The 112,490-nt window shown below is 40.8% G+C and overlaps 4 protein-coding genes across 4 annotated transcripts; all 4 read left to right on the top strand.

Moving 5' to 3' along the window:
• Positions 1-48,654: 48,654 nt before the first annotated feature.
• Positions 48,655-59,010, top strand: LOC311002520 (uncharacterized protein; the record flags this gene model as incomplete). The annotated part of the gene is made up of 7 exons (XM_083993911.1): positions 48,655-48,784; positions 49,710-49,905; positions 51,732-51,916; positions 52,046-52,141; positions 53,237-53,401; positions 55,415-55,508; positions 56,767-59,010. 7 exons carry the CDS (start codon positions 48,655-48,657, stop codon positions 56,828-56,830), a joined length of 930 nt encoding a protein of 309 aa, XP_083850037.1. The 3' UTR covers positions 56,831-59,010.
• A 769-nt stretch (positions 59,011-59,779) lies between these two features.
• On the top strand, positions 59,780-73,787 carry nlrc3 (NLR family, CARD domain containing 3). Its single transcript, XM_083994906.1, has 19 exons — positions 59,780-59,825; positions 62,320-62,484; positions 63,601-63,864; positions 64,160-65,906; positions 66,011-66,097; positions 66,305-66,388; positions 67,301-67,384; positions 67,477-67,560; positions 67,661-67,744; positions 68,259-68,342; positions 68,503-68,586; positions 69,798-69,881; positions 70,128-70,211; positions 71,293-71,376; positions 71,476-71,559; positions 71,652-71,735; positions 72,620-72,703; positions 73,142-73,225; positions 73,374-73,787. The coding sequence occupies exons 2-19, from the start codon at positions 62,364-62,366 to the stop codon at positions 73,462-73,464; spliced, it is 3,402 nt and encodes a 1,133-aa protein (XP_083851032.1). The 5' UTR covers positions 59,780-59,825; positions 62,320-62,363; the 3' UTR covers positions 73,465-73,787.
• Positions 73,788-83,164: 9,377 nt separating this feature from the next.
• Positions 83,165-92,449, top strand: LOC311002606 (glucagon receptor-like). The gene is made up of 14 exons (XM_083994018.1): positions 83,165-83,314; positions 87,493-87,577; positions 87,686-87,788; positions 88,253-88,363; positions 88,640-88,761; positions 89,271-89,377; positions 89,963-90,119; positions 90,263-90,422; positions 90,730-90,790; positions 90,911-90,980; positions 91,141-91,232; positions 91,437-91,575; positions 91,693-91,734; positions 91,977-92,449. Exons 2-14 carry the CDS (start codon positions 87,515-87,517, stop codon positions 92,046-92,048), a joined length of 1,299 nt encoding a protein of 432 aa, XP_083850144.1. The 5' UTR covers positions 83,165-83,314; positions 87,493-87,514; the 3' UTR covers positions 92,049-92,449.
• Positions 92,450-92,792: 343 nt separating this feature from the next.
• Positions 92,793-112,248, top strand: wdr90 (WD repeat domain 90). The gene is made up of 43 exons (XM_083993575.1): positions 92,793-93,075; positions 93,249-93,340; positions 93,724-93,900; positions 94,286-94,424; positions 94,601-94,771; positions 95,165-95,291; positions 95,578-95,645; positions 96,440-96,552; positions 96,702-96,932; positions 97,064-97,126; positions 97,229-97,297; positions 97,426-97,536; positions 97,746-97,891; positions 97,995-98,052; positions 98,858-98,976; positions 99,739-99,900; positions 100,041-100,171; positions 100,321-100,437; positions 101,037-101,272; positions 101,403-101,539; positions 101,899-102,029; positions 102,334-102,464; positions 102,758-102,919; positions 103,061-103,189; positions 103,999-104,132; positions 104,223-104,263; positions 104,365-104,490; positions 104,685-104,849; positions 104,942-105,024; positions 105,109-105,211; positions 105,480-105,601; positions 106,464-106,620; positions 106,712-106,902; positions 107,097-107,265; positions 107,471-107,594; positions 108,209-108,380; positions 109,606-109,728; positions 110,039-110,207; positions 110,445-110,575; positions 111,005-111,148; positions 111,527-111,643; positions 111,773-111,860; positions 111,986-112,248. Exons 1-43 carry the CDS (start codon positions 93,063-93,065, stop codon positions 112,141-112,143), a joined length of 5,550 nt encoding a protein of 1,849 aa, XP_083849701.1. The 5' UTR covers positions 92,793-93,062; the 3' UTR covers positions 112,144-112,248.
• The last annotated feature ends 242 nt before the right edge of the window (positions 112,249-112,490 follow it).

The following is a 112,490-nucleotide window of genomic DNA, read 5'->3' as shown; positions in this document are numbered from 1 at the left end:
GTGTTGCCAGGGTAATCTCACTTCCCTCTCCCCGGTTGGTAACATGATACGAGTGGATGCTTGTTGTTTGTGATTAAAACAGTCGAGAAGAGAGGTGGATTTTTTTATGGAGGCAAATAGAAATCCTGCTGAGAGAGGCGTCCACTTCCTGTAACAGATTATACATCATGAAAAAAAGATGAGATGTCTTGGGAGGAAACTTTAAAGAAATGACCTGACGACTCATTGTTCTCAAAGCAGCGGGAAACAAAAGAAACAGCCGCTCAATCTCATTAACGGCATTAACACTAAAAATACACAGCAGCGCAGACTACCTCATTAATTATCTCATTGTATGTAATGTAATTAAGACAGCTCTGCTTGCTATTCAATTTTAACACATCATTAAAGCGAAGGTCTGCCCAAGTGCTGCATATAGCTCTGCTGATGAGGTCATCACACAGTTTAAGGTCAAAACCCAAGAAACTCTTTTCAGAGCAAAGCTGCATTTATCAAAACGGACAGAGAAATTGGCTGTTGTGCAACAAGAGATTGATTATGCGAGCTAGAAAAAAAAAAGATTGAGACTGAGAGGGACTGAGAGGGAAGGCAATTTCTCCTGCTTTTTTTGAACATGTTTGCCATCAAACCTGCACTTAGTCTTTGCACTAATTCTTCATATCAGAGCCCAACACAGAGAGAAATAATACTTATCAGAGTGTGTTCAGTTAATTACTTCCCTTAGCGTACAGTGGTGGTTCTGAAAAATACATACTTTTGTCTGAGAAATTGATTTTTTTTTTTAATAATAAAAAAAATTGCAAATCTATAGTAAAATAAATAAATAAATGTTTTGGAGCCTGAATGCTACGTTTCATATATATGGTAAAGCTTAACAATAACAAGTTCTTGTAAAAGGTTTGTATTTAATGAATGATACATTAATATATTGATGCTTTGCACATTCATAATGAGGCCTCTGAGTTGCCTTGGAGGTTGAGAGCCACATTTAAGTGAAGGAACCCCATAGCTACAGAACATCTGTACCATCAAAACATGAATAAATAACTAATCTAAATAACTAATCTAACTAATCTTTATAAACTATAAAGCATAGTTTTTCACCCCATTGAAGTTGATATATGACAGATATGTCACTATAAAGATATAAGCCTATTGATGTTGCTATATGTTTCCTGGGGATATAGGCATGTAATATTATCACATTTATACATCCTCCGGATATAAGAACATAGCAAAAAACACAAATTTGTGTAAATATATTAAAACTATCTTCATATATACATTTCATGTATATTCTGTTAAAAAAATGTAATGTCTTTCTTCCTATTCCTATATAGTATCTACATATACATATTTACAGTACATATATTTCATATATGGAATCCATGATATTTAGACCTACATTTATATTAGATTTGTATGAGAAAATAAAAATTGTGTCACTGTGTTGATTTCTTATTTCAGATAAACTGAAGAATTAGGTATCCCCTCAGTTGAGAAAATATTCTACTCTTCAAGCTAAAAAAGCATTTTAATGCCCAGTATTTGAAAAAGAAATCACACAATCATGCACAAGTTGACATTTTGGAGATCCGTGGCTTCAAGCAGCACTGAAATGTACTGTAGCTTTCTTGCCCATCGAGGGAAACATTTTCGATGTTATCTGTCTGATCATGTGCCCATTTGTCGTCACTTAAGTGGGTTAAAACAAAGAGTCCCAGGAAAACTAAACACAGGAGTTGTCCTGACGACCAGCGTGGCTGTGACACTGTGTTCTCCCTGAGATGCATCTGAATTTAGCGCATAAGAAGCCCTTGAGGAGGAGGAGGAGATATTAATAGTCTTCTTCTCAGGGTATTTTAACCATTTACACTCTGGTATTCATGTACAGTCCAGGCATTTTCATAAACAGCTTTGTCTTGATGTGTGTATAGAATTATGTCTGTTTTATTTGCTGTACGTAAATCTTGTCATCAATGTTTTGATGGGTCTCTGACAATGAAGTCATTTCATATGTGTGCATGTGCACCCTCAAAATACTGATTGTTTTATAATTAATCTTTCACTTATTTTATTATACGACCTTTATGGTTTAATGTAGTTTAACTGTCTTATAATTGGAACTCTAATGATTTTGTACGGTCTGTCTTCTGGGAATCTGCTGCTGCATTATTGTGGTTCCAAAGGAAACTACAAAAAGTGGTGTCACTGAGGGTGGCACCAGTTGGAGCTAAAGACTTTAGGTTTAAAAAAAAAAAAGATGGTGCTGTGTTATCAGAAAGAAGTGAATCCACCAAACCTGTGTAGGCTGCTCCTCCACTCTGCTCTACATTATGCAGGCTCTATTGTAGGCTGCTAGAACTGTCAGCAGGTGGAATTATGGGTAATGCCAGTGTAAGAGTTTGATAAAGGTAAGAGCTTGTGGTCTTTAAGGATAATGCCATTCAATCCGATGCCTACAGTAAAAGCATATAGTGTGATAACCAGTATCAACCTCTGACCAAATCATTTATCAACCATTAATCTTATTTCATGAAACATTTAATTCAGATTGTGGATTCATATTATTTTATATTCACATTATGTAATTTCTTGTTATGATTTTCATTTCGGACGGTGTTAAAGAATAACAGGAACTATGAGCGTCACCTATTGATTGCATAAGTTTCACTTGGCTGGATTAACATGAGAATTTCTCTGTGTAAACTCCAGTTTCATCAGAAATGAGTGTGAAAAACAGATGCAGCTCCACCTACAGAGACCGGAGCTGCAACCAGACCTGGACGTAAACTCAGTCAATGCAACCAAAATATATTAACAGTAGCGGATTACGCGTGCAATGACCTGTTATGTTCTGGTCACCTCAATATAATTACAATATGTTCCAGAGGTTCTGGTGTAAAGCTTGTTACACAACACACTCACTGGTTGATTAAATTTGGTCACATTACATAAGCATTTCTTGAAAGCTGGGTTGTGGACACTGTACAATGGTGAGCAACAGGAAGACAAGTTTAAAATGTAATCATTCTTAAAGTACTTTGGCCCATGTGACTGGACCGGCTGAGTCTCGGGGAAGGAAGGGATGTCCCAAATCGAAACAGATGGAGAAATGCAGGGGAGCAATTTGGAAGTTAAAAGCAGGACTGGCCGCAAACATTTAAGGCGCTCGGCATCTGAGAACAGTTTGGAAGGACGGTGCATTTCAGGCAACCATCAAGTCAATGTTTACCATTATGAAACTCTAAGACAGGAGGTGGAGGGAGGAAGGGATAAACACATACAGACACAAATGCACACACACTACCGCCAATCAACAGCTTTAAAGTTGAGGTTGCCTAGCAGCGAACAAAAGGTAGCCTACAAGCTTCCGCTCTGCTCTCCTCTGCAAACCCTGTGTGCTGCTGTGGGCACCACTGTTTTGGATAAATGAGCGGAATGAATGGAATCAGACCTATTGTCTTGCCGTGGGCATCTTCTCTTTTCTTTTCTTTTTTCTTTCTGTCCCGCACCAATCTATGCATTTCATTGTGGTGATGAACATTTTCTACTGTGATGCTGACAGTACAAGGCGTCAAACTTTCATCATCATCACAGACAGAAAACACTTTGATTCTGCTGCTGTATCACGTCCATGTTCATTCCTCTGGTGCGTTAATAACATTTGCTTTGTGAGTTAGTTGGGAAGGAGAAGATTTTCTAATGTACTATGAGGTTATTAAAACATATTAAGGAAGGGCCACTGTATGAAATGTGTGTTTTCCTTATTGGTAACACTTTACTTGACGCCTATCTCTATAACGCATTATAACCATACTTATAATGAGTTATAATGCAGTTATAGCACTGTATAACTATAGTTATAAACACTCATAAATGATCATAATGCTTTATAACAATAAGCATAACACACTATAAAGCATTTTATCATGACTGACAAGGTCATGGTCAGGTATTGTAATATGTTATAATTGTTAGTAACTCACTGACAATGCCCACATCAATATTATAAATATGGTTATAATGTGTTATAATTGGCTTATAGATGTGTATAACTATCATTATAAACACCTATAAATTACCATAAGGCTTTATAACAATAAGCATAACATATCAGAACATTTTATAATGGCTTATAAGGTCAAGTATTACAATAGAGTTATAATTGCTCTATGATGCGTTATGCTAATTGTTATAAAGCCTTATGATAATTTATGAATGTTTATAATGATGGTTATACACGTCTATAAGCGAATTATAACACATTATAGCTATATTTATAATGCATTATCAATGTGGACATTGTCAGAGAGTTACTAATACCTGGCCTTATAAGTCATGATACAATGCTTTATAGTGTGTTATGATTATTGTTATAAAGCATTATGATCATTTATGAGTGTTTATAACTATAGTTATACAGTGCTATAACTGCATTATGACTCATTATAAGTATAGATAAAATGCGTTATAGAGATAGGCGTGAAGTAAAGTGTTACCCTTATTATTTTTTCAATTATTCAAACAAACAATTGCAAAAGAGCACAAATGCATACTACCGGTACTCAGGGTTTTGCCTTAGTAACTGCAAGCCACTGTACTTCTAACCCATGCATTAATTCATCATGATTTAAATAAAGGGATTATCTTGCTCCTTTTGTGGTTGTTTTATTTTCATCTCATGAATATGGGAAAGAAGACTACATGAGGTATGAGCCAAAGCTGCAAGATCCCATTAGCATCCTCTGTGTCCCCTCCTTCATAAATTTTTCCTTCTCCCTCTTTTGCATGCATGAAGGTTTTATACCCAGGTTTCGTACTAAAACGCTACAATACGCACTATACAGTGATGTCAGTATAGTGTCATTTCATACTTGACTGATCAGCCCAGGTGAAACACTTCAGAAATAGGATAATTGTGTTTTCATGCCGTCCCGCTGAGTCTGTCACACTTGTGCTTCGTTGCAATCATCCTCCTCATCATCAGCTAAATCTTATAAATAACTTAGTTACACATGTCAGCGTTCCCGTCACCGAGAGGAAACAACAGCCCCTCGCACACAGTGCAATTCTGTTTACGCACGCCGTTCCAGGCGGTATGCTCATATCACATTCATCTCTGGAAGTGCTCTATGCGCCTTATACCCTGTGCGATATTTAAATAGACAAACAGAGTTCTGCTCTGTTAATTCATCAAAGTAAAGGGTTCATTAGTGCAGGTGCTGGGAGAGAGTGAAGGCCTGTTTCTGCTGAAGGCAGGGATGTTCAACACTGCGTGTAGTTATTGGCTGAAGCTAACAGGTCACAGAAGGAGGTGAAGAGGGATTTGTGTGAACGTAAAGTACAAGCAATAATTTTTTTCTCTTGCATACGCTGATTACAAACTTTCCTGAGCACGACGCTGCCCATAACTACGTATGAGGACACGGCCTTGGTATTTTATTGTGGAAGCGTGGAGGCTTTAACAACATAAGGGGGGGCTGGTTTATGCCGTGCAATAAAAAACTTATGCTGGATATTTTAGGGATCACAAATTTTTTATGCTTTGAAGTGAGGAGATGTCAGCTTTTATGGTGTCACGTGAGCAATTCAGTTTTGTGGAGAATAAAATTCAACAGTTAACAAACTATGAAATTTACACATCACGAAATCCAAAGTGTAAGAAAAAGTTTAAATTTTCCTTTTCGCTGCATCAACAGAATTTTTCTGTGAAGGGTAAAGGGTGGACAGTGGAACAATTACCTTACTTCTAAACTCCTATAGCCCTTCTTACACATGTTACATTGTCTTGTTATATATATTTATCACAATATGTTCATTACTTTCATAAAAACAACTGTCATAGCATCAAAACTAAGGTGCTACCTACAGTATTATCTATTTACACGTCAACATGATATAAGCAGAGCTGTGCACATCATTCCCATGAATCTGACCTCTGAGCCGCTGCAGGCAGCAACTCTGACAGCTGTACAGATAACTGTGTGTATGTGCGTGTGTGTGTTGTGTTCAGCTCAACCTCTGGCTGAACTCAGGTCTTACTAGAAACTCTGTCTTTGTTATTTTACTCCAGTCTGTATCACTTCTCTTCTCTTCTCTTTTGAAGGAGAATCGAAAAAATTCCTGTGGGGGTGGCGAATTTTGTTGAAAATTTCAACTTCGCAAAAAAACAAAACAAATAGTATATATGGCTTCTGACGAGTTGTGAGTTTAGGTGGAGATGAACACAAACATTCAGACACTGTAACTCCAAAGCAGCTAACATCTACAGTATGCACTTGCTTGTCAACACATCCCGCATTCCCCCTGGAGAAACTTATTTCACATTCAAAGCCATATGATGCTGCGGAGTGAATACGCTCACCCTTACTAATTCCATTGAGTGGAAATATTTCAGATGACTGAAGGATAATTGTAAATCAAAAATGTAGCCTGGTGTACTGCCTTTGGCATCTTTGAAGACTGAGGTGTGTGGCACAGCAGCCCTGGTTATAAACTGTATTACAGTGCACAGATAGATTTATTCTCAACTCCATCAGTGTGTTGTAGTCATTACCTGTTTAAAGAGGCTTGTGTTTCATTCCCTGCTCTAGGTATTACTGTAATGAAAACATATTTAAGTGTAATTCACCAGGACTGCTGCACCATGGAAATTGAATTAACTGGAGCCTCTTTTTTCCCCACCACACTGTGCTCTCTCAAACGAACCCAGCAGGAGATGTCACCTCTAATGAAACCTTTTACTGCTCTAAATTCAACACATGTGACATTTAAAGTGGCTATAATTTCTATTTTTATCAAACACAGCCTATGAAATGACAATGTGAATACAATATGACAGTGGTGTTTCCAATGATGAAGGTGGACGGAATTACCCAAACCTCCCTTTATATTCCCTGTATTATGTTAGTGTGTTTATAGTGGCTTTCAAATCACTGTTTACAATTTAGTGTTCTGGTTTAAGTCTCACCATCTCTGACAGTGTTGTTTGTGGCCTAACCCTAACCCAAAAGCAAAAGATCTAAATTAACTGGTGAAAACAATGGAGACCAAAAAAGAGCAAAAAGGGATTATTAGACTTTGATAGGTGGCCACAACGTGACTAAAATAATTGGTAATGTTGTTAAATGTTTGCCATATCAACTGTATATATTAACATATTAACCTGCTGGATGTGCATTTTGAAATTATGAACTGTACAAGTAACAGAAATGCATGAATTAAAGGAAAATGTCACAATAATAATAAAAAAAAAAATTCAAAACTCGCTCGAGGTGTTTTTTCAAACTATTCAACAAAGCGATATTTCACAAAATTGAAATGGAAACATTTCTCACACTCAAGTGGTGGCACCTGCTGTCATCATGCCCCAGGGAGCTAGTCCCAACTGAGACACCGACCTGCCTGAAATCCGTCATCACATTTAATTGGAGCGATATCACGAGGCGAGAATTCAGCTCTATTCTTCTCTATAAATGGAAACAAAGCCCATTTGTGTTAACTTTCTTTTGTATGTTGTACAAAACTCTAATGAAAACACAGCCTGCTAGAAAACACATTTAGAACCATTTCTCAAGGTATGTTGCAGTGACAAATGGCTCGATAATGTATTTTATTTCGGGACTGAAATTGAGATTCTGGGAGGTGGCCAATGTGCAAAGTTCATGACATTTACACCAGAGCTCAGGGTTTACATCCTGACTTCTGTCTGTCGTTCTGTTCACTTTAGTTCAGGTTGGGGAATCTCTGTCAATGATTAGAATGAGCATTTCTTACACTTTTTCTGCTTTTAACCACTATAAAACACATTTTCCCTTAGACTCTATAATTGCTCAAATAGAAACACAGATTTTTTTTTTTTAATGCTGTTGTCACTACAATAAGATCATCAGTGAACATTTTGTATGTACAGTCTATGCAGTTTTGGCAACTTGCTATTCATGCATATTAAAAACACTGCAGCTTTACATCAAAAGGAAACTGCATCATGCTCACTTTAAAATGTATTAGCTTTGGAAAATTAGATTAGGGTTGAGTTCACAACTTGATTCTGTTTCCCCCTGTTTGTTATGAGAAAGAATGGTAACACTTTCTATGAGGCCCCTCCTTATAACGCATTATGATGCAATCATAATGCAGTTATAATGAGGTTATAATGCTTTATAACTAGTGTTATAATGACTTATACATGTTCATGATATGTTATAATAACAATTATAAGCAGATTATAATGTTTTTTTATAATGTTTTATAAGGGCTTAAGCATCATAATGTATCATAAAGTATTATAACTATTCTCTCATGAACGCATTATAATCACAGTTATTATACATTATAACATTATAATAATTTATTATAAGTGTTATGTCAAATAATGGCTGTATGAAATGGTATAATGCTTAAACAGTGATTATAAACCATTATAAGCGGTCAGTGGATGCGTTAAAGGGATAGTTCAACATTTTGGCAAATTGGCCCATTGCCATAATTGCTATAGTCATAGCAGTAGGTTCGTTACCTTTAATTGTAGGTGTAAGCTATTTTTAGTACAGTGGAGCGCAGCAGCAGGCTGCTCAGAGCTATGCTATGGAGGCTAAGGGAATTTCTTGGTTTCCCTCATCAAACTCATCAAATACAAAATCCCAAAACTCCACAGCGCTTTTGTAGACAAGTTGTGAGCTGCACAACCACCACGCTATGAGATAATGACGGAACGATACGAAACGGAGCCGTTTTCGAGGTAAATTCATACTAAACCGCTGATGCGCGTTGCGTTCAGGGACAGTTTTTCAGCAAGCAGTCTCCGTATTTACCCTGTATTTACCTCGAAAACAGCTCCGTTTCGTATCGTTCCGTCATTATCTCATAGCGTGGTGGTTGTGCAGGTCACAACTTGTCTACAAAAGCGCTGTGGAGTTTTGGGATGTTGAATTTGATGAGTTTAATGAGGGAAACCAAGAAATTCCATTAGCCTCCATAGCGTAGCTCTGAGCAGCCAGCTGCTGCGCTCCGCCGTACTGAAAATAGCTTACACCTACAATTAAAGGTAATGAACCTACTGCTATGACTATAGCGATTATGGCAATGGGCCAATTTGCCAAAATGTTGAACTATCCCTTTAAGTAAAGTGAGGACACTCTGGTGGGTTATAGAAAGTCATGATACATTATTAGCTAGTTAAAAATTCAATACAAGTGGTCATACTTTGCCTAAGGTCCATGTCCCTCTGGCACCCTCACTTCTATCCACCACTTTATTTTCCCATGATCCATTGCGTCACACCACAACGGAAGTCGGTTTTCAACCCCGTAGTAGATTCTAGCGAGCGGCTAACTGGTAGCGTTAGCCACCGGTGTAGGCACCAAATGTGGGGGCTCCGGGCTGCCAAAACTGCCCTGACTAATCTGATGTTTTGTCAAGTCTACAAAACGAATTACCGAACAAACACCACCACTTCTGTGTGCACGGCACGCCTCTGCAACTAGTCATGGCTATCGTAGCCGTTAGCTTTGCTGCTGCTGACAGCTAACAGCAGCAGCAAACTAACATCAGGACGTCAGCTGTTAAAACCCTCCCGTTGTCTGACACAACATTCACTACTCCAGTTAGCTCAGTCATGTTGTACCAAAGATATCCGCTGGAAAATATCTTTTTTCATGGGCTGTTTATTGAGTTATTTAAGACACTGCTAGCCCAGCTAACGTTAATCTAAAATGTAATGAATGGAGTGTCATGGCGACACCCAGCGTCGTTCTCCGGAAAGTGGTGGTAACAAGAAAACAGAATTATTAAAGGGGAACTAATGGTACGTTCCAGGCAACCCGTAACTCGTGTTTTTCCGACCTGTTCCTATGGTTACCCGTTAGAACGTACAGTCAAACTCGTAACTTCCCACCTGTGAACTCGTACTAGATCGATCTACTCCCAGTTCCCAGTTCGTAACTCGTAACTTGCCTGGAACGCTACAAACTCGTAACTGGTGACTTGAAGTCGTGACTTACAGGTTAAAAAGCCTGCCTGGAACGCACCATAAACCCCTCAGTTTTGGATGACGTGCTCTAAGCTTGAAATTCAAAAAATGCCTTGATTATGGGCGGGACTCCAGGAGCACTCTGCGATCCCCCCTCCCCCTTGCGCCGCATTCACACCCGCGAAATCACACAAAAGAGAAAAAAAAGTAATAAACACACATCGACACTTCTGCTAGCGCTAACGAGCTACTAACGAGCTACTCTAACAGCACTAGTAGCGTGGACACTACTAGGAGAGGACGCCAGAGCCGTGACACAGCATCTACAGCTGATCCGCCGGCTCGTTAACTCGTTAACGGCTCGTTAGCGCCAGCGGCGGCCGCACTAACGATTCCCGTTCAGGCAGCTGTTAGCAGCCGTTAGCTGCAGCAGAGCAGCTAGAGTGCCTAGCAACCGTTAGCGGCAGGCAGCAGCCGTGCTGATTGGTCGGGGAGCTGGTGGCCGGTGACGAAAGCTGCCTCCAAAACGTCATCTGCCTCCATCTCAGCCAATAGAAAAATTTTATTGTAATAGCCGTGTTTCAACCCATAGAGGGCAGTCACTCTACATTTTTACTACAAAATACACCAAATTGAAATATTTTGACTAAAATGTCAAAAGTTGGACCAGAATCAACTGACAACACTACCTTATACCCAAATACATTTGTTTTCAGCAGAAAAAAGTGGTTTAGGGGTTTAGTTCCTCTTTAAGTGCCTGGTCAAAAACAGAAAGTGGGGATATAACATCTGTTCAATTTTAACTAGAGACAACTTTTAATCTTAAAAAAAAAAGAAGGGTGCCAGAGGGACATGGACCTTAGGCAAAGTATGACCACTTGTATTGAATTTTTAACTAGCTAATAATGTATCATGACTTTCTATAACCCACCAGAGTGTCCTCACTTTACTTAAAGCATCCAATGACAGCTTATAAACAACTTATAATGTATCATGACTTTCTATAACCCACCAGAGTGTCCTCACTTTACTTAACGCATCCACTGACCGCTTATAATGGTTTATAATCACTGTTTAAGCATTATACCATTTCATACAGCCATTATTTGACATAACACTTATAATAAATTATTATAATGTTATAATGTATAATAACTGTGATTATAATGCGTTTATGAGAGAATAGTTATAATACTTTATGATAGGCTACATTATGATGCTTAAGCCCTTATAAAACATTATAAAAAAACATTATAATCTGCTTATAATTGTTATTATAACACATCATGAACATGTATAAGTCATTATAACACTAGTTATAAATCATTATAACCTCATTATAACCGCATTATGATTGCATCATAATGCGTTATAAGGAGGGGCCTCATAGAAAGTGTTACCGAAAGAATTAATGCAGGTGTGAAATAGGGAAGAAGCAGAAGGTGTGTGCGGCGCACATAACACAAACTTCTACTAAGTCTTTGTGAGGTCAGAGCTGCGAACGGCCTCAGGAGTTTGCAGTAAACTGAAGATTGCTATTCAGCTCCTGTAGTCAAATGTTACGCTATGATACAAAGCTTGTAGCTGTTATATTTTGACTGTGTGCAAAGCTCAGTGTTTTTTTTTTCAATGTGCAAACGATCACTATGACTATTTAATCATTTGTTGAGTTTATTTTGTCTCTATACTCAGGAGGGATTCAAATATGAAACAAGGGAGAACTTTGAATGCCCCCACCTCCACCCCCTCACCCCCCAGCCCCCAGCCTCTCTCTAAACATCACTTCAATTCGAAACACTTGCTTGGTGTAGTAAATTGGCATTTGCCTCGCCGTGGCATGCACAAACATTCATTCATCAATCTGTCCCCTCTCACATTCCCCCTCTTCATCTGTCTCCCTCAGTCGCCTCCCTCTCCACTCCCATTTCCTCGTCCCCTTTCATTTCTCGCTCTTCTCCCTGCCTTCTCCTCTCAGTCTCCCGTTTCCCTTTCGCCACCACCCCCCTACCCCTGTCTGTTTCTCTCCTGAGGACTACACCACCTACTCTTATGAATACATCTGCGTCATTTCTTCCCATGCAGCTACGTCAGACCTACTTCAGGATCCTGAAAGAGGGGAGGGGAGGTGTTTTTGGGTTGTTGTTTTTTTTTGTAACGCACCCTCATCCATGAAGACGAGTATGAAGTGTGGAGGGAAGAGATGGGGATGAATGAGGCTAAAGTAATTGGAGGAAATGGAGACAGAGGAAGTTGGAGCGGGGCAGTGTGAGAGGAGAGAAATAAGAAGTGGATATAATGGGGTCCAGAATAGGGTGAATAAAGTTGCATGCTACTGATCTACTGATTTATCCAGGAAATAACATATGGACTGAACATAATGTGCACATTTCTGCTTCCTTGTGGTGCCACTGGAGCAATTATACAGTATTAAAAAGAAGGACTGTCCTATAAAAGTTGCATGCTAATTTTTGCAGTTCAAGCCAAAACCTAATTCCTGGATTGGGCAAAACACTGCAAAGCCCTGTAGTCAAGATGAAGCAGATGACCGCTACATCCTGATCGGGATTTGCCTCTCTCTCTCTCTCTTTCCCTGTATTCCCTGTGTACTGCTCCAATGCCAAAAGAAAAAATGTTATTCATATATATCCTGGATCGGCCCCATTCCCGATTCTGAGGATCGCCTCGGGGCATCCCCTTCTAAAATATTAAACAAGAAAGCCAATCTTTATAGATTTGGGTTAATGCATATTCAAAGATGATTGGGAGCATATAAAATGACATGAGATACTAAAATACTGAATCTACAACGTAGCACAGCAGTAAAAATCAGGCGTAAAAACTTTTCTGAAGGAAATGGGAAATGGAAAGAGGACAGATGGGGGAATAAAAATGAAACATTTGTAGAATAGGAAATACCTAAAATAATCAGTCATTATGACTCAGGACAGACTAAGATTTAACTGATGAATTCCATCATAACTTAAACCTCCTGTCTTCACTACTCAAGCTAGGGCGACACTACACTGGTTTGTCCACATTCAATCCCTGATCAAAACTCACAACTGCTATGCGTGTGTTGTGTAGTGAACATTTTCTGTATGTTTCTGTGGCCAGTTTAACTCATGGAAAGCCTTTTTGTGTAGCATAATTATGATGTATTTTTATCATCATCATTATCATCATTTCTATTATTAATGCTTATTATTGCCTCTATGGGCTCTATAGGCCATGAACTGATTCAACAGACTGCCACACATTACAGAAAGTGGAGGCTGATGACATTAGAGCGACATTAAATAGGCGTCATTTTGGAAAATACCAGAGAGGAAGCTCAACCCTGACACTGAAGTCTGGTCTGCAATTATTGCTCTGGGACTTATTGCTCATTAGTCGTGTCTCTCTTATCTTCAGCAGCATTTTCAGAAATGGAAGCAGCAGAGACGGCGGAGAAGCTGCAGCCTCTAAATGCTGAGATACTTTAACTTGTCAGGATGCACAAATCTAAAGGAAACAACACTCTTGATAAAATTCTTGTAATGCACTAACAAAAAAACAAAACAAAAATGTAAGTACAGTCTTTCACAGACAGTTATGAAGTGATGTATTCGCATTCTCATCTCTGCCAAAATGATGGGTCCTCTGCAGTCATAGCCCAGTGGAGCTCTTACATCATCACCGGCGTCAGAGATGCCCCAGTCTGGATCGCTAAAGATGGATCACATCTAAACTGGCAGTTAGTCAAACAAGACCAAAAATACTATTCCCGGCACACTTGCCAGGAAATCTAAACAGGGAGTCGGAAATTCAGTTAACCGTGGTTTAAAAAAAGGAGCGGCTGGGCTGACTTTGCCAGTAAATATGACCCTCGGAGCTTCTTCAGATCTATGACTCAAACCCCGAGCATTTTTTTTCTCTTCTGCATGAATGCATTTTGATTTGTTTGGGTGTGTTCACCAAATATATAATCTTTATCTTGAGCTTTTTTTCCCCTCCAGTTTCTTATCTCGCAGTCTTTGCCATTTATGCCATGCTCTTTATTAAAAGCTGTGGCTTACAGAGGAAGTGCCATCTGTCCTTGGCACCCTCGATCCTGGCGCTGAGTCTGAAGAACTATAAATACAATCAGGACATATGTGATGGAAAGACATACGTCTGAGGAGATTAAATAGGCTGACGTGATTGAGATGTGTATCGTTTTGATAATTTGTGATCATGTCAACACTGACTGCACACTTTAGGGTCTGTGTGCAAATGCAGGTTTGTGCCTCATGAGAAATGAATGAATGTAATTGATTTTTGTTAGCATAGGTAACAAAAGAGGATGATGATTAAGAGATAATCCAGAAGGTGTAGGGTTGCAAAATTCTGGGAATTTTCAAAGTTGGAAACTTTCCATGGGAATTAATGGGAATATATGGGAATAAACAGGAATAAATCTGAATGTATGTACATAATGAATGTATGACAAACAAACACTGCATGTCTCCAAAACTTATCAGGCACATTATATGGACAAATACAGCTGCACGGACCCCCCCGTAACTCCGAGAAGGCACGGAGGAGCCCTTAGTCGATATGAGGGTGAGTAGATAATGAGTGAAATTTGAATTTTGGGTGAACTATCCCTTTAATTCCTATAAATTCCCAATATTTCCCATTAATTCCCATATTCCCATGGAAAGTTTCTAATTTTGAATATTTCCCAAATTCTCCAGCTTAACTTCCCATGGAAAGTTTCTGGAAATCTACTGGAAATCTTCCGCCCCTTTGCAACCCTATGAGCAAGCAATAACAGACTTTGGATCTCTGGAAAATTAAGCTATCTACTTATGAAACACTAAGCCCTCCTCCCCACACACACACACACACACACACACACACGGCGAGCACTGCAGATCTTCATCTGCAGCTCAGTGTTATTCTTCTGGACAATTGATTTCCCTGATCCAGTGAGCAGCCTCCTCCCTTAGAACAGGAGAGTGTGTGTATCCGTGTGTGTGTACATGTGTGCGTGCCTGCGAGCTGGGGCCAGCTGTGTGTTTCAGGGTGTCTGTCCTTCTTCACTGTCCCTGCGTGACCTCAGCCCACTCAGGCCGCTGGGATGGCAGATGAGGCCACATGTGGAGAGAAAGTGGCTGAAGCAAAGTAATGAACCGTGATGAGAACGTAAACAGTTCAGGAGGTGCACACACACACACACACACACACACACACACCTCTGCTCTGTAGCAGCTAGTGGCGACACCGTGACATACAGTGAAGCGTCGTGTCTGGCTCGAGGCTGCGACCAAAGCAGATGTGCATTTGCCAGAAACTTTTGCTTATGTAAAACCAAAGAGAAAACACTTCAGAAAAGGACTAATCTCTAATCAAAGTTTGTATTTTCAAAAGCAACAAACAAACAAAAAACATGACTCATGAGGTGAATACCTCAGTAAGTCACTTCTGAATATATTCTAATTAACACAGAATAACTTGCATTTCTTTTTACTGTTGTCTGCCAATTACTTCACTGGAGTCAGATTTTTATACGCCTTTTTGTGCCAATCCACCTGATGCTTCGATCGCATTCAAACTGAGGTTGTATTGGTAGTATTAATACAGTTTCTATATCCACACTATATTTTCGAACTTAAGATGGAAGACTTGAAGGCTGTGGACTGACTGGTCAGTTTGGAGGTGCTGCAGGTCTGGTTTACCTCACTAAGCCTCTCAAGGCCAATCAGATAGGGTTTGGCTGTGATATGCTGCTCTGGGCTGAATGTGGGTGAACTGGCTCCAGGGTTGTGTGGAGATGTTTTTATGTTTTTTTTTTATATTTGTCTGGCTTTGCCAATATACCATTTATGTGTATGTTTTTATATATATACACACAAACATGATGCGAGCTGGATCTGTACGGATTAATTTGCTTAATGCTGATTTTAAATTCATGACTTCCTGAGATTTGTGAGGTGTAAATGGGCCTGTCAGGGTAAGAACAGGGTAATACATTCTCATTGATAGCATCAAATCTTTTAAATTAGAGCTGCAGGTCCAAAACAAAAGCAGTGAACTGTTGCTGGGCAGATGTAAATTGCTTATGTCTCTGATGTGAACTATTTCTAATGAATGGTGTTACTGATATTTACAGGTGCTGTTGCCGTTCAGTGGGGCGGTGGTGGTGAGAAGAGCCGTGGTGGTGGGCCACAGCAGAACAGTTTACCTGGCAGAGCTGGGCCGGAGAGTCTTCCTTTGAGAGCGTTGGTGCAAACATTTGGGAGGACATCTTGGACTCGCTTGGGGACTACATGTTCCAGGTGGCTTGGGAGAATTTGGGATCTCCTAGGAGGAGTTGAACGATGTTGCTGGGGAGAAGGACGCCTGGGTGGCTCTAATCGCCGAGTTGCCACGGCAACACAGCACCGGATAGTCTGTGAGGGGTTGGATGAATGGATGGATGGATTAGGAAAAGGAGAAAGTTTTAATGTTCAAAAATTTTGCTCCAAAAGGAGAAACATATCTGTCTGTAAAACAAATTCACCTGTTGGTGCAAAAACAACAAAATATAGATTTTTAACGGCTTCGATATAGAAAACGTCCAAATCAGTGTTGGCGCTGGTAACAAAAACGACATGTTTGTCAGACGAGCACATACTGTATGTCCTCCCTCAGGATGCCGGCACTCATGCACATGAGCACTTATGCCAACAAGCAGATATACATGCAGACAGCAGCCTGTGTTCACAGAGGAACTTTGCCTTTTTAGCAAACTCCTCAATAAATTAACAACACCACCGCACAGAAAGACGTGTGAGAGCGGCCTGGGAGATGACGCGTTTGTTTTAACAAAACATGAGCAACGTTAAAGCGGTTCAGCAAACTAATGCAAACCACTTTGGTTAATTCATCTGTGTTAGGGAAAAAAGACGGTGAATAGTAGCCTATATATATGTGCAGAGACAACTTTTACTGCAGGCAATGATATAAACATGAAGTCTGCATAGAAATTACAACATAAAAATGGTCATTGCAGCAATAAAAGGGATGCACGGCATAAAGCGAACAACAAATATGGTTCAAAGATCAGTGTGACTAACACGCAATTATCCAAAGCTTGTGTGTGCCCATGAGATTAACGACGACACACTCCACTCAGACCATGGAGAATACGCATGCTAATCAGTTTTTTTTGGATTTTAGGCTTTAGTTTTGTGTATTCATGGAGGAGACCTGTGCGGTTGACGGCAGAGAAATGAGTCCCAGGTCCTCTCAACAATCTAATGAGGACCTGGTGGCGAACTAAACAACCTTCTACATGATTAAATTTGTACAACTCATTAGGCAGCACTGATTGAATATGCAGACGTGTAAACGGCGTGCGCGCCCGTGACCTTGCAGACTGGAAACACACCCAGGCTCTCTGCACCCTTTTCGCATTCTTAAATGTGCCGTTTTCATTTTTCAGGACAGCCGGCGGCGGCCTATCCCAGCTGCAGCTGTGAACGGTATTCCCTGGGTGGTGACCAATCAGGACCCCTGTCATCGGAGCAGCAGAGTTAGACTTAACAATCGATTCCAGGCCTGAAGTGTGGAGCAAGGGTCTCGCTGAAAAAAAGAAAAAAAAGAAAACAGTGATCTAACCTTTAGGCTTCCATTAAAAAAAGATATACTTTGTTGATGGTGTCTTTCAGAGAATTTTTAAAAACTTTTTTGTGCTCATTTCAAGCAGGAAAAAGACAGGACACATACTTTATGGATGCCTCCTTTTATGTCCTCACAGTTGTTTAGAAAGGAAGAACTCTGCATGTGTTACCAGTGAAACAAAGACTTCCTCTTCATGTTTACAGAGGCAGGAATGGTCCAAAAGTGCTATACATTTTCTCCTTGGCAGACAATGTCAGCATTGGCTGTGTATATATGCATGAGAATTGTGAACACACATTGTATCTGCAACCAAAATTACAAAAAAAAAAAAAAAAAACTAGTTATGCATGCAGAGATGCTCTTTATGCCAATGATATCCATTGATCAAATCGTACTTTCAAGTGAGGTGGCACATCTCCTCGACCGTAAAAATCTTTCTCTGGATGAAAACGATGCCGACTATGTAAATGCGCATGGAGAAAAAGCTAATAAACGAAAGAAGTCATTCCAATGTGATTAATGCAGGCGCTAAGTAAAGCAGCTCGCCTTCAGCTCAGAGTGAAAACACAAAAGGCTTCAAACAGAGAAGGTTGTCTTCATTTGTTTTTTTTTTTTGTTGTTTTTTTTAGGTATTCATCACTAGTGAGGAAGTCAAAAATAGCTCGCGTTGCAAATGGAGGGATGAAAGAGTGGGAAAAAAGCCACTTCAGGGAGAGAGATGGGCTTTCCAGGCTAATTGTGCTAGCTTCTCATACATAGTGTATCAGCAGCCACGGTGCTGCGTCTGTAGACTCCGTGCCAGCAGAAAGTGTCTCCTGTGGGCAGCTGGAAGGAAACAAACTGTCTTAAATAAAAACAGGAGGATTTGTACCCAGTATTTCTTTTTAGAAGTGACACGGAAGAAACCTGTGTTGTTTTGAACGCAGCTCTGTCTCACTGTGTCAAAGCTGCGTTGTCGATGATGTTGGTTTTTGCAGCTTGAGGTCAAAGGTCAAAGATATTTCACTGCAGAGTTCGGACATTTATTTTAAACAACGCACCTTTTTATACTTTGAACAAGACCTCAAAGTGCACTGACTGCACTCATTGACAAAGTGACACCTTCTATTGTTTGTGCTGCATGATGTCTAAAGTGTGATGTATTATCTTACATAATTTCCCCCCATTCCCATTCTGGAAAACCATTAAAAATTAATGAACCCTTAGAAATGGTTGCTCTTCAGACTATAAATTCCATTTTTAATTATCATGACGCATTCAGGCAGAAAGATTCGCATGGGCCGCGGCAGCTGAACTGCAAAAGATACGGAACTGGCTCCTGCAAAAAGAGATAACAAAGGTGAAGATGTGCAATTATGGCCTGAAGCCACAGTGATGTATATATGATGTTGTTAAACGTGTGGGGAAAATAGTGTTGCACCAAGTCTAGTTTATAAAATTAAAATAAAATAAAAAACCTACAAATTTGAATTTGATCACTAAGATAAATTTATATTTGATTTGTGAACGAACACAAAACAACTAACAAAGCCCTGTGTCAACAAAATGCACTTTCTATGTAAAGCACAGGAAGAAAAATCACTATTATTTGCAGCTAGTGATAATCCTGCTGTTGAAAAGAGAAAGCATGTTTCTTTTCTTTTTTTTGGATAGTTGGGGCTCCGACTTTTACATAACTGAATCTGACAAGGCTATTTTCTGTCCCAATGTGCACCTTCATCGTCTTCCTATTCTGACTTTCCAATCAGTGAAATACTGTTTGCACAGAACCAGACTGCTGGATGCGATGCTGTAAATCTGTGACAAGACATTATCATTACACGGCTTTGATCTCTGGGTGTAATTCTCAGCACAACAGCTGCTAATAGATGTTGATCTCTACCATGCATTTTCATATATTTTTCCCAGGAGTCATGCACCAGGCTTGTTCCTTCCCACTTATTAATGTTGGATAGAGCTGAGGAGGACACGAGGGCTAAGAGAAAGTGGATTATTATGAAAGACAGATGAATAAAGAGTAGAGAACAGAGTGGTTTCAAGAAAGCGAGTCAAACACTACATATGCTGGTCATGATGGGGCCTTATAATGTAGCATTATTGAAGCCTTTCATTATTCATGGAGTTATATATCTCATGAACTATGAATAATTTCAGATGGCTAGAAGATATCAACGTATGAAAAGCAGCAGCGCTCCACTGACAGTTAATAAAACAGTAGCATGTTAGGAAATTAGAGATCAAGTTTGGTATGTCAAAGGATCTAACTCACAGTAGCTGCCTTCAACATAAGATAATAGCCTACAGTTGATCTTCCCACCATGACATGATGATTTTAGCGCATAGAAACGATAACAGCTTGAGATCCACAGCATCAACATTGACTGCAGGTTACTGGATTTTAAAAGCTACATATTTTGCACTTCTCTTGTGTTTCATTTACTTTTTTCCACCACTAGTAGCAGGGAATTCCTGTTTTATCCTTCCTGTAGTGACAGTTGGACAGTGCAACTCTGTGTTTGGTCAGGATCTGTTTCAGCTTTGACAGTACAGTCATGGTTCAGGGCCCAGATAACAGTTCAGTTTGAGTTTTGCTTGGATTTATCTAATGTTCAGGATAGACAATTTGTCAATTTCATCTTTTGGTATAGTTTATTCTGACAATGGCTAAACAGCAGTGCTGATCTGAGGTCAGACAGTATGGGGATCAGCTGGCAGATGGGACTCATGGGGGATTTCACCTTCTTTCTGACTTCTAACTTCTATTCAATTAAGAGGTGCTTTACTGGTATCAATTTACAAAAATATTAAACATAAAATGTAAAAAAAAAAAATCATGCATGCAGATATTTCAAATAATAACATGGATCTCAGGCTGCTGCTGTGTGACTGAGTTCTAAATGGAACAGAACACAGAGTTGTACATGACATTGTGATGTCATAAGGAGAACCGGGTGTTAGAGCAGAACTTTGGGTGAATTTTGGTCACTTCACTATCAACCCTGATAGAGAGAGACACACGTTTGGAGACAGGAGTCATTTGCAGAAGACAGACACACGTTCTGAATTCACGAAGACTGAAGCTTCGTTCTCAGCCTCAGACAAACTAAACTGAAAAGATCTGACTGAAAAATGTCATCGTGGCCCGACTCAAACACCTCTGGTGCAGCAGGTGAGACAGACCACAGTAAACACACAGATACAGTTTAGGTAATAGTGCATTTGTCTGCTATGAAAGCACAGTGGGGACACCAGTGTGTTGTCAATCAACAGGTTGGTCTGTCTAATCCACTGAACTTTCTGTACTTCACGGTCTTAAAATGACAACCACAGAAATACAAGGACATAACTCACATAACTTTCTATCTACATTTACTTCATATATTTTATCTCCATGTTCACCATGTGTCTCACTAGTCACAGCAACAGCACCTGAGCTCCAGGCAGGTGATACCCTGATGAGCAACTCCTCTGCTTACTCCATCCTGGAGTTTATTGGTGAAGGCTGTTTTGGCAAAGTAGCCAAGTGCCAAAACCTGGCAACAAGAGAGACGGTGGCTGTAAAAATCCTTAAAACCTGTGATTTCATCCGGGACATGGAGAAGGAGGTAGATCTTTGGGCTGTCTTTGATTTTATTCCTGTGTTCAGTTTATACCTGCTACATCAGATTAATTACCACAGGCCGTTGATGTCTTTCCTCTGCTGGTCTTCCCAGATGTCCATATTAAAGGTCATCAGTGTCCTGAATCCAGACCACACCAATCTGGTCAAGTTCTTTGAGCAGTTTGACCACATGGGAAAACCCTGTCTTGCATTTGAAATGCTGGACATGAACGTCTATGATTTGTTGCAAGAACAAAACTGGCAGCCTCTGCGTGTGCGCGAGATCCGACCAATTGCACATCAGGTGTGTAACCGAGACTGAGTTATTTATCTCTTATTCCACATACACCAAATGCAGCACATGGAAAACTACATTCTGCTTTGTTCAACAGCTGTTGGTGGCCTTGGTCGCTCTGAAGGGTCTGGGTGTCCTGCATGCTGACATCAAACCAGACAACGTCATGCTTGTTCGCAAGACGGATCAGCCCCTTAGGGTCAAACTGATAGACTTTGGTGAAGCCATTCCAGTCTCCGAAATTCACCTTGGCCTGCAGCTTCAGCCACTTGGCTACAGGTGGGTTCCTCCTGCACAGTTGTGTTTAGCATCTGTTAATCAAGCAGATCTCATGCCATAATTCTTCTCTCAGTCTCAGATTTCTCACCTTTACCATGTCTTCCCTCCTCAGGGCCCCTGAGGTTGCCCTTGGCTGTCCCTTCACCGAGACTATAGACATGTGGGCAGTTGGCTGTGTTCTGGCCTTCCTCTACCTCGCTGAAAACCTCTTTCCTGTTGAATGTGACTATCAGATGGTAGGTCTGCTGCTTTAAGGCACATGTCCAGAACCAAGTGGAAACTTCATGCAGAATATCTGCTGAGATGTTTCTATTCATTCTGTCTCCAGATGAAGTGCATGGTCGAGGTTCTGGGTCAGCCAAATGACCACATGCTCCGCACTGGGATGTATACCCACTACTTTTTCAGTAAAGAGGAGTCTGCTTATGGTCCAACATGGAGGCTTCTGGTAGGGTTCCCTTGTTCCTCCTTGTTCCATCTCTTCTTTTTTTTTACTAGCTTTTTAAAAAACTTTTCTTATGTATTTTGTTTCTTCAGACACCTGAAGAATACACAACTGCCAACAAAGTGCAAGTACTGGAGCGGAACAGCTATATTGCGCTCCCCAGCTCTCTGATTGACCTGGTTAATGTAAGTGCTCTCTGCTGTGTTGAGCAATAATCACTTAGTACCCAAGCTGAATCAGTCACACGTATTTATCCATCCATGAGAGACACCAGCTGGATCATTTGACCTGACTATATTTCCAAATTCAGATGTATCCAGCAGAGGGCATGGCTGAATTTGAGGACCAGTGGGCTTTTGTGGACATCTTAAAAGAGATGCTGCAACTTGATGGGGATCTGAGAATCTCTCCGAGTCAAGCTCTCCAGCATCATTTCATTACACTGTCTCACCTGACAGAGCATCCAGAAAGCAAATCCTAGTAAGTGACCACATCTCTCTTTATACTGGTAGTAGATAACACATGATGGACTTGACTGCTTTCATTTCCTGTCTCATTCACTAATTGATTGTCATACTTATTCCAGTCTGAGCCCCTCCCAAGTTATGAACAATATCCAACCAATGGCGAACTCAGTAGTCAACACCTCTGCAGCTTCCACTGGGACTCATGACAATGGTCCAACCACTTGGACACCAGATGGCATTCCTGTCACTCACTCCTATGAAGAAGACAAACTTTCCTTCTATTCTGATGGAGAACTACTTCCTGTCTCCGATGACAACTATCCAGTCACCTGTTATTCTCATGGAGGACTAGCTCCCGTCACCTATGAAAAACGCCCAGCCACCTGGTATTCTGATGGAGAGGTACATAAACTCTCCCGTAATGAAAAGACAGCTGCCTGGTTTTCTAAAAGAGAAGCACTTCCTGTCACACAAGATGAAGATCCAGCTGTGTGGCTTCCTGATGAAGAAAAACCAATAGACTCCACTGCCGTAGCCTCATCCTCCTCTTGTCAACCCACAAAATTGCTAAAGAGGATTCAAAGATTCTTAAGACGAATCACAGCTCCCCTTTGCTGCTGGCGTTCAAATGTGGGGGACTGAATTTTTATTTGTTATTCTTTATTATCAAATCAAATTATTATTTTTGTCTCAATTTTTTGTATTTTTTTTTGTATTGATGTAACATTTTACATAGTATAATAAGTTACTGTTAGTGAAATAAGTTGTTTTTTATCAATACTTTACCTTCATTACTGCTTTCATTTTACATTGTATGAATTATTATTATTTTTATTATTAAAACCTTCAATAAATATACCATTTTGCATTTATTCATTTGTCAGTTGTATCACGGTAACTGAAAGTGAGGGACATCACCAAATCTTGGTGGGTACTAAGTATGACATCAATTTAATAAGAGAAATGCCACTATTGACGCACAAGAAGTCTTTTTTTTTATGTATCTATATTGAAAAGTGAAAAAGGCCACTGCTCATCCGTGGGCAAAATACTTGGAAGAGGTGCTGGAGGTGAACTTTGAAACTTAGAAATAGCAACCACACACTCAAAACACTGCATATTAACATCATCCTCCGCTTTTGGTGCAAAACACACTCCTCAACCAAGGCTGGTCTGACTCCATCAGGTCACTGAGTTTCTCTGGTCTTTCACTGACCATCACATTGTTGTTCAGTCACTGTCAGTCACCACAACCATGTCACACAGAAGCTGAGAGTTTACATTAGCACCGGCCACTGCTGTTTCTGCAGCTAACAAACAACATAACTCATGAAGTGCACTTACCGCTGCGATACATCCCATAATCACTGGTTTTAAAGCACAATAAACTCCTTGAAACTCTTGAGTGAAGCTCAAACATGTAGCAAAGTCTAGTTTCCTCTGCTAACGGCCGTTGATTGGCTCTACTGGTTCACCTGTTGACCGGTGGAGGTGGGCGGGGCATAAGGCCTGAGTCAGATTTTTTTTTCTTCCTTTTATCCAAACTTTATTCAAATGTTGGAGTTACGTAAAATATAAATGGCATTGTACAATTCTATTCAGCTTAAATCAAACATACAATATTAAGCCACAGAGCTTCAAATCTTCGGTTTAAGTGAATAACAGTAATGACATTATTTCCTGTGGAAAATGTTGAAGTTTGGTTGAGTCTTCAAGACTTTATTCTTATGTAGACAAAATAACTCCCAAGAATAATGACTGTTTTCATTATGTGTAGCAAAGTATGAATTTAATTTTAATGCCAAACATCAGATTTTCCTTTATTAAATTTAGAAAAATTGTCAACGTTAGGAAATAACCATGTAATGTGAGTCTTCAAGCAAATTTACAAAGCTGAAATAATATTATTCATTTGTCTTAATACTTTACTCACAAGCAATTTTAGCTGCAAATAGCTGTCTGAAAAATTCCCCAGAGGAATCCAGATTTTTCTGTGAGTCAGTAAGATGTTCTTCCAGCCCCATTTTTTAAAATCATGTCGGACTGTGACTTAGGTTAATTAGTTAAAATTGGTTAAACATGTCAACATACTGTATGACAGAGTTTAATAACATGAAATGACAGGTGGTGTTATGAATGGATTCTCCTAATGGGAAGATAGAAAGCACTATGATACTGTTTGCTGCATAGTATAAGAACCTTTTCCTTGATGAATTATAAAACAAGTGTTTGGCTTTACAGTGAGAAAAATAAAAATCATTGTCTATTGAAGGGTTTACTTGTGATGGAGTCCTAATTCGACTAAAAGAAGTAGCTCACTTTCACTTATTCAGGTGCACGTCTATGCTACTTTTTTTGGCCCACTTTCCTCCATTTTGTGGATATATTTGTCTGGGTGAAAAGTGGGCCAGAATCTTCCCATGAGCCTCCACATGTAGACAGGAATTAGATTTATTACCCAGAATGCCCCACAGGGGAACACTGTCCCCTGCCCTGTCTAGGCAGAATCGATGAAACATGGAGGGGAGAGCAGAGCGGTGGAAAAGAGCAAGACAGAGAGGAGAAGTTACAGCTATTTTGGAATACAGCGCACCCAGGAGAGAGAGAGGCAGAACATCTTGTGAAGAAAAGAAAATGCAGAGGAAAAAAGAGAGAGAGGGAGCAAGCAAGAGGGCACAAGGTCCACAAGTTGTTAAACACGAGGTACAGGTAAGCTTCAGCTGCAGGTGCACGAAAACGACGGTGCCCACTCAATCCCGACGCACTTGCAGAGTGGTGAACAGTTCAACCGCTTTATGTAAATGCAGCTCTACTAAATATATTTACATCAACAATGGGTTACATAACTACGTCTATGTGAAAGGGACCACTCATTGTGATGAGTCCATGGAGAATTAGCACCTAAATCTGCAGTTCCCCTCGGCTTTAAAACACCTTTATACTCATTGTTTTGGTTTTATGCGCTGCAGCTTTGCTGATTTGGTTCACTGTCAATGCTCGTGTTGTGTTGTTTTTGGTCATCAAAGCTAAAATGCTGCACAATCCCACAGTACACTACCTGTGGACAATGCAGTTAGCAAATGGCAAGTGAATGAAAAAGTGAAAGTAAAGCTTATAGGAGAAATTTATTTCATTAAATGATTTTTTTTGTCTTTCTTTGTGTATAATAGCCTACTGTGCTGTATATGCCCCGTGTTTTAATTTGCAGGTCTGTATAAGACGGCTGATCTGTCACAGTTGACATGTGAGGTGTTGTCCATGAATTAAGTTCCTCCACGTGACACATTAAGCATCACAACAAAGTGGCTCTTCAGTCCTTCTAAATCATTGTGTCAGCCATATCACACAGTCCCATTTGACCATAAATCCTTGACACTAAAGCTGGGGCTCAGCTTCACTTCGATCTCCATCCGCCCATTCATCAGTTATTGATAATCTATCAGCTGACTCCACTTTGTAATTTTCTAAACTGCTCTCTGTGTAAGTGATGGATGGCGTCTCAAAAGCAATTCACATCCAGGTATCAGAAAAATACATCAACGGGCGCCTCTCCTGACAAATAACAAACACTGTATAGGTGTCTAAAAATACACATATTAATAGATTGAAATGTTCATCAGCAGTGACTGGACACGATGTGATGAACGTGATGGATTGTGCAGGATCTGGAAAACTGGGCCGTGAGGTTACAGAAATGCTAACATGCTTGTGTTTAGCATGTTTAAGCTTTATCACATACACCACTTTAGATTAGCATGTTAGCAAATATATTGCAAAACTCAATTTATTTAGTTGCAGGAATTTGGTTATAAACTAATATATAGGACAAAAAGAAAATTTTGACCTATGATGATGATGAGTAAAACTTATTGCATTCATCCATGAGAGGATGAAATGCAATAAAACTGCCATCCCTAGAAGTAATTCATTTCCTCATGTTATGTTTGATTTAAACAAAATCTTTGCTTTCTGGTGATATTGGTCTATTGTCCATGGTAGTAAATATGAATAGTCAGTTCAGTTTATTGTTACATCACTGAGCTATAATACCTCTTTATAATAGCTATTTGTGGTGATTTTAAAATTGCAACGTGTCAACATATTTATGATAATACCATCATGTGTTTACGGTGGCTATTGTAAACAAAGAATGGCTGCTTGTCTTAATGTGGCTTGAAGCCTTTGTTGACTCAACTCATTGACAGCTTCTCAAACCGGTGAAAGCAGCTCCTGGCTCCGCCGTTTGTCCCCGCAATCTCAGCTGATCGACTCATTCAGCAGACACTCAAAGTCCCCATGAGCTGCTATACGAAGCAACAGTAACAGATGGTTAGTGCGTGTTTGTGTACATACAAGCACATATGTAGGTCAGGTACACCACGGCTACTGGTTGCCATGGGAACTGGGTATCAAACATGACTGCAATCTCTCGGAGAAAATCGACTTGTGGCCGGGCTCCTGCTCTCACACCTCTTATCCCCTCTCAGCTGTTTAACCCCTTTTTGGATTATCCCACAGATGCTGTGGGAATATTCACCAGTGAAAGTTGACGTCGTCACAACACAAGCTGAGACTGATCCCGCGAGGCTCTGCTGCTGATGAGAAGGGAGATGGAGCATCACTTTAGATCAATAATCCAACACACATCTGGTCACCCAGAAGCAGATTGGTGATGCCTTCGCTGCCATTAACCTAAATGTACAAGGAAAAAAAACACACACACACTCACACTCACACATCTCCCACACTGTGCTGTGGGATAACGTCTCTGCTTTGCACTTGTCTTGGATGTGTTCACGAGTGCCTGTACATGACCTTGGGGATTCACAGGGAACACAAAGGGATTCTCCCTGCCTGTCTCTGCCTGTCTCCCTCCATCAAAACACACACATTGTCCACACACACACACACACACACATGCACTCTGTGTGGTAAGTGCACGTGATTGGATGCAGAGAGCTGGTGATGCATGTTGAATGCTGATGAGGTTCTTTGGGTGCTTTCTTGAAAAAAAAAAAAAGAGAAGGAGAAGCGGTAGAAAGCTTCCTCTGTGCCTGCAAGACAGAGAGGAAGGAACGGGGGAGAATGGGGGAGGAGGAGTGTGGGGGGGGGGAGCAGTCCTGCCCACATTATTCATCAATGTCACACCATGCCCGTACCTCCTGGTTAGACCGCGCACGTGCCTGCAATCACATATCGACACATATAGGTGGAATACTTCTCCACATGCACACACATATACACGCACACACGTGACTCTGTGATGCAATGCTGCTCTTTCTTATCCCATAATTCACTGCCGTTACACCTCTGAGAACTGTAGTGTACCAACACTCCTGTTAACATGGCCTCCCTCTCCGCTGCATTGTCCCACGCTTTCCTGCAATGAATACGTACACAAACCTGCTTTGTTCATCACAGTGTCCCAGTTTTTATGTCTGTCCAGGCTAATGAGGTGAAAAATTAGCTTGAGGCACAGCAGAGAAGCTTTTAGGGTCAACAGCATGCAAAGCAGTTTTTTGGTGAGCTACATAGGGGCATTGCTCATTTATATATAGGAAGAACTAAAAAGTCATCAAAAGGTCATAAGTGCTATGCTGATATGCTGTGGATTAGTGGTGGTGACTGACGTCAGGCCATATGTCAAGGTCTAGGTCATATAGTGTCTGGTTTCATTTCTCTGTGACATAGGTAAACCTTATTGTCCAAACACAATATAAGGAACATACATAAGTACAGTCAGTCCACCTGTTTTTTTCTTTCAATTTGCTCATAGAAAAGGTGGAGAATTCAAAAGAGCTGAAACATCAGGCAAACGGTGGTTAGTGTCACCTGTAAATGCTTCAGTTCAGTGGAAACAGGTTCAGAGAAAACCATGACTCACATGAAGCATGTGCCAAATGAATCTGCAGATGAAAACAGACCCCATGTGCTTTCTGTTTTTGAGTAACATTTTCTGTAAACCAGTTTCTTTCAGGAAATTGCTGTATGCTTTTTTATGAACATGATTTACATTTTCTGGAAATGTACAGATTAATTTACAAAGAGAGAAATCTAAAATAATGTCTGTAGGTTCAAAAACCTTTTGAGAGTATTGAAAAGTCAACAATTAAGTACAAATGTTTGCCTCTGTTCAACTTTTAAACCAACGAATCAGAGGATTTTGCCCAAAGAGACCCCTAAAAATGTGTTATTGTTCAAAATAACACTTCACAAAATACCGCAGAATTGGGAAATGTAGTTGCCCAGATATTTCAAACTATGACCCCATATATGATGAAATATGGACCGGACATGTCTGAACATTATAAAATGTCATATAAAAAATAAATTTGAGATAGGACCCAGATTCTTGCGAGAATGTGAAAAACATTCTGCAAAAAGAGAAAAACTCTGTTTAAAGCAGAAGTGAGTGGTCCGGTCGTTTTCGCTAATGCTGCGTTCCAGGCAGGCTTTTGAAACCGTAAATTACAGCTTCAAGTCACAACTTACGACTTTGTAGCGTTTCAGGCAACCCACTCGTGTTTTTCCGACCTGTTTTACCGGTGAAAGTCACTATAACGGCCACTCGTAACTTCTGACCCGTGAACTCCTACCAGATTGAACTGGTACCACTTCACGGTCGGAAAAATATGAGTTTCCTTGAACGCACCATAACAGTCCTCGTCGCTACGTCACCACATTCACGGCGTCCCTTGGCTGCACACACAGCCCTGCATGCCGTTCTCTCTCCTCATTGGATAAAAACTGTAGGATACGATAAATGTTTTCTCTTCGGCTCAGAGCAGAGCAGAGTGACTGACAGACCCGTGTTTCAGACCAAACACTCTATGTAAGTGATTGCTGTCGGAAGATAGAACTATTTAAGACTTATAATAACACAAATATATCACTTACTTCTGCTTTAAATAGTCCACACACAGAGAGTGAGATTAAATAGATTTTAGACTGTAGGTGGTCGATCACATTGAGTCTGGGGCAGGTTGATCTGGTTTATTGACCTGTGCCTGGTCCTTCCTGTATTTGATCTGTCTACAAGTTGGTCCCATTCCCCCACAGGGTGAAAATATCCTCCTCAGCCTGCTGCTGCTGCTGCTGCTGCTGCTGCTGCTGCTGCTGCTGCTGCTGCTGCTGCTGCTGCTGAATTTCATCTGATGATTCAGTCAGAGATGATGCCGGCTGCCTTCACTTCCAACAAAATGACTCAGGGCTCACATCCAATGCCTGTCACACTCCTCACTGCGATCAAACGACTGACATGACAGCACATTTGTCTGAGATAAAATGTACTTCCTGTGCATTATGCTGAGTTGGATGATGTTGGCGTGCAGATTTTGGATTACCTTCACTGGCTTCCTCTTTTTTCTGCTAAGGGACAAACTACTCCAGAGAAAACAGGTTCAGGATCTATCAAAAAAAAAGTCACTATTTTGAGATATAATACATCATAGGCAAAGAAACGTCCTTGTGTTACACTGAACTGTCACAATAAAACTATGTCACTGCTGATTAATAGTGAATCAGCTGAGGCTGAGGTCCATTCACCTTCTCCTCAGTTACCTCAAAGTCATAAATGAAACACTTGACTCACTAATGCTTCTGGTGGACAGGTGAGCCCATATTAAATCTTCAAGTTAATTAAAATCATCTCCTGTGTGACACTGAGCTCACCGTCCTTCCATGCAGTCGGCAAGGGAAGAGTATTTCCTGCCACAAGGAGGCATTAAGTGGTGAATCAGATGCGATGACATCAAAGTAGTGAGTCATCAAAACAAACCAGTCAAATGAATGAGATGCACCTTGTCAACGGGGCTGTTGACTCCTGAAGAGCGAGCTGCGTTTTGACAGGAACTCAATTGAAAATCTCAAAAACCTGCTGCACTCTCAGCTTGTGCACACCGTGAACAGGATGTGTACATCATTAACATTTCAACTGACCTTTTTTCTGTGTCAGAATACACGCCACCCCGGTCAAACAGCACACCACTCCAACAGCGGTGTCTTGTCTGTACAAACCACACATAGCCTACGTAAGAATATGGAGGAAAGAGTCGCTCCTGGATGGGCAGACTTGAATCAGAGTCACCCATAGGGTAGGAGCCTCTCTCATTACAGGTCTTTTTGTTTATTTTCCCCATCTGACGGTTTCATTGTGCTGACAGTGCTTCAGGTCAAACACTCAACCCGTGCTTATAGGTCCATCTAGTGGTGCTAAGAGGCATTTAACTCAAATAACGTCAGTGTGATATTATCAAGACTTGGAAACAAACTATTATATGGATTATGTGGAAGGGGTTGTACATTTTGTGGTGGTAAAATAACAGAGGTGTCTGTTTTCAAAATGGGCTCAAGACAAGACATCAGTCAAGTGTGGAGAACACAAAGTCTGACAGGTTTCTAATTTTATATGCACCAAAGCTTCTACTGTCTCCACATCACTTTAGCTTCTAGTGAGTTTGACTTTGTCTTGTCTTGATGTTGAACACATCCTCATTCTCACCACCAGTCCTTTCACCTCTGAAACTATATGTATGACATAGTGTGGATAATCTCTGTCTGGTCTTCCATATTATGAGTGTCAAAGTACAAACTTTTTTGTTCCTTTTATGTGGCTATTCAGGTCATGTCACGTTTAGAAAGTTATACACAAAGAGGAACTTTGTCTGTCTAATGTCTAACTGAGGGTATGACTGACTTTGGACGATCATCTGCTGAAAATACTGAAATAACCTGCCTAGGGAATCTACACAGGAACTCAACACTAATATGAGACCACAATAGCTAAGTGAAGTTTTAACCAAGAACAAACAATATTTCACAATAGCCAAAATCATAATATCACAATATAGGCTAGATCATTTTACAGAGAATCTCCCAGCTGCAGCTTCACAGTGAACCTGGATACTGGATGTTTTTGCTGAAAAGGCATTTCATTGCACATTGTGGTCACTGATCATTTGTGGTTCAATGTGATCTCTATTCAAACACAAAAAAGTTAAATATATATTTAGAAGAAAAAAAAACAATGTTCCTAAAATATGAAATGCATTATGGTTTCACATCTGCTCTGGAAAGCCAGACTTTTTGCACTGTCATCACACTGTAATCGCTCCGACCTCAGTTTGGATACTGGTTCCACAGGGAGTGGAAATGAAACTCTGGGTCTATTGACGGAGTAAAACTGCACAAACTGTAACCAGGTTTTCTGTGGTCAATTTTTATAGATTGCACTGGAAGTTTAAGGAGCACCAGCACTGCTCCAGGAACAGGAGTCTGCAGGACAAGTGAGTCGAGTGAGTTCAGTGTTTTAGGCCTCGTACAAAGTCAGACAACACATTGAAACATTTATCAACACATTCCTCTTATTCTCAAGAGGAGCATAAATCAAGGTGCTCTACAAACGAAAAAAAGCCTTTGCTTCAAATAGTATGTAGTAGCCAATACATATTTAGATTACAATTAAGACTGTGCTTAACGTGTACAAATAAGAAATCATCACAATAATCTCAAGGCGTTATACTTGTTGCCTCTTCAATGTATTATTCTTATAGAAACTTAAAATATTTTGGTGCTTGGATTAATGTGTTGTACCACAAGTTGCTCTTCATTTTTTCTTCTTATTTTGTGCCTTGTCAGTCAAACAAAGTTAAAAAAAAAAAAAAAAAAAAGAAAAAAAAAAAAAAAGAAAAGAAAAAAGTTGAAACATTATTTTACATTGCATTCTTGTACGGCGGCTAAGATTTTAGCTATAATTATATTTTGCAGCACCCATGGATTAAGTTAACTCAAGATCCACTTGAAGGTCTTATCCTTGAAGCCCACATTGTGTTCCAGTTGCACAATCCCTTTGAAATGTATTTGAACCTGGGGTACTGGGGGTCAGGGGGCCCCATGGCAGTGCTCCACCTCACCCAGTGGGCTTTAGCTACATTCATCTCTCAGGAAGTTAAAGTTATACAAGTAGCTCGAGGTAGGTTACCTAATCACAAAATCATATGATATCATTGCTGAGGAAGAAAACAATTAGAAACCAACCAGACAAAAGCTTCAGACAAGCTATAACCTGTGGAGGGAGGGCGGGGTTTGGGCTCTCATTGAAGTTACAAGCCGCTTCTCCTCTTTCTCACAGTGAGGTCAGGGGCCCCCAGGTCTTTACATTGTGTTTTATGATGAAACTCCAAGGCTTGGTGGACTATTGTGCACTAAAAAATTTGCATTACAATGCATGGAGATATTTTGTTTATTTTCTGTATCAACGGGATTTTACATTGTAACCACTTACTTTACAGGGCTTCTACTGGGTTTACTGGCGTTTTCACGTTGAGCCGTGGATGGCTTGAATGGTGTGTGCTGATCTAGCCGGAGAGAAAAAAGAGAAGCCCCCCCCTCACCCCCTCCACCCCCAGTCTGACCGCCCACAGTCCGAGGGAGAGAGGGGGGGGACGGAGAGAAGGAGGGAGTGCAGAGTGCTGCTGCTTTGTGAATGAAGGGAGCGGCGGAGGGCTAAAAAACTAACTTTACCAAACATTATCTCCGACTTAGGAAGGAAGGACAAGAGGAAGGAAGGAGAGCGGAGAGGCTTCGACGGTGCAACAGGCGACACCTGGCCGACGACGGGTTCGGAAGTGCGGGTAAGTCACGAAGCCGTTTTCGGGGGGGGGCTGGTGGCGGTGATAGGAAGCAGATTGACAGGCTTCTCCTTCTTCCTCTCCTTCTCCTTCTTCTTTTCTCCTCCTCGGAGGGAAAGATGCATGCATAGCAGCCGAGCCGTGACTGGAATAAGTCTTGTGAGATGGGAGATGATTTCAGGGCAGATATTTGAACTCCACAGGCTCTTTCTCTCCATCTTTAGACGTCCATTTATTTGTCCCAGCGTGCTTTTTTTTTCTCCCCACAGAGCCGCTGTCTTGCAAACTAATGCAGCCTCTTTAAGACACATATCACAGCTAAGGTTACGATTTAGATCTGATTCTGGAGAGATGACATACAGACATTGGCAAAATTGCATCAGATTTTTGTTTATTTAGCCTATTTAAAAAAAAAGTTAATCCTGAAAGAAAACGAAAACTCAGCCTACAGTTGTAATTTATTTGAGATGATCCTTCTATTTAATCCCATTTATCCACAGCTGAGGCATTTCACCGTTTCATGCAAAGTTTCCATCTGCTCGCCAGTGTGTGTTTCGCAACATTTCATGACTCATGCAGAAGACGTGCATGCCCAATGTCACCAGGAACAAAAAATAGACTCATAGAAGCCTCATTCATGATATTATGATGTTTTTTTCTCCTCGGGGCACCGTGGTCTGTAAGTGGTAAACAGTCAATCTAATAAAGCTGTGAACTTCAGTCTGTGGTCTAGATTTAGCTGGAGGGGCTGTTGTCCTTTAATAATAAAGTATTACTCCCTCAGGATGTTGGTAAACTTGTGAATACTCAGTTTATTTATGGGTCTGAGGAATGTAGGCTGTAAGTGAGCATTTCCTAAGTGACTGATTCATCTTCGCTGTGTGAAATGTTTAAACATGTCCACCATCACAATTTCCTAAAGTGCAAGTTGACAGCTTGAAACTGTCCAAAGCTCAAAGATAGTTTCTTTGAAAAATCACAATCAACTGTTGGTTGTGGCTCATGTGGGGTGCAGCTGATTGCCATTCTGTTCCTTTTTTTTTGTATTTTTGCAGAAGCTGCCTTCGTTTGTTCAGTGCTTCCAGAAAAGCTGTGCATCATGGTGGGGAGCTTTGTCCCCGTGGCCTGTCTCTGCCTGGCGGTCGCCGTCACTTGTGAACCGTGCCTCATCATCAGCGAGGTCAACGCCGACAACCCGAGGCTGGACACCACTGAGTTTGTGGAGCTGTATCACACCAGCGGGCAACGGGCCTCGCTGGAGGGCTACACACTCGTCTTCTACAATGGAAATGGAAACATAGCCTACAAGGTGCTGGACCTCAAAGGCCACAGCACGGACGACAGAGGTTTCTTCCTGGTGGGTTCTGTGGAGATGCTTCCCAAACCATCCATCCTCCTGCCTCCCAACACTGTCCAGAACGGCCCTGATGCCATCGTCCTCTACCACACGTCTGCTGCCCGCTACGGTGAGAAGATGAACGTCACCACCGTGGGGCTGGTGGACGCCGTGGTGTACATGACTCGCCGCACGGGAGGCGCAGAGTTCCTCGCCGAAACCCTGACCCCGGGAGAGCCGGCCTTCGTCGAGGACGAGACGACGCTGGAAGGGGACGAGTCGATCGAGCGGTGCCTGCTGTCCGAAGATCGGTGGGGCTTTCAGGTGTCGTCCCCGTCCCCCGGTCAGCGAAACAACTGCAGCCCGCCCGCTGCCCCGGCAACCAGCCCGGTCATCACCGAGCTGAAGCTGGGTGGAGGGCAGGTGGACGGGTTCGTGGAGCTGTCGGACGCCCCGGCTGCAGGTCTTCTGGTGCTGGTGGTGCTGGACGGGAAAACAGACAGGGTCAGTGTGAGTGTGGACGTGAACGTGGAGTCCTCCAGGAACTGGTTGACCATAGAGAAGAGCTACATGAAAGGTCAGTGGGCTGTGGGGTTTCACAACCGTGTTCTCTAGTGCTCAGGAAAACACACCTGAGTCTATATGGCCTTGTTCACACTGCAGAACAAATACAATTTTTTTTTTTCGGCAAATCTGATCATGATCCAATCTCACTGACTGACAGTCCACTTACATGTTGCAAGTAGAGATGCACCGATCCAGTTTTTTCCGATCCAGTCCGATACCGATACCTGCGCTGAGCGTATCGGCCAATACCTGATACCGATCCGATCCTACTATGAACCTTGCCATGTGAGTGAAGGCATCAGGCTTGACATTTAGGGTGTTTTCACACCTGCAGTGTTAGTGCGCACTAAATTTAGATCGCACTAAATTTGGTCCCGTTTGGGGCAGTGTGAAAGCACATCGCACTCTAATGCACCAAAACTAGTGCGGCCTGAGGAGGTGGTCTCGGTTCGGCTCCAGCCGAACTCTGGTGCCACTAGTTGACAACGGGTGTTAATGGGTTAACGCAGCGGGGAGACGCCCGGTGCTCCGGTCCTCCTCCGGTCCTACGCAGCTCTGTCCCCACAAACGAAGCAGCGGGACATCCGGTTGGTGCGTGTCCGCTGAGTCCGCTCAGACACCGGACAGGTTGGAGGGTCCGTCCCGTGGGTCAGCGGAGCAGCTGATTACCGAGCAGCAGAGGTCCGCCCGTGTTTAACGTTTAACCGGGAACTAACGGGACCGAGCTGGGTGAACGCAACCGGAAACCAACCGGAAGTACCAAACTAGAAAAGTAGATCGGAAAGTAGATGCCAAGAGTTATACATACAAACAATATAGAAATAAATGACCAGAGCTACTAACAACCGGCTCTTGAGTCTCCATCATGAAAGTTTTATCAATCAGCGCTTCCAGATTTCAACCGGTAGTCATGGAGACATGACGCTCTCCGAGTTTGGTCCCGAGTGACAAAAAGCAGGTGTGAAAGCAACTGCAATAACTGAAAAATGAAACAATGTATCATTTTAACATTTGGTGCGCACTAAACATGTGTGAAAACACCCTTAGTCTTGTTCAAAAAAGGTAACAAATTAACACAGATATAAATGTACTTAATAAAAAGCAATAAAATAAAAAAGTGTACATTAGCATCCAGAATGCTGGATCGGCCTCATTCATCCAATATCCGATCCAACTAATTAGTCAATATCGGAGCCGATATCTGATCATCTGGGTATCGGATTGGTGCATCTCTAGTTGCAAGTCGTCAGATCCAATCTGCATGTGTCCATATTGCATGTCTCATCCACATTGGTTTCTAGCCCACAAGCAATTAGGTTGCCTGTAACATCTGGCCAGGGACAACGGATGAAAATTAGCCTTACTGGCTAACTCTGGCTCACTTGCAGTTTATTTTAAGTTCTGTTGATCAGTGTTGCACTGTCCCTGTCAAATAAACCAATAAATTAAATTAAATTAAATCAAATCAAACAAAATGGATAACAGGGAACTGTGTGTCTTCATATCCCAAATCGTGGGACTGCTGAAAAGTGCGGCCTTCCATGCAGCAATCACCGCTGGAACGGGGCCGTTTGGTGCAGGCAGACCAGCGATGCCTTCCGTCTCGCCGCAATTACATTGTCCATCTTGCGTCGCGCTGCGAGTGACACAAAAGACGCTTCCAAATCCTATTTGAGCAACGACACCGTTCACTTTGAATCAGATCTCTACAAATCCGATCATTTGAAACCACCTTCGTATGCGGTTTGAATCCGTTTTGGAAAAATCGGATCTCATGTGGTTTTTGGCTGTTCAGACTGTCAAAAATCTAACGACCGGTAGATACAATCGGGATATGACAAAAATCGGATTTGGAGTGGCAGTGTGAACAAGGCCTATGATACATAGAACGTCATGGAGAGCTAAATGTGTTTTGGTCAACTTGAATCGGTTTGTTCACTTTCATTTCTTGCAAATTCTTTGTTCCCTATTACTAATTTCTTCACAGGAGATGAGTCTGGAGCGGTGGCCATTTATAGCGGCAGAGCCTCAGACTTCCCTGTGGGCAGTCCGCTGAGCCAGATCCAGCCTTTAGATGCGTTTGTGTTCGCCGGGCCTGGAAACAAGCCTAGTGCCAACCTCACGGAGACTCTCATCCCAGGCAGACAACCCTACCAACTCAGCAACAGGCAAGAAACCACGCTGGTTTTCCACTCCACTATTAAAACCACACCTATCAGACTGCAGTGTAGTGTGTGTTTGGTGTGGCTATCAGATGAGTTTGTTGGTTTTATTTCAAAAGTGTGTTGTGAAATACAGTAAAGCTGGAGCTTAGTTGGTGTTGGGGTGTGTGAGAGATCAGCTTGTTCCTCTTTGCTGTTGCACTTTTCCTGTGTTTGGGGAGTGTCATCACAGCTTTTAAACACATGACCATGACAATTCCACTCAGATTAGAAAGAGAGAGTTAATCTGACACCTTGCTGCTGATGAAAACCTGAGCATTGTACATTGAGGTGAAGGTTTTGGAGCCACGTCAGCAGCTCTGTGAGGCTGTGGCTTTGGCACAATGGTGTGTTGGGCAAAATGCTGACAACAGCATGCCAACACTTTCACAATGGTAGATAATAGTAGACATACATAATGTTTCAGCTATCATAGTCCCCATCAGCTCAGCATGTTAGCATCCCATAGTACAGCGTGTGTTATTATCTGTGCAGGGACTTTTACAGTATTATAAACATGATTATTGGACAAATTCATATTTTAATGGGCTGTGCAAGAGGAGTCAGGATTACCAAGGTTATTGCAGTTCATCCTAAAAGGGACATTAACATGTATGGGATACCAAATTCTACAGCAACTCATGCACTCATGTATGCGTTTAAATGTTTTTAAGGACAACGGTTGGATCATAAAGCCTGTCTCTGACTGTTTTTATTATTTTGTCAGTTTGCGTGAGGGAGGTTTCTCCCTCAGTCGCTGTGGTGTGGCCACCTGGGCCAGAGATCCTGGTGTCTTCTGGGAGGCCACACAGACTCCTGGGCTGCCCAACCAGTGCCCCTGGCCAAAGATCTGCCCTCACAGTATCGGTGAGTCTCTGATTATTAACACTTAAACAGCAGCAACACAGTATTCTAGCCATAGACATAGACGTGCGAGTTGGTTAAAACCACCACAGTTCACACCAACAACATTTGATGCAACAAAAAAAAATGCTCTGTTCATGTTCTCTCTCTTTAATTGACATTATTATTTTTGTACTGAAAAACAACTTCCAGGTTGTGTTTTGATAGATGTATTAAATTATAATTAGATTGTTGCTCTTGTTTTGCTCAGGTTGATTATTTTTTAAATCGGTGTACACATTGCATCATGGTCACTATAAAATGCTAGCCTGATGCATCAGCCGCTTACTTCATTACATTTCATATAGCGTCTGAACACGAGCCATAGGGATTCGTTTGCTTCCGGGAGGCGGTTGCTTACATTTGCTTCAACTAATCGCTGCTGCTTGGTGGTCACGTGTGCTATACACCGGTTAAGCTCATAGGTTAATCTTGAGCGCTTGAGTTCAACGTCATCGCCTTCACTTACCCGTCTGTTCGCTGATTGGTCCGTCCGCTCTGGCGGACGGAGCAAACCGAAACGCATTGCTAGTGTCCTGACTACATGTTTGAGGCAAATGAAATTTGCCGGAACCAGTAGGCGGCGCTAGCCTGGCTAATAAAATGCAGACGCAGAGCAGAAAATAACATGTTTACTTTGTCAGCTGGACCAGCATTTAAAGAAAGGTTTTGTGGTATTTGTTGTGGGTTTGTTGTGAGGTTGTCATGCATGGTCTGCACATTACCTGCAGTAGGTGAGTGGGCTCCAAGTTGAGAGAGCCAACTGGGAGCACTGGCAGAGATATGTAGAAAATTGTGGTTTTCTAGTGGCCCCAGATTTCTATGGCAATGAAAACAGGACTTTCCTTTGGGACTACTTTCTTTTTCAACCACTCAACTGTTTGATTTACGTGACTAACCTACAGCTGTGGAGTAGCTCAGTGGACTCCAGGTGCCAAAGTGTGTAGGAATCAAGCACATCAGTGTTTGATAAAACTGAAATGACTATGACAACCTGGACTATCCTTTAAAGGTATAATATGTAGGATTTCCCCCCATCTAGGGGTGTGGTTGCATATCGGAACGTATTCTTGATGTTGCATTCACATGAAATCGGGCAGACATCAGACAGACAACAGACGCTGCATGTAACAGGATAAACAAGCATGTCATGGTGATGTCGTATTATTTACCTGACCCACGTTTTACCGTCTTTCTCTCGTGGAGTAAAATTACATCCGGTTGGTTTGCCGACGGCCGTCTGCCTGACTGCACCTGAATGCAACACCAGTGCCTCCGTCCTTCCTCACACTACACAGTGGTGACAGTTTTAACAGGCCAAGCCGACAGCTCCGCTGGGTTTCCGTGGTTACCTACGGTCACGCTGCCACTCAACGTAAAAAATGGCGATGCAACATGGCCGCCTCGGTTCGGTGCATCGCCCACTTATGTATTTGTAATGACTTGTAACAACTCAAGGTACCAGAAAGCTTTCATTTGTATGCGGGTGTGATTCCACTTCAGTGAAATACGTATTTATGAAAGCAATATTTGATTTTTACTAAAGCCAAATAAATTACACACTGGGGCTTTACATTTCAGCACTGAAGTTTATATTTCAATAACAAGTCACCAAGAGGAAGTGGCAGTTTATTCGTATTACGCAGAATGAACAGGCTATAACCCAAGAAGCTGACCTCAGGGAGATTATCGATTTCCTCAATCACTCAAAGAGGAACTGGGGGAAAGTGCTTTATCACAGGAACAAGTAGGCCTGTATAAAAGCAGAAACTTGGTGGTCGGGGGGGGGCCGAGTGGCGGAGGAGGTTAAGCGGGGGGGCCCCATGTGTAGAGGGCTAGGCTACAGTCCTCGCTGCAAGTGGCCCCGGTTCGAATCCCTTCCCTGCATGTTGTTCCCCCTCTCTCTGCCTCCCATTTCTCTGTCTCTCTCAGCTGTTCTGTCTAATAAAGGCATGAAAAGACAAAAAATATACTTAAAAAAAAAAAAGAAAGAAACTTGGTGGTCAGTACCAGCATCATTGAAATTCTTTGAATCTCACCAGCAAATTTAAAACACACACACACACACACACACGCCCTGCAGCCTAGTGTGTTTGTTGGGGGCCTACTAACACCTTGAGCATCCAGCCACCATCTCTCTCTCACTCTCTGACCTGTTTGTCACACCAGCAAAGCAACATTACAGATGTAGCCACCTAGAAGTTCCCCCTGGTCCCTGTCGGGACCTCTGCGGGACCGTGATGGGTCCGTGGCGGGTCCGTGACGGGCTCCCGCTTGGCCCGTGGCGATAATTTAATCCCCCGCGATGACGTAGCGAACGCAGCCACGACTGTTAACGCCCCTCTGCAGCCTGTGTGAAAATCAGCTGCAGTGTCTCATTTGTCCACGGGGAGGAGCAGTGATTTTGACCCGAGTTAATCTGTCAATCACTTTTCCTCCTCCTTTCTTTTTTCCCTCAGATGAATTGCTATAATTGCCTCCAAAACAGGCGATCTATAAATAGCTTCAAAGATAAATAAACACCGACAGAGCACAAATAAAAATGTATTTCACTCACAGTTTACCTGTCTACAGAATTTGCATTCTAGTAAATGTTTGCCTTGTGGTGGTTTTAATGTTAACACTGAAGCATACGGTGCGCAAATAAACCCTAACCAATAAATAAACAACATGCCAACGTGTCCGTGAATATACACGCATGAGACTGTATGTGTAAAATTAAAGTGTGGCCCTAAGTGACCGCCCTTTTATTCAAACAAGAGGAAAGAGAAATAATTATGAGGTTCATATAAATAAAACCACATGTGCGTCGTGCGCCCTTGTCATGGCACAGTTGAGACTTAACATAGGCTACTGGATGTTTTTTGTTTGAAACCTGTAATATAAACAGTTTTTTACAAGCCCCCAGTCGGCAACCATGAAATCTGCTGTGCATCTCTAGCTTGCTCATTCACCCCCGATCCGCAAATAAATAAATAAATTTCTAGTGACCACAGCGCGTCACGTCTCAGAACCATGGGCTACATTTGTGTATTTATTAGGGCTGTGCAAGTTGCGTTATGGCAACTCATTAAACTATTAAGGCCGACATTTATTTTACTGCGCATTAATGCATGTTGCTCACAATACTAATATCCCTCCCCCTGCGCTATGCTGACCTGACGCGTCTAGTGGTTGACAGCTCTCTCTCTCTTTTTTTTTTTTTTTTTTTTTTACTTTTAATGATAAAGTCACGTCAAACCAGCCATTCCCATTAGGAGAGCCAAATGCCTGACGCGCGATTCCGCGATGATCTACTGGCACTGACGCACCTGTCTTAATATGGAACTCAACATGAGAGCGAAGGTGCGCTCTGCTCTTATTTCCATCTCACCCCACACACGTCGACCTGTGTCTTGTGAAGACGTACAGCGCGATGGAGAGAGGGCGAGAGAGGGAGAGAGAGAGAGAGATCATAGGCTATACAGCGGTCACTGCACACCAGCTGATCCGCCGGTCCACTTGAAATAAGCAGCAGATAATCAGGGCCGTTGCTAGGAATTCTGGGGCCCCTGAAAGAATACTAAAGTGGGCCCCTGACTTTTCCACTTTTTTTCTTAGACTAAGTGTATGATCATTTTTTATTTAGCCTACTTTGTTTTGATGCTAATGCAGCATTACTATGAGTATTAGTCAGGGTCTTATGCAGAATAATTCAGTCATACAAAGATTAGACTAGGTGCAGCAGGTGTCTTCAACTTTGTGAAGTTGTGATATCAAATCGGAATGGGGTTTATAGGGGGATTGACAGTATAGGCTTGTGCTATAACTAGTAAACTATAGTGAAAAATCAATACATTTAATTAATAAATTTAATCCAGAGGAAGTACAGAGTTAAAGAAATCCCAGCACTGACTCCATATGTTCAGACCATCTGCAATCCTGTTTGACGTGTGTGTGTGTGTGTGTGTGTGTGTGTGTGTGTGTGTGTGTGTGTGTGTGTGTGTGTGACAGTTGAGGGTCCTGTCGCTATGCCTCCTATTGATCATGCGCCCTGGCTACTTGGCCAAGGGGATGTCCCTTTGGCCGAATGGTTAGCGCACATGACCGTTACCTGAGAGTCTGGGGTTCGAAGCCCGCCCTGGACTCTCTTCACCTTGCCACATGTGCCTTTCCTAACCTCTGACATGAAGCACTGTTGCAAAATTACAACATTTTTTGTAAGATAGATAATAATGTAAGATAATCATGAAAATAAAAATGTTTAAAGCAGGACCTTCTAAGGAAATACCTGCTCATTTTCTAATCTATTCATAGTCAAAGCAGTGGGGGATGCTTGGAGATGGTAATGCTCTGGAGCAGGTGTGAATGTTCAGGGGTTTGGGGTGTGTTGTTGCTCAGGAGAGAGTCTGGTCCAGCTAGCCTTCCAACATAACCTCCCCTCCCCCGGTCCTCCTTCAAAGTTGAACAGCCAGCTCCATTGCAGGCTCTGTGCGATTTGTGTGACAATGGGTGACCAATAGGTGGCCCATTAGGGCAAACAAAAGATTGAGCAATGATAATGCTAATTCCCTGGTCGAAGGCATGCACTGAATACCTGCAACTGCAAACATCTTAAAAAGGCTTTCATCACTCCCTTAGTTTTTTCCTATTTAAATGTAGAGTCACAGTAAATAAATTGTGATAAAAAAAATTGACAGTAGGTATTATTAGCTACAACAATTTATTTCCAGATAAAACAGTGGCCAGCGCATCTCCAGTAGCTAGGTCTGTTATAATTTCACTTCTTAAATCAAACATGTACTCGTGGTTCTATGAATTATGTGAATTTCCACTCACCACCAGCGGGCGGCACTTTAATTGCCGCCTCTGGCGATATGTACTGTTCTGTGAGAGAAGCGCCATCTCCTGGTCATGTCATGTATTTCATTGAATGGGTGGAGTTCCAGTAAAAACTAGTCACACCCAGGAAAAGGAGGGGGTCACTCCAGCTGCTGGGACTTTGCTGGAGCTCTGCTGGAACTCTCATGGGAACAGCATGGGAACAGCATGGCAGCAGCATGGCAGGGGAATTTCTATGTGGCTCCTACTGTAACACACTTATTGGTGTCTAGAGGAAGGAAGTGAGACCACATGTGGTAACTGTAGAGGCATTCAGAGATAGTAACACCTCTGACGTACTGTAGCTATCCACTTATTATAAGATCATGCTGATGTCAGGCCTCACTCACCTGTGTACCAGCCAGATCCCTGTCTTTGAATTGATTAGATCAGTTTGAGTTGTTTCCACTTGTCCTCTTTTGCAATGCTCCATGACACTGTTTGCATACTGACCGAAGAGCCTTGTTGATTTTTATCAAATGCAACAACTCTTGACTTGTTATGTATTTTAAGTAAGTCACAACAGACATGTTGCAGCACTGTCAGTGTCTGCCTTTCTCCTTGAGTAACTTGTGTTTCCTATCTGACTAGAAGAAAAGCACTGTCACTGTTTCTCAATTTCATATTTTTTGGGATCAAGGTGGTAAAGAAGTGCTGGTTTTTGTGATGTCATCAGGTGTCAGCTCCCCATGTGTGTCCTTTTCTCTTAATTTTCCTGGCTCTGCCAGCCACGGTTATTCTGTACAGCACTTTGTCTGTAATTTGTTGTTTTTAAATGTGCTTTATAAATAAATTGATTTGATTTGATCAAGTAGAAGTTTTGAAAATTAAAGAGTTGTGAGTCATTCTGCTCTCAGAAGGAACTGATTTCAAGAGAAATGAATAAGGCCGTTTGTCTCTGTACATTTCTCCTTTCACAAATATTGAACTTGAGAAAACATCAGCACAGTGTCTAACTATATTATACCATAGCATTATTGCATATAGATACTATTATGTGGTTGGATTTTGCAGGAAACCCTGTGCTCTGTAAGGATCCTCTCCTATACGTGTTAAAAAAATAAAAATAAAAATAAGCAAGCTAATTGTTGTAGATTCAGATTTTTCCACAAATGTTATTGGAGAGTCATTACATGATGGTGAAAATGAGCTGTAATTAAATTAAAACCAAATTTCTCCTCTTCAGATCAGCACTAAAATTAATTGCTACCTGTTTTCTATTTAATCAACTCAATACTGTTGCAATCAAAGGAATAATATGCTAATTAGATTTTTGGATGAGAATTGAATAAGACTGATACCACTAATATTTTCTAGTTAGTTATGAAACTGGAGCTTTCATCTGGTTATCTAGTGTAGCTTAGCTGAAGTAAGACAGGAAGCAATTGATGTTAAGTAATAGATGGCAGCTTGGAGTAAAAGGGAACAGACATGGCAACAATAAAGTTCTCCTCAAAAAGTTGCACCTTTTTAACAATTTCTTGTTTGTGTCTCACTGGAACACCGACCTCACTGCCCTGATCGATTCCAGAAGTGCTGCTTCGCTTCATCAGTGTCTGTGAGCTTTTAGCAAAAACACACAAATATGGAGAAAATGAACACAGAGAACAGAGAGGGCCTTGTTTGTCTCTAACATCAATGAGGCGTAAAACTCACTGATAAACAGTAACAGATGATACAGTGGAAGTCACTGCACCCTAACAAAGAAGTAGCCCAGCACTTCACCTCTTGACCAGAGACTTAGCGATGCTGCAAGGCATGTTTGTCACCTAAAGTGAAGCTCGCTGTTTCCCAGCCTTTATGCTAAGCTAAGCTTTATATTAAAGGGATAGTTCACTCAAAATTGAAATTTCACTCATTATCTACTCACCCTCATGTCGACTAAGGGTTGGGAGAAGTTTCAGAGTCCTCCGTGCCTTCTCGGAGTTACAGCAGGGCTCCGTGCAGCACTGCATGTCCATATGATGGTTGAGAACGGAGCTCACGCTTTCTTCGTCCAAAAAGACACACCAAAAAAACATCAAAATATCTCCATAGTGCTTGTCTGTAATGTCCCTCTTGTATTGAAGCCCCAACATGAGAAATTGTTCCGAAAAAAAAAAAAAAAGTATATGTTTTAAGCTTGTTTGTAGCGGAAGCTCCCAGTGTTGCTCTGCCGGAATCTCGTGCCATTTGCGGAGCCGTGGGTATCAATGCAAATCGTGCGAGATTTGCACTGACAGACACTGGGAACTTCCGCTACAAACAAGCTTAAAATATAGACTTATTTAATTTTTTTCGGAACACTTTTTCATGTCAGGCTTCAATACAAGAGGGACATTACAGACAAGCACTATGGAGGTATTTGGATGTTTTTTGGTGTGTCTTTTTGGACGAAGAAAAGTGAGCCCCGTTTGCTACCGTCATGGACATGCAGTGCTGCACGGAGCCCCGCTGTAACTCAGAGAAGGCACGGAGGACTCTGAAACTTCTCCCAGCCCTTAGTCGACATGAGGGTGAGTAGATAATGAGTGAAATTTCAATTTTGAGTGAACTATCCCTTTAAGGATGCACAATATGCAAAAAACATAATGCGTTTTTGTTTATTTTCAAATGAACATTTTAATTTTATATTTTAAAATATAAAATTAATTAATTGATTTTTCTTTGGACTTGTACCAAACATTACATTCCAATTAATTGAGCAGCTCTGTGTCTTCATGTTTACTTTGTACTTTGTTACTGTTTTTGTATCTTTTCAATAAAAGTGAGTCTTATAGCCCATATACAGAGGCTACAGTCCTCACTGTAGCGGCCCTGGTTGGATTCCTCCGATGGCCGTCTCTGTCTCTCTGTCTCTCCATTTCCTGTCTGTCTCAACTGTCCTGTCAAAAAATACTTTAAAAAGAAAAAAAGAAAAGTGAATAATGTCGTCTGAAAAATCATTTAAACCTTTTGTTTTGTGTTTTAGTTATTCCGGGAGGTACGGAGACACCGCCCCACCTCCCACCATGGGGGAACAGTGACTTCCTTATCAACGAGCTGAACACTGACACGCCTGGCGCGGCCGAGGACGGAGAGTACATCGAGCTCTGGCACCCATCGGGTCGCAGAGTGTCCCTGCAGGGGATCTGGATCCTGCTGTTCACTGCACAAACCAGCAAACCCTACAGGGAGATCAGCCTGAGCGGACACTTCACCACCTCGAAGGGTTACTTTCTGCTGGGCAGTGACAGGTTGGTGCCAGCTCCATCGCTCCGCCTGCCTCCCAATACAATCCAGAATGGACCGGATGCCGTGGCGCTCTACCGCAGCCCTTTTGGACCCCCGTCTGCCTCGCAGAGGGGGATTCCCACAAAGGGCCTGCTGGATGCAGTGGTGTACCGGCAGAGGGGATCAGATAGAGGGACGCTGGAGCTGAGCAAAGCTCTGACCCCAGGTCAGCTGCCTCTGTTGGAGGATCCAGAAGTTCTGCCTGGGGATGAAGCCCTCAGTCGCTGCAGAGGCCTGTACCCTCACGACCTGTCTGCTTTCTCAGTGAGTACAAAGGGGAAAGATTTCAGAGTTTGTTTCAATAAAACAGGAAGTCAGTCCTGACTAATTCTAATGAAGGGGTAGAAACTCTCATGGCAGAAAGTTTCATTTCTAGTCATTACAAATCAGTCATCATAGGAATACTTTTCCAGATTTTCACAACTTAAAGAGGAACTATGCAGGATTTGTACCTTAAAGCAGATATCAGTGGAATGTTTTTGTTAATATAAGTCCTAAATAGTCCTATTTTACGTCAGCAATCACTTACATGAAGTATTTCAGCCTAAACACAAGTCTCTCCGTCACTCTGCTCTGCTGTAACCCGAGGAGAAAATTTTCCTTGTGGGATACAAGTGTTATCCAATGAGGAGAGAGAACGGCATGAAGGGCTGTGTGTGCAGCCAAGGGATGCGCGTGAATGTGGTGACGTAGCACGAGGACCAATTGATGCCTGACAAGGGCGGGGGCTGCTAACTCATGGTGCGTTCAAAGAAACTCGTACTTTGTGTTTTTCCTTCCTGTGAAGTCATACCAGTTCGATCTGGTACGAGTTCACGGGTCGGAAGTTACGAGTGGCCGTTATAGGGAACTTTCACAGACAACAGGATGGTAAAAACACGAGCTACGGGTTACCTGGAACGCTACCAAGTCGTAGTTGTGACTTGAAGCTGTAACTTACGGTTTCAAAAGCCTGCCTTGAACGCAGCATTAGCCGAAACGGCCGTGAAGCTGATATCTGCTTTAACTGTGCTACATTTTTACCTTAATTAAACAACTTTGGAGTAATTGTGATGGTTTCATAAATGGCTTAAAGCAGAAGTAAGCAATATTTTTGTGTTAATAAGTCTTAAATAGTTATATCTTCTGACAGCAATCACTTACATAGAGTGTTTGGACCGAAACACGGGTCTGTCAGTCACTCTGCTCTGAGCCGAGGAGAAAACTTTTCTCGTATCCTACAAGTTTTATCCAATGAGGAGAGAGAACGGCATGCAGGGCTGTGTGTGCAGCCAAGGGATGCGCCTGAATGTGGTGACGTAGGGACGAGGACCAATAGATCCATGACGAGGGCGGGGGCTGCTAACTCCATCGGCTGACAAGACGTTATGGTGCGTTCAAGGCAGCCCGTAACTCGTGTTTTTCGTGAACTCGTACCAGTTCGATCTGGTACGAGTTCACGGGTCGGAAGTTACAAGTGGCCGTTATAGTGCACTTTCACAAGTAAAACAGGTCGGAAAAACACGAGTGGGTTGCCTGAAAGGCTACAAAGTTGTAAGTTGTGACTTGAAGCTGTAATTTACGGTTTCAAAAGCCTACCTGGAACGCAGCATTAGCCAAAACGACCGGATCGCTTACTTCTGCTTTAACTTGTTACAGAGAGAATGGAGGCTCCTTCCCTTCCACATAGCTTCTCTTTGCTGAAAAACAACTTTGCAAGATCAGTGCCACCACCCCAGTGTCCCAGCTCTGGTCTCTGCGCACCATGACACAAACGCACCCCGTAACCTGTAATCTCTTGTTTATGACAGATTAAACTACACAAATATACACATCATAACACTGTATATGATATATAACGTAATCTACCGCTCTACCGATTGCTTTCTCGCCGGCTTCGTTGTAAACAAATGCACATGGCCAGGAGGAGGGTTAGCAAAACAGCAGAAAAGCAACCAGACTTACATATAGTTCCTCTTAACAAAATATTTTCTCTTTTTGTATTAATAATTGAATTAATTTCGTCTCAAATTAGTGGATATATCACAGATATAAGTTGTTAAAATACTAAACATTAAAAATGTATCAATCACCACAGGTGGCTCCACCCACTCCTCTGAGGGAAAACAGCTGCCCCCGCCCGCCGCCAGCCCCCGAGGGCGTGGTCCTCAGTGAGGTGGCTAGTGGCCACTGGACCAATCACAGCCAACAGAGGGCGTTTGTGGAGCTGCACGGGCCCCCGATGACAGGTCTGCAGGGCCTGGTGCTCAGTGTGTTCGACCAGGAGCGCAGCGGGACTGTGATCGCTCTTCCATTGACCGGATCCATCGACCAGGATGGATTCTACATTGTTGGAAATGTCACTGGAGCAGGTGAGACAGTGGAAGGCTATGGAGCCAGATCACTGACAATAAAATTTGGCATTGTAATAAAAGTTGTATTGACACTGAAACAAGTATTGGCATTGAAAAATATTCCACTGAAAAATAAAACACAAGCATAAAAAATACAATATTTTATATGGATTTTTAAAAATGTATTTTCATGTTTTTTTCAATGTCAGTCTTCAGATTTTTTCTTCATGTCCATCTCTTTTCAGTGTCACTTTTTAAAACCTGGAGGCGCGTTCACGTGTCCCTAGCCCCTCCCCTCAAACCCTCCCCTCCACGCCAAAACCATGCCAGTAACTTGAAACTGAAAAAAGAAAAAGATTGAAACTGAAAACCAGTGAGAACGACAGTGTAAAAAAAACAAACACTGAAAAAAGACGGACATGAAGAATAAATCTGAAGACTGACATTGAAAAACACATGATAATATATTTTTAAAAATCCAAATCAAATATTGTATTTTTTATGCCTGTGTTTTATTTTTCAGTGGAACATTTTTCAATGCCAATACTTGTTTCAGTGTCAATACAACTTTTATTACAATGGCAAATTTTCTTTTCTTCTTTTTTTTCAACTTTTTATTAGTTTCCATCAGAAAACATAAAAACAAGACAAGAGCAGAAAGAGCTCAACTACAACAACAACATATATAAATAAGAATAAATAAATACAAAACAAACACAAGACAAAAAAAAGAAGACATCCCAAATTTTATTTTCAATGCCAAATTTTTTATTACAATGCCAAAATCTGTCAGCGATCTGGCTCCATTGAAGACGCTTTTGTTCAAGAATTGTTTGCAAAGGTTTCCCATCTTCTCTCTTTTTTTAACTCTGTCTCTCTTTCCCCCATACTCATTCCTGCCATCTCTGTGTACGTTCCTTCACCCCCTCTCTCTCCTGCATAGATCAGACTTTCCCAGATGGCTCCACAGTGCCGGTGCGTGGAGCGGTGGTCCTGTGCTACGACCTGTTCAGTGTCTGCAGAGCTGGCACGGCTCTGACCAACTCCAGTCTGAGAGATGTTCTTGTGTTCAGTGAAAACCAGCAGCTGCTGTCCTCTCTGTCCACCAGCAGAGGGAGACAAGTGATTCCAGCTCTCAGGTACAACACTCACACACAACACATTAGACAGTGTTAACAGGTTTGAACTTTTACTCAGTTTCACAGTCTTGAACTCAATGAAAGCTATAACCTGACTGCTGAAGCTGCCACAAAAAGGCCTTTATCTTATTATCTTACAAAGAACCAGAAAACATGGACATGGACATTGTTATTGGTCACAGCTTGCTCTACTTTAAAGGTCCAGTGTGTAATATTTGGCAAGGTTTATTGGCAAAATCTGAATATTCTTGTCTATTCTTGTGTATAATCGCTATAAAATAAAATTTGTTTGGCTTTCGTAGCCTCATAATTATTCTATACATATAGCAAGGGTCTTGCTTTAGAGAGTGTCGCGATCTTGTGCCGTCATGTTTGTACGGCAGCCCGAACGGAAAATCCAGCCAGCCAGAGAGCGCATTTCGCGGCTTTCGCACGCATTAAATAAACCAAGAAGGAGGAGGAAACAGCAGAGAGAGTGAGTTAGTAGTTTGTTGGTATAGAGAATAGTGAGAAGTTTTTGAGTTATACTGTATAACTCTTCACATGTTTCAAAACCAAACAGAGAGACAGATTGTGCAGGTTTAACACGAGCAAAAGCTGTGCAAACCTGAGTAAATCTGGACCCTAGTCTCATGCTAAATTGACTGTAAATTCACCTTTAAAGTTGTTGGTTTTTTTTATTTCCCCCTAGGGGCTCGATATCTTGTCACATTTTTTTTTTTTTTTTACCCCTGATGAGTTTGCACCCCTGTATACACCTGAAAGTTTGGTTATGGATCATCAACGCACAAGTTTTTTTGTCTTCGGAGGCCACCGTCACTTTGCCGATAGGAGGAGTGAGCACAAGCGAGTGAGCACTGCAATCTAGAATCTGAGCGCTAGATGTCACGGTTTTCACCCCATTTTACACACTGGACCTTTAGAGGAAGAAGATACCCATGGTAACGGCTACTGCACTTCTAACTGGCACAAGATGCACTTAACAAATCATAAATGTAACTGTCTGTCAATCATAAAAAAGGACAGGTGGAGCTAATAATAGTGTTTATGGCTCAGTTCTCAGGGTTTTCACTGATATTTTTGGACATGGCTGCCTCTTAACATCTTGGCATTTACATAAAATCTCACCATGTGGAAACTTGTGGGAAAAGTAAGACAGATTAGCTGAGTATATGATGGTGATTGATCGGCCTCACGTGTTGCATGTGTGCTTCATGTGTGATTGAAGCAACCTGAAGTAGTGACGAAAAAAAAAAAATCCAGGAAAAACAGCATTTGAGGTGAACAGTTCAATCAGTCACACTCAGCAGGGGGTAACACTTAAAATGTGAAGGAACCCCTGGTTGTGTGAGCATGATCGACTCAGCAGCATGCGTATTCACTGCAGCTCAGGAGAACGTGAGAAAAAATCTAGCATGTACTGTATGGAATGTATGAAGACACATGCTGATAATTATTCTTCAGAAAATAATAGACTGCACACAACAACTGGGTAGTAATGAACACTGATTTCCTTCACTTCAGCAACAGCAAGTGGTGGTGGTATTATTATTTAAATACGAATGAGTCATTTGTAATGACTTTGTAATCAAAAATGAATATATGTTCTTTCTCATATGTACTATTACACTACTAAGCAGATAGATTTTACCTTTATAACTTTGCTTTGAACAAATTGGTGTGTATGGCGACTCTCTACGTTATCTAGCTATCCATGAGCTTTTGACTTTATCATGCCTTGAAATTCATACATTTTGTTCATTCACTGCTGACAAGGGATGAATACACTACACATTCATTTCCTGCTGCATGTACTGTACGTGCAGGTCGGTGGAAGACGGTCCCGTCTCGCTCAGCCGGTGTTCCTGCTGCGAGGTGAGAAGCCCCGCCTCCTGGACAAGCTCCTCCCCCACGCCTCACAGCACCAACCTCTGTCCAAGCCCCGCCTTCTCCAGTCAGATCGACCTTTGCCTCGGCCCCCTCTCCAGCGACAGGCACGAACAGTCGGGAGGTGAGGGATCGTAAATCAAACAGAACCAAAATGCATAAAGTGTGGCCCAGAACAGAGCCTGTGGAGGATGATGATGTGTTTTGTTGTTGTAGTTGTTAAAGTCGACTGCTTGTTGTCTGCTTCCCACAGACTGCACGGGTCTGATACAGGGGAAGAGGGACGCAGAGGTGGCCGACTACCTGGAGAAGAGATGTGACTGTGGCATCTCTGCTCTGTATCTCCAAGGTGAGGCACGTTCATCTGAAACCACCACATTTAGCTGATTTTTAATAAGGGTATTTTTATGCCACTTTACAATGAAATTTGATGTGGCTTCTCTCAAAATTGAAATAATTGAATAGAATATAGTCTTAAAAAGTATAAAAGGTTAGAGAAGAATAAAAAGTTAGAGGAAGATCAGCATATTCCAATAAATTCAGACAAATTAAAAAATATGGAAACTAAAACTATGACTGCTGCATGCCATCCCCATCCTTCTCTCCCCTGACTCCCTGTCTCTCACATTGTCCTATCATAATAAAGGCATAATAAGGCCAAAATGAATGAAAAGATGAAGTGAGGATGTAATTTTATGTCAAAGGGCAATTTCACTGTGATGTATTGTTCTGCAAAAATAGTCCATCTATCTTCGCTGTCTGTCAGGAACACAAGGTTGGGTCATTATTTCCTGTGAGGTGATTGGTTGGTAATTCTATTAGTAATAAGTAAGACTAGACAGGCTTATTACTGAGCTATTTCTCTGTCCATTCAAAGAATTAAAGAGGAGGTTATGGACCACTGTCACCATTGGTTTTTGAGGGGAAATTTAAATTGAAGTTTCATTGTTTTTACATAATGACAATAAAGATCTATTAGTTATAAACACTGTCACTGTTGGTGAGAGGCGTCACCAGCAATGCTGATAGCTCTACATGTGAGACGGGTGTGAGGAAGGGCAGGGGGGGCACAGATGATCTTGCTGGCTCTATTTACTTTGCGCTGCAGGGTCTTAACGGCAGGAGTCAGTGCAGAAACACTTCAGAGTCTCACTAGAACTGAGTGCAAGATCTTTTGAAGTGTAACTTTTTTCACAGCAAGATTGATTAAACTCTTATAGGACTGAAACCGAAGGAAAATCATGTAGTGATACATGGGCTCTATAGCTGTCATTCTGTCATTATTACATCTGCATTCCTCACACACATCATTAACGACACTCTTCAGGACAAAGCCATCTCCCGTTTCCTTTTCACACCATCTACTCTGCTGCTAAGTAGCAGAATCACATCTTGAGCAGTGTAATGTGTAGAAAATGAAACACTTCATTCGTTCTTGTTCAAGGAGCCAACTTTTCCTGCGTGTCCGGCTGGCTGCGAGTGTGGGGGAACATCCAGGCGCTGTCCGACCACCAGAAGGCTCTCATCATCCAGACATCTCACATGAATCCTGCTTCAGTTCAAGGAGACGTCTGCTCCTCTCCAACCACGGACCGCTTCACAAGTACAGGTGACCACCGGCATCACAAGCCAAACAACAGACAGACAGTTAAAATGCTTGTTGTCACAGTTAATTCATCCTCACATCAAAAAGTGAACAGGTACTAATCAGACTCATTAACCCAGCGATCCAGCAATGTAATGTAATAAAGCCTTTACAAAGGGAATTTTACAGGCTACTGCTATGACTATAGCGATTATGGCAATGGGCCAATTTTCAAAATGTTGAACTATGCCTTTAACTTTACTCATTCATGGCTCCTACAGTTGCGTTAAGATCACAGATCACCTAATGTTAATGAATAATAGTTCTTAGTTATTGGCCATATGTAGCTTTACTGGCACTTGAACCTCTTCCAGCTTGTTATGACCAACTCCAACAGACCAAACCTCAGGTGTTAAGCACAAATTGAAACACAGGCAGATTGTATCCTTGTCCAAAACAAATAACATAAAACAAAACAAATAAAGCACTGATTGTATATTATCAAGATTGAGGCTGAATCTGAACATGATACAAAAATGTACATATTTTTACACCATGTTAGCAGCTTCGTGTGGAGCAGGTGGCACTTTGGTGAAGTTTTCTGTTTAAAAATAAACCAGGGACAAAATTATAATGACAAGAAATCCAACATTTCAGGAGCCTGCAAACTCTTAAGTCGAGAGACAGAGTCAGTAGACACAATGCTGGCAGTGTATTCCCAGCATGACTTGTTAAAAAAAAACACAAGAATCTCAAATGAAAAGTGAAACATTCTCACAGATGTGATAAACAAGAAGCCAGTTCTCCAGTGAAATGTCATGTATTGATTCAGTCTGTGAGCACAAAATGATTCTACTCCAGACGCTTCGCTCTTCGTTCAGCACAGATGAAAGTAGGAACTTATTTGGTTTTTTATCTCTTTTTAATTTCTTCAGCCTCATTGAACCCTGGTCGTTGGTCTGAATATTGAGCCAGACTACCTTGATTCATTCTCTCTAAAGTAGAATTTAAGTACATGCCAGTGTCGGTATTCAAGACCTTTTTTCATGACACAGGAAGAACTTCATCCTACATTAACTTTGCGTGCGACTTTGGTGACATGCTCTTATTTTGATAGTTGAATATGTAGGATGTTTGTTTTTTTCATTCTTAGTACAGTCATGTGTACATCATCTGCATCTGGAAGATTTAAAAGAAAAAAAGACTGAAAACATCGTGTGTTTTATTGAATTACAAATTTCACATCCAGGTCCTTTACACTTTCTCTCATCTTAGTGATGACAGCACTTTTATAAAGTCTGTCTTATGTGAAAATGAAATGATTATAATTAAGAAATCACATTATGAAGCTACAACGACTGGTGAATGCAGTGACGGTGTGTAGCCCTTCATTTGGGAGCTGTAATTATCTTTTTTGAAAGCACTTGAATTTTGGTCTCTCTCAATCAGGGAAATGAAGAGTGTGAACATGGACTTGGTGTGTGTTAGGTGATGAGAGAGTGAGAGGAGCGGGCCGAGACGCAGTCGTCTGTTAAAGGAAGAGCTGCAGCTCCTCCATCCCTCACTGACTTCACTGCTCTAACTGAGCGGAAAACTGGGTCTGCATCATGCAGCATGAAATGAGGCTGTGGTTGTTCACATTCATAGGTTTCTGCAAGTTCAGCAGCATGAGTTTTTTTTTTCTTATCTACACTGTTTCTTTTATTTTTGACAAAGCTGCTAAAGGAGCGCTGATTTGAAGGCTTGATATTAAATGTCCTATGAATTTAAATGTTGTACCAGTGAACGGTTCTGATAATACATCTGGGAAACACAAAACTAGAAAAACTAAAAGAAGAAAATCTGAATTTCACTTTCTCACATCACTGTTGCGCTGTGATGCAGCAACAGTCTGAGACGAACTGTCCAACAGGTTCTCTGCTTTGTGTTGTGCTCTGCAACCCATCAAGGAAACACCACCTGTTGCTCTTTGAAAGCTCCATTAAGCCGAACCTGTGCAGGAAGAGGAACTGACCTTTTACTTTATTTCTCTCCCAGCATCTACTCTGGGGTTGCAGATCGGCCTGATAATAGCAGTGCTGCTGCTGCTGGGACTCGGAGCTGCTCTCTTCACATACTTCTACAGGAGGAGGTGAGAACTCCAATTATTTGCAATTTTCCTCTTGCACAAATCCAGTCACTGCTTGTAGAAAAATCCTCACAAAACCAAATCATTAATGTTAAACTCTTGACTTTTTCTTTTCATAACACTGTGATTAGCAGATATGAATAGGATATTCAAACAAAGGTGTGTAGTTCTGATTAAGCTCCAGCGGGTTCACATTTATGATTTATTTTGTTTTTGAAGAGGTTGTTGCATTCAGAAGTCTTTTGAATATTAGGGAAAGAACATTTTTTAGTTTTGTTTTGCAAGAACCACATAATACCAAAAAATAATAGTTTCATACAAGTGTGGACCTTTGCCTCCCATGAGGCTCTGGGGCCTCGGGAACAAGGGAAGTAGTTTGTTGCCTCTGGTTTCAGCCTTGGGTACATTTCTACAATGTAAATTTGAGATTAAAAGATCCTTGCAATATTTACGTAGTTTTTTTCCTGTGGATATTTAATCCATATCTCTGGCAAAGTGTCAGTTTAGTAGAAAAGCCCAACATTGTGAGAGTGAAATGTCAAGAGTAAATGTCAGGTTTCGGTGTCAGATTGCAGCTCGGAAAGGAAGAGCAAGACCTTTTTTATCTTCACATTTTACACAAACATTGAACAATTGAGAGGAATATAGACGTTAGAGTTACTTCCCCACACTAATGTTTCTTTTTTTTTTTTTTAAAGGGACAATACACATTAATGAACATTCGTACGTGTGCACAAATGTAAATGCGTCAGAGTTAGCAACTTGCTAATTTGCATCCGTAGTCCCTTGGCAGGTAACACACAAACAGACAGAAATGCACAAGAATTATACAATGATTCACAATCATATACACAGTCATACCTATACATAAAGTGCACTGCATGTGATCTGTAAAGTGCCTGGTATAAAGTGCCAGTTTCTAAAGTGCAAGTGCAAGTTTAAATAGGTAAAGTGCAAGTCTAAATGGATGGATCCAGAATGTGATGGCCCGCACCCGCCGCCTGGGGCGGACCAAGACATTGGAGACTATAGCAGCAGTTACAGTATATCTTCACTGCTTGAAAACTCCAATAATAAGTGGACCTCACTGTGAAAAAAGCAACAAGTCACAGTGGAGTTAGATAAAACTGAGTTCTGAGGTCAATTAAAGAGTCTTTATCAGAAATAGACTGGAGACAGTGGCTCTAATTGCCAGACACTGACTCCCATTGTTTTTGATAAGCATGTGCATTTTCCCAGACGTTTTTCTCTCTGTTCTCAGGCGTCCTCTGGATTATTACACGATGGAGCTGAGTGAACACGCAGAGGGGCTCTCAGACCTATAATCCAGGCTCTGAAATCACCGCGTCTGCACCTGGAAGTGCTGGTGGGCGTGGGAGGATCGGAGCAGCGAGAGCGACAGAGACTGGGTGGGGGGTAATCAGAGGTGAATTTGACCTGTGTGAAACCGGCCCGTGTGGTTGGTTTGTTTTTTGTTTTTCTTGGAAAAAGAAAATGCCGCCGCAAGTGTCCTTCTCTGTGTGTTGGGAAGATGACTGAAGAAATAGTTGTCTGCTAACGGTGCGGTTACATCCAGTGTGTGACGTGATATTTCAAGTCAAGTCAAAATCTGGCAACCCCTTGAGCTTAAAAAATAAGATAATATCACATTTTAGTGTCCAACCTTTGCCCGTGAACTGTGCTGGTTATTACTTTGAAAGGAAAAGGAAGATAAAAGGGAGGATTTAAAAAAAGAAAAAAAAAATACTTGAGTCCTGATTGGTCATTTTTGTTGACTTGTTTGTGTTACTGTGGAAAAAGCCTGTAAATTTAAACAATCTAAACAACCATGCTCTTGATTTTATGCAGGAAGCTCTGCCCATGTAATGAACCTCCCATCATCACACTCTCAGCTGGTATTACAGTGTTTTAACAACAGGCTTTTTAACCGAGATTATATTTAAGCTCACATTTATTCTTCAGATCGGGTCGACTTCCTGCTTTAATTTCCCGCTACATGCTGTTAATAGTCCAGTTTAGACTCTAAGGGCTTGATTGTCTTTTTTAAATGTGAATGTCCTAAGCTAACTTGTGCTGAGTGTCTGTAACCACTTTTGTATGCTTCTGTAAAGCAAACTGTTTACATTTTTCTTAATTTGAAAATTAGAGGGAAAAAAGGGATGTGAAAGGCGGATGTTGAAGTCATTTCTTGAATGAAGTGTTTTTATTTTAGGTGATGAGAGACTGCTCTGTGTTAAGAAAAGAAATGCAGAGCTATTTCACTTGTATTTCACAGGTGATGTGGTTATTTCACTTGTTTTTTTTAGCAGCTCAGAAACCTCTGCTGTGCCTTTAACCTGTGTCTTATTCGATCAGCTGATTCCTCATTTATTAGAGGGAAAGTACAGCCATCTCTGCTGCAGCCATAATGATGTTAGTATTCTCAGGGGGGGAAAGACATTTATTGCCAATTGATTTGATTCATGAAATGAAATGAAGTAATACAGAGATATTTTTTGTTTGGTTAAATTAATATGATTCTCCTTTTTCATAGATTCTTAAAATTAAGATTTATACGTAGATACATTTGCCAAGAGAAAGTGCCATGAATTAAACAAATATATACTTGAATATGATCCATTTCTGATCAAGTCAGTGGGCCACTTGCCTTGTGATGTTGCCTTACTCATCTGCAGAGATGCACATAGTTTCACTTTGTTTGCTTTAAATAATGAGGAGATTTTCCTCAGTTCTCACTTTTCGATATTGATATTTCTTAATAATCCTCTGTCAAGTAAAATTAACCCCCATGAAATCAGTTTTTCTTTACACCAACACTGCTGCTTTCATATCAATCTACCAGTTTGGTAAAATCATGTAAATTTAAGCCTTTTTAGCTTTCAAAGTGAACAAATACCATGTTTTCCCTTGTAATCGTGTTATGCAATGTTCTTGAAATGTCTTTTACTGTATGCATGTATATTTTTAGTTTTTACATAAAATAGTGCATAGTACGGTACATGTTTTAAACATAAAGGAAAGAGCATCCACCTCAATATTACATCCCATAATAATATATAGGTTATTCAAATATTTTTGAAATGAAATAAAATCATAAAAGAAGCAACACAATGCTGAACATAAGCTGATGTAACACTTTGGCCCAGAGCACTTGTTTAATATGAGAATTGCATTCATCTCTATACTGTATTCAGTAGATGTAGGCTACTGTATTTATATAAAGAGCACTGACAACAATCATAAGAGGTGGAAAAGAAGTATATGTCAGAACAAAGTTTTTTCTTCTTCTTTTTAACCTCAGTTGCATATTCAGATCAGAAGCAGATTAAAATCTAACGTGACTGTGTAAGCAAAACCAGAAACTCACAATGACGAGACACTAAAGTCTGTTAACACGCAGTAAATCTCCATGGTCTACTTACACACTGAACAACATGTCATAGCAAACACTGGAAAGAAAACTTTGAATCATCTGCGTCCCCGGGTCATAATTTAAAAGATGTCTTTTCAGCGTTTGCCTTTCAAGTTTATTTCCCCTGTTTTCCTTCCAATGTCATGTACGTGTAGCAGGTTTGAATTAAAATAATTCCACAGATGTGCAATTCAAGTTTCACACTTGTTCTTTAACCTGTTGCTCCATTTACAAATATGCAATTATTGTAATCTCCAGACAGCTGCAACCGCTGCTCTGTTGTCAGCGGGCGGATGTGCTGTATGAAGGTTTCAGTTATTGCTGCCTCTGTCTGAATACAGCATTATGTTAGAAACACACAAATACAAATGTGTTAATTTCACCATCTGTCTACAGTAGCACTTCCTGTTGCATTTACTATCTGAAGCTCGTGATTATCTCCAAGCCTGTTAATAATAGGCCTATAGCATGTCTCATCTGCGGTTCAACATCCATCCCATGGTTGTATTGAATAGAGGGAATTGTATTGCTAAGCTCTCATACGCTGGCTCGTGTCACGGTGTGTGCATCAGTGCAAAGCAGAAGTTTCTTTTTTCGTCTTGTGTCTTTTCACTCTTCAACCTGCTAACCACAACACAGGAAAGCAGAGTGCATAGACACAGGAAGTAGCTGCAGCATGAGACGGTGTCTCCCGGCAACAGTCCTGACTTATGATGACTTCAGCTGCTGTGTCTGTGACTGGTTTAATGTGCTCATTAGTTTTCTACTAGACTTCTTTGTTCCTCTAACTCACACCTGAATTATCCTTCATCTTCTTTCATGAGAATTATGTTGTTAACATCTAAACCGTCCTCGCCGGCCGCATCCTCCATCTTTTGACACCTGCAGTCAACTTCAACAACCCCATGGTGAGTTACCCGACTGTGGTCTTCACACTGCAGTTTGGATTTTTTTTAAACTTTGACAGCTACAGGTGTTTTCTAGTAAATCCTGGTGCTTCATCAGACTCATTCACTTTACAAAACCACTGGCACCTCATGATTTACTCATGTTTTGTGTCATTTTAAGTCTGTTCCGCATGGCGTTTTCATTTGCTCTTGAGTGTTAACTTGCTTGCATTGTGCATACAGATACTGCTGGGTATTTTTTTGCTTGTTGCTGATGATAACTGTGAATTTACTTGCTGCGCTGCATTTACATGGCTGGTCACAACTGTTAAAAGCCTCCCAGTATGATAACTTTGTGTTAAGATGTTTCGTCTGCAAACTTTACAGAGGAAACTGGTGAGCTGTCTCAATGTAGTTGAGGTCGGGGTTTTTGAATAAGCTTCCTTAGTGAGAAGTTACGTGATCAGAAAGAAACCACACAGGAAGGCATTCGCTATTTCCCGTTTGTCTCAGTCAACCTTCAAACCTATTTTGAATTTATCTTTGCAGCTCCTTCTACTGCAGTTATATTAATAGTTTAGTCCTACAGAGTCCTACTAATAATAAACTATAGTAATAGCATTTATGTATTCTAATAAAATGAGATTTACAAAATATATACAAGTTAAAGTTAAAATCAAGTAGGGCGTGTGCTTATTTTTGTAGGTAAAACAGCAGAGTGCAGTCATCTGTAACAAACATTCTGACTGTGAAAGTGTAAACTACAGTAAGAGACCGTCACTAATGCAGCCTACGTTGCCTGTCAAAAGTTTGGACACACCTTCTCATTCAATATTTTTTATTACTTTCTACACTGTAGATTCAAATGAAGACATCAAAACTATGAAAGAACACATGGAATTATGTAGTAAACACAATAGTGTTAAACAAAGCAAAATATGTTTTACTGTATATATTAGATTTTTCCAATAGCCACCTTTTGCTTTGATGACAGATTTCTGCACACTTTTGTTCCTGTCACCAGCTTCATGAGGTCGTCACCTGGAATGTTTTTCCAACAGTCTTGATTAGGACATCCCAGATATGCTGAGCACTTGTTGGCCGTCCAACTCACCCCAAACCGTCTCATTGGGTTTATGTCGGGTGACAGATAATACTTTTGTGTTTACTATATAATTCCTATATGTTCCTTAATAGTTTTTATGTCTTAATCTAAAAGTAATTAAAAATAAATAAATAAAATCAAAGACCAGACCATTGAGTAAGTAGTTTTGTCCAAACTTTTGACTGGTAGTGTATTTCCTATAGGCCTAATCAGCCAGATGAATGGAAAACAGCAGGTCTGAACAGCTTTAAACTTCAAACTTAAGTTTCCTTATCATCTGTCATCTTAATAAAACATCAAATGACTAGGCTATATGAAAACAAATTGAAAGGGGCACATGGTGGACTGAAAGAGCTGGAGGGGACCAAAAATGGAGGAGAAGATAATAGTGGACTTTACTCTACCAAATAGAGATACAGTAACCCCACATTAAATGTTAGTTACTCTTGCTGAATCTAAAGCACTAGGCTAGCAGCTGTTTACTTCACCGTCAAGAAGAAATGTTCTGAGTTTAGCACCAAGCGAGGTTTCAAGCAGGGGAAAGCAATGTCAATGAACCCTTGTTTCTGTCGCATCTTTTCTTTGGTTAACAAGAGAGACAGGTACTATTGCCCAAATGGAGTCTGGGCAATCTCTATTCTCTCAATAAAGCAAACACAATCAGCTGTGTCAAATTCAGAGATGGATTCAACAATCATGTTTTCCTTGAATATAGACTTTTCAGCGCTGTGTTTGGCAAGGAAACAATAATTTTCAAAAATACAAGTGAAGTAAACAGAAGCTGAGAGCTTAACGTAAAGCAATTTCACCAATATTTTTTACAACACCTAGTTGACCATAAATAATTTTTGTGACTGACATCAAAGTTGTTGTTTTTTCAGGCTGTAGCTATGTACCATAAATGAAAACTCGATATGTGCTATAAGTCTATAAGCCTTGAACATGGCCCTGATTTGATCCACTGTATGTGACCTACTCAAAAAGCTACAACTGTGTCACTAAAAAGACTTTGGGGATGTCAAACATCTTTATGCTGACTTACAGCTATAATTATGATGCAGTTTTGTGTTGTTAGTCACTCTTTTTAAGTGCAGCTGTCATGTCCTCAAATTAAAAGTTTGTCAGTGCAAATGGTAAAAGCTGTATACTATGTCTGTCAAACTTGCCTCACAACATCAGAGAAAGTTGGAAAACAAATGGTTCTATACCCTGAAATTTAATTTTGATTGTAAAGTGCATTTCTACAGACAGCCAGAGTCTGTGTACTGCGTGACACATTGACATTATAGTCAAGTCACGATTGTAGCAAACTGGGGCAGAAGTTCTTGGAAAGCACCGAGGCTTGTAATGCCTTTTGTTGTTGTTGTTGTTGTTGTTGTTGTGTGGGTAATGTTGTTTCGTATTGTTCAGACACAAACAGGAACATCTGGGCGCAGAAAACACCAAACTCTCTCATGGAGAGGAAGGCACATTACGATTCTATTCTGGACAGAAGCAAACGCATCACTTGGCAGGACGACTGCTACGTGGACCTTCAGTCTACGCCCTCTCTCTCTTCACAAGCAGAAACGGAGGGTAAGAGTTTTTCTTTTCTATGTCAGTTTCATGGAGTGATTGATGTCAGGAGAAAACTGTCCTCACCCCTGTAAGTTTTTTTTTTTTTTTTAAAAACATCATTTATTTAAAGTAAAGCATGCAAGGAGCAGAAAGAGACTCCTGACTGTCCATAACAGCAGCACAAAAAGAAAAAGAAATACCACATTAATTTAAAACAAAGCGAACAAATGATCCAAGTGATATATTATCATTATGCTTAGTACTTGTTACTATTAATCGAGAGATAAGTGGAACTGTGACATATTGCTCACCACACTTGCCAATTTCCTGGGGAAAACCCTAATGCTGTGTGGCACACTTATAATTGTTGGAAATTACTCTCTTTCTCAACAATTTGTGACCAGGAGAAGTACTTTTGGAGCGCTTACATGTACATTTTACATGTGAAGGAATGTTTTTAAATTTACTTAGAGAGGGTGAAACAGTATATTGTTTCAATGATTATCCCAGGGTAGGGAATAATGATGTCAATATAGCTAAATGTTTTTTTCCCCGGTGTGTAAATGAATCTAAATTTGTGTTTGAATTGAGCTTGATTGTAATTGAGGCAGGTTGAGATACACAGTTTTCTTAATTGTGCTGAAAAGTAGCATATGATGTAGTGACTGGAGACAGACGGGTACATTTACACCATGGAGTTTGAAACATATGGGTGAAGATTTGAGGTTACTCTGTCACTGTGTTTCACAAGCACTGCTGATAATTGTAGGCCGTCGTTACTGCTACATAAGCCTAAGAGACAAACAGATGAGCCACCACTTCTCTGCCAGGGTTTTAAATTCAGGTCTCTGCTGTGATGAGGATTAACCCAACCATGTGCATGAATTTCACAGTTATCAGAGTTTAAGGAAAAGAGAAATAAAAAAAGAAGAACAGACTTTATCAGAACTACAGGTGTGGTGCAACTTCATTGCCTAATAGAAAAAGGAGAAGTGCATATGGCTAATCAACCTTCGGTCTCATGTTGCTTTCTAGTATACGTTAATTGGAAAGTGTTTGAACTTGTAGTGCAGATAATAAGATTGAGCAGCATGTGTCCTTTACAAACTTCCTCTGCTCTTTGCCCTGTTTAAGATCCTAGCTGGGTCAAAAAGCATCAAGAGCAGCTGCGACGCTTCTCTACAGCCTCCTTTCTGGAGGGGATGTTAACCCACCTGAGAAAGGTGGATCTGCTGAGTTCTGGTGAGGAGACAAAAATCAAGGAAGCGGGACGGCTGCAGGACCAGGTTAACATGCTCACAACTCTTGTTGCTGGCAAGGATACTCAAGGCTCAGAAGCCCTCCAGGCTTTCATAGAGTCCTCGGACTCTCAAGTGGCCCAGCTCATCATAAACCATGGTAAGCTGCTCTGCAGGTGTGTTGACCATTCGGGGTGATGCAAGACACGCTCAAGTGGTGGAGAGAACATCCAGTAGTAGTAGGGGATGGTGGTTTTAGTCCTGAATGTCTGAAACAGTCACTTACTGCTCCTCATGAAAACTTAAGCACTTGAATGTATATGTGACATGCTTTTTGTCACTTTGCATCAATAAATGTAGTTCATTTCCTGCACCAACTTCTCAGCAAACAATGAAAGAAACCTATAATTCTTCTCATGACTGACAATCAACTAATCTGCTTTCTTTTTCTGCAGATTGTTTGGTGAAGGAGCACAAAGAAGTCCTTTTACGTCGATATGAGCAGTACAGAGACAGAGATTCAGTCAGCTGCCCCAAATTGAACATCTCATCAAGAACCTTACTTCTGGTGGATGGGCTCTCCGACCTCCAGCAAAAGGAACATGACCTGATGCAGGTGGGAGCGACTCGAGGAGGAAAAAGAAATCATCTCAGACAGCTGGGGCTGGACAAGTTGCTGGAGCCCCTCACGCGGGTCAGTTTACCTCCCAGGGTCTCCCTCACAGTCGGGGTCGCAGGTATCGGCAAGACCACGTGGGTCCGATACTTTATCAGACAGTGGAGTCAAGGGGCCATCTGTACTGACGTGAGCTTTGTCCTACCGTTTACCTTCTGCCAGCTGAACTCACTGGAAAAGCTTTCAGCTGAGAAACTGGTGAAAATGGCTTTTCCTCATCTAACAGACCCCAGTCTGGTCTTGAGCGGCTCCTGTCGGACACTGCTCATACTTGATGGTTTGGACGAATTCCGCTGCACTTTAAATTTCTCAGACGCAGCGTCTTGCACTGACCCAAAGAAGGAAGTGTCCATTGACGACTTGATCACTAACATCATCCGTGGGAATCTGCTCCCTAATATGGCAGTGTGGGTGACTGCCAGGCCAGGAGTGGCCTCGCTCATCCCTGGAGGACTAGTAGACAGGGTGACTGAGATCCCAGGGTTTAGCCCAAAGGACATCCAGATCTTCCTAAACCATCACTTCTCTGAGAAGGATTTCGCCAGCAAGATATGGGCACACTTGGAGTCCCATAAGATCTTAATGGTGATGTGCTACATACCGTGCATTTGCTGGATAGTAGCTGATACTCTGATGTACATCATGCAGAGCGAAACACAGGAAAATCTTCCAAGGACTTGCACTGAGCTCTACGCCCAATTCTGCTCCATGAAGGCAGAAGTTGGCGAACCAAGAGGAAGGGAGCCTGTGAAAACGGAGCAGCTTCATGGGAGCAATCGTAAACTGCTGGGGAATCTTGGACGAATGGCATTTTATGGGCTCATCAAACACAAGTACACCTTCAGTGAGCAGGACCTCAAGGCCTATGGGATAGATCTGCTGTTAACTCAGAGCAGCCTCGGTGCTGGACTTCTTGTTCGGGAGGAGTCGGCCATATACACAACCTACCGGTTCACTCATCTGACTCTGCAGGAGTTTCTTGCAGCTACTTTCTACCACATCTCCTCCAAGAGGGCCATCTTTGACTTGTTCTCAGAAAGCTCCATGTCCTGGCCCAAGATTGGTTTCCAGAACCACTTCAGAAGTGCCTTTCAGCATGCACAACAGGCTGAGGATGGTCATTTGGATGTATTTGTACGCTTCCTGACAGGCCTGCTTTGTCCAGTGGCACTGAAACCTCTCACTGGTCTTTTGGCCCTTGGGAAAGATGATGGCAATCAGAAGGGCTGGGCCGCAGGATTTTTACAAGGGCTTCTAGTCAGCGGGGGTTCTGTTGTGTCCCTGCGTGCGGTCAACCTGGCTTATTGCCTTCAGGAGCTGCAACACACAGAGCTGTTGCGGAGCGTAGAGGAAGATTTACGACTGGGCAGCCTGGCAGGGAAGCTAAGCCGGGCTCACTGTGTTGTGCTGGGCTACCTGCTGCATGTGTCTCCACAGTGCAGCGAACAGACCAACCTCACCGGATCTTTGAACTACAGCACAGTGAAATGTTTGCTACCACAGTTGCTGTACTGCAGCCATCTAAGGTTAGCTCCACAAAGCACCATATCCCAGTATGCTAAAACTTGGGAGACAAATTCAGGGATGAAACTCCTGTTTTTTTTTTTTTTTTTTTTTTTCTGTTGAACAGGTTGGAGAATAATCAATTCAAAGATGATGTCATGGAGTTGCTGGGAAGCCTCCTGAGTGCCAAAGACTGCCATATCCAGAAGATAAGGTTAGATCATGTTTACATTTCTTCTCCTTTATTGGGTAAAACTTATGAAGAACATTTAAGTCTATCTGTATCAAAAGTCACCTAGCTGCTCACATACATGGACATCTAATTCTGATTTGGTGGGATTGGGGCATCAATAATGATGGATGCAATCATGATCAGTATTGTACACCATGTGATTGTAACCACTTTTGTTGAACTTCACAGTTTGGCAGAAAACACCATCAGCAACAAAGGTGCCAAAGCTCTCAGTAGGGCCCTGTTGGTGAACCGGACGCTGATCTCTCTCAAGTGAGACCTTCTTCTTCCTTTGAAATATGACACATTACAAGTGAACTGGCCTCTATGTAAATGTAAATGTAAATGTACTTTATTTATACAGCCCTTTACAACAATCCTTTCGGTGTACCAAAGTGCTTTACATAGTGTAAAAAGAAAGAAGCAGAAATAAAAACAATTTAAAAACAATAAAAAACAGTGAGAGCAATAAAATACGGCAAAGTCAAATAAGTTAAAATAAAATAAAATAAGATAAAAGTGCCATCGTGCTACTGGGTATTAAAAGCCATCCTAAATAAATAGGTTTTTAGCCTGGATTTAAAAAGGCCCGGGTCCGAGATGAGACGCATCTCGGTGGGGAGCTTGTTCCAGAGCCTGGGAGCAGCGACAGAAAAGGCTCGGTCACCCCAGTGTTTATATTTTGATCTGGGCACTTCCAGTACAAGTTGATTCGTCGACCTCAAAGATCTACCTGGATCTCGGATGGTTAAAAGCTTGGATAAATATAATGGGGCAAGGCTGTACGGCTGTATTATATATATATATATACTATATATAGGGATGACAGACTGTTAAAATAATTGCAAATCATAAGCTATTGTCTTCACAGTCATTAGATCTTAATTCAATTGAACATCCATCAGAGACTAAAAGGGAGCATTAAATCTATTTTTATAACTTGAATATGTGTAATTTTTATATAATTAAATACATGGAATTACAAGAGAGGCGATCATTTCACTCACTTAAAGTTATTATGGAGAAATAATAAATAAAAATGTATCACAGCTTTGTTAAATAGTAGTTCTCAACTCCAAATCCCTGAATTGATTTTAATCTTCGTATTTCACACGCATACACATAGTATTTGAATTAATACCGCACATTTGCTTTGTATCTTCTAACCACCTATTCATGATTTAGTCTCCGCAACAACAACATTGGCTCCAAAGGTGCAAAGTTCCTGGCAGAAGCTCTGAAAATGAACCAAGTCCTGGTATCAATCAAGTGAGTGTAATTATTATAGATTTTGTTTTATGCACACAGTGATTCCTCAAATGATGATCACCAACACTTCATTTTCTTAATCCCATCATCAGCTTCCAGAACAACGCCATTGACGAGGAAGGAGCTCAGGCCCTGGCAGAAGTTCTGCAGTGTAACCGCAAGTTGGTTTCTCTCAAGTGAGTCTTGTCTGTGTGTCACTTGTGTTCCCTGCATGTCCTATAAATATGACAAGTGGGTTAATTCATATCTTTCTCATTCATGCATGTATTGATTCAGTGTACGGAAGAATACAATTGGAGCAGGAGGAGCTAAAAGGATTGCAGAGGCACTGAAGACAAACCGGACGCTCACAAAGCTAATGTAATCTTGATTATATTAAACCACACTTTATTTTGAGCTGTAGAATAATATTTCACAATCAACCCAGCAAATTAAAGGCTATAACTGTATTTTTTTATGTGTGACGTTTATTTGTAGATCTATAGTATGTTTAGGCTTTAAGAGGGACAGGGATTACCTGGAAGAGGGTCAAGTTCAGCAGAAGTGATGCAATCTATTTAGTTCTGTTATATCAGAGGCCTCTGCTATAACAGAACTAAATAGATTGCGTCGCTAAATGTGTGCTTCTATTTAATGTGTATGGGTGGGTGATGTAATGTATGTATTTATGTATCTTGGGGTTGTGTGTTTTTGCACGGGGAGGTGAAAACAAGTTTCCTGTAAAGGACAAATAAAGCTGAATCTGAATCTGAAGGTTAACGTCCCCACAAATAGATCACTGTTTTGCTCGTTTACCACATAACCTGTATTTTAGTTTTACCTCAAGGTGAATGACTTTTTTTCTTAATGGGTCAATTTTTGCTTTTGTCTGCAGTCTTTGTAGCAACCAGCTCGGAGACAAAGGAACAGTTGCTCTTGCAGAGGCTTTGACGTTCAACCACACTCTGCTCTCGCTTCAGTCAGTACCTAAGCAGGAGAGAATCGTAGCCTCCACATTATGCACCACCTTCTATTCAAAAGTCAAATACATTTTCACAACATGAGTTTTAATAATTTTGTACTGTGAACAGCTTGTATTATAATTATTTTACCTCTATATTCAATCTCTCTTTTTGCAGACTTCAGAGCAACTCAATCAGCAACAGGGGGATGACAGCTTTGACCAAAGCACTCAGGATGAACCATGGCCTCGTCTCTCTCAAGTAAGATGCTTTTCATTTTTCTGCTCCATCGCTTTCCTGAGAGAGTGAAATATGGGTAACACTTTATTTGACGCCTATCTCTATAACTCATTATAACCATACTTATAATGAGTTATAATGTAGATATAGCACTGTAAAACTATAGTTATAAACACTCATAAATGATCATAATGCTTTATAACAATAATCATAACACACTATAAAGCATTTTATCATGACTTATAAGGTCAGGTTTTATAACACGTTGTAATTGTTAGTAACTCACTGACAATGCCCACATCAATAATGCATTATAAATATTGTTATAATGTGTTATAATTTTCTTATAAACATGTATAACTATCATTATTATCATTATTATTAGAGCATTATAACTCTATTGTAATACTTGACCATATAAGCCATTATAAAATGCTCTATGTGTTATGCTTATTGTTATAAAGCCTTATGATCATTTATGAGTGTTTATAATGATAGTTATACACGTTTATAAGCCAATTATAACACATTATAACTATATTTATAATGCATTATCGATGTGGGCATTGTCAGTGAGTTACTAACAATTATAATACCTGACCTTATAAGTCATGATAACATGCTTTATAGTGTGTTATGATTATTGTTATAAAGCATTATGATCATTTACAAGTGTTTATAACTATAGTTATACAGTGCTATAACTGCATTATAACTCATTATAAGTATGGTTATAATGCGTTATAGTGATAGGCGTCAAATTTTTCACCACTAAATGTGATTAGGCCTACGTATTTTGGTAACACCAAAACACGTAATCACATTTAGTGGTGAAAAATCGAACGCCTCTATCTGTCCAGTAACAGTTTATATACAGTAGACAGACAGAAGTCCTGACCTTTGTTCTGCAGTGCAAGCCGTCTTTCAGCATCTCATTCCAAGCCTGTCTGATTTTAGAGTTACTGTATGTGTGATTATAAGTGGCATAAATTGCTGGTTGGAGAATTAGAGGCAGTGAGTCAGGTTGGTGTCCCTTGTCCCCAGTTGGGGACAGTTGTAGCTTCATATTTAGTTCATGATAATGTCAAACAATAACAGTACATCAGGACTTGTTGATGATTACTGTATGTACATAAATACCAGTCGCATATCATATGACACTGAGATTGTTGGGAAAACTGTGATTTTTAACCCTTTCTCTCCCTTTCCATGTGTTTCTACTGTGTGGTTAGTTTAAGGGAGAACTCGATCGGCGTGGAGGGAGCAAAGAACATGGCCTGTGCCCTCTATGAGAACAACTCTCTGCAGGACCTCGAGTGAGTCATCTCATGAATATTTCCACAGAGGCTTGGTAATATCCGACTGTTCAGTAAATGTCACACACAAATGTCACTCAGGGCTATGGTATGATGAAAAACTGAGGGAATCTGCTGACATTCTCATTGTAGCAGATACATTATGATCATTTCTACTGTACAATTACCTTGACCAATAGTCAAACTTGAAAACCACATGTTTTACACAGATTTGTGTTTGTGTTTGTGTGTGTGTGTGTGTTACAGCCTCACAGCCAACCTCTTGCATGATGAAGGGGTTCAAGCTATAGCCGGTGCAATCAAGGAAAATCAAGGCCTCACTTCTTTGCAGTAAGTGGAGCTTGTCATGGAAGTGTAAACATGCACATAGACACCTGATCTGATATCACCTGTACTGTAACAGTTCCTGTCAACCACAATGATGGGACAAAAAAAACAATAAATAGGGCAGGTTCCTCTTCATCAGGATCATCTTGATATTAAATAAGTTATGAAATCATCTCGTACCATGGGATTTTAACCATTTCATAGAGAGATTGAGTGAAAAACAGGAGAGATTGAGCAAAAACATCTACTTGTTAATTAGAAAAGACAAAACTATAAGCAGGGATTTCATCATCACTTGCTAAAGATTAGTCAGAAACTGTACACAACCCTAGAATGAGATGCATTTAACTGTTGACGTGGTAGAAAGTAGAATTTCCTAGTAAAAGCAGAAGCAACAGAAATAAATACACTGCATTCAATTAATTATCAACAAAATGATCTTAAAGTGTCAAAAGTAAAACTGCTCATCATGTAGCTGAATGGCTCCTCACAGTGTTTTTATCATGTCATTGACTATTATGATGGAGACTGTTGCAAAAACAGTATTTTAATTTGTAGCAGGTTGAGGTAACACTATTTTATGTTGCTGTGACAGTGTATGGTGATACTGTATGCGTTTTTTTGTTTTGCATGTAAAATCCTGACTGCCAGCTAACTACATGGTTGTCCATAAAGCTGGAATTATTTTCTTACATTACATTACATTCCTCTTGTTATTCCTATTATAAAGGTTCAATTTTCACAGTGATATATTTGGGAGAGATTGATCATTTAAGGTTTGAAAAGATATAGGCTAGCCTACACATTATCAAGAATAAATCACATTGTCACAATTATTTCATGAAAAAAGGTAAATAAATAAAAAATGTTATTCCAACTTTTTGGGCAACAGTGGTTATCACGTACTGTAAATGCAGTGGAATAAAAAGAGGACAATTTCCATCTAAAATCACAAGTATATAAGCATAAGTGGTGGAAAGTCAAGTATAAACAAACCACGTAAGGAAAATATTAATCTCCCTGCAGATGTGTGAAGTAGGCTATTTTAAGTGTAAACCTTAGGTGCTTGTCTCTCTTTTTCTAGTCTCCAGTGGAATTTCATCAAGTCCTCTGCCACTAAAGCTCTGGCCCACGCTCTTCTCTCCAACAGCACCATTCAGCTCCTGGAGTAAGGCCTATATGTTACACTCATTATCTCATCATCCACCATTCACTCACTGTTTCCCTTGTGACTGACAGCTGTCATCGTGTCTGTGTGTGTTTCCAGTCTGCAGGAGAACGCTATTGGAAACGAAGGCGTTGTTTTTCTGGCGGAATCTCTGAAAACCAACACGTCTCTTCACACGCTGTGGTCAGCATCGTAACTGTGCAGAGATCAATATTTACCAGTCCTTTACTTATTTTCTCATGTGTTCATTGTGTTTTTTCATGCTGTTTCTCTAGTCTCCAGGGGGTCTCAGCAGGTAGAAAAGGCGCCATTGCCATGGCAGACGCTCTATTGAGCAACCAAACCCTGCAGACATTAGAGTGAGTCCAAGCCTTCTTGCAGTTCACACTGTTCTTTTGTTATGTGACATTCAGACACTTTAAGAACGTTGCTCTTTTCTACACCAATTGTCCCAGCTGATTACATCCCAGATAAGACAGGCTTAAGAGAGTAGGAGAGGCATTGTTAAATATGGAGTAGAAGTTTTTTTTCTATTCAGTCTATCTGGAAACACGTTTATGCTGCAATTGGCTGCTTTAAAGATGATTGGCTTCTGTTTGGATGCGTACAGTTGTCTAAAAATGGCTCAAGTGATTGCACGTCTACAGGCATTTTCTTGACACAAGTAGGTGGTACAGATTGGAGCTTGTGATTGACAGGTCTTTCTTTCACTTGGACATCAAAGCAGACCCTTCCAGTATCTATCTGGATGATTACATTGCATTGGTGAACTATGATGTATAACCTCAAAAAAGAAAAACACGTGAAATGTATTTATTACACGGTGTTAATCCCAGAACTGGCCATACTGAATTTGACATGATTTAATGACCTGATATTCTACCAAGTTATTATAGCAGTATCATGAAATAAAATGATCAATTTAACTTAAAATAAAAAGTTAAAAAAAAATAAAAATCTCCATGTGATTTCACTTGAAATAGGCAAAACAGAAACAAAACTCAACTTCCAACAGAACAACATGGAGGAAAACCAGTACAATACAATGACATTAAGAATAAGCTAACAATATGGATTGAAAACTTTGTGCAACGTTTCAGGTTTTCTAAAACAGCAACAAGTGAACATTTCTAGTGGTAAGACCTCAGCTATTTAGAGCTCAGTGTAGAATGTCAACTTCATTTTTCATAATAGGCTATAATTATTTTTTGAAGCTTTCACATTTTTCCATTATGTGTTTCAGTCTACGCGGGAACACGGTGGGAATGGAGGGAGCAAAGGCTCTGGCTAACGCACTGAAAAGCAACAGAAGCCTCAAGTCACTGAAGTAAGAGCTTGTCATCATTCATTATGAGCCAAACATGCACTTTTTGTTTTTAAAGCAAATTCAAATTGAAACTGAATTTTAACATTGAATTTGTAACATACAATCCACGCTGATTTCATAGATGATTTTATTCCACCGCTTCTGTTATATGAGAATGAGTTCCCTCAGTTTAAATGCATTTGTTTTTAATAAGTTTCAGCTTTTCACATACATTACATCTCACTGATTACAAGGCAGTAGCTCCCTCTAAGGCTGTTGTGAGGGTGGACTAACTTTGTGTCTCGTAATCTATTCTTTGTCCTCTGACTGCAGCTATTGACGTGGACAAACATTCAGCCGTATCAAATGTTTTTTGCTTTTGAAAATGAGGTTTTTACTCTTACATCACTGGACATCTGACTGAAGAGCTAAAATATTGTTGTCTGTGTGTATCTTTAGTCTGCAGGAGAACTCTCTGGGTATGGACGGAGCCATATTCATTGCAACGGCCTTGAAGGGAAACCATCAATTGACATACATCAAGTGAGTTTTCCTTTGTGCATCTTCTCCATCTGTGTGCGTCATTGAACGAGATCACAATGTCTCTGAAGAAGGGTTTTAAGGACACAAACATGCTGCTATTCTGCTCATATTAAAAAAAAAAACATTGTCTGTTTTTGTGTTTGTCTAGTTTGCAGGGAAATGGCATCGGTGAATCTGGAGCAAAGGTCATATCTGATGCCATAAGAGCCAACGCTCCGGGCTGTGTGGTGGATATCTGACCGAGGACAGAGCAGATTTAGCTGAAGAAGGTCGTACAGCACATGTAACTAAGAAATAACAGAGGCTGTGTTATTAGAGGTTGATGTAAATTATGTAATTTGGGTCATTTCCAGCTGTATAAAGGCAATTCATCCGTTATTTTCTTAGCTTTGTTGCATTTTACATTGTTTTTTTAATATTTATTATCAAACTGTTAGTTTGTCTTGAAGAGGGATCTACAAGAAATGATAGAAAAGACTTGACAAGCAAGGAGATGCTTAACAGTGAAGCTACATCCTTCCATAATTGTCTCAATCAAGATGTTATTCTGTACATTTGCTCTTTTTGCACAAGAGAATCTGTCATATAGAAATAAAACATATCAAACTGACTTCACCATTGACATAACAGTTTATTATAGTCATTTTCCCAAAGACAAAGCTCCATTAAGATATGAGTCTTCAACGCTGTGCAGACTTTATAAGAGGCCCAAAAGAGATAGCCTTATAAAGAACCATAAGAGCTTTAAGATTCATCTTATTATATTTAAGTGCAATACAAAGGCCACTGGACCCACTTGAGGTGTTAAAGGGATAGTTCACCCAAAATTCGAATTTCACTCATTATCTACTCACCCTCATGTCGACTAAGGGCTTGGAGAAGTTTCAGAGTCCTCCGTGCCTTCTCTGAGTTACAGCAGGGCTCCGTGCAGCACTGCATGTCCATATGACGGTAGCGAACGCGGCTCACTTTTCTTCGTCCAAAAAGGCACACCAAAAAAACATCCAAATACCTCCATAGTGCTCGTCTATAATGTCCCTCTTGTATTGAAGCCCCGACATGAGAAATTGTTCCGAAAAAAATTAAATAAGTCTATATTTTAAGCTTGTTTGTAGCGGAAGCTCCTTCACTGCTCTGCATCAGTGCAAATCTTGCGCGATTTGCACTGACACATTTAATTTTTTTCGGAACAGTTTCTCATGTCGGGGCTTCAATACAAGAGGGACATTATAGACGAGCACTGTGGAGGTATTTGGATGTTTTTTGGTGTGTCTTTCTGGACGAAGAAAAGTGAGCTCCGTTCGCAACCGTCATATGGACATGCAGTGCTGCACGGAGCCCTGCTGTAACTCAGAGAAGGCACGGAGGACTCTGAAACTTCTCCCAACCCTTAAGCCCCAGCCACACTACGTACTGTATAACCGACCAAATCGCGGAGCATCGTGTCGCTCCCATTGAGAATACATTGGGTGGCACCGTCGGGAGTCGGCGTCGCCGCGCAAAGCATGCTGGGATACCTGACGACGCGACCCAATGTATTCTCAATGGGAGCGACGCGATGCTCCACGATTTGGTCGGTTATAGTGTGGCTGCACCTTTAGTCGGCATGAGGGTGAGTAGATAATGAGTGAAATTTGAATTTTGGGTGAACTATCCCTTTAAAGATACGTCACCTCTCATCAGAAAAGCTCCTTAAATTCCAACTGACAGACAAGGAGTTCCAGTTATTGAACCATTGCAGTAGTGGCTGATCGCTCCTGTCACTCCTCTTTCAGAACCGTAGGTTTTTTTTCATTTATCCATTCAGGTCCTCAAATGTCTTTCCTCTTTTCTTCAACTGGCTGCATATTCCTGTGAGCTCCAAATGCGTGTTGGTCTGTTTCACCCTACAGTAAATGAAGAAGAGAAGCCTATTACTGAGCCTCAAGTGCACAAGTCTTTGTTGAGCAGCTCTGAGTTGTTCCCATGAGTTCTGTGTTTTGTTTTTTCACCAGGTTTTCTTCTATCTTGGTACATCTGCTAAAAAGGCAACTGATTTCTTCCACACGGCCAGACAAGTTTGCCAATGCATTCACACAGCACATCCATACAGAGAGAGCTACATCGCAGACTGGTAAAATGAATCACATCACATCTTTGTGAACATTGTGAACAAACCTGTCCACTGTTAAACGCCACCACTACACCTGCCACTGAGAGTGTGCCACACTAACTCAGAAATTAACAATAACTAACCAAATGATCTCACACGGAGGTACCCACATGAGCATTGGAAATAATAGATCTATTCTACCAGTCTGCTGTATGTGAGTGAAAAAAACTAAGTGTGATTCATCCTAATTAGGCAACAGGTTGTTGAAACGTGTGCTTTTTTGCCATTGTGTTTCTTCATATCTCACCTGCTGCCTGCTATGGACACAAGCAGCTACTGTAGCATTCAAAGCCAAGTTGTGAGAGTGCAATTACAGGTATTGTATTTTAAAGTCTCCATGGTGCCATGGACTGATTTGGTGTACTGCAACTCATATGTCGGCTCTGGGGGAGTGCTACATTGGTCAAAAGAGAAAACCAGCAATACATACGGTAACAGAACACAACATTACAACCGAAACTGGTCACAGCATTGAACGGGAAGGGTCAAAGGTCATAAACTAGGTGGCAGTGAACAACTGGTTGTCAACATCTGTCATTATGTTGTTTTTGTTTGTGTTGCTGTCAGTTTAGCTGTGTGTTGTTCATTGGGAAACAGTTGCACATCAGACAACGTTACTATGAAGCAGAGATGGGGACTCGAGTTTGTCTGCACACACACAGACACTTAAGACTCGACTAGGACTCATGAACAGTCATTATTTTCGTGGCTTGTGCCGATCGGCAACCAGATCCTCCATCCTGAGCAGACGATCAACGTTGTGTTTTTTTGTTTTTTGCCGTTATAAAACACACTGCTACAGCTGAGCAGCGCCACATGATGTGTGTTCAGATGGAGGTTAGATCTTCATATAGTGAACTTATAAAAAGTGCAGCCAAACACCAGGCTAAAGAGAGACAGCAGAGCTCCTCTGACAGCTCCGTCAGCTTCAGGTGAGTGACAGGTGACTGTCAACTGGGAGTTTTTTTTTTTTTTTTTTTACTACAGTAGGCTAAGTCCTCCTGTTTAATTCTTTTTCTGTGAAATATGACTGAAGGCACGTGTGGAAGTCTGCACGTGTCGACACGTCCCCATGAGTTAATGACATAAGGGGCTAATTTTAAAAAAAATAACATGCTTCTCTCAGAAGCATGTGGTGCCAGAAAGGTTTTGCTACACATAAAAATGTTAGCTACAGTATACCATCCAGATCTAATTACCTACTATAATTAAGAGCCTAATTAGTCAGTTATTAGTCAGTCAGTCAATCAGTTTCCCTGTTGTTTATCTAAGGGTTTGAATTCAACAAGCAAAAAGAAAAAAAAAAACTGGCCAGTGCAGAGGGACAGAGAAGCTGGGTTATTTCTTTCTCATGTGCTCCCTGTGTGGATCCCCCTTCGGTTTCCTCCCACAGTCCAAGGACATGCAGATTATTGGCAGCTCTAAATTGCCCATAGGTGTTAATATGAACCTGTGCGGTTGTTTGTCTCCTCACACAGCCATGTGACGAAGCGATGACCAGTGTAGTAGGCTACCCCTCCCACACGCCCACTGTCAGCTTCAAAAACCACTTCTACAGTATGTAGATCTTGTTTATCATTCTTTCATTTTCAGAGGTGCCCTTATAAAGGTTAGTCATTATTTTTACATGGACTGCAATTTTTAGACATGTGTGCAATCTACTCTGTTTGTATGTATGTTAAGTGTTTGTTCATCAACCGGAGGAGAGCCATTTTCTCCCAGCAGTAAGCATCGGGAAGATCTTTTCATTTCCATCTTGCATTTCCATTGCATTTTATTCACATGTATCCATCCATTGTGCACACAAAGACATTGAGAGCTTTAATGTTTTCACAAGTGGAACAGCAGCCTGAATTCTCAATGAGATCTGTTGTTCATCACAAAATACTTGACATGATGTTTTGAAAAATATTATTGATCATTTTCATTTTTATTATCTTTTATGTTGATCAAATGCACTGGAAAGGCACAGCCGCACTGTGAGACTCTAATATTCCAGTGAGTTCATCATCCCGCTCTTTATATTTACCAACTCCTGTTTTTTTTTATACATAAAATGACTTAAATTAACCACTTTAAAAAGTACACACTTGGGTTTGTCACTGCTAGAGACATCTTTCAAACAGACTGTGATCAAAGGTCAAAGGTCATGGTCATGGTAACTCCAAACAGTAAAATTTTGGCCTTGAGAATGCAATTTGAGGAACACCTTGCAGGGCCTTCCTCAGATTTGGCACAAATATCCATTTGGTCAAAGGTCAAAGTTCATTGCGACTGTGATCTCTCATTCTTGTGAGCACCGAGAGTGAATCTGATTAATTCTCGCACAGTGACTCCACAAAACGCAGTAGACATCCTAAATTTCTAGTCTATCATTCCAAAGGAGAAATTTTTAAATGCCGCTTCAGCTATAGACTTATACGAATGGTTAGGGTCTCTGATCCTCAGAGGTTTGCTAATTGAATTAAACCAAGAATATTATTCAATATGAAGGTTAGGTTGTTTTTGATCTGCGCTACAATTTATCATTGCTTATGATATTTTATTCCTTTGAATTCTTTTGATTTCCTCCTTTCACATCATTTATGTTGCTATTTTTGTTGAATGGCATTTTTATCCTTGAAGTTTTCTTTCAAGAAGCCCATTGGGAGTTGTGCTGTCCTGAAAATCTCAATCGTTGATAGCAGGGAAAGCAACAGCAATCTTTCTGACTACTGGTGGGTGATATTTATGTCACGGATCTATGCACGGCTTCCCATCACCCCAAAAATGTCCTTTTACACTATTGTCAAGCACCAACTCTGGTTCTAATCATTTCAGCCACTCTGTTCCCTCTTCGTATTCATCCAGCATCTCTGTTTCCCTCTCCAGCCTCACCCCATCAGACACAGCATTCATCTCATATCACTGGGAACCTCCACGTATAGCAATCAAATACAATGGCAAATTATAAGCCCAATCAGTTATTAAATTCTGATATTACATCTGAGGAGGTTCGTAAAGCTGTTGAGTGCGCTAAACTGAGAAAAGCTCCTGGCATTGAGTCTCTCTCCAACGAAGTACTGAAATCACCAAAACTGTTACAGTTCCTTACTCATCTTCTGCAAGTCTGTTTTACATCAGGTATAGTTCCCTCTGAATGGTACAAATCACTCATCAAACCAATCCCAAAGTCAACCAAAAATGACCCTAGGGTCCCTCTTAACTATAGAGGAATTAGCCTTTTGAGTACAGTTTACAAATTATTTTCTAATATTCTAAACGCCAGGCTGTCTCAATATCTAGAGACTGAAAATATTTTAGTGGAGGAGCAGAATGGCTTTAGAAAACATAGATCCTGTCTAGATCATATCTACACTCTGAGTACTGTTATTAGAGCCAGAATTTCTGAAGGGAAGTCTACTTTTGTTAGTTTTATTGATTTCCAGAAAGCTTTCGATTGTGTTCATAGAGATTTGCTGGAATATAAACTTATTTCAGCAGGTGTAGATGGTTTATTTTACCAAGCTGTTAAAGTTTTATATAAAAATCCAGTTGCATGTGTGCAGTTGAATGATATGAGGACAGGATGGTTCTCTACTCCAGTGGGAGTCAAGCAGGGAGATGTTCTCTCTCCTACCCTCTTCTCCTTGTTTATAAATGATTTAGCCCAGCAAATTAAGAATGAAGACACGGGGGTGCAAATTGGGGATATGAAACTAAATTTACTTTTGTATGCAGATGATATTGTTATCCTGGCAGAGAGGGAGGAGGAATTGCAGTCCCTGTTAGATATTGTTAATAATTGGTGCTGGAAGTGGAGGATGTCAGTTAATCAAGGTAAAACTCAAGTTATACATTTCAGAAAACATGGAGTAAACAGAAGTTCTTTTAATTTTAATGTGGGAGTTAAGAAAATATGTTATACCAGTGTTTACAGATATCTTGGCTTCAACCTGGATGAATATTTTAAGTTTGAAGAAGGTATTAATACACTTACTGATACAGCAGGTAGAGCATTAGGCTCTATTATAAGTAAAATGAAGAAGTGTAAAAACCTAGGGTATGCTACCTTCTCAAAGCTCTATGATGCCTGTGTTTCTCCGATTCTTTTATATGCAGCAGGAATATGGGGAAGTAAAGAATCATCCAGGGTGAATGCTATTCAAAGCCGAGCTATTCGTTGTTTTCTAGGTGTGCATAAATTTACTCCTGCTCTGGCTCTCCAGGGTGACATGGGCTGGGAACCCTGTTTGATTAAACAGAAAGGGGAAATGCTTAGGCTTTGGAATCGCTTGTCTTCTATGCCAGAGGATAGAATAGCCAAAAAAGTATTTAACTGGGATAAAACACATAACTATCCTTGGTATCGTGACATGAAAGCTATCTTCAGCGAGGTTGATCAACAACATATTTTCACTAATGGTTTGCGTTGTAATGTTAATTTTGTGAAACATAAGTTATTTCTTGAGTATAAAGAAAAATGGGCTAATGATATCTGGCTTAAACCAAAGCTCAGAACCTATTGCCAATTGAAAAATGTATATTGTTCAGAACCCTATGTGACTTTGCCATTAGATAGATCCAAGAGATCTCTATGTGCTCAGTTGAGGGCTGGGATTCTCCCTCTGGCAATAGAAGTTGGTCGGTTTAACTCAGTACCTGAGGATGAAAGACTATGCACATTATGTAATTTAAATGTAATTGAGGATGAACTGCATTTTGTGTTTCATTGTCCGTTATATGACGAAGCCAGGCAGTTTTTGTTTCAGAAAATGCAAAATGTGAAACCGGAGTTGTTTTGGGTTGATGATGAGGTAAAGTTGGAATGGTTCTTCAGAAAAGAAGTCTTTACTATAGCTACTTTCATGAAAAATGCCTGGTCAAAAAGAAGAGGTGAATTATTTATGTGAACTCCATGTGGTTTCTGTTTTTGTTTTTGTTTGGTTTTGCTCTGATTATTTTGTTTGGTGTCTGGATGTGATGATATTGTGTCTTGTAAGCCCTTATAGGCTGGGCGCCTTAATTGGTGCACGACACGTTAATAAATATAAATTCATTCAATTCAAATTCATACAGTCAAAAATGAATATTCAGTGGACAGTCCGTCCTTTTTCAGTTTTCGCCTAAACAGAGACAATGAATGGATTTCAACAGAGGTCAGGGGCAGAGAAATGGCATCAGAGAACCAGACCACAAGACAAAAGACTAAAATGAAAAACAAGAAGGGAGAAACACAGAACGGTTGTGCCCAGGCAATCTTCAACCTCGTTAATATCCAGAGATGTCACAAAGAAATCATTTCTTTAAGAGGTCAGTAAACAAACCTTGGAGAGCAACATGTTCTGGGAATGATACTTGAGTTCCCCTTCATCAATCGTTTCCTTGCGTTGAACTAGAGCTACACAACTGTAAAGTGTGTACAGTGCATACAAGGACACAGGTTGGCTAAGCTATGTATGTCCAAACGAAACAATAACTCAATTAGTGTACCTATTGTTTATTATCTTTTGTCTGTACCAGGCAACTAGTTTAAATAAAAATAAATGAAATAAAGGCCAAGTGTTTAGAAGAGCCATGGTGATTAGTTCAGTAACTCAGACATCAACAACATGTGCATGTTCAGGCTCGGATCCTGCACAAATTGAATTTGACAATAAGTATGTGGACACGGCCTTTTGAGATGGCATTGGACAAAAATACTATGTAATGTTTCATCAGGACGCAGTTTCATATCCTGTGGGATGTTAATCATTTTCATTGCACTAATTTGAGTTTGCTAGAGAATCCTTTATTTAGCTTTCTGTCTGCTTTGTCAAAGCGTGGCATGCTGAGCCAATTAGTACAAGATAACCACATGGTTAGAATTATTTGGAGATGACATTACCAAACAGACAGTCCAATTCTGTTCCAGTTTATTGCCTTTCTAAACCACTGGTTTTGAATGTTTTTCAATACATTATTTAGCTTTCAGGACTTATTTAGATATATGCTTTTATGATGCTATATAGAATAGGATAAAGGATATATTGACATATTGGCAGGATATTCTGAATCATGAGCACAGTTGACATTGACATTGACATTATTGCATCAAATCAAGACAAGGTAGAAATGCATAACAAAAAATGGGAAAAACTTACTTTTGAGTGAATGTTTACTAAGTAGTTACTGTTAAACTGTTAAATAAATTAATTTTAGTAGTTTTACATCCTTTTTTGTTGTAGTTGTTTGTTCTTTTGTTTTATTTTAGTTTAGTTTTCTTGTGTGTGTTTTTTTGTTGTTGTCCTTTTCTGTCCTGTTTTGGTCATGTTTGTTGTGTTGTTGGTTTTTGCTTTGTTGTTTGTCTTCTGTCTGTCTGTTTTTTGATCAGTGTATTGTCAGTTCATACATTGTATATGCCTGTTCCCATTAAAAAAGAAAAAAAAAAAAGATCAGGAGATGTTGGGGGAGGTATAGAGCTGCATGAGGATCAGTTCTGAGTAAAGAGCTGCACCGCTTCTGTTGAGAGGATGGAATCGTTTTCTTGCTTATCACCGGCTTGATGGCCAGTGTTTTAACACAACACCATTCATTTAATTGGAAATAAAGTTGCAGCTACACTCAATCTATAAATGTTTTAATTAAGTGGTGAGCTGATTGTGAGAGCCACTTAACTCTTCAAGTGTCAAACTAACAATAGTTTTCTCAGCATGTGTCTCAGAACAAGTACAGCCTTATGGGAAATAAAAACAACAGAGAGAAAGAGAAAGGGAGTAAAATAACATTTAAAAAAAATCACTTTTTGTTCATTGTAACCTGTGAATGCAACGATAAAACACATTATCCACGGCCTGCAGGTTTGGTAGATAATAATCTTTTTATAAATCATTTTCTCTATTCGTTGCTTAATGATTTAAGTATTTAGGGAAATGCACTGTTCTGTGAAAATTGACACCATGCTCATGTGTGCAATAAATATGAAGCTACTGTAGCAAAGCCAACCCCTCAAAAAACAAACACTTATTACTTATGTTATACTGTACATTGTTATTCATGACAAAACCAAGTGTAGCAAACCACTATTAACCAAGTAGGTGAGACACATCAACACATAGTATGTGACACATAAACCCTGGTAAAGCAGCAAACTGTAATTTTTACACTTTGGTTTTCTATGGATAGAATAAGATAAGATAAACTTGGTTCAGTTTTAAGATGAACCTCACAAATTGATCATCCAACATCTATAACCAGTGAATCTGTCTGTAACCTAAAACAAAATCAAATCTGCCGACTTCTTCACTTTGCTTTTGTTTGATTGATGGTGACCTATACAATCCAAAACTCTGGCAAAATTCAGCAAAGCAGGAAATCATTTAAGGAGCCAGTGAATATTTGGGAGTTTTGCTTGAATAGTAAGTGAACAATTTCCACTGGTAATTAAGTGACTTCTGATGGATCGATTCAAACCAGACAATTTGGCAGATAATTACAATCTGTAAAGTTGAATCACTCTCCGGTTGTGTGCACCTGCAGATCCTCTTCTCCCCATACCCCATACAAGATGGGCTGAATGTGGCAATGCTTGAATTAACTCTGTAGGGTGTCTTGCTGCCTTTGTTGTGCTCTTCTTTGCGGGTAGGATCACCTTTTTTCCCCACATGTGTGCAGAGGATAAATATCTGATCAACACCTCCGTGTGGTTGGACGAGCGGATGTGCCACTTTTTTCCATTCATATCATCGATATGGTTCAAACAGTGACAGGGCTGCGGAGAGTTGGTGGAGACAGAAAGCTGCAGCAGAGACGATGCACGAACACGCGGCGGAGACTGTGGTGAGTTCGCAGACAGACTTTGTGCTGGGCAGAGCATCACAGGCAGTAGGCAGTTGTGGAGCCGCAGGTTTGTGTCAGTCCGTGTCACACAGCGCCACTCAGGACCGAGCATCTGTGTGACAGCAGCTCTCCGACTCAATGTAAGTGACAGCTCTTTGTTTTGCATGCTTTGTTTTCGGTAGTTTTTTTTGTTTTTTTACAGAACTGGTTGAAGGGAATGTTTTACCCAAATGCGTTATAGGCTACTGTAGGCTACAGGTGAAGGGACGTGTTACCCAACATCGACTTTCCTCAATAAAAAAACGGACAGTGTTCACATGTTTTTCCCTATGAGAGCCAATATAGCCTAAAAAAAACTCTGTGTGTCAAATTTATTTTTGTTTCTAATTCTTGCAAGTGTATTTGGAATATAACTGAAGAAATAATATTCATACAGTGTTTGCAAACTGTAGCCTACTGAAGTGGTGAAAGAAGCCAAGCTGCTTAGCTATTATGGCCTAAATATATAGGCAGTTTGTTGTTTTTCATTTATGATGGCATTACATTACTGTAACAGCATTAGACTTGCAAGGGTCTCTTACTGAATATTTTCCAGATAGATAGATAGATAGATAGATAGATAGATAGATAGATAGATAGATAGATAGATAGATAGATAGATAGATAGATAGATAGTCCATCCCAGGAGCTACTTTGAAAGAATGTTTCAGGTGTGACATGTCTGGGACTGTGGAGAAGGAGGTTGGTTGAAAACACACTGGCCTTTGTTAATGACATATGATCTGTTCCTGACACTGAAACAGAACCTGATGTGGTCTCAGTTGTTGAGCTGTCTCAGGCGATGACTGGTAAAGTCCACAAGGAGAGAAAAATCAAATCAGTGTTTTGTCAGTCTGTTGACAGACAGTGCCTGCACTGAGCATAATTTAGGGCCCACGGTGATAGCGCTGACATGGGGCCCCTCTGAGTCTGATTTCCTGATCAATGCAGTTCTGTACAGGAGGGCCCAAGGTGAATCTGTGTGGTGTGACACAAGCGCTGATCTAAAATAGATCATTACAACACAATATGTTGTTTTTGATAAATGAGATAAACTAGAGACACTCTCGAGGATTATTCAGTTAAATTAGTCAAATGATAGAAAATGGAAAAAAGAAAAAATCAAGGAAGGCAATTTTATCAATTATCAACATCCGAATGATATCAGATCAGATCAGATCAGATCAAAGCATAACTTCTAACATATATCGTATAAGTTTAACAGATCATCAAAGTCATTGCATTTTGACTGCATCCCGCTCTATAGGTGATAAATGTGTATCCAAGGCAGAGAGAGTTGGTTAGAGTTTAGTGGAGGAGTGCCCCTTATTTAACCAGGCATGAAAACTCCAGCAGAGCTTTATTAATTGTTAATTTCTGCACTTTATAGACATATATATTCACAGCATTGGAGCGCAGCATAGATTCCCCACCTCCCCAACAAACTGACATTGACCCAATATATCAAGGCCCCAACATACCAAGGGGGGTGTCTCAGGTGACAGAAACAAAACTAGATTATAGCTGCTGCGCAGCGATGGGTCGGGTCCGGGCTACTTTTGGGCAAATTTAGGCAATTCTGAGCAACAAACAGGAGAATAGGAAGACAAGACAGTTGACCTTATAATGTTCAATTTGGATCAGTTGAGGATTGAACCCACAACCTCGGTAACCAAAGACCATTGTCTATCGCACTGAGCTAATTGACAAGTGGCAGATCAACAGTGGCTTCACAAATTGAGTAAGCCATTCACTGTCGTGCAGGCAGATTTGAAACCACAGTAAAAAGAAAAATCAGTTTTTGAGGTAAAATAATGATATTTGTCAAACATCTACTATGAGTCTTAAGCTTATTATTTAAGATGTTAGGAGCCTTCGCGCATGGACCAGTCCAAGCTATTTGTTTTTTTTTTAATTTAGAGGCTTGCTGTGATGCCACCATTAGGACAATTGTCTTGTGTTTCATATTGAGGTCAACTGACATTTTGATCTGTCATCATCATCACCATCACCCTTGCTGGGTCTCGAACTCACAACCTCTGACACCAAGAACCAGCTCCTAACTCGCTGAGCTAATTGGCTGGTAGTGAGACCTGCTGTGTAGCTTCATTTATCGACTCAGGGAGTCAGTGCCTGGGCAGCTGTTGTCAAGGCAGATTTCAGAAAGTCAGAAATTCTATTATCTAAACAAAAATCTGTTAATACATAAATTGCATTTAGACAGCAAAACAGCTTAAGGACATGTGACATTTTGATCCATCATCATCATCATCACCCTTGCTGGGTCTCGAACTCACAATCTCTGACACCAAGAACCAGCTCCTAACTCACTGAGCTAATTGGCTGGTAGTGAGACCTGCTGTGTAGCTTCATTTATCCACTCAGGTGAGCCAGTGCCCGGGCAGCTGTTGTGATGAAATGGTCAAAATGTCAATAATTCAGTCATCTAAACAAAAATCTGATAATACATAAATTGCATCTTGACAGCATGGAAATGTTGGTGATTTGTTTTTAATGATAAGTGTTTTGCTTCATAAGAGAAAATCTGATGTTTATAAATTTCACTCTCACATTGACTGCAGTTGTTCCCATGAGAGCAGAATTCAAAATGTTCTCAAAAATTCAGTTTTTGAGTTAAAATTCTGATATTTGCCAAACTTCATCAACCATGACTCCAGAATATTGTCATTTTTTTTCAGGAAGATTGAAAATGTATTTATCAAGAATTTGATGGTATATGTTTACAGTACTGTTTGCAGTCAAACGTTTTCATGCACTGTAGGCTCAATTTTTGCTTAATCAAAAATCCGAGAAACAAGTTTTGTGGAGGACGGTCTGGAGATGCTCTGTAGCAAGTTTGGTGTCAATTGAGCAAAAATTGTGGGAGGAGATACATTTTAAAAGTTTTACAGTTATTGAAAAAAACAGAGTGATGGACTTCATAATTTGTAATAAGTTTAAGTGGACAAAAGTTTCAGCAGTATTGAGGCTACATTGTGGTGAAGTTTCAACACTGTAGCATCTACCGTTGGTTTGGTAGGAATTTTTAAAGTTTTTAAATTTAAACGCTTATTGTGCCCCCCCTAGGAGGGGGGGGCACATGTCCTTGGAGTTGAGTGAATCTGGCATGGGACTGAACCTTTGTGCAAAGTTTGGTGAGTTTTCGCCCATGGGAAGTATGACTTCCTTGGAAGAAGAAAGAAAGAAAGAAAGAAAGAAAGAAAGAAAGAAAGAAAGAAAGAAAGAAAGAAAGAAAGAAAGAAAGAAAGAAAGAAGAAGAAGAAGAATTCCTAGGAATACAATAGTGTCCTGTCAGCTGCGCTGCCCGGACCCTAAAAACATGTTGTAAAAAAAAACAGATCTTGATGATGATGAAGATGATGAAATTATTTATTCAGTCACTCACATCATACAATAGCTACAAACATTATCGACACAAACATTATCGACAAAATAGTGACTGAAAAGGCACAGGCAGAAGCATAATGCTTATATTAATGCCTGTCCTACATACCAAATTAAGATACCTGCAGCATTCTTACAATAATAACAATCTTGGCAATCAATCTTACCTAATGCACAAGTAAGTTCCTCTCTAGCTAATTAATGCATGGTGTACTGTATACTGTATGTGTAGGAACTGTTTGCAGTTTAATGATCACAAGGTGATAATGAACGCTTGTTGATGGTGTTTTTCTCAGTAACTACTACTGTAAAGAACTACTGCAGGTGATCTTTAAATACCTTCCTTTTAGATTATTTTTAACAAAATTGTTGAAACCGGATATTTTCCATGTGCAATGCATGTGGCAAAACATTTTTTTGTTGCCTTTCAATGCACAAGGGAAATGAAGGTGCTACAACTGCTACTCCAAAATATGAAATAAAATTCATGATTATGGTGCAAGGTTAGATACTTGGAGACTTTGTTCTTTGTTAAGGTTTTTTGACAGAGCATTGAAGCCAGTGTGTACATATTGCCATGGGACAGGAGGAAAAGCTGGAAACAGGAAGGTCAGACTCATTAAGAATGCAAAAGTACCATTTTAAGTGGCAAAGAACTTTGAATGACTCAGATACAGTACGATCATTACAGCTATTTTAGTTTGCCTGGGTTTTGCATAGGTCCAAAATAATTTCTGACTTTCACCAGTAGTTTTATGGACAATACAGATCTTTTGACATTTGAAATGTGAATACATGTTTTTGAGCAATGCTCAGTACTTATTACCTTGTCTTTTAATGGTCCATTTTGTTCCATTTCCTTTTCTCCTCTCAGTGTTTCTGACAAGTCTGCAGCTATGGACAGGACACATAGAGACATAATGGCTTTGATCTGCGTGATAATTCTCAAACTGTCAAAGGTAAAATACATGACTTTTATTTTCAGAAAAATCCTCCTATAAAGTTAATACATTGTTTGAAATGCAAGGCAGGCACTTCACGTACATTTTTTGCATGTGTCTTTCCAGTTTGATATGGCTAATGGAAAAATCTTAGAGGAGACTTATCAGAAGTGGGTCCAGTATAAAGAAGACTGCGTCAAAATGATAAGAAATGAAACGTACCCTCCAGGTATGGTGAAGGATGAGGAAAAGAAAATAACTTTTTTTTTTTTTACTTGTTCAAAAGGATAATGTTTAATGTTACCTTGACATGTTTTGACTGTAGTGGACTTCTGAGGAAGAAACATGTCAAGGTAATGTAAAAAAATGTTTTCCCTTTTGTCTGTTAAAAAGAAGTAAAATAGTCTAAGTGAAAAAAGAAGATAGATAAAAGATAGATAGATAAATACTTTATTTATCCCGAAGGAAATTCAATTTCTCAGCTGCACAATAAAAACAATTCATTCAACAGCAAGACATAAAATAGTAAAAAGTAGTGCATTGAGAATAGAATAAAGTAGAAGAAGACTAAATGAATGCAATCATACCACTGTTCAAATGTCACATCAATAAAACTGCATCAAAAATGATCTTTAGTATTTTTGAAGTTCTGTTATTCAATCACATCTTTTCAGTTTTATTCTTCCTTTCCAGTGGGCTTGTTCTGTAACAGGACTTTTGACAGATACGCCTGCTGGCCAGACACTCCTGCCGGCTCTATGGTGAACATCTCATGTCCTTTTTACCTGCCCTGGTATGACAAAGGTAAATCACACTTCTAGTGACATTGATATGACAAACAAACAGCAATATAAATATGGTGTTTATGTCAGTTTGTATTCTTTTAATTTCTATAAATATTAGGCAGTTGTTAGAGAAAGTCTGTCCATACGCTGACACTTGAAAAACCTTTATTGTTTTGCACATGTGTGTATGTGTTGGATCATATTAGCATGCACTTATATTTTAGTTTCTTTCGCCAGTGTTCTGTAATGATAAACTGTATGGGTTATATGCAGGAAACGATTGTTTCTCCTCTAGTGTCCCGCGGAGTTGTGCGTCGGCGGTGCGGCTCTGGCGGCCGCTGGGAGAGGGGGAGCAATGGGCAGGTGTGGAGGGACATGACGCAGTGCGAGGAGGAGAAAGAGGTGACATCTCAGGAGGTATGGCAACCAACTTACTGTAGGTGTCCAGTTGTTGCTAATGCACTCCCCTTTGTTTAGTGTTCACTGCACTACTGGAACTTAGAGTGTTATCATGTATGAAAAAAACAAGCACCAAAGTAACTGAATGCCAGCAATTGAGTCTGAGTGCTAGATTTTAATGTGTCTGAGTGTGCCAGCAATTGTCAAAAGTGCAGTTAATAAGAAATATCAAGACAACTACTAGTTGTCTTGATATTTCTTATGTACTGCCAAATTGCAGGTGTAAAAAAAAAAAACCCAGTGGATTATCAGTTATTGAATTTGACCATTAGTGACATAACTACACATGGCGTATACAGGGAGGTGACTCATACTCAGACATATACTTAAAGGCATTCACTCTGACAGGATTCACCACTATAGAAAACACAGGACTCAAGCTGCTTTGAACAAGAAGCATAGGGGAGACATTATAGCACTAATGTAATTTATGAGTCCTGCCTTTGTTGTTTGATTTGTCTTTACAGTTGTGGTTCAAACAGTTGATGGTGAGCTTCAGGATGGTGTACACTGTTGGATATTCCTTGTCCCTCTTCACGCTCACAACGGCTCTTATCATTCTACTGAGCTTTAGGTAGGCTGATGGGCAGTCATTTTTATTGTCACATACATTAGAGTTTCTCATGGTCGTCATGACTCATTCATCTTTGACAGATGCAGATAAATGCTTTCAAACAAAATACATAATTATATACCTCGCTGCAAATTGAATCCCTCAGAAAAAGATTTTTTTTCTTAATATTTCTTACAATTTTGATTGTTTGTTATTTATTAACGTATTAGCTATACTTATATTTCCATATATTCTATTTCCATATGTCTACTTACATTGTCAACCAGATATTAGTGCGCTTCCCTTGACCTACTCTTACATACCTTGTAGGCTCAGTGGGAAACACGGTAGGGCACCTGCTTGCTTCCACTGACATTGTAAATATGCACCTGTATGTATGCACAGTATGTACAGTATGTATGCATGGGAGTTTGTAGGGTTCTTTGCAGACTGCTGAACAGAATTGCCCTCTGAGATTAATAAAGTTAATCAAATCAAATCAAATATATAAGAGGATTCTGTTAGCTAAGCAAAGAGTTTGTGGAATCAATCAAATTTTCAGTTCTGTGGCTAAAAAAAACTTTCTACTTTTGTTTCTCCTGACAGGAAACTACACTGTACTAGAAACTACATTCATGCAAATCTTTTCCTCTCCTTCATCCTGCGAGCTGTATCTGTCATTGTGAGGGACACCATGTTGGACCGCCACTGGGGACGTGAAATCATGAAACAGGCCGATGTGAGTGAGATGTTCAGTCACAAGGTGGGTCTTATTTGAAATCTGCCCCTGATGAGATACCAGTACAGATTCTTTTGAATACATTTGGATGCCAAATATGATCCAAATTTGGGCATTGGATTCTCATAGTAGGAGTATGTGGCTTTTTCCACACCCATTCTCTCTAGGCTGCTGTTGGCTGCCGGATTGCACAGGTGCTGATGCAGTACTGTGTCCTGGCCAATCACTACTGGTTCTTTGGAGAGGCAATACATCTTTACTCTGTGCTTATAGCCTCGGTGCTCATCGACAACAACAAATACCTGCCTTACATCTGGCTGGGCTGGGGTAAGTTCCATCTCCAAGCATGTAATAAGTTTCTCTAGGACTTGTTACCTTCAGTTGTTGGATGTGATCTGCCCTTTGTCACCCTCTGCAATCTAAGAGCACCTTGCAAAAGAGGAGACCTTGTCACTGTCATACCTCTGCTCCTCTTTTGTTCGCCCATTAATAAGTGCACATTCCTTCAGGGTCTATCACGACAAAACCTGCAGCTTTTAGAAAGAGATGCCCTGGGAAAAAATTACGTTGTCATTTCTATAGATTTTTTTTTTTAAAGCACCCCAGCACTGAGTCTTTCAATCCTTCATCTTAGGAACACCACTTCTATTTGTGATTCCCTGGGCTGTGATGAAGTTATTGAAGGAAAACAAAGAGTAAGTGTACGTGCATGTGTGTGTTGTGTTTCCATGTGCTCTATCACCCGAAGTAGACCTATTCCCCTGCTGATCCATGGCAGATAATGGAGGATTACTAACATCCACTTTTTCCTCCAGGTGTTGGGCTCTCAATGAAAACATGAACTACTGGTGGATCATTCGTTTCCCAATTCTTCTAGCTTCACTAGTAAGGATGGTGCATGCAAATCATAACCAATGTTTATTTGTATCTCTCGGATGTCACCGTTTGGCATAAGGACTCCTCCACAAAATATATAGCATGATATATATTCTTTGCACATGATATGGTACAGCCCAAACTCATATTTGGATTTTCTGATGAACAGATCAACTTTATGATTTTCATGAAGATCCTGAAGGTGATTCTTTCCAAATTGCGAGCCAGCAACCAGAGCGAATACCCTGATTACAAACTCCGGCAAGTTGTCTCAGCATGTTCTCAATGATGATAAATTACAAATTAGTTGAACTGCTGTGTCTATTTTCAGCTAAATCAAGGCCATTACTCTGGCTGTCACAGAGAATACAGTGATACAGTTTGGCAGGAGGAGGAAGGAAAACAGTAACACAAGCAGAAATATGAACGTTGATACAAAATGCCTCCTGTTTTTTGTCCCTTTAGGCTCGCTAAGGCCACTCTTACCCTCATTCCTCTGTTTGGGATCCATGAGGTCGTATTCATCTTTGCCACGGATGAGCAGACTACAGGTGTTCTGCGCTACATTAAAGTTTTTTTCACCCTTTTTCTCAATTCATTTCAGGTAGGTTCAGTTTGATCAGAGAGTGGCTGCTTCTTATTACTGACACTGATGTATTCATGCAAAGCAAATGTAGTAGCTACACATTACTGACACTAAACAAACCTGGCTTCTCTGCAGGGATTTCTGGTGGCTGTGCTCTACTGCTATGCTAATAAAGAGGTTAGTCGATTCTACTCAAGTTTTTATTCTAAATAGCCTAGGTAGTGAAGTGATTACTGAACCATTTGTACAAGTCATGGTGCATGGCTGTAAAAGTGTAAAATTTGATTTTCAAACCCCTTGTCAGGGGCAGACTTAGGCCTCTATACGACATTGAAGGATTTTCAAGTATGAGACTGCTAAATGATACAAAACGGCACATAAACTGTTGTAAAAATGAGTCACCTTCACTCTGAATGCAGGTGAGGACAGAGCTGAGGAGGAAGTTTCGCAGCTGGAGGGTCGAGGCTGAGATTGTTTGCTGTGGACAGTGACTAGCTGTGCTCGACTCTCGAGTGGAAACTTTCTCCATCGCCACAGAGCCAGAGCGCAATAGATCCTCTGCCACACCGACGAGGGCCATGCCTGACGGTTCGCCCACTCCTGATAGTTCTCTTATTTTCAGACGACAAATTCAGCCAGCCCCCTCTCAACCTGATGCTGCTTTGTTGCACTGTCCCCAAGTGGTAAACAGAACGGACACAGCACAGTGTGAGGATCTGGGTGAGACTGGACAGTCTGTGACAATGCAGGTGTCCTTCCTCATTCACCTTCAGGACCCTGTGGAGTCTCTCCCAAATGTTGTAAATACAGATTCAGACTGAACTGCTACATTGTTGCATTCAAACTCTACTAACATAATGTTTATTGTGAATATGTAAAAATTGTGAATAAGTTAATGTTATTATAAAAGTTCTGTAAGTTTTAACATGTTTTATTATGTGAATAAGTGACTGTGATTGTTTAATATTTGAGAGATACCTTTGGAAATTAAAATTATATTTGTTCATTGACAGAAGTAGCCTAGCGTTTAAGCAAAGAGACTCCACTATGTTTATAAATCGTCTTTGGTTTAAATAGGATGAGGATGAAACTCAAGTATCTGAGATGGGTTGTTTCAATTCTGCCTTGTGAACTTCATTACCCAGAATCCCACAGTATGAAACAACGCGTCGACGTCATGAGCGTCGTGCTGTCGTTGGCAACGGCGGAGGCTGGAGCGGGAAGGACACAAGAGCTGCTCCTGCACTTAATGTCAAATCAAAACTGTTGTTTTACTGGTGTTTGGGAGAACCGGTAAAAGTGTTTGTAGTTGATAATAATGTAAAACAATGTTACTTAAGTAGTTTGACTCACTGTTGAGAGGAGGGGGAGCGCTCCGACCTTTTAACCGTCTGTTTGCTAGCTAACAATTTAACAATATTAACGTACCTGCTGGAGTTTCAACAAGTTGCTGCAGGACTCGAGACATCAACAGCGGATTTGCACGTTTGCGATATTTGCCACCAATGGCCTCCAAAGGTAAAGTTAACTTTAAAGTTTTTAATGAGAGCTGGGTTTACATGTCATACAAAACAAAGACTGTAAGTACAGTCTATGGCTGTGAACCTAAGCAGTTAATCTTATCATAATGAAATCTTAACCGTGGAGTCCAGCTGAGCTCCCTGTTACTGAACCTTGTTATGACTTCACAGGTTGGCAGCATCCTTATGTCAACATATTCAAACATGTCAGAGTGGAAGAATGGAAGAAGTCTGCAAAACAAGGGGGTGTGTCAACATACACGGTAACTAAGTGCTGCACAATTCGCAGTGATGTCATTTTGAAAGGCATGTTGAACCCCAAAATGTCTTTGAAATGTCAAATACCTGTGTATGTGCCAACTGTCTTTTTTAGTTAGTTTGTTTTTAGGTAGCAGGGCATCTGTGTTTCAATTTGATGTAAGCTACCATAGTCTAGCAGAGTCCAATGTTATGTTATGTTATGTTATGGCCAAATAAACTGCTCTTGTCTCAGCTCTCCCATCCCTAACCTTTAATCTGACACAGGGTGAGAGACTCAAAAGTTTCAGTGTCTCTTTTAACTAGGAGTATCTATGTATTTATCTATATGGTACCAAAGGTAGATTTCCTTATTTGCACTCTCTATGACCTCCTCCACCCCACATAGGACAAGACGCTGAAGTGTTCAGTGTTTCGGATCGGGGGTCCTGTTCCTGCCAACAGCTACATCCTGATACCCAAAAACAGCAGCCAGTCTCTGGGGTTGACAGGACGATACTTCTACCTCCTCTTCAGGCCCACACCTGGCAAATACTTTGTGGTCCACCTGGATGTTGCTGTGGAGGTATAGAAGTTAGAACCTGATTTTATTGGACGAGTCTGTGCATGTGTGTAATGTGTATGTTGAACAAATCAAAAGCATGCCATCTAAATCATGTATCTTTTAATGGGTCTCTTTTTCACGTCACTGGGTTATTTGCTGTCTTTGTGATTATTTGACATTTTAAATTGTTGATATTTCAGGCTATTCAGTAGTTTTCAAGTAGTGCCTTAATGCTTGTCACACTATATCATGTAAAAAGCTCAGACAGTGGGTGATATTTATTGTTTATCTCAACATTTAACACAAATCGAAAGAAAGTTTTCTGGTTTATCGACTATAAATGACGCTTCATGGGCTGCACAGGAAGTTTTCAGTAATTGAACTCTCTCTGTGCTGTGATCTGTAGGAGGGCCAGGTTGTCCGTCTCGCCTTCTCCAACATGTTTAAGGAGTTCAAGTCCACAACTACCTCGCTTCAGTTTCCTTTCCTGTGTGGAGCTGCAAAGGATTCAGTCTACGAAAGCACAGCCAAATCTGCTAGACACGGTAAAATACATGTAAACACATACTACCTATACTAATGGAGAGATGACCACTGTTTTCATTGCAATAGTTTTTTTTTATTTTATTAATAACTCCACTGAGAATCCTCTACCCCTGTATCAATAATGTAAATACTCTTGCATGTCTTGCTGAGCTGTGTTTTTGTTCGTGTGCTCCAGGGTTGGTGGGTCCAGCCCCCACTTCAGTGCGTTGGACCTGTATGATGCTGGATCTGCAGTACACACTCTTGGTCTACCTCAACCGCAGCTACAGTCACCTGAAGAGCATCAAGCTTTGTGCCAACTTGGCAGTAAAAAACATGTTCACCAGTGACCTCCTACTAGATCCAGGTGAGCCTCAGTTCAATTTGATGTCACCAAAAAATGTTGTCCTCAAACTTCTTTTATTTTTTTATACATGCACACTTTGTAATATTGTTCACTGGTTTGAGGTAATGACATGCAAAGATGTAATGGGCATCTCAGTATGGAGAAACATAAAAATTGTAATAGAAAGGTGATCTCATCAATGCAGCTTTAAATCATCGTGTCAATCTTAAACTTGAAAGCACCAATTGTGCTGTCATGTGATGAAAAAATGTTTTCTTCACATGACAATCATTCGATGTCAGATTCATTCATCTTCCTACATATTTTCATTTTTTATTAAATTGAGTGCCCACTTTGTGTGTTTATGACAAACTAAACTTTTCCATCTGCTTGTACAATTTTCTCTTTCAATAGGAGTTTCCTTCAGTGAGGCTAAGCTGATGGGTCTGGCTTCTTCTCAGGGAACAGGTCCCATACCCAGAGACATGTCTTTCCCTGTGCCCAAGGGAGGTTCCTGGCATGACCTCTATGATCATATCAAGTATGGTTACCCCACCAGAGAGCAGAAAGTGCATGATGGACACTGAAACATGTTTCTGCACACAGAACATGTCACATTTTGATTTGAAATAATTAGTGTCAGCTACACCGTATAACAACCAATCATTTAGGAATATTTAACAAATCATGGTATGTGGCAATGTGGGTGAACCAAAACCATGTAATGAAAGATGAAGATGAAATCAACAGTCTGTGCTATTTTTGAATTAGGAAACATCTGATCTTTCTCATTGTACTGTCACAATGTCTGTTATCTTGTCCTACAGGTTTCCCTCAGAAGGAACAAAGTTACCCTTTGACTCTATTCAAAAAGCCAATCCGAGGCCCGAGGCCAGTAAGTCATTAAATATCATGCTCCTCATCATTTTCATGAAATGGCATTTAAAGCTTTTTAAAGCAACTCTTCTCTGATATGCTCTTTTAGATCGAATCATATTTTTTTCTTTTACCTTCAAAAGAAATAATACAAGAAATATAAAAATTCTGACAATCCCACATGTTGGACTCCTCTATTTTGTGCTTAATGTTAAATCATTTGTATTATTTGTTCTTATACCATGGTCTGGGTGAAAAATTAAGTAAGGGTTAATTAATGGACACCCACAGAGACGTTTCGGTCAAATTGCCTGATGACAGTTCTTAATTATTGACCTGGCTCAACTGCCACTTTGTAACCATGCCAACAGAGACTGAGAGCACAACAAGTTTTCTTCAGCACATCATCCTCTGACCATTGGAGTCTGTGACACACAAGCAGTAAGAAGTGCACTGGCCTTCTGAAATAATACTTTGTATCATGTAACGTTAAGCCGTCATCTCACTTCCCTTCACTGATCAACTATCAGGCTGTGGCAGAGTCGCTGCGGCCACAGTAGGTTTCCTTTTTCCCGCCTTTGGACGAGAGATGTTAAATAGTCTGCTCTGCTGTGATATGTGAAAAACTGTAAAACACATTTAAGTATTAATTTAGTAAGTCGCCATGGTATACAGTAAGTGGGATAATGGACTTCGAGGTGTCCATTAATTCCTTATAATTGGACACCTCATCAGGCATTATCCCTTACATCAACTACCCACTTCTAGTTGTAAATTTATTGTAGATGACTTTTATGCCCTTGTTTTTCACAGGTTGTTTCTCAGGTCAAAGAAGCCCCAGTGGACAGGAGTCTCGCTGTGTCAGCCTCAGCAAACCAGTTCAGGATCGTGTGTCCCTCATTCAACAGATTACATCCCCGAAGCCAGTAAGGCTGACAACCCCTTAGTACCGTACTCTAACTTCTGTGAATTCAATTCACTCAGCTCTGTAAATACACCAAACTGATGAGTGAGAGCCTTTTAGTTTTCTGGGATGCTAGTATTTTTATTTTTCAGCTTTATTTTGTCTCCTCAGCTGCTGAGGAATCGAACCCCCGCGGTGACGACGGTACCTGAGCTGGGTGTAGTCTCCTCCAGGGATGGCTGGCTTTGCCATGATGACGACCATCAGCAGCAGGAGTCGGCATTCCTCCGTCCACACCAGCGCACATCCAGGTCGCCCTATGAAAGCGGTGACAATGGAGTTCACCTTTTTGCACACTCTGAGGACACCTTTAGTAAACATGGGGCCGAAAGTGAAGAAGAGGTGAAGCTTCATATTGACCAGAGCGCACATGCAATAAAATTTAAAAGAATAATAACCAATCATGTTCAGTAGTAAGGTATGGTTTTGTAGTAACATAAAAAAAAAAACTGTTGACCTTGTTGTATTCCCAGTTTGTCTTCAGTCCTGTTCCACATCCTGTCCATCGACCAACATCCAAAGAAGCCAAGCAGAGGGTAAGAGATGATGACAGCAGAAAATGAAATGAAACCTGATATTTGGACGTAATTGGTTTAAGCTCATAATAAAATCTCTGCTTTTTCGGCTCTCCTTATCAGAAGCTGCTTCCAGACCCAATACTCAGGCTCAATCGAATCATCGGCTTTGGAGGAGCCACTTCAAAGCATGTATGTTTATTTGGAGCAAAACCATCATCAAGGCTGGCTGCACATAAATAATGGTTTTCAAGGTCGTGCATAAAATGCATTAATTAAAGACTGACAAAACACTAATGCTTGTGCTGTATTACATGTAGGCTCTGTGGACCAAATCAGGAGACGCAGTGGTATATCCGTGTCAGGCGATTATCGTTTCTATGAAGATTTCCTCTAACCACCAGAGATTCTTCATTGGTCACACTGATAAGGTAAATTAGCTGTGATGTGTTGTTCTACCCCCACAGTAAAATCGCTGCCAATATGTACGATGGCCCATTTCACTAGCATCAAGTAAGGTATTTTGACTCGCTTAATGCCTGGCCTTCGGATGTGGTTGTATCCAGTGTAGAGAAAGATTATTCTAGCGTATGAATAACAGAAATTTAATTCTCTGCATTTTTTCTGTTTTTCTCTGTAGGTGTCTGCACTAGCTTTTGATGGTAACACCACACTGCTGGCCTCGGCACAAACTGGCACTCAAAGTGTCGTTCGAGTATGGAATTACAACAAAGGAAACTGTCTTGCCATTTTTAGGATTCATGCTCATTCATTGTCCGCTCTGAGGTAAATAACTCACATAAAGCACACTGAAGTTCAAGCCTATATTTAAGCCTGCAAGCTCATGCTAATTTTCTCTTTTTTTCCTTCATCTCTTTCCATCTTGAAGCTTCTCGTACAGCGGGGGTATTCTCTGCGGAGTTGGTAAAGATGGCCACAATAAAACAGTATGTGTATTGAATGCAGACCCTCTCATATGCTCCAGCTCCTATACTGTAATTTGTGTTTCCAGGTAGCCATAGCTGCCAGGGCCGCTGGAAGTAATTTTTAGCAGTGGGTGCTGAAAAAAATTGCCTTTTTTGGGACAGAAAAAAACAAATCTGCCCAAGTTTTGTGTAGGTCACACTGGCCTGAGAGGCTTAATCAAGTCTAAATTATAATAAAACTGGTTGGGATTTTAATAGTCATTGGTGCTATAAAATGTCATATAGGTCTAAATAGACTAAATGTAAAACACCAGGAACTTACATGGACATCTGTGTGTGTAAGGACAGCTCCGCTAAAAAAGAAAAAGAGGGTGCTGTGCTCTCCTGCCGACTCACCTGCAGCTCACTGAGAACTGTCAGGGAGCGCTCTGCTGTTTCTCTCAGTGGGAAGATTAAGATTACACATAGGTCTACTTTGTTTGTAGGCCTATAAAAAGAGTTCAACATTGGAAGATCTAATTAGTCACCAAAACATTCAACATAGATTATTAATAGGCTACATATTCATAATTATTATAATTTTTTTTTTCCAATCTCACTAGGGGTGCTGCAGCACCCCCAGCACCCTTACTTCCCGCGGCCATGATAGCTGCTCTCAGAATCTGTAGAGAGAGCCAAAGGTATTATTAGATCCTATTGCACTATCCTCTATCATCACTTGGATTGACTAATCTAGCTGCTGGTTTGAAATGTCGTGCTAAATATTGCTCACCTCATTACATTGATTGAGTCTCTCTGCTTGTGGTCCTACCGTAACCTTTTCTAGATGGTGGTGGTGTGGAACACTTCGAACATAAGTAAAGGTGGCGAGGTGGCCGTCTTGGCCAAAGCACACACAGATGTGGACATTCACACCATGAAGGTCACTTCCTTTGATGAAACAAGGTATCCTGATTCTTATGGGTTTTTTTTTTGTCTATTTGATCATTCTTCTGGGCCAGCTGTGTATGCCAGTTGGGACCATTTTGGTTCATATTTCTTTCTATGTGTTGACCTGGTTAGAGTAAATGTTCATGATATTGATATATCTGCACTGTCTACCACCTACCTAAGATGCATGACTGATTGGTCAGGTTGGTCATTAAATGAGTGACCAGTAACAGAACCAGTGTGATTAGAAGTCTCAGGTGAAACATCAAAGGAAGACTGGATCCAACAATAGTCTAAATAGCTGACAGGGAGAGAAAATCTACTACAAAAATCCTAAGGATATCACTGTTTATGAAATGAGGGCTTGAATGTTGCATTAGCATAATATGTTTCATGGATGATACTTATGGCGATGTGCAGTGACAGCAAGGCGGCTGTTTGGTCTGTTGGCAGACTCCCACAGTGCCCAGGGGCCTCTGGCGTTCATGAAATTCGTCATCCCTTGGAGCGCTCAGTAGGCTACAAACAGCTACATCTCCTCCAGCATTAGCATTCAGCCATTGGAAGAGTACGCAGGCTTTAGAAACCTCCTTATGGAGTCTCCAAAGGTTCACTATAATGCTCACCTCCGGTTTCTGCTACTTCTCAGTGTGGAAAGGTGTACCAGGCTGGCCAGAGAGTGACAGGTGGAAAACATGGCTGCAGGAACAGAGTAGAAATAGGACACATGTTGGCTAGTCTGTGAACAAGACTAACCTCTTAGTGTTTTGATTCAAGGTTGGTTTCCTGTGGTCGTGACAACGTTCGCCTGTGGCGAGTGCGGAATGGCACATTGCGCTCCTGTCCGGTAAACCTGGGTGAATACCACTCACTGGACTTCACAGATGTGGCCTTTGAAGAGGCAAACTCCCCCAACGAGCACCTTGATGATCGAACACTGTGAGTCAGCGGAGTCACTGGGCATCAGTGTTTACCTGCCATTGGAAAAAAGTGTGCGAGGTGTCAGATACAGATACAGTGGAAAGATTATTATTTATTTAAAGATAGCTTTGTCCCCTCTGTGACTGTCTTTTTCATAGATTTGCTAGCAGCCGGAGTGGCCATATCTTTGAGATTGATTACAGCAGAGTTGTTATCAGAAATGTGAGGAGGCTGTCGCCTGCACAGCAACAACATGCAGGCCGGAGGGAGAAATGGACTTTTAACACAGGTGAGTCTGACATCAGCTTGAGAGGGAAAATATCACTTAATGTTATCAGATAGTTTGAAGAGAAGAAGTTGGGAAGTGGTAAAAACTTCGTAAATAGCCTGACGATCCTTAACATTGTGTGTGTGTCTGTGTTTGTGTGTGTGTGCCAGGTCCAGGCATTGCCATCAACAGCATCAGTGTGTCCTCATCATTTTGCGCCACGGGCTCTGAAGATGGCTTCCTGCGTCTCTGGCCCCTTGATTTTTCTGCTGTCTTCTTAGAGGCTGGTAGGCTCACCGAGGCGTGGCGTAACATTTCCTCCAGCAAAACTAACTGTAGCTGGCAGTTCCCCCTCCACAGGCACCGATAGAATCACAATGAAGATTGCATCTGCTGTTGTTGACAGTGCTGATAAGCTTAATAAATTAAGTTAAGATAAAGTTCTGGAAGTAAAGAATCACGTATCATATTTGAGTTTCCATCACATTGCATAATTAACAAAGCCCAGTAGTATCACATGTCATTAACTGGAATAAGATTTGCACTGGCTGCCTGGATAAATGCTCCATATACTGTACCACACACATCAACAATTGCTCTCTGTAATTAGCTTTAACAGCATCACTGCAGAGGCAGTAATGTTAAAAGCCTATGAACACCTGATGCTGTAAATATTTTAAATGTTAATGATGAAGAGAGTGAATTACTTCAGAGGACACATATTGGATGTAGTCACTCCTCGGGGCTCTGTGGCAGAACGTAACAGCTGTGGTATTAAATGAACAACCTGCACAGACATTCATATCTGCAAATGTGCAGATGCTCATGTTTACTCTCTCGTCCTCACACAGAGAAAACTTAGACAGACACAACTCTTCTTTTTCAGAGCATGAGGGACCCGTCAGCCTGGTGTCAGTCTCATCCGACAGCCTTCAGGTGTTGGCAGCCACTTCTACTGGTAACCTGGGTTTCCTTGATGTGAGCAGTCGTGGTTACAACACGCTGATGAGGTCACATACGGACACCGTGCTCGGCTTCAGTGTGGATGGCATCCGCCGGCATCTCACCACAGCTTCCTCTGACGGCACAGTTCGCATTTGGAACATGGATTCTTTAGATCAGGTCAACTACTTTCGTAATTTATTTGACATTCTTACAACTTGTGGATCTTAGGGCTATTCACACTACTATTGCACTTTGCTGCATTTTTGCTGTTGTACTACATTTTTGTCTTGTTCTCTCCCATATTCAGCTGTATGATTTTGTGTCTGAGGACAGCCCCTGTTCAGTGGCCTTCCATCCAAGTGAGCAGGTCTTCTCTTGTGGCTTCAGCTCTGGCATCATCAGAGTCTTTGACATCTCCTCTGCCAAGCTGCTGGCTGAGCACAAGTATGTGAAAACCAACTACGCCCTTTTTTTTTTCTTTAGACTTGTGCAATTATGGTGTTGTATGGTATCCCAACACGCATTTAATTACTGGAGAATGCAGCCAAAGTTAAATTATTCTCAGTTCAATTATGATGATTTGACATCTGTTGCTACAGATACAGTCTGGAAGTGACAACATGAGAAAACACTTAAATATACATATATTCTCATTAGTTTAACTAAATCTAAACCATATGGATGCCTTGTATGTGTCAGTGCTAGTACATTTTGAATCTGTTTGAACAAATAGCAGCAAATGGCAGCTTTTGTGTCCTATTTCTCTTTACAAATGACTCTGTTTTTACATGCATCTGTTATAGTCAGCACAGAGGTGAAGTGGTGGGTCTCGCCTTTTCTCCGGATGGAGAGTTCATGTACAGCGCTGACTCCCAGGGCTCTGTTACACTTTACGACTCCTCTGAGGAAGAATGCAATGTGATCAAAGTTTCATGTAGGTGTACACACACAAACACATGCACAAACATGCCTCGGGTTTATGCATTATATGTTGCACTAATCACCAATGTGAAGTTATATCAGTGCAATCCTATTATAAAATGTGCATGCACAGCATCAGCTAGCAATTTCATTACATATATTCTATGAAACTGAAGCACTGTGAGATATTGCACACACCATTTTTTTACTCTGTAGCTTATCAGTTTGAATCACACTGACTAAATCAGTATATCATATAGCCAGTAGCCACATTTTAGATCAGTGTTGAAAGATTCACACTATATCTGATTGTCTAGGTAATGTTGTGGCCCGAGGCACTGAACGCGCTCCAGACGCTCTCACAGTGAGCAGTGACAGTCGCTGTCTGGCTTTCGTTGGTCCCTCTGAGTACATAGTCACCATCGCTGACGCACGCTCTCTGGATGAGGTATCTTTAACATTGTCATCGTTCTGCACCACGCCGTGTTTGTTCCATTGCTTAAGTAAATTAGAATTAGATCTCATCTAAGGAGTGAGGGCGCAACACCATTTTGTTTTGTTTTATTGGTATAGTGTTATTCCCAAAACTATATACCATACAGAATATGTTATGTGTATATTTGATCTATACACAGCCCTTCAAGTAAAATGAATTTGTTTCTGTCGCCTCAGCATTTGAGGTCATGTTGTTCTGGCTTCTTATTTCTTATGGTTCCACTTGACATATATTTGTGTTTCCAGTTACTCCATATAGATGTGAGTATTCTGGACACAGAAAGCCCCCGTCTGGATTCTGCACTGAAGGTCTGCTTTGCTCCGGCCTCCACTGAGCACTTGCTGGTTGCCACGTCTGCTAACAAAATACTCTGGGTTGGCACTAAGACAGGCCGTCTGCTCCGAGAGGTAACACCACAGATCTGTTGTCTCGAAATATCAAATTATTTGTTGGGACAGTCCAAGATTGAGCATTTTCTTAAAAGATGTATTAAAATGGTCTTAGTTCAGCCAAATAATCAGAGTTTGTCTTTGATCTCTGTCTTACAGATCTCTAAGGTGCACAAACATCAGTGCTCGTCCCTCACGGTGAGCGAGGACAGTCGATTCCTGCTGACAGCAGGACAGAATACTGTCAAAGTGTGGGATTATAACATGCAGCTCGATATTAACTCACAGGTATTAAATTTATGAATGAGCAGCTAGTGTGATGTTATGTATGAATGTTTGCGTGTTGTTTGCAGGCACAATTGCCTCAAAAACTCGTTCATTCATCCCTCTGTCCACTAAATTTATGAATGAGCAGCTTGTGTGATGATATGTATGAATGTTTGCGTGTTTGCAGGCATAATCGCCTCAAAATTCGTTCATCCCTCTGTCCATTAATTTTATGAATGAGCAGTTTGTGTGATGATATGTATGAATGTTTGCGTGTCCTCACATCTGCCACTAGTACTTTTCTGAGGCATATTGCACTTTAATGATTTTATTGTATGTTTTTAGTACTTCTCTGCTGTTTTTCCCTTGTACTGTTTTTGTCTTTGTTGTGACGCAGCACTGCTCTCTGTCCGAGAGAAATTTCTCCTTCGGGAGACTAATAAATGATTTTGACTTTTGACTTTTTGGGGGGAGGTAGACAACTGTTCCAATTAAATGTATTATTTTAATGTAATTTTATATTTTAATAAACATCTCGACATATTTATGTTTTATAAAGTACTGTAACTGCTGCTCTGTGTATTTTACAAGTATGTAGTTATTTTGTGAGTGAATGCATTCCAACGTCCTCTGAAAGGTATAACAACAGCAACAGTTGGGCATGTCCATATTTTATTGTACTGTATAATTGTGCTTCATACCTGTAATTTCACATTCATGTACAGCTGCAAGTAATCAAATCATGAGAGCAGTTGTCTTTGTTTCACTTAGCACTAGGAGTTTCAGTACACTAATTTGTCAGTACTAACTGAGGCATGTGTTTATTCCAGATGTTCATAGGCCACTGTCAGCCCATCTGCCAGGTGAGCTTCACCCCCGACCAACTGGGCGTTGTCTCAGTGGGGGACGCCATATTCTTCTGGGACTTCCTGGCACATCATGGTTACTCTTCAACTGACAGCCGGTAATAATTCACGTTGCATGTTTGAGTCTTGTTATTAATGTGTGTGGTAAACAAGTTCTCTAGGTTAATGTGCAGTTTCTTCCCTCACAGCTCCCCTCTCAGACTAAGCTCCATCTCAGCTCCTAAATCAGGTAAATTAACAGAAAAGCTTTAGTTTAGGCATATTTTGAATTAACTTCATACATTTTATTGATTAGGACTTTTATCTTTATCTTGTGTTTTCGTGTAACAGCTCAAACAAAGAGTAAAGTGAGTGGAATTCAGTTGTCCAGTGGGATGCCTCGACAGACAGTGCCACTCCCCTCCTTACGGTCGCCACAACTTGACATCAGGACAAACGACCAAGGCGACCAGGGTGGTGAGTTCTGCTGTCCAGTTTTAAATTAGCCACCACCAGCCCAGACTGTCTGTTGTTAAATGTATGATAAGCTGACAGAAAGTCAATCAATCAGTAGTATTGTTGATGTCTTGCTGAATTCTTTCTGTGTGTTCAGCAGTCACAGGGATTTCATGATTAGGTTTAATTGCCGTCGGTTTTTCTCTCTTCTGCAGGTTTTGGCTCTGTGTCTCTTTGTGATGACCATCTGACCATCCCAACTGTTCTTGTCCAAGCAACTAGTCCAGGTCCTTCACCTGACCCCAGACCTGCCACTTCCTTCCTCAAAGTCACAGAGCTGGTCGATACGTCTCCCCTGAATACCAGCTGTGTTGACACTGGTAATTGCTCCACTGTGTTGTTCAGCACTGACAGTGAACTGCATGTTGTTTTGACAGTGTATTTTTTTAATGAATGCTACTATGTCATTTAGTTGGGTTAAAAGGGAAGAAGCCAGTACGTCCAGATTGTTACAAGCACTTTATCCCACGTTTTAAGACGTCGGCTACTGATCGGGTAAGGAGCACCTCTCTCATGACGTAGGCACTGACTGTGTTATTGTGCTATTGTTGTTCATCCTCTCTGTTTTCTCTGATTCAGGCTACTGCACCTCCCCAAACAGGAGGAGAAGGCATAAAGCTAAAAGCTGTGATTGGCTACAATGGCAATGGGCGTGGCAACATGGTGTGGAGTCCTGACCAAGGTTCTTGATATACTGATATACTGAAAGTAGAAATAAAACCTGAACTTTCTGAACCAAAGCACAAGAGAAGAAAATAGAGAGACATAGAAGACGAGCTTGTGCCTAGTTTACAAATCAAGTGCAACATGTTATTGAATAACAAATGCATCTACAGCTCTCATAATCATTCTCATAACCATATGTCATTGATCACAGCCCAGAAGGAGGATGTTTGGTAACAATACCTGTCGATTTCTTTGTCTGACCCAGAAGTTGATGTTTCTTGCAGGTTTATTTGCGTACTCGTGTGGCAGTGTGGTGGTGGTGGAGCACCTTCATACAGGATGCCAGAGACACTTACAGGGTCACAGCGAGGAGATCTCTTGTCTTGCAGTCACACATGATGCACAGGTAGTTTTAACAGTTATATTGCAATGAATTAAAACACACTACAACAAAGACAAAAGTTCATATCCATAGTGTTGATGAAGCTGTTATCGGTAACAGAGTATGAAACTGTCAAGTGGTATCAAGGTCAGACAGCTCACAGCAGTGTGTTGAGGTGGTGGACAAACTCCCGCTGTCTAGGGGAAGTAACTGCAGTGAACAGCCTCTCAGACAACAGCAACTGTAGTAGCAAAAATAGGAGAAAAGTACTACCATACCTGAACAGAACAAAGTATCAACACATTGTTTGCACAGAAAAAAAAACACGGTATTGTAAAAGTCTTTGTTCTCCCGGCAAAAAGAAAAAGTTGTGCAGTTATTCATCAGTGAGTGTGTGGGTGTGTGTAAGCAAAGCATTAGTGGTCTTATTTCATTCAGTGTGTCTATGTATTGCAAAAATTCTGAGAAATAATACAGAGTGTATGGTACATTGTGACTATTTAGCACAATGGGAAGAATCACAGCACCAATTTCAATGGACTGGATCTAGAAATAGACTGAATCAGACTTGAGGCTCAGCAGGTGAACTGTCTGACTGTTTCGTGACTGCAGGGCATCACTACCTCAGGATTAAAACGATATTGTTCCCTTTGTGGGTGCAGAAGGAGGAAGAAACAATGTTGTGTTTTCTAAATCTTCTTAACTTTGTCTAATATCAACAATGTGTGCACCCTGGAGCTATTTTGTTGCAGTCTACCTTTCATGTGATGCTGCTAAAGTGATACTGGATGTGTATTACATGGTCTTTGCGCCACAGACAACAGAATTGGCAACTGTCAGAAATCTCACCTTTGTGAAAGAGTGCTTTGTGTTTCCTCCTTTCCAGACGGTGGCGTCAGCAGCTGGTGGTAGCAACAGCAGCAAGAGCCTCATCTGTATTTGGGACATCCAGAGTGGAACTTGTCAAGATACCATCTCCCACCACAGAGGGGCGGTGCAGAGTCTTGCTTTTTCTAGGGATGATCGCTTCTTGCTCTCTGTTGGTCAGTAAAAATTCAGTTCAGTTCGCACCCCTCAGTCATATTTTCCCTTTATCGACATTGATTAAAATGCTTCTTCCTACCGCCCTTATAGGAGACTTCTCCGACCCAGAGGTGGCCCTGTGGAGCAGCAAAACCTTCCAGCTGCTCTCCAGTGTGAGCATGTCAGGGCCGATCCATGATGCAGCCTTCAGCCCCACAGCAGCCAGCCAGCTGGCCTGTGTGGGCAGCCAAGGAGTTTACTTCTGCTGCCTCCACTCCCATGGCCTGGATGTAGACCTCAGGGTAATTGACCAGAGAAAAGCACATTTGAAACCTAGCAAATAGCTTTAAAAAAAGTTTAGTTGACAAAACATTATTAACTCAACATCCATTTATCCACTGGTCCATTGTGATATATTTACTACTTCACTATTGGGGTAATAGTCTCTTGTATTTGCTCTTGTACATTAGTATTGACCTCTCTGTCACCCTTGTAGGTCCAGAGGGTGAAGTCACCAGCAGAAGTTGGTGATGTGGAGCAGACAGCTCTGTGCTACTACATGGACTCCTTTCTGTTCACTGCCACCAATCGAGGACATATTTTTGTCTGGGACGTCAACACACAACGCTGCTTCATGGCCTGGGAAGCTGATGAGGGAGAGATTGGTACAAATTAACTGCACAGATAATAGTAGTGTTTCTAGCTTAATACTGGTAATAGTTTACACAGGAAAACAATATCAATGCTATTATGCTATTATTCTCCTCTCTGCTTGTATTGGAGATGTGTTTTATATTTCTCAGTAAAGGCGCATCGAATAATGAGTCAGACGTGATTTCTTGCTAATTGGATTGATATGTTTCTCTGTAGGCGTTCTGTTGTGTCGGGGGAACCGACTGTTGACAGGCAGCAACACCCGCTGGTTGCGACAGTGGGGGGTGGACGTCATACAGGGCATGAAGCCTCAGGAAAAGGTCTGCAATGTGGAAGACAGGTTTGTCACTCATTCTCATACAATTATTTCAGAGTCTTACCGGAGCAGACGGGTCTTGTCTTTGATCATCTTTTGTGATATACAAGTATTCATACATGCCGCCCTAAGAACACAGTGGCAAACCTGTTTTGTTTCAGAATCAATTTAAAAATCAATTGAACCTTTCTTTGAAGAAGAACAACTTGTAGCTGTTGCTGCAAAGACATATTCATGCCTCTGAGGTGACTTTAGTGACTTTTTTGACATCTGGTCTAGATACCACAGCAGTGCCAACAGCCCCACCTCTTGGGCTAATTGATTTGTTGTATAAAATGTCTCCAACCTTTTGTCCTGTCATTAACATCGATAACAATTTAACTTTTTTTGACATTTCTAAGTGACATTTCATTTTGGCTATTTGCTACTTGGCTGATCAGGTCTGTTTGGTCAACATTTTTAACAGTTCATATGATTGTACAACTGTGAAATTATATATGAATGTGGTCTTCTGCTGGAACTGCACAAAAAGAACATGCAACAAATTATAAGGTGTACCAAAGAATGAAAATATGTCCTCGAATCATCAAGTCTTCCTTTGTTTCCATGGGCTCATTGTTGTTGTGTCTGTCTTTCAGAGGGACCAGTGTGGTGTTGGAGCAGGAGATAATGCTGGATGGGACGACGGTCAGTGCAGCATTTGATAACACAATGGACATGGGCATCGTCGGCACCACAGCTGGAACCCTCTGGTACATCAACTGGTCAGATAGCAGCAGTATCCGGCTGGTCAGCGGGCACCAGACCAAGGTACCAGTGTGGTTAGAAATAAGCACATCTCCAGCCTCAGACTTGGAGATAATGAACATCCTAAATCGTGGGGTCCTGATGAGTTATTGGCACACAGATGTCCATAGCATGTTACACATGTCACCCATGGTTACATGTCAAAAGCTACAGCTATGGTAGTAAAATTTGTGATGTACAAATATATTATTACTACCCATTTACAGTTTATTGTGGAAAAACAGATGTGTTACAGAGCAAAAGGACAACACACAACTGCTGCATCGTGCACTTTTTGGGTGTAATGTTAACTTCTTATTCATTCTTTCTCATTCAGTGCTGACACACTGCAAAAGCATTAACAATAGCTGTACTGCAGTCATATCAATTCTTTTTTGCCAGTTAATGGCCTGAAAATAAAGGTTTTTTGTTTGTTTTTTTCATATGAAGGTAATCATTTCCTCTGACATTGTAGGATTGGTTTTAATTTCAAGTGAGGCAGCCCCTCCCCCACTGCAGGAAAATCCTCCCGATACTCTACTCTTGTTTCCTGCTAATCTTCACATGTCTGCATTGTGAATCTCTATTTATGGCCTGTCAATCATACATCAAACGCAATCCTCCTCCGGGAAAAGAAGCTTTTCCTATTAGGAAGGCAGTTTGCAGCCGCTCAGGGTCAAGTGTGGTGAAACAGAACAGATGGTGGAGTGAAAGTAATGAATGTTAAGCGAAGCAATTAACAGCCCAGAAATACAATTATCAACTTTTCTAGTGAGATACAAACAGCTCTCCCCTGATGTTTGGTACGAATCATAAAACATTTGCTAATGTGGGAGCTAGAATATATGAAAAACACTTTCACCGGCTTCTGACCAAACAGTGTTTTTGCTCCGACCTAGACCGTGGAAGTCTTTGCCTGAGGAATGAAGACTAGTTAATTACTTTTTGTCAACTCATAATTAGTGTTTAATAAACTCTAATTATTAATGAACATGGTTAGATTTATCTCAAGTTACATATGATGGTAAACATTTATTATGATAGCAAGTGTGTCTGTAAATGTAAATACTTTTAACTGGGGACAATAGGTAAAGAGGGAAAGGAAGTATAATGGAACAGGAAAGAGCAGCAGCTCCAAGAAAAATGCCAGATGAAAAAGATGAAAATAACTTGACCACAGACCTGTGTCTTAGCTCAGACGCAGGGGGTTTGATTCTCTTTTGTGTTTCTCCCTTTCTCTGTTCCGCAGGTGAACGATGTGGTGTTCAGCTCTGACGAGAGCCATTTCGCCACCTGTAGCGAGGACGGCAGCGTGAGGGTGTGGACCGTCCATAGCAACGAACTGGTCGTGCAGTTCCAGGTGCTCAACCAGGTGAGGGAACACACTTAGGAAACATACTCAATTAATAGATGGATCAGACCCTGAGGGAACAGTGGTTTTCTTCCCCATAAATATGAATGGGAAATCACAGAATATAATTTCTAACAAAACAAACAAACATTTTCTATGCATTTCTAAGGTTAAAAAAATTACCAGCAATCATAGAGGTTACAACATTTTTACGTTTCATCAGGGGCGTGTCTCCTGTGCTCTTTGCTGACAGGCGGTGGGTGGCAAGATGGCATATTGTATGTGTATGTGTGCATTAGAAATCACACACTGCTTTTTCCCTGTTGTTCAGGCCTGTGGCTGTGTGTGCTGGAGCCCTTCCTCCACCAAGGAGAGTGCATGTGTGGCTGCAGGATACAGTGATGGGACACTGAGGATCTTCCGACTTGCCTCCTCAGAGATGGAGATGAAGCTACATCCCCATAACGTAGCTGTCACTGCAGTCCAGTACTCTGCTAATGGTGAGGGAGCATAGCACTGTCCAATGTAATTTAACTACTCACTTTGAATTAGTTTTTTCTTACTTCCTTATCCTTATTTACTTCTTTTAGTATTTATTTGGGTGACAAACACAAAGGACAGGTCAAAGTACAGCTTCAGTAATCCACAGAAGACTTTTCAAAAGACCCTCTTCATGTCATGTTGAAGCTGCTATGTGTCATTCACTTTGGCTGTGAATCTGTTTTGGCCCCCAACAGGTCATGTGATCCTTTCAGGGGGTAAGAATGGTCTGGTAGCTGTCAGCAGCCCAGTGAATGGAGCAACGATCCGTGTCATCAGGGACCACAAAGGAGCGCCGATTACCACCATCCAGTGTGTGAATGAAGAGGTCAGCCCAGTGAATCAGACCAAGGAATAAGAGAATAACGTGACAGCACAGTAGACAGTGCGATTAGGTGCTTCTGCAAGAGCGAACACTTATCGAGCTAACACCTTTAAGACAAACAGTTCTTAGATTATCTTTCCAAATGAAATTTTGCACTGCAGGAGATGCACTTTTAATTTCGTTGTTGTGGAAATAACAATGACAATAAACGTATCTATCTATCTATCTATCAAATCCACCTCACTTTTCAAATATACTTCATATAATGTTAGAGCTACTGAATGGGTTTCTCTGACCCTCAAACAAATACCTTTTCTTTTCATCAGCTCTCTACAGCTAGAGTACAAGGTTATCTCTGAAAGTCTTCCTTAGGTTCTCGTGACATTTTTTCAGCAGTACATGTCTTAAGATGTTTTATCTTCTAATCCCCAGTGTAAGAATTTCGGACTGGAAGGAAATGAGACGTGGTTGGCCGCCAGCTCCGACAGACGTGTCAGCGTGTGGGCTGTGGATTGGCTGAAGGACAAGTGTGACCTGCTAGACTGGCTGACATTTCCTGCTCCGACCTACCATGGGGTAGCGACTCTTATGTTAACATGACAAATGTCGAGTGCTTCTGAATAATTTAACCCTAATTTAAGGCTCACGCCTACTCATGCTTCCTTTTCTGATGTGAAGACACAAATTAAAACACTAAACGATCAGCCTGATACCTAATCCCACCTAATCATGTAGCCAAATAATGCATTCAGTTTACAACATATAATATAATTCCCTGTTTAGTCAAATAGTCCGATTGGATTCCAGTTTCAATCTATTTTTTGAGGTCCTAGCTCTCATTTTAATTGACGCCAAATGAGTGTTCATGTTTTGTTTGTTGTTTTGACATGGTCTGGTATGTTGTTTTAGCCTGCTCAGTCTGTTTTATGTGTCTATAAACTGTTTGTGTTGTAGGACGACAGCCCACCTCCCAGTCTGGCTGCCTTCTGCCCAGTGGACCCTGGCCTAGTGGTCTATACTGGCTACGGAGTAGAGAAAGAGCTGTCCTTCTACAGCCTGACTAAAAAACAGGTATGTGGACACTCACCCTGCTTCAATGCCACAGTGCTGGGATTCTTCCTGTCCCTGTAGAAAGCAGATGTCGATGAATATGTGTGTAATATCATACAATGTTTATATTTTTGTTTTTGATAACTACAGATAATAAAAAAGATTGCCCTGCCCCACTGGGCCACATGCCTCAGTCTCTCCTCGGCTCACAGTCAGCTCATAGCTGTGGGATCAAAAGGTAAACTATCATGTTTGGGTTCATGATGGGAGACCAGCTTTTTAAATAACAGTTAAGAAATACGTAATGTAAGTTAGGAGGGTGGGTTTAATGAATTTCTCACTTTGTTTCTATTCTCTTATCAGAGCGAGTTTTGAAGCTGATCAAGTCGAGCAGTGGCAAGTTCCAGGACTTCTTGCAGCACAGTGACTCACTGCAGACGTGTCACTTCTCTCCCTCCGGGACGCTTCTGTTCACTGTAGCTTATAATGAGATCCTGCTGTGGGAGGTGCTGGGCCTCTGATCGGTTTATGAACCGTAGACCTTGTAGGTTTATCTCTTCACATGTGCCTAGTTTACACTATTACTTAATGTAATTTTATTGTCCCATAAATAGTTTTTTATCAGATGTTTTTTTTAGGGAAATGGTTAAAACTAATGGTGATGCGATTTGCTGCAATGGAGTTCATGTAATTATTAATTGTTTTCTTTCATGTGTTTGGTTTTCAACCTCAGCTATTTTTATGGGGGGATTGTTTTGTACATCCAGTTACTTCGAATGTTTGACTATTTATTTAAAGTTAGGATTTTAATAAAAAAGCAGCATGAAAAATTACAATCTGTAATGTGAGAGTGTGACAATAACAGTAC

This window comes from Trachurus trachurus (assembly GCF_905171665.1).
Source record: "Trachurus trachurus genome assembly, chromosome: 19".
In the NCBI taxonomy this organism is placed as follows: domain Eukaryota; kingdom Metazoa; phylum Chordata; class Actinopteri; order Carangiformes; family Carangidae; genus Trachurus; species Trachurus trachurus.
This window is presented reverse-complemented; position numbering and strand designations above follow the sequence as displayed.

Bases quoted from the DNA above. Each gene is read 5' to 3' on its own strand.
- wdr90 (XM_083993575.1), top strand. The intron at 105,602-106,463 runs GTAGTTTTAACA...CCTCCTTTCCAG, and splicing joins CAGTCACACATGATGCACAG to ACGGTGGCGTCAGCAGCTGG. The intron at 111,861-111,985 runs GTAAACTATCAT...TTCTCTTATCAG, and splicing joins CATAGCTGTGGGATCAAAAG to AGCGAGTTTTGAAGCTGATC.
- nlrc3 (XM_083994906.1), top strand. From the start codon at position 62,364: ATGGAGAGGAAGGCACATTACGATTCTATTCTGGACAGAAGCAAACGC. The intron at 68,343-68,502 runs GTCAGTACCTAA...CTCTTTTTGCAG, and splicing joins CACACTCTGCTCTCGCTTCA to ACTTCAGAGCAACTCAATCA. The intron at 71,560-71,651 runs GTCAGCATCGTA...CTGTTTCTCTAG, and splicing joins ACGTCTCTTCACACGCTGTG to TCTCCAGGGGGTCTCAGCAG.
- LOC311002606 (XM_083994018.1), top strand. From the start codon at position 87,515: ATGGACAGGACACATAGAGACATAATGGCTTTGATCTGCGTGATAATT. The intron at 87,578-87,685 runs GTAAAATACATG...GTGTCTTTCCAG, and splicing joins TAATTCTCAAACTGTCAAAG to TTTGATATGGCTAATGGAAA. The intron at 88,762-89,270 runs GTATGGCAACCA...TTGTCTTTACAG, and splicing joins AAGAGGTGACATCTCAGGAG to TTGTGGTTCAAACAGTTGAT.